This window comes from Rhineura floridana, chromosome 10 (assembly GCF_030035675.1).
Source record: "Rhineura floridana isolate rRhiFlo1 chromosome 10, rRhiFlo1.hap2, whole genome shotgun sequence".
NCBI classification, from domain to species: Eukaryota; Metazoa; Chordata; class Lepidosauria; order Squamata; family Rhineuridae; genus Rhineura; species Rhineura floridana.
The window spans coordinates 58,799,507-58,931,920 of NC_084489.1; the positions used below are offsets into that span (position 1 = coordinate 58,799,507).

General features: G+C 43.4%; 1 protein-coding gene and 1 long non-coding RNA gene across 3 annotated transcripts; both read right to left on the reverse strand.

Annotated features, from left to right (window-relative positions):
- Positions 1-1,228: 1,228 nt before the first annotated feature.
- Positions 1,229-63,473, reverse strand: ST8SIA6 (ST8 alpha-N-acetyl-neuraminide alpha-2,8-sialyltransferase 6). Of its 2 annotated transcripts, XM_061587145.1 has the most exons (9): positions 62,967-63,459; positions 62,537-62,650; positions 50,078-50,176; positions 27,417-27,503; positions 13,413-13,557; positions 9,893-10,002; positions 8,662-8,754; positions 5,661-6,132; positions 1,229-3,862 (listed from the first exon to the last, which is right to left on the reverse strand). In XM_061587145.1, the coding sequence occupies exons 1-8, from the start codon at positions 63,059-63,061 to the stop codon at positions 5,667-5,669; spliced, it is 1,209 nt and encodes a 402-aa protein (XP_061443129.1). In that variant the 5' UTR covers positions 63,062-63,459; the 3' UTR covers positions 1,229-3,862; positions 5,661-5,666. The 2 variants fall into 2 exon arrangements, with proteins under 2 accessions (XP_061443129.1, XP_061443131.1); XM_061587147.1 differs by lacking the exons at positions 1,229-3,862; positions 5,661-6,132; positions 8,662-8,754; ... (1 more) ...; positions 13,413-13,557; positions 27,417-27,503 and adding an exon at positions 32,536-33,403 and having other exon boundaries at positions 62,967-63,473.
- A 21,896-nt stretch (positions 63,474-85,369) lies between these two features.
- Positions 85,370-85,889, reverse strand: LOC133365313 (uncharacterized). Its single transcript, XR_009758164.1, has 2 exons — positions 85,817-85,889; positions 85,370-85,452 (listed from the first exon to the last, which is right to left on the reverse strand). It is a non-coding gene; the product is annotated as an uncharacterized LOC133365313 (long non-coding RNA).
- Positions 85,890-132,414: the final 46,525 nt, after the last annotated feature.

Consider the following 132,414-nt stretch of genomic DNA (forward strand, 5'->3'; position numbering starts at 1 on the left):
TCTCTCTCTCTCTCTCTCTCTCTCTCACACACACACACACACACACACACACACACACACACACTTTCCTTTTTGTTATTTGCTGATTCATAGGGTTGCTATTAGTCATAATGGAAGTCACATAACAACAACAAAAGGGCAACCTATTCCTTTTTTCTATAAACTTCCTATATCTTCCTTCTTTAATAAGCTTTTCCTGCACAATATCCATCCACAAAAGCTTCTTCTTCTGTTCAAATCTTACTCCTCCTACCTCCTTTCCTAGCATCATCTATGATAAAGCAGCCCCTCCCCTGTTTTACCACCTGGGCTTAAAGTTAACACAGACAACTGGTTTGGGTGGGAAGCCAAACTGCTTTGGCATCTCTTCCAGACTCAGTGCACTGTGGCTAACTACAGCTTCCTGACTTGTCTCCTTACATTTGCAAAGGGAGGGGCTGTGTGAGGCTGGATGGAGTGTGTCCCTACCCGGTTTCTTAAGGCCAGATTAGATCATGCAAACCTGGCCAGCGTAAAGGAAATATTTTTATTTGTTCACTCCTCAGCTGATCAAATAAATGCAGGAGGATATATCTAGTAGCTTGATATTGATATTGATAAAGTATGATTCAAACAAACACACATTTACAAATACACGTTTACAAATCTGTGTTGTCCAAGAGTACTTGGATCTGGTTGGCAACCACCCTCTCAAGAATCTTGCCCAGAAAGGGGAAATTTTCCACTTCATCTAAAATTATTAGCATCTTCTGTGTCCCGTGAATGCACATATGAAGGGAAAATGTGCATTAAAATGAACGTATTAGTGAAAATAACATACAGAATGCATTATATTAGGAGAAATTGCTTGCAAAAATGTGTAGATTAGTCAAAGCTGCATTCAAAAATGTGTTTATTAAGAGCACTTTGCACTAAAATGCTGAAGAATTTTCATGAGGTTGTGGTTTTTTAATTGCTGGAGAAATTAGGAGAACTGAATTTAAGACTGGAAAAATGAGAAACCGAGAAAACTGAAATTGTCAGATCTTTCTATCTCTAGTTAGAGCAGAAGAAATTCCAGGTGGATTATGCTCTGTCTTTCAGTGCAATCCTACTCTTGTTTATTTGGAAGGAAGTCCCACTGTGTCCAGCGAGGCTTACTATCTGGGAAGTGTGTTTAGGTTCGCAGTCTTAATGACCTGGCTAAATACATGTATATGAACTAATAGAAGACATAAATATAACAAGGTGTTGTCGTCGTTTTAATTTCCAAATAAAATTTGCAAAAATATTCCACTTCACATCTAGTTAGTGCAACATCCAATGAGTGCAACATCCAATGCATACATCATGACCATGAAAGCAAACAGTCTTTGGCACTTTGGCACTTCATCAGTACAAAGCATCATTGACATCATCTGGCTGATGAGAAAACTTGATCTCGAAAGTACAATCAAATTAAAAAACAGAAGAGTGGTAACAAACTCCTCCCTATACATCACACAGAAAGAGAAGTTATCCATACATGAAGACCGTCAAATGCTTAGCAACAAATAGACAACAATATCACAGCTTTATTTTAAAGCATCAAATGCAGAGTGGTAAGACACTGAACTTTTTTTTTCTGGGGATGAGGGGAGAATACAGTTGCAGAGCCTATCTATAAAATCATGAAAATTCAGGATTTTGTGTTCAATACAATGACAATTGTAGGAGGTCAGAGGTTGTGAGTAGTAATTAGTACAATAAACACCCCTGAATGTAACCCTTACCTCAATATATGGCATCCATCGCTGGTGCCCTCCCGCTGTTTTGGATCACAACTCCTATGAGCCCCAGCTGGGGTAGGCTGCATTCCATTTACTGGCCAAAATTAAGTCCAGCATATAAATTATCTCCACCCCTGGGATTACAGTGCCCTTTTTAATGCAAGAAAGAGTCCTCCTCTGTCTTTCTTTTCTAGAGAAAAGCGAATCCACAGAGTTATTTCAGAGGCCATGTTCCTTCTAGATAACAGAACTCCAGAAATGGTCTGTAAGTGTTGCCCTGGGACATATCAAGGTTTTTATTAGATAACATTATGTAACTTCCTTTCTCTTGCCTCACGTTAACAGAAGAAAATTTAAGCAAGGCTTTTTAATCATTTAATTTCAATAGGTATTCTGATGAAATGAACATTAGGGATTTTAACCTAGGAGCCTGATGTGAAGCTCTTCTATAAAACATGCATCAATTAGATATATATCTACATTTTTTTTAAAAAAAATACCCTGATTCACAGGACTACAAGATGGAGCCTGAAACCGCTGCAACTTCTATCACTGTGACTTAGGACCCTTTGTAGTACATTTGTGGTAGAGAACTGTAGTCACATATTGTCAGGAGCTGCTAGGAATTGTGGATAGCTGCCCTATGTGGTAAGAAACTGAACTGCAGTGACAGCTTCTCGGTGATGTACCCTGAGGTCCTAGATTGATTCCACCCACATCTGTGCCCTCAGGCCTAGGGCTGGCTCCATTTACCCAAGCTAGTTATTGGATCTAGGGCTGGCCCCCGGCCTGCCGGGGCCCTTGGGCATCAGCTTTCCCCGAGCCCTGGTGTGTGCGTGTGTGTGCGTGCCCCTCATGCCCCCCACCTATCTGTCACCTGTCTTTTAGCATTGCTGTTAACCAAGATGGCGGCCACAGTTTCCCTAAGGGGATGAAGCCTCCGCCGCCATCTTGGTTGATAGCACGCGTGCGTCCTATGCACGCATCTCTTCCATCAACCAAGATGGCGGCAGGGGCTTCACCACCTTAGGGAAACCTTGGCCGCCATCTTCATTAAGGGCAATGCTAAAAGACAGGAGACAGGTAGGTGAGGCGAGGGAATGGCGGGCAGGTGGAAGCTCCTGCTCTGCGATCCGCGGCTGCTGCCATGCATCACGGAAGGTGAGTGAAGGTCCTGTAACTCCAGGGGCCCTCGGGCCAGTGTCGCACCTGGCCGCCCTTTAGAACCAGCCCTGATTGGATCCTCCTGGGCAAAAAAGTATATAAGACAACATCTTTTTTCCAATTAACCTTTGCTTGATCAACAAGGTCTTCCTGAGCTCTAGCATGTCCCTGTGTCCTTTGGTTGTTCTTCGGTCCTGACTTCTGACTCACTCCTTGATCCTACTTTCTGGTTTGGACTTACTCTTCAGTCCTATTGGCTTGTCCCACAGTGCTTGGTTCCTGGCTCACCTCAGAGTTCTGCCCCTGGCCCAGCCCTAACATATATACCCATTTTAAAAAGCCATTTTTTGCTTTAACCTGACTCTGACGTGGCAAGTGAGGATAAAGGATAAAATAGACATGGCTGCCCCATCATGGCTTGTTTGCCCTCAATACCAGAAATGCTTGGGCAGGTATCCAAACTCTTTCTCCGTGTTTAAAGAAATCCTTATGACAAAATATAAGAGATTCAGAACACAGACTTTTGGATACAACAGTAAACAAGGTGGTAAACACTGCTTCAAACCACAAGCGGAAGATATAACCATGTTTGCAGATCAGAAAAATGGTGCAGTCATATAGTACCAAAATACTAAAACAGACAGCTTTCTACCATCTTGGATAGCATTAACAAAGCAATAAATACCCTTACACATGAAACGTACAGCTATCATCCTGAGAATATTCTGGGTTTTGTACATTTTGTCTTTATATAAGAAAAGGCAGATTACAAGAATCTACAATCACACATGTCACTAGATTAAAAATAAAAAGAGTGCCATCCTCAAGTGCAAAATACTTCTGAATTAGAGTAGCACAATTTAATGCTCACAAGTTGACATTTGATCAAATCCAACATCAAACTGCAGTGGTGCATACAAATTCTCTTCTTAGCAATCATTACTTTGAACCTGAAACAAGAAAATATGCCTCTGTTATTCACTTGCAAGGAAACTACCACACACACAACAGAAGCTACAACTGGCATATCTGCCTATGGGTTAAAAAGGGTGAAGGGGTTAAAAAAAGTCTAGATGAATAAATCAGCTCACACCATTTCCCTGATGAAAGAACAATTAACCAAGTCATTTCAATTTTGTCTCAATTTTAAATCCAATATTGCTTCTCTGGCATTTGGTCATTAATCAAAGATAATTTTATTTCATCCATTTTGGCCAATTTTAATGTAAATGGCTTACTTTGTTTTTTTTAATAAAGTGGGGAAATACCCTGTTTTGCCTTATAGGGCTGCTGTGCACTTTACATGGCAGGCTCAGTAATTGCAAGAACTTCTGCTCTCCGCTGGCATTTTCTGCATTCAACATGTAAAATATTATGACGGGGTTGCAGGCAAACAACATCTGGAGGGCCACAGGTTTCCTACCTCTGTATTTGGTGCACTCAGGTGTTTCAAAGAACCCTGCTTGGAGAGGGACTATTGGATACATGTACACAGGTTAAAAAAAGCTGTAGGTATTTATTTTAGTTATGACACCATTTATATCCCAACTTTCTAGTGTAAATAGAATCCTTTGTGGACTAGAGTCATAGGAACATAGGAAATTGCCTTATACTGAGTCAAACCATTTGTCCATCTAGTTCAATATTGTCTACCCTGACTGGCAGTGGCTCTCCAGGGTTTCAGGCAGGAGTCTCTCCCAGCCCTACCTGGAGATGCCAGAGATTGAACTTGGGACCTTCTGCATGCAGGGCAGATGCTCTACCACTGAGCTACAACCCTTCCCCTACAGGATGAAGGGTGGTCTATAAATACAAATAAATAAAGTCAGGGTGGTTTAAGACATATAAAAAACTACAATTTCATAAAACAGGATGAAGCAATTACATAAGAGACAGAGTCTGCAGTTAAAAAATCATAAAAGCATTGTCTACTCAGGGTTAGGGACACTGTGGCCCTCCAGATGTTCTTGGACTACAACTCCCATCAGACCTGACCTTTGACAATAATATGTGGGACTGATGGGAACTGGAGACCAACAAGATCTGGAGGGCCACGGATTCCCCACCTCTGGTCTGCCTCATAAACAAAAGCCTGCTAGAATAAGAAGGTATTTAACAACTGGTAAAAAACAGTGGGATATGGGGCCAACCACACTTCTTGGGGTAAAGGGTTGAACATCTGGGTGTAGCCATGGAGAAGGCCTTGTCTCTTGTGTCACTAAGCCATACTTCCACCTTTGTGAATTGTGCCCAGAAGCAAATAGTTCATCAATGAAGTGTGTCTGCCACAATTCACATGCTTTCTGGCCACAGCAGGAAAGAGGTGCCAAGGTGGATGGGCCTTTGGTTTGATCAAGTAGTCCCCCCCCTTTCATCTTAATTTCTGTTTTAAGAACCTTCCACAAGTAGGTTCTAGTCCACATGACAAAATACAAATCAGTATTATGCTTAAGGATATGCCCAGGAAAATTTCCCTGTGTAACACTCCTGTCTGTAACATTGTTTACCTACAGCCACTATCATTGAAAAATACAATGGGGAATCTGTGTCCATCCAGATTTTTATTTTTATTTTTATTTTGCTTGACTACAATTCCCATAATCCCTGACCATTGGCCATGCTGGCTGGGGCTGATGGGAGCTGTAGTCCAGCAACATCTAGAGGGACACAGGTTTCCCTTCCCCTGATGTAAAGCATGGAGCTCTCTTTGTGGAATGAAATGCAGGACATTCCCATAAAGAAACATACCTTGGGCTAGTCACTTAGACATTTGCCAAACTGCAGCTTGAGGATGCCTCTTCCATGGAGCTGAAGAATCTGATTATACTCTTTGGGCATTGCATGGAAGCCAGGCTTAGGCAGTTGGTTGTCATAATAGTGGTGGCTGATTGGCATCCCCGCTATGCTTTTCGAGAAAGGCCAGAAGCCATACAGCTTCACATTCTCACACAGTTCCATAGCAGCGCTGGTGATCATAAAGCCTGAAGACAACCGGTAGGCTTTGACGCCTTTAGTCCTCCAGAACTGGGCAAGGTTTCTGAGATATCTCGGATAGAAAAATAGGGCCTTTTGCTTTGCACTGAACTCTCTCAGAGTTTGGTGCACTTTGAAAGAAGCGGCAGTATTGCTCCGGAAGGAAAAGGCTGGTAGCAAAAGGAAAGCTTCACCATAGCTTGCAATGTTTTCCAGGAAGATTTTCTTTTCATTCAGTTTGTTATACCTGAAAAGGTGCAAAGGCTTATGAAAATTCTGCATCAGTATAGATAGTCTTGGAGCTTGGAAAAGTTACTTTTCTGAACTACAACTCCCATCAGCCCAGTCAAGTGGCCATGCTGGCTGAGGCTGATGGGAGTTGTAGTTCAAAAAAGTAACTTTTCCAAGCTCTGGGGGTGTGGTCAAGTGGCATGTGTTGTTGTTCTTGTTAAACCACCCACTGTTCGAATATATTGTGGAGGTGTACAGGTTTTTTTGTTTTACAAAACTCAGGGGTTAACAGAATAAAAACACACTGAATCCCACCTGTAAAACCAACAGGAACGATATCCAATATCCTGTTCAGTCCTGTGAGGCTCTGCTGAGACAATAGCTCATACAGTTCAGCACGAGGGCCAGCTTCGATGAACAATAAGCTGCTCGCTCATTAAAAAGATTGATCACACTGGTGGTCTACTTATGTGAGCAGAGCAACATGGGAGCACCCTGTCCCACCAGACCATTGTGAGCAAGTAGATTGCTTGTGGGAATAGGTTTGTTTTGTTTTTGTGTATGGGAAGCTGGCTTTGATTATCTTAGACCCGGAGCCTTTGCCTTCTGCTGGCAAGCAACTCCAGCCCCACCAGTTACCATTGAAGCAAACAGATGGCATAGATTTAAAATACAAATGAATGAAAAGTCAAGTCAATGTATTTGGGAGGCATAATTCAGGAAAGTCCTACTGATGCAGGAAGACATTTTCACAAGAGCAGAACTGACCCACAACTGGACGTATATGGAACAGCGATGACTTCATTTTGCAAGTACAGGCACACACACACACACAAACCTGTCATAAGCCAAAGTTCAGGCAAATTTTGTTCTGTAAGGAGCCAGTTACTCCATTTGTTTTTTGCCATATGCAGAGCTTGGAAAAGTTACTTTTTTGAACTACAACTCCCATCAGCCCCAGCTAGCATGGCCACTGGATTGGGCTGATGGGAGTTGTAGTTCAAAAAAGTAACTTTTCCAAGCCCTGGCCATATGATTAGTCAATGCAGTTCATATGGTGAAACTAGAAGTTGCACTGCGTTATGAGTGGCCTTGTTTGCATGCACTGCTGAGCCAAACGGTATAGCATGAACAAGCAAGTGTGAGTGTACAGTATGAAAATCATGCCTGCTTCACTCCTCCCCCACTCCTGCTGCTGTAGTGGGAGCTAAGCCATGGTTTGGCTTAGTATTATGGATGAATCTAGGCTCATGGTTTGTCTCCCCTAAACAAACAATGAGCAAACTTGGTTACAGCTCCTGGTTTGTTTGGAGGGGAACAAACCACAATCCTGGATTCATAAGCCAAATCATGGCAGGAGGAGGGGGAAGGGGGAAGCGGGCACGATTTACTTACTGTGCAGCAGCTCACTTGGATGTTCACATAAAGCCATAGTTTGACTTAGTATTACATGTGAAAACAGGCCAGGACCATGAACTACTTGGAGAATCTTTTGATCAAGTAGTTTATAAATGTTCTCAAGTAAATAACTAAATAAACTTGGTGAACATGAGCAAAGCCTTCAGTAGCACTGAAAGACATCAAATGCTGGAAATGGAACCCTACTGCCATTTAGATCTGGGGCTGCTGACCTGCAGCCCTTGGAATAATTTCAAAAGTCCTCTGCAAGTGATCAGTTCAGAACTCTGTTCCACCCTGGCAGGACAGAGAGGCACACATGAGGGGGTGTCAGAAAGTGAGAGGAGAGAAAGTGGGAGAAAAAGAGAGAGGAGGCTCTGACGAGAGATTCGCGAATACGGCAGTTTTGGTTTCTCAGTTTTCCAATCTTAAGTTCAGTTCTCCACATTATTAAAAAGTGCTCATGAAAATTCATCAGCATTTCAGTGTAAATTTGTTATTAATATACACATTTTTGTATGCAATTTACCTAAAATACACATTTGCAAAGCAATTTTCCATAACATAATGCATTTTCATATGTTATTTTAACTAATATTTGCATTTATGTGCACACTTTACCCTTGCATATTATATCACTTGGCTGGAGAACTGCACTGCAAAATTCAGGGAAGTGTGAATTTCAAAGGGTGTCTGTGTTTCGGTTTGTGCTTTCTGTTCTGGAAAGTGTTAATTTGGTACATTGGCCTTTAAATGCAAACCGAATCTAATTTCTCCCCAATCCCTAGTTCTGACCCCACCCATTGCCAGCATGTGCACCCCTCCCAAATAGATTATCCCTGAGGGGATGCAGTCCAGTTGCTAGATGGTGGCTATCATAATACAGTACTGTCCTCAGCTCATAGCTAAGAACATGTGGGAGCAAGAGGCCACTGAATTCCACTCACCAAAGCTTCAGCTCTTTCCGAAAGAATGACAAGTTTAAAGGTTTTCAGTGTGCATGAGCCTGCCCTTTAGGAGGGAGCCCAGGACCACTAATGAAGCAATTGGAATTCAGTGGCCTTGGTGGTGGCATGCCAATGAGTTTCTCAAATGGAGAATCAAGCAATTAAACATGAGTTCCAAACAACACTGCAGTCATACTCACTTCTGTGCTATAATGCTTGGGTTGACGGTCACAAGGTTTGTCTTATTGCCAACATCTTCGCTGACACTTTCCATGGTGGGAGGAAGGTTACACCTGAAGTTTTACAAGAGCCATTTAGGAACAACTACAAATATTATGTTCTCATAAACACCCAGATGTCTCTCAGACAATAAAATATAAGGGTGGTATTCAACTAAGTCCTGCTCAAAGCAGACCTATTGAAATTAATGGGCCTAAGTTAGTCATATCCATTTACTTCAATGGGTTTACTCTGAGTAGCACTAGCGGTTAATACCACCTGATGTCTCTTTAGTCTGGTCTCTAAGGCTACAGTTCTAACCACACTTAACTAGGAAGTAAGCCCTGTTGACTGCTCCAGGACTTGCAACATGCATGTAACTATCTTACACACATACTGTAACTATCTTACACACATCAGTTATAGGAGAGAGATGGGACAGTAGGGTCTCTTCATCCCCTCTGCTGAAAGAGCAGCTACTTCTTTCTGTTGCCCAAATGCTCTCTACTGTAGAGCTGTAATGGTACAGGAAACTCATCTTTCTCCACATCTATATATGTATCAGGTGTTGGAAGTGCAATAGCAGGGAGCATTCAGTTTGTAACAAGGGTTAATTCTGTTGGTGTTAAAAGTCAACCAGTGAAGAGGGTTAAAGGTAGAGGTGTTGCTTAGCAACCAGACAAAGTGACCTGATCTTCAGTGAGGTATCATGTACTCTGATCAGCTGTGTCAAACTAACCATGACACTAAATTCATCATTAGCAACCAGGTTGTTTTTAAAATATATATATTTTGGGGATTTTTTTGTCAGAACTACAGGAAGTGGGGAAGTGAGTTTGAATTCTTTCCTCCCCTGCCACAATCCCAATGAAAATCACCTACCCACCCACTCACTCCCGCCCACCCACATTAGCCTGCTATTAGCCTCAGCCCTAAGAGCCCCAAGAACACAGGAATGCCATATGGGAATTGACGCTATAAACCACATGTTTGAAAGTGACCAGAACATTTCTCCTTAAGTAGAAATCATGCACTTTTGATGAAACGTGCTCAGGAATGATGGAAATGGGCAAGAAAAAAGGCTTTAAATCCTACCCCCTATACCACTTTGGCCTGTTTTCATAGGGCAAGAAAGAGCCTGCCAGTAACTGACTGCATATGTCCTTGTCCTTGCACATGCTATTGCATGTGTCACACTTTAGAATTTCTCACCTAAATACAAAGTCAGATTTATCAATTTCTGCTCCACAGCTAGAATTCTTGAGGATCCCCCCATTTCCAACCACTGCACAGTGCTTAAAGGGATAATCCAGGGGCTGCAACTGAAAAGAAAAGCAATGACGGTGATTTATTCTTGCACAGCAGAATTTAAGCAAGATAATTTTCTAACAATTTGTGATTAGATTGCATTCTTTTTTATGTCTTTGACGGTTTATTTAAAAGATATCTCTAGTAAGTGCATAAAAACAAAAGGTGGCTGTGAAAACACTCCAACATCCACAGTTGGGCAATAGCTTTATTCATATTGAAATATAGCAAGTGTGGCAAGCTTTGGAGCTCTACAAAACTCTTCATCAGGTGAGATGTTGCACAAAGCAGCAGATGGGGCGGCAAGGAAAAATTAACAACTACAAAAATTAGGCTGTCGTTGTAGCCATGAGGCCAACTTGTAGACTAGTTTCCAAAATGGAGATTGCAAGCTGAGTAAGTCCTTCCCAGGTGCTACAGAAATCAGGTGACATACCTAGGATTCTGGGATAAACAATGAGTGCTTCCCATTTTGAGAAACTAAAGTCTGATTTATAAACTAGATCTGTCCCAAATTGGAAATGCCTACTCCAGAGACCTGTGTGTTTTCTTCAAGGTTTGGGAAGTTCTGACATGCTCACTTCCCACATAGGGTGGGTGACATTGGAATCTGTGACTGCAGGAATATATCTTGGAAGAAAGCATTGCACCTAACTTGCTGGGACACAACAGCTGGTTAAAGTTTTGTTTTAAAATAGTTTTGCTGATTTCAGCATGGGGAAAAGTGGGATTTGATGTTATGGCCCCAAGAGATCATGGGTTCTGCATCAGTGCATTAGGAAAGCATCACTGATTTTATTAACCTGCTACAGATGTTATTTTTTTGAAAATCAGTCTGAAAATGATGATGGAGCTTAGGGATGGGATCTGTTAGCTGGTGCTGCTTCGAAAGCATCCCATCAACCTAACAGGCAGTATCAATTTGAGTTTGTCTTTGTCCACCATCCGTTGCTTTTACAGGTCCAATTCCCTCCCCCCAAAAAAATTAAAATTGATTTTAAAAGGAAATATCAATATTTTGAAAGGAAATATTGATAAATGAAAGGAAATATCAGTATTTTGAAGGAAATATCGATTTGATATTGATATTGATTTGAAAGGAAATACTGATCTGTTGAAAGGACAGCAGCTATGCCACCTCCTCCCTGACTGAGGCTAGCCAGTTTTTATGTTAGCAAGCAGAGACTGGCTGTTTCCTTTTGGAAAGGAAGGATGAAAGCAGCTTTCAGTGCCCCCCATCCATCCATTCAGTGGTCCATCCATCCAATCACAATGCTCCTCTCTTGTTCTCCCCTTCCGCCTCTTTGCCTGGCCATCTCTCCATCTTTCTGCCACCCACCTACTCTGCTTTTCCCTCCCCTTCCTCCATTGCTGGCCCCAGCTGGCCCGTATGCTGTGTGGGGTGCGTGCTGCCTCCACCACCTGCGATGCAGCCACTCGCTGCTGCCAACTGCTCACTGTGCCCTCTCCCTGCCAAATGCAGCTCTCACACATGGCTGGCCCATATGCTGCATGGGGTATGTGCTGCCTCTGACGCCTAAGATGCAGCCACTTGCTGCTGCCAACTTCTTGCTGTGCCCTCTCCCTGCAAAATGCAGCTCATACACACTCGCATACACACGCACACCCATGACACCAGGAGGGAGGGAATTAACAAGCAAAGAGCACTTCAGACAGTTCTCCCTCCCTTTTCCTAGTCAATTTCAGTTAGCAAGCAAAGCAGGCTGGTCAGTTTAACTTATATTCAGTGTGGCAAAAATCCAGTGTTGGCAAAAGCAGTGGAAATTTGCAGGTTTCAGGATGGGTCCACAAAGATAGCAGACCTGTGAATTACCAGGGAGTCCGATGCCAAAGCCAATTTCATTGAAAGCCTTGCCCATCTCTAATGGAGCTGTCACAGCTTGGGGCTTTGGACCAGCTCTTCCCAGATAAGCCTACCTGAAGACAGGAACACTGGAAGCTGCCTTATACAGAGTCAGACCATTGGTCTATCTAGGTTAGTATTGTCTACTGACTGGGAGCAGGTCTCCAGGGATTCAGGGGTCTGCCCCCTGGAGATGCTGGGACTGAACCTGGGCCTTTCTGCATGCAAAGCAGGTGCTCTACCACTGAGGTATGGGCTTTACCTGGGCCCTGAGATCATCAGCTGAAGCCCTTCTTCAAGTACCCTCCAATATGAGATGCAGAGGGGGGCTGCAAGAGAGAAGATCTTTTCTGTGGAGTGCCCTTTCCAGAGAGGCTCACCTTCCTTAATGTCTTCTGGCACCAGGCAAAGAAACCTTTTATAGTCACAGGTCTTTTAAAGTAATTGGGCTGTATCCAATTAAGTTCTACTCAGAAGAGACCTATTGAAATTAATGGACCTAAGTTAGTCACATCTATTAATTTAAATGGGTCTCCTTTGAGTAGAACTAACTTTGGATACAACAACCCATTGACCTTCATATTTTAATTTCTGTTTTTAACTTGGGTGTTAGGATGGTGGCTTCTAGCTCTTTGAGGATCATTTTGTGGCTGTCTATATCATATGATATTTGCTGAAACTGTATTAATTTCTGCCTGTTATGCCTGATTTGTTTTATGTGATTTTTGTGCTGCTATTCACTGGTGCTTTATTGGAAATGTGATTTTAATTTCTTTTAATCTGTTCATTGTCAAGAGAACTCTGGTTATCTGACAACATTAAAATGAGATAAGTAAATAGAAATATGTTTAATAAAACAAAAGAAAGTACTGAGGAACCCTCATCACACACAGGGCTTATCCAGATGACCTATTTCTTGAACATTCATCCTGATTTGCTTGCACAGTGCTTACATGGAGGTCAGATTAAATCTAGTATTTATTGAGCATTTGTTCTGATTTGTTTGTGGAGAGGTTATATGACAACTAACATTCATCCTGATTTGCTTGCAGGGTGTTTATATGTCTTCCTGTTCATCATTCATTGATCCCTTCTCAGTGGATTTCCCCATCACTTTCCTAACCACAAAAGTATGTTGCTGTTTTTAAAGTGGTTTTGTTGCACTAGGGTAACAAAGGCTGTATATACACAATACATTTAAAGTGCATTTAAAGTATATCTCTCTCACATACACCCAAAATCCTGGGCAATGTAGTTTACCCCTCACAGAGCTACAATTCCCAGCACCCTTTACAGTTCCCAGGATTCTTTGAAGGGGGGGAGTGCTTTTAAATGTGCTTTAAATGTATGATGCGTACACAGCCAAAGTGCTTAATCCACTTTAATTGCACAAAACAAATATTCCCAATGTGCGCTTGAGTCCCTTCTGCAAAATACTGGCAGTCAGGAGGTGCTCACAGAATACCGAAGAACTGAAGGCATTACCCCTGTATATGTGTGTGTGTGTATTTTAAAATGACTTCTCTATGGCTATAAAAATGTCAAAGGAGCTCTTGTTACCTGTGGCAGCATCCTGAATATTTCCTCTGTGATGTGGATGTTTTTTTTATTGTCCACTTCGTAACTCATGTTGCTTCCTAGTGGGGTATTGTTTTGAGAAGCTATAAAGTTGTGAACAGCATCACAGCAGGAGGCAAGCTCTGACCTGCAGAATACAAATAAATAAGGAAGATCAGCATAATGAATGTTGTAGGAGTGGCAAAGAAACATAAAACAAAACCAGCTTTCTTATTAAGGTCCCCTGGCAATAGCCAGTACATCAGACGGTAATAGAAGAGCGAAAGGAAAGGATGCTCGGCCATCACATGAAAAGCTGGACTCCTCCCTCCATCACCTGTCACCTGGCACCAGCCATTCTATCAGGCTTTAATAGAGGGGGAAAGAGAAGGGATGCAGGCCCAACTCCATCACTGCAGCTAAGATGCTGGCAACCTTTGGCCCCTTCTTTCTTTAAATGTTTCCACCCTAGATGGTCCTTAGAAGAACTTGCAACTAAGAACTTTCCTTTCCTTTCCTTATTCCTCCAGCCTTTCAACCCACTTTCCTTTTGTGCTGTGTCTTTTTAGACTCTTCAGTCCGAGGCCCGAGGCCCAAGACTTTCTTTCTTCTTTTCAATTATCTGTAAGTCACTCTGGGAGCATTTTTTCCCTTTTGCTAAAGAGTAGGGTACATTTTTAAGAAATAAATCTCTACTCAAAAGTAAACCCCATTAAATTCACTGATGTTTATTCCCAGGTAACAGCACATAGGATTAGAACTGGGAAATGTAGTCAGAGCAGATTGCATAACATGTTGTCTAGGCAGCCTAGATCCACTATGATCCTGACTAATACACAATCCATCATGCAATTGTGGAGTGGTGGAGGCAGGATGTCAATAAAGAATGCAGTAGAGATGAGGCAGCAAAGCTGGAATTGGATAGAAAATGTGTCCAGCTACAAAGATAATCTTTCTGTTGGATAGCAAAAAATATTAAATTCATTCACATTTTGGGCTGCACCTGAAGAACATAGCACAAAGTAGCCAATATTAAGGCATGGTAGAAAAATATGAAATTGAAGTTGATAGTTTGGATACACCCCTAAATGGAACTCCTGATTTCCAACCTTTTAAAATATGTTCTAGAGTATACACATATAGGTAAGAGAGAACTGAAGGGCTGTACGGCACAAGCTAATGCTTTCAAGATCTGAACATCAAACAAAATGCCTTCGTGATGGATAACATGCATTAGCAAAGATACTTCCGCCTTATTACTCCCAGAATAAAAGGAAATGCTTCAATAGAATGAGAAATGGTCTAGCATAAAATAAAAGATTTCAGAACTAATAAGAAAACAATAGTTTCTAATTAATGTTATGGTTTAGCTAATGTGGTAGAATGTAGCCGGGCAGTGCTATATTAATGCAAAGCATCAGCATGAGATGGGGGAACAACAGAACAGTACTTTAAAAAAAAATTTTTCCTCAAGAGATCAATAAGCTCATGTTACAATAGAACTTGATGATGATCTTCAGAATCTGCAGTATAGTCATTATTTTTTGTGTGATCATATAAAATGAGCGGAGGTCCCCTTGGTTCAACTCCCTAGACCAGCCTTTCCCAACCAGTGTGCCTCCAGATGTTGTTGGACCACAACTCCCATCTTTCCTGACCATTGGCAATGCTGGCTGAGGCTGATGGGAGTTGTGGTCCAACAACATCTGGAGGCACACTGGTTGAAAAAGGCTGCCCTAGACCTTGTCTATCCTATACCTTGACATGGTTAGTGATTATTTATTTATAAAACTTCATGGCACAAATGAGTGCTTTTCTAATCGTTAAAATGCTCAAAGCGATGTAAAATAAAAGAGCAGAACAAAACAAACATTCCTATTTAAAACAAACGCACACAACTAAAAAAACCAGTGACAGTAAGATTTTTATTAAAATAGACTCAGGCTAACAATAGCACCCTTATTGAACAGAAAGGTTTTTCATCTGCTGGCAAACTCACAGGCTGTGCAAGGCAGGCTGCATTATACCATTTCTGATGTTTACAGCAAAATAGCATTATCTAATGAGTTAAACACTTCTGTGTATCCTAGTGCTACTCCCCTGGCTCTGGCAGTGAGCACCCCCTTTTTGTAGACTGAGATTGAGCATGTCTGTCTGTCTCTTTGCCTGGTAGCCAGACCCGGCTCTGGATGCCGCAGCACAAGCTGTACATTGCACCACAGCTACTGGTGTGCAATTTTATTCTTAGCAAGGCAGAGCTGCCTGATTCAGCCCTGCTATGGAGTGGTGCATTTAGACCCTGGACTTCATGGTCTTACTGGACGATTAAGACAATTTGCACAGCCATGTGTATTACTTCAGTTGTGAAGCACCTAGGGATTGGCATCGATTTCCATTCCGACCCATGTTGGTCGCATGCAGCGCTGTTTCTGTTCTGCTGCAGTTTGGCTTCCAACAAAAACTGCATGTGGTATTCAAGGCTAGTCCTACTCAGAGTAGACACACTGAAGTTAATAGACATGACAAACAGGTTCATTTATTTCCGTGGGTCTAATCTGAGTAGAGCTTAGGGCCTGTCCATATGACTGTATAACATGCAGTGTTATAGCTTTGTGTCCTCATTAATTCACCGTCGTCCATTTGATGTTGCAAGCTAGTATGGTTTTTACGTTCACAAATCTGCATTAGAAATAGCACTGAAAACCCGATATGCTTTCCTAACCAATAATCAATCCCATTAATGTCCATGTGGAAAAACAACAACATTTCTGCGCTCTTCAGAAAAAGCATGTGAAAAGTAAATAACCACTATGGGCCAATCACTGAAAAGGGGTGGACTTAGGGAAGTGGCCAGTGCTAAAGCAATTTAGAAAAAAAAGCCCTCATGTATGGATGCTTGATAATCGGGTTTTCACAATAATCTGACCACAAACAGGACATGTATGGATCTTGAGGCCACCAACCGAACATGGAGAATGTGGATTTTGCGGTTAGGTATGGATAGGCCCACCGTTGAATACAACCCTGTGTTCTTAGTCTCACTCTCTGTGGTGGCAGAATTTTACATAATTAATTATGTTATTTCACACCATTCATTTCAACGCAAAGGAAATACAATGCAAATGGAAAAACAAATGTATTTAATTACATATAATTTGCAGACTGAAAACAACAGCAGCAGCTAATAGCAATGATATTTGCTGGATTGATTTCCATTCTAGACCTGGGACAAATGAGTAAACATTGACCATTTCTGCTCCTGTTTCTGTCAGAATCGTCTGACATTCCTAGAAGCGCCCAATACACATTTCTCTTTTCCTCCCTAGCACCACCATTCCATGCTTTACAACCACTTTCTCATTCCTGGTATGTTAGAGCAAAAAACCCCCAACCATCCCAACTTCTAAAAAGAGCAATTTTGCTTCCCCCCCCAAAAAAAAACTCACTTAAATCATAGCACCATCATGACTGCAGCTGGCTTCTGCTTATCCTGATGCTTAAATGCATTTACTTAGGAATAACAAGCATTTTTCTGAAGGCATAATATATTTCTGAAGTAAAAAGAATAAAAGGAGCATCTGTAACCATGTACATCCCCAGCTGGCTGACTTTTTTAAAAACACTAAGAAGAACAAGAAGATGTTGTGGTGACCAGTATCAGCCCCAGTGGGCCCTGGCATGTCCGCGCCAGCCCAGGTGGTGGTGTGGGGCCTGTTTGCCAGGCCCTCCATCATCTGTTGTTTCCTGGGGGTCCTCTGGGCTGTGGGCCCCAGACTTCAGTGCCAATATCCAGCCTCAGGTGCCTCACTGCTGCTAGGCTTGAGCACACGATGACACAGTTGACAGTGCTCAGTTTACAGCATGGACTGTATTCTGAAGTAAAGTTTAAAAAGCAGGTAACAAAAAGGAAGAACACATGTAACAGGTTCCCCACTTATTCAGGGAGGACAGGAAAGTCAGTGATTAGAGCAAAAAAACACCACCAAAGCTCCTTGTGGCACCTTAAAGATTGAGAAATTCATTATGACATAAAGCTTATGGTGGCTTATGGTGGTTTATGCCATAATGAATTTAAAGTGTCAGAAGACGCTTTGCTGTTTTTGCTGCAAGAGGCTAACACCCTCTGGAAATCATTTCACGAACTATAGTCCTCCATTTATGATGTGTAAGTGTGGGATTATTACAGTAAAACAGTCTAAGGGGAAGCTTTCTCAGTAGCAGCTATAAAAATAGGAACCATAATTTTTTTTAAAAAATACATGGTACTCCTTTGTTGTACTTGCTCAGCAAGTTTGGCCATAATCATGGTCTCTCAAATTTTATCAATCCCCTGCTGTTTAGAAGCTTGCTTCGGAGACTTCCAATTACATGCTATACACGGCTTTGCTGCTGTAACACAATTGATTAAGAAAGGCTTTAGGCAGGAATCCAGGATCATTATATTCAAAATGATGGAATCATGGCATTAGGAGTTACTTGCAGTCTAATATACATCTTACTTATAATATTTTTCTAAGGCTGTCATCACAATGTAGTTTGTAGCGCCATCTGCCTGTAGTGGGAGTAGAGGGACAGAAGGCTTGGTGACCCGTGGGGGGGAGGAGGCTTGGGCAGATCTATGGGGAGGGGGAGTTTGGCAAGACTTGGGGGCAATAAGGGGTTGGAGGGGTAGGTGGGATTGGCGTTCCTTTGCACCGCCATCATCAGGGGAAGATGCAGGAGGGGGATTCTACAAGTCTTTTGGTGAGCTCTAAAGGGAGGAGTGGTGGTTTGGGTGAGGAGGTTAGGAGACAGGTGGACGAGCTAGCAAAGCAAAGTGAGCAGGTGGCAGCCCCTAGTGTGTGCCTGTGTCTTTCTTATAATATTTTACTGTCATCATGCTGTAATTTACAGCGCCATCTGCCAGAAGATGGTTCTTTGAACTACAGCAGGACGAAAGCCTTCCAAATGCTACCAGGCCATCGCAACAATGCTGGAGGTGGTGGTAGCTGTCCCAGCTGAGCTGCGAAGGAACAGTCATAACAGTCCGGGGCAGCTCCTCAGCAACCGTCCTGCTCTACTGCCACTGCCACTGCCATCCACTTCACAGATGATACTCTTTCAGCCTCAGTGGCAGAGGGCAAGGTGGGGGGCAGTGGGAGAGCAGAACAATTGCTGAGGAGCTGCCCCAGCCTGACCTCAGTATTCCAGTGTGCTTGCCTTGCCTGGCCACCTCCCTCCCATGCTTTCCTCTTACAGAAGAAGGTCTAAGGGGGGGAGGAAGCTTGGCAACCTGTAGGGAGGGGAGAAAGGCTTGGTGACCTGTAGAAGGAGTGGAGGGGAGAAAGGAGACTTGGCAACCTGTTGAGAAGGTGGGGGAAAGGAGGCTTGGAGATCTGAGGGAGAGGAGACTTGGCCAGGTCTAAGGGGAGGGGGAGATTCGCAAAACTTGAGGATAGTAGGGGGTTGGGGGGATAGGTGGGGTTGGTGTTCCTTTGTACCTTTGGTATCAGGAGGAGAAGCAAGGGGAGGATAGTAGGCTTTTGGCAGGCTCTAAGGGGAGGGGTGGTGGTTTTGGCGAGGAGGTTAGGAGACGGTGGGTGAGGTAGCGAAGCAAACTGATTAGGGGTGTCAACCTCTAGTGTGTGTGTGTGCATGCAGATACACATACACTAGCAGCAACCAGCCACTCTGGTCCCTTCCAGACAGCATGTTTATTGAACATTCATACTGATTTGTTTGCAGGGAGATTAAATGGTGCTGGCTATTTAATGGGCATTCATTCTGATTAGTTGTCTGGAAGGTCAGATGACATTGCATCAAAGAAAGTTTTATCCCACACTTTCCAGTGCATTTTCCCATCATGAGCCTTAACACAAAAAGTCAGATCTTTTGGGGAGACGGGTTTATTGTGTAAGACCTCCAAACGGACATATCTGCACAACCCGAGTTTGCTGATGTGTGATTAAATCCTACCCAAAAATAGTGATGGTCTGGAAGTGCCTCACATTCCAGAACTCCTACCCTACTGGATATTCCCACCAAAGGTGAGAGTATGAACCAATCTGTCTGCATTCCTTCCAGCAATTCTGCCTACAGTATAGATATATTTACAGTATAGATATACAGTATAGCTCCATTATCTTGTCGCCAGGATACTTGTGCTCCAGCTTTTCTGTTATTGGGGTGAGGGTGGGGAGGCCAGCAGCCTGAAGGGGGATTTTTTAGAAGAAAACAGTTAAAGGGGGAAAGTGTTAAGAAGCCCCTCCCCACCCCCGGGCCTACAGGGTTGCTTTCTGTAAAAAGGAGTTATGTGAGCTAATTTGCAATTGGAGGAGTTTGAAATAAGAACTCCTGAAGTCCAAAAGCCTCATCCTTTAAAGAACAGCCATCGCTCACTCATAGAGTACTCACTTTGCATGCAAAAGAGACCCCTGGTATTTCCAGGTAGGACTGAGAAAGGCCCTTCTCTGATACCCTGGAGAGCTGCAGCTACCAGTCAGTATAAACAATACTGAGTTAGATGCACCATAAATCTGACTTGGTATAAGGCAGTTTCCTGTGTATCTGCATATCAAATGCCAGTTGAAGCCAGTCAGTTTTAAAATAGTGAGATCAACCTGCACATGGGGTTGGCCTTTCCATTTGTTGAAACCCAGGTCTGTTTCAATCACATATAAAATTGAGGTAAGTCTGATTTGTAGAGCAAAGGATGATAGGTGAGGGTTGATGATGTTTTCAAACCCCTCTCCCTTCAAGGTGCTTTCCCCTTCCCCCCAGGTAGGGATGGTCAAACCTGTCAATTCTGGTTTCTTTCCGTTTTTTATTTTTCCAGTCTTAAGTTCAGTTCTCCACATTACTACTACAGTTCACAAGTTGTTTTTTTTAAAAGTCCTCATGAAAATTCATCAGCATTGCAGTGTGACATTCTCTTAATGTACACATATTTATTTATTATTAAATGTATATCCTACCTTTCCTCCAAGGAGCTCAAGGTGATGCAAAACATGGTTCTTCCTCTCTCCATTTTATCCTCACAACAATCCTGTGAGGTAAGTTAGGCTGAGACACAGTGATTGGCCCAAGGTCACCCAGTTAGCTTCATGGCCAAGCAGGGATATGGACACGAGCCCTTGCCAAAGACACAGTTAACCCTAGGGCTAGTGAAGAGACTGAGCTGTGTGAACCAGGAAATCTCTGACTACTCATCTTAGTCAGCTGAACTCACTAAGTAGCCTTGGCAAAGGACTGCCACCTCTAGTGCCCTGGTTTTTCCCAAATATACACATTTTTGCAAGCAATTTTCCCCAGATATTACATGTTTGTATGTTATCTTCATGAATATATTCATTTTTATGCAAACTTTTACCCTATTATGTGCATTTTTGTGCACATTACTTGGCCAGAGAAATTCCATTGTAAAATTCAGAGAAGTGTGAATTGTGAAGGTTGGCTGTGCTTTGGTTCACACATTGTTTTGGGAAATGTGAATTAGGTACATTCATCTGAATCAAATTTCTCCTCCATCCCTGCTGCCATTTCCAAAACTGGAGCTCCTTTAAGGAGACAAGCATCTGGGGAGACAGGTAAGCCACAAATAGATGGAGTACTGTGGATAATCTCCTCAACTCCCATTGCTCTAAAAATCCCCCCTTCCCCATTTTTCATACGATTGGACTAATGTGGGCTGAAGTAAATGGGTCTCCTTTCCCCATGTGTGGCCTGAGCCTAAGAACCTACAAGTATTATTATCAAATAATAATATGGACAGAATCTGTGGGGAGAACGACACACTCTGCATATCTTTCCAAAGAAAAGGCAGACAGCTGTTTGCCCTAAGGAACAGCTGCTTTGGGAGGGGCTGGTTTTGAGTGGAGAAGGAGTAAAAGACAAGGGTACACAACCCTTTTCTGTCCTTCAGCTTCTGCATGCCAAACTGCCTCCCCCCAAAACTAATCCCCACCCACCCCTACCTGGTATTCTAACCATGTGTATACAAAGGAAAACATCATTCTGGAACTGTTGGGGGAAGTGAGAAGAAGTGATTGGGGGGTGATTGTGAGTGGAGAAATGGTCAGCAGGGGAGGAGATAAGCCTCCCCAGGCTGCTTCTCTGCTTAAAATCACCCACACCTGAAGCTACTTGCCCTGAACAGCTATTGTTTCATGTTCATGCATATAACATATTGCTGTGCCCTAAATCTTTCCCTCATTTGTTTCAACAGTTGCTTTAGCCATAATGGCACTGTTCTTAGGGCAGCCACACACACCAAAATGTAGGATAATTAGTATGGCATGTGGTTCACTGAGCAGCCGAAGAGAATTGATTTGTGACCGTGCTCTGTGATTGACATTTTCCCTATTTCAAACTTTTAGTTTTAAACGACGTGTCAGTGAACATTTGCTGGTGATGGATGTCAAGCACCCTCTGCGTGCTTACCCCTTCAAGCTGCTCATTAATTAAATATTGGTCTTCTTGAATGTTTGATATGGTGCCAAATAATAGACAGGAATGTACGATGGCAAAGACTTGAAAAACGCAAATCGCTGCCATGGTGATAATAGCAGCATAAGCTCTTTGCTCCCTGTTAATATTTATGAGGAACAGTAAATAGCTTTGATTTAATCTACTTTCAAGTTTTATCTTTAGGTCAATATTGATGAATTTCTTACAGACTTGTATTTTCTTGGCTGTCCTTGTTAGCCCTTTTAGATGTAGTATAAATCCATCTGCTCAACCCCCTGTGTCCATGCTAGTTTTTCTGCTATGCATGGGAGGGCAGATCCCTGACTGATGGGTATAGCTGCATTGATAACTTCTAGTTAAATGCAACGACATGTTGCCAGAAAACATTCCAAGGGCTGCTCGGTAGTGGTTTTATCTGTGCCTGGCATTAGCGGTCAACATGCAAAGCACAAGGTTAAGACAATAAGAACATAAGAAGAGCCTGCCAGATCAGGCCAGTGGCCCATCTACTCCTGCATCCTGTTCTTACAGTGGCCAACCAGATGCCTATGGGAAATCCACAAGCACAAGAGCACTCGCCCCTCCTGCCATTTTCAGCAACTGGTTCAGAAGTATACTCCCTCTGACCATAGAGGCAGAGTACAGCCATCATGGCCAGGGCCGGTTTTAAAGGGTGGCCAGGTTGGGCACTGGCCCGAGGGCCCCGGAGCTACAGGAGCCCCTGAGGGGCCCTCCGCTCCCCTTCTGTGATCTGCGCACCCCCACACGGCCCCCCTACCTGTCTACAGTAGTCTTTACCATTGCCCTTAATTAAGATGGTGGCTGCAGTTTCCCTAAGGTTTCTTAGGGAAACTGCGGCCACCATCTTAATTAAGGGCAATGGTAAAGTATACTGTAGAGAGGTAGGGGGTCCGTGTGGGGGTGCGGGTGTGCATACACGTGTGCGCACGTGCGCACGTGCACACACACACACACCGGGGGCCCAGGGCAAGCTGATGCCCAAAGGCCCCCACATGCCTGGAGCCGGCCCTGATCATGGCTAACAGCCACCGATAGCGTTATCCTCCATGAATGTGTCTAATCCTCTGTTAAAGCCTTCCAAGCTGGTGGACATCACTGCCTCTTGTGTGAGCAAATTCCATTGCACTGTGTGCAGAAGTACTTTCTTCTGTCTGTCCTGAATCTTCCAACATTCAGCTTCACTGGATGTCCACTTTCCTCAATCCACCTTCTCCATGCCGTGCATAATTTTATACATTTCTATCATGTCACCTCTGACCGACCCTTTCTCTAAACTAAAAAGCCCCCAATGCTGCAACCTTTCCTCATAGGGGAGTCCCTCCATCCCCTTGATCGTTTTGGCTGCCTTTTTCTGAACCCTTTCCAGCTCTATATCTTTTTTGAAGTGAGGTGACCAGAACTCTACACATTTTTTCAAATGCAGTCACACCACAGAGTTGCACAACAGCATTATGATACTGGCAGTTTAATTTTCAGTTCCTTTCCTAATGATCCATAGCATGGAATTTGCCTTTTCCCCCCACAGCTGCCACCCACTGCGTCAACATCTTCATGGAGCTATCCACTATGACCCCAAGTCAGTTGCGCTGCCCTCCACCTTGTGTGTCCATATCATATTTATTTATTATTTATTTATTTGTTACATTTATACCCCACCTTTCTTTCACCAGGGAACCCAAGACAGCATACATGTGTTTCCCAAGAGGTCTCCCATCCAGGCACTGACCAGACCCAGACCTGCTTAGCTTCAGCAAGGTGGTGGCCTCATGTGCCTTCAGACCATAGCCTGGTCTCATATGCTGAGCAGAACTACTGAGTGGCATAAATGGTCAAGAGCTGACTGGAGTACAGTTTGCTTGTTTTCATTTCAGCATCTATTCATTTCTTTACTTTCTCCCTTTTTCAACTGTCGGCTGGTTCAGATAATACTGGAGGGACTGGCCTGGCCTGTTGCATGGAGCCAGTATGCCATGCCAGCCTCTGCTGTCCCTGGCCTAGGGGTGGCCCATCTGCATATGGGCTATGCCGTGGATGGGGAACCTCAGCCATGGTATCCAAATGTGGCCCTGCAGGCCTCCCTATTTGGCCCTTGGGACTTCCCTCAGGCCATATCCCCTCTCCTGAATCACACTTCACTAGCTCTGCACTCTCCTCGAGTGCTTTTGCCTGGCTGGGATATGTTGTTTGACAGTGGCAATGCCTCTTGTTTGCCTTGATGGAGAGAGAAGTGTGCATGTGAAGAAATATCTGACTTTTGAATCGCTGTAATATAGGCTACAGTCCAAAAGGTAAGAATCAGTCACCCTGCCCACTTTTGCATCTGGTCCTATCCATGCGGCCCCCATAAAGTTGACTATGAGATAATGTGGCCTCTGGGCTGAAAAATGTTCCCTACTCTTTGTCAATACAGTAGGGGCCCGCTTACCAGCACTCCGTTTCCCGGCGTTCCGCTAATGCGGCGGCTTTCATTCCCCATTTTAAAGCTGATTTTGCCGCTTTTGCAGCATTTTGGCGTCATTTTGGCGTCATTTTCGTGCCACGTGCCCCATTATAGTCAATGGGGTTCTGCTTTATGGCGGGGGTCCGGAACGGAACCTGCCGTATAAGCGGGGCCCGCCTGTACCCATAAAATCTTAGACTTGTTGGCCAAAATCTCATTGCCAAATGCAACTGAGGCATCTACTGTACAATTCTGGTCCATGCATGCCAGATTTTATGCATATAATCATATATCCTTGGATGAATAGTCAGGAGGCAAAATCTGGGAGGGCACTTTAGTGCCACACAATGGCCCTTTCAAGTATTGTCTCCATGGCTCTGTATCTTTGTCCAGGGAAGCCAGAAGAAATCAGAAGGCTCTCAGTGATGTCATAAGGTGTACCTGGCCGGCTGGAAAGCAACTTACAGCACAGTCTTATGCACAATCCTATGCAGAAGTAGAAATGGAAGGATCTGTCAGTTTTCTTTCTCTCAGTTTTTCATTTTCCAGTTTTAAATTCTGTCCTCAACATTTCTGCAGCAATTTGTGATTTTTTAAAAAACAGAATTGTCATAAAATTATAAGAATTGTAATTGGGATTTCTCCAAATAAACATATTTTTGTATAGAGTTTTGACTTTGTTGTTGTTATGTGCCTCCAAGTCAACTGTGACTTATGGCGACCCTATGAATCAGCGACCTCCAATAGCATCTGTCATGAACCACCCTGTCCAGATCTTGTAAGTTCAGGTCTGTGGCTCCCTTTATGGAGTCAATCCATCTCTTGTTTGGCCTTCCTCTTTTTCTACTCCCTTCTGTTTTTCCCAGAATTATTGTCTTTTCTAGTGACTCATGTCTTCTCATTATGTGTCCAAAGTATGATAACCTCAGTTTCATCATTTTAGCTTCTAGTGACAGTTCTGGTTTAATTTGTTCTAACACCCAATTATTTGTCTTCTTCGCAGTCCATGGTATTCACAAAGCTCTCCTCCATTTTGCAAGCAACTTCCCCTAATATAATCCACTTTTGTATGTTATTTTCCCTCATATACCCATTTTTATGCACACTTTCCCCTAATATATGCATTTTTGTAAAACTGGTCGGTTGGAGAACTGCGTTGCAAAATGCAGTTAAGTGCAAATTTTGAAGGATGGCTGTGTTTTGGTTCACATATTGTCTCAGAAAGTGTGGATTTGATAGATTCATATTTAAATGAAAACAATTGATTTTCTCCCCCATCCCTACTCAGAAGTGATACCCACTGCATTCAATAGGGCTTACTCCCAGGTAAGTATGCATAGGGTACATAGGATTGCAGCTGAAGTGTCTTGATGAGCCTCTCCTCAGTAGCAGTTCCCTCTTCAAGAAATTTACAGAGCTGAAACAGACTCCCTTGAAGCTACCCCAGATGGTTGTTTAGTCTGTTTCTATAACTAGGTCAGCTGTGTGCATGGGGGCAGACAAACGTCAATGTGCAATATGCATGTTCTCATAGGTACTGAAAAATTCAGGCAACATAGTAAAATCTAACAGGAAAAGCCTGTTTTCTCAGATGTATTAAAAGATCAGAACTCTTGCCAGTCTCTGAAGTGTTGTCAAAGCAAGATCTCTGTGAAATTTTAATATCCTGTTTCTGGAAAGTGCAAAAGCACTTGCTAAATAAACATTTCTCCCTCAGAACTACGAGCACCTCCGTGGTTATGTATGCAAAAATGAAAACTCATCTTGCCTCATTCTGTTAGAAAAAAATAGACCAAAAACAAAAGCCTTGGATTTGGAAAAGCCTACATTTCTAGCATGCAATTCTACCTAATTTTCTTACCAAGTTTCAGCTGTAGAATCTATAGTGTGAGTTTACTTTTAAAAACAGATTTTTGTTTTTGTTTTTTAAAATCTATCTATTGTTTTTGGAAAACAGCAAATCGGTAACCTTCAACAAAGGTAACGTTACTGCTGCATGCACGGATGGGGGAGAAATTAGTTTAGTATCCAGTTCACACTTTCCAAAACAAAATGAGAACCAAAACACAGCCATCCTTTTCAAATTCACAATTTGCCAAATTTTGCAATGTTCTCCAGCCAAGTAATTTTTACAACAATGCATATATTGGGTAAAAGCATGCATAAAATGGAGTATATTAGTTAAAATAACATACAAAAAACTTTTATATTAACTCAGATGATCCCTGTTATGAAAGTCATGGGCCCTAGCATAGAGCCTTGTTATTCTATTTGATAACCCAGCCCTGATCAAAACAGCCTTGATCTCTACTGATCACATCCACACCATGCATTTAAAGCGCTATTATACCACTTTAATAGCCATGGCTTCTCCCAAAGAATCATGGGAACTGTACTTTGATAAGGCTGCTGAGAGCTGTTAGGAGACCCTTCACAGAGCTACAGTTCCCTGAGACTCTTAGCAAACAACAGTTCCCAGGATTCTTTGGGGGAAGCCAAGACTGCTTTAAATAAGAGTGCTTTAAATGTAAGTACAGGGCTAAGTAAATACAGATATTCTTGACTGTTTTACAACCTTTCCAGGGACTACATGAATTGAGCTCATGAACCACCACTAGAGGGTATAGCCTAGGCTAAACTATCCAGCTTGGCACTGGACAAATGATACATACTTTAATAGAAACATGTTATTAGGAAAGGTACTGTACATATACAGTATCTCATATATTGCTGCAGTGACTGATAAATCAGCTGTGTAAAAACTGATCCTATTGAAACAGCTTGGGTTTATTCTGCTATGCATTTCTTCACAAATAGTGAAGGCATTTATCTGTCTATTTAATGTATGTCACACCCATCCATCCAAAGGATCCCAGGGCAGCAAGGTAGGTAAAGCAGTATGTCTGTTCATTCCTTTAGCTTTCACACCACTACAAATTGCCCTAATATAGCATTCTATTCCCAAAGTAATAAGAAACAGACAACATAATGCTTTGTCCTAGAGATGTGAAACAAAAAAATTGCTTGATTATTTCAGTATATCACATTTTCGTAGACAGCTCTCCTGCAAACAGTTTTGTAGAATTAAGGGAACAACTTGCCTGAATCTGGCATACTCTTGTGGCCTCTTCTTCCATGTACAATTCTGTAGTTTCCCAACTATCTGCAGATAATAGTCTTCAGAATATCTGGAAAAAAATAAAATCGAGGCATATGTGTGCATCAAAAACATACATGTTTGCCCTTTGATGCATGATGCGACGCACCTACACCACACCATACATTTGAAGCATTATTATACCACTTTAACAATCCGAAAAAAAATCTGGGAACTATAGTTTGTTAAGGGTACTAAGAATTGTTAGGCAACCCCTCACAGATCTTCAATGCCCAGAGTGATTTAATAATGAATCCTTCTTTCCAAGGAACTGTGGGAATTGTAGCTCTTTGAGGGGAACAGGGCTCTCCTAACAATTCTCAGCACCTTTAACCAACTACAGTTCCCAGGATTCTCTGGGGGGAGCCATGACTGTTTAAGTGGTATGATACTGTTTTAAATGTATCGTACAGATAGGGGCTTAGAGAAATCAATGTGCTTTAAATGTATTGTGTGGGTGTGGCCATAGGTAGTCTAGAGATGGCAGGTCTGTCTCTGGTGCTGTCTCTTTTGGACTTCACAAAAGGAGACTGGGACAGAATCATGAAGGGTTCCCTAGAGGCCATCTAGTTGAACCCCCTGCTCAATGTAGGCAATCCAGAGCCAGAGTATTCCCAACAAATGGCTGACCAGTCTCTGCTTGAATAAGCAATCCAATAAGACAGAATCCACCATTCCTCTAGATAATTAGTTCAATTGCTGAAGAGTTGTACCATTGTTTTGCAGTAGTTCCGATCCTATTTCTGGGTCTGTTTTAGAGAATAGCATTGGGTTATTGTCTTTTGGCCCCCTGGCAGTTGTGTTGTGGGGTACCATCTTGCCCCCAATGCTGTTTAACATATATATGAAGTGGTCATCAGGAGATTTGGGGCAAAGTGTCAGCAGTACACTGATAATACCCAGTTCTATTTCTCTGTTACATCTGAATCAGGAGAGGCTATGCAAGCCCTAGACCAGTGCCTGGATTTGGTGGTGGGCTGGATGTGGGCCAATAAACTGAATCCTAGCAAGATAGAGATGCTGTGGGTAGGTGTCTCCCGAGTCCGATAACATGTCACTTGCCCGCTTTGAATGGGATCATACTCCCTCTGAAAGAGCAGGTTCTGGGGTGCTTCTGGACCCATCTTTGTCATTAGAGGCCCAGGTGACTTCAGGGGCTAGGATTCTGTTTTACCTTCTTCAGCTGTAAGACAGCTGTGGCTGTTTCTGGACCGGGATAACCTGACCACTGTTGTCCATGCACTGGTAACCTCCAGGCTGGATGGCTGTAATGTGCTCTCCACCACTACCATGTATCTTCAAGGTGTGATAGCACAGGGGCAAACTGTCCATTCTCTATTATTCTTAATTGATAAATGATATTTATCATAAGAAAGGCAGGTTTCGACCCTCACTAGAGGAAAAAGCTCTGTTTGTTGCCATTTACCACTTAGCCAATTTCATTCCTTTTTTCCCCCATTCATAACTTGAGATATTCTGGCATCAGGGAAACAACCAAGACCCGTATCAAAGCACTGCAGTGTGGAGCTTTCTCGTTCACTGTTCCAGTCAGCAATGGAAGCCCCATTTCCCCTCCCACTTGATTTACCCACCCCACCTTGACTCCACACAACAAGTCAGCATTTTTATGACTGAGAAGCACACACTGTCATTGTTCTTGTATTAATTTACAAAACCCTTGACTTGGATCCAGGATACCACAGGGACTGCCCGATCCCTTATATCCCTGCCCAATGACTGAGGTCTTGGGGGGGGAGTAACTGTTAGTGGGCCCCCATGGCTTGGATGCATGGTTTGTCTCTACCAAAAGCTGTGTGTTCAGTGTTGTGGGCCCAGTTTTATGGCACTCCCTCCCAAATGAGGCGAGACAGGTCCCCTCCCTGTTGAACTTCTGGCACCTGCTAAAGACTTTTTCATTCCAGCAGACATTTTAACTGAATTCTGATATTATAGTTTTAACTGGTTTTTATTTTCATTGTATTAAGGGGGGGGTGTTAAAAGCTGATTGTAATCAAGTGGTTTATAAATAAACAATAAATTGTAGAATCATAGAATTGGAAGGGGCCTATAAGGCCATTGAGTCCAACCCCCTGCTCAATGCAGGTATCCAAATTAAAGCATACTGAACAGGTGGTTGGCCAGCTGCCTCTTGAATGCCTCCAGTGTTGGAGAGCCTCCACCTCTCTAGGTAATTGGTTCCATTGTCGTACTACCCTAACAGTTTGGAAGTTTTTCATGATGTTCAGTCAAAATCTGCTTCCTGAACCAGAGCCCATTATTCCATGTTCTGCACTCTGGGACGATCGAGAAGAGATCCTTGCCCTCCTCTGTGGCAACCTTTCAAATACTTGAAGAGTGCTATCATATCTCCCCTCAGTCTTCTCTTCTCAAGGCTAAACATGCCCAGCTCTTTCAGTCTCTCCACATAAGGCTTTGTTTCCACTCCCCTGATCATCCTCATTGGCCTCCTCTGAACCTGTTCCAGTTTGTGTACATCCTAGTCTGCAGAACTGGATGCGGTACTCAAGGTGAGACCTAACCAATGCTGAATAGAGGAGAAACAATACTTCATGCAATTTGGAAACTACACTTCTGTTAATACAGCCTAAAATACCATTTGCCGTTTTTGCAGCCACATCACACTGTTGACTCATACTCAGCTTGTGATCAACAATTCCAAGATTCTTCTCGCATGTAGTATTGTTGAACGCCATCTTATAACTGTGCATTTGGTTTCTTTTTCCTAGGTGTAGAACTTTGCACTTATCCTTGTTAAATTTCATTCTGTTGTTTTCAGCCCAATGCTCCAGCCTATCAAGAGCCCTTTGAATTTTGTTTCTGTCTTCCAAGGTATTAGCTATTCCTCCCAATTGTGTATCATCTGCAAATTTGATAAGCATGCCCTGTACCTCCTCATTCAAGTCATTAATAAAAGTGTTGAAGAGCACTGGGCCCAGGACTGAGCCCTGCGGTACCCCGCTTGTTACCTCCCCCCAGCTTGTGAAGGAACCCATGATAAACACTCTTTGAGTATGATTCTACAGCCAACTCATCTAGCTCACATTCAGCTATCTTGCTAATCAGAATATCATGGGGCACTTTGTCAAAAGCTTTGCTGAAGTTGAGATATATTATGTCCACAGCAGTCCAACAGTCTACCAGGGAGGTTACCCAATCAAAAAATGAGATTAAAAATGTGCTAACCCTAAAAGTTGCAAATTAATGGAAAATGGGACAGAACAGACTTATGAATGGATACATACAAAAATGACAGAACGTGGGGGGGGGAAGGAGACTGATCCATCCCTAGAGGAGAAGGATCATACCTTGACTTGTGTGGTTTCACCCACCCAATACCCAAGCTCCTGTTCTCTACTTATCTGCCAACTATAATATACTAGCAGCCTCATATTTAATGTTGCTTGGAATTGCTAAGAAATCAGTGAAGTTTTGAAAGATTCAGTCTCCCATCTTGACACAAAATGGTGTCCAGTTGTATCCAAACACAGATGGAAACCTGCTCCTTGATCTCAGGAACCATCATGCAAATTTTGGATAAAACTAGTGCAGTCTGCCATTTTGATTCAAATGGCATCCAATTGTATCCAAACGTAGACACAAACCTACTCCTTGATCTCAGGAACCATCATGCAAAATTCGGTTATGATGTCTTAAGGGATTTCAGATGCATAGAGAACAGAGTGACAATTTTCCAAAATACATAATAGATGACCAATGATTTTGAACCAAGACAGAGCAGACAAGGAAAGGTGAGCTAGTGATGCGATCTCTCCCAGTTGGGGCATTTCCTGCTGAGGAGGATAGATGTTTCTCCATACCATGGATCTCTCAGAGTTGCTTCTGAAGGAAAACCCGTCAGTCCTACTTGAAAGAGCCTCTCTGACACACACATCTCTTCCTGCATTTGTGCCAGGGACAATCTCCTTCTTGTTTTAAAACATTTATGATGTTTTGAGAGACAGGCTAGCTTTGTGATGCAACATTCAACCCTGCACTGCCTTGAATGTTCATTTATTTATGTTGTGGGCTCTTTCAACAGCTTCACTTCTATGTTCAAGGCAGTTGTTCAATATTTTTGTTGTAAAGATTAATGTTTGTCTACTGGGACACATTTAAGCAGAAGATCATATTCATATGCAGAACATCACACAGTGGCAAAGGCCTCACAAGGATGCAAACAATTGAAATGGTTTGCTCTTTTTTTCAGTTTTTTCTTCAAAACATTATTCAGATTTGGGGGGGGGAAGCTACATGGTTACCAGTACTAATTCCACATGCCTTAAAAGTCTCTTACAGTCCTATGTACATCACCTTAGAAGGGCAACTCTGTTGAGTTCAGTGAGGTTTGCTCCCAAGTGAGTATTCTATACATGCTTCACTAGGAGAAGGGATGGACAGATCTGTCAATTTTGGTTTTCCCAGTTTTCCAAGTTTCTGCAGCAATGTGTGTTTTTTAAAAAAATCCTCATGAAAATTATTCTGCATTTCCCTGTGCATTCCTCCTAATGAACACATTTTTGCATGCAATTTTGACTAATGTATACATTTTTGCAAGCACTTTCTGCTAATATCATGCATTTTTGTATGTTATTTTCACTAATATATTCATTTGTTTAACAATTTGCCCTACTATATGCATTTTTGTAAATACTGGTTGGTTGAAGAACTGCATCACAAAATGCAGATGTCGATTTTGAAGAATGGATATCTTTTGGTCTTCCTATTGTTTTGGAAAGTGCGGATTTGATAGATTCAGCATGAAATGCAGAGTTAAATTTCTTCCCCATCCCTGCCTGGGAGTAAGTCTCAGACTGAACTCAGTAGAGCTACACTTCTCAGGAGACATGTTGCACTCTTAAAAGGGCCTCTGCCCATCAGGGTTTTTTTTTTTTTATCATTAATTTTTATTCAAAGTTTCAAAAAAAAAAACAAATTAATAACTAATACAATAAAATAAAATGTTGACTTCCGATTTGTCGCAGATCAGTTATAGGTCTATAATATATAACAAACCTGTCTCTTAATATATTACAAAATCACTTTCCTCCAGTAGTTATCTTAATTAATCATCAAATCTCATTAACATCACTTTATTCTTTCCGCAAAAAGTCAAAGAGAGGTTTCCACTCCTTGAGAAATATATCCATCGATTTTTCTCCAAATAAACATGTCAATTAATCCATCTCATCAAGTCTGCTAGGCCCAGTAATTTCAATAGCCATTCTTCCATTACCAGTGTTAATTCCATCTTCCATCCTTGCACCCATAATAATCTTGCTGTCATAGTCATAGTCATATAATAAGAGTCTGATGGGAATTTCCTTCCTCACAAATATTTCTTTGCCATCAATTCTGAATGTGTTACTGAAATGTTGTTGTAAAGTCATATCTCTGTTCCTCTTTTTTACGAAATGCACTAGCACATCTCTTGATAATTTTTCCATTGTCACATATCTGTAATTAATTCTATAAATTTTCTCTATTTCAAGCTCCATCACATCATTCCAGTCCAGAAATTTTTTCGAAACATTGATAGCTTTATCTCTGATATCTTCATCAATTTCTTCAGGGACAACGCTGAATTCCAAACAGTAATCTTTATCTCTAAGGTCCATAAACTCCAAATCTTTTTCCAGTTCCACATTTGATATATCTGTTCCAATCTCCAGGACTTGCATCTTCCCTTTAATTTCTCTTTCTTCTATTGCTTGTCTAGTTATATCTTTGATCTCATCAACCTCCTCTCTCATAAAATCCCCTATTTCTTTCAGCTCCTGCTTCATTTTGCCAAATTCAATTTTCATCTCTTGTTTGCCATGTCTCAGTTCTTGTTTCGTTATCTCAATCTCATCCATTATTTTCTGAAACATATTTACATCCAGGGTCTCAGCCACTTTCTTAATTGTCATTCTTAAAACCAAGAAGAAAAAAAACCCTTCAATTTCCAATATAGCACTATTCCCAAGCAAAGAGCAATTTATTTCTTTTTCCAGCAACAAAGGAGTTAATATTCCAAACCTGATGACATCATAATGTAGACAGCACAAACTGCCTTATCTCTTATGTGTCCAAGAATGCAAAACAAATTTAGTTCACAGCATTCAAATAGTTAGTGGCATAAAGAACAAGCAGATTCATCAAAATGAAGTAGACCAGAAAAAATAGTCCCAGACATATAATACTCAAAAGTTCATATAAATCAAAATTTTTCTCCTCAGATTAGATGCCCCTCATCCGTTTGAATTTTTATAATGCTCAATTCCAGGCCAGCTTTTTGCAATAAAAACAAAGATAAGCTATTTCGATTTCCTTCCGCCTTAATTCTGTGTATAAAAGAGAAAAGTTATAACTCACCCAGGGATTCTTTACTGCTGATTCTTTTAACAAATCTCTTTTACTGCAACAATTTAAGCCAAATGATAAGGATAGACAGAAGAATGCTTGCCTGTTAAAATCTGTTTTTCTTTGAAGAAAAGAAAAACGTCTTGCTTAATCAGTTTGAGCTTGCTTGAAATTCCCTGGCTGGTCCTTCGTTCATAGGTGATCCTAATGAATTCAAGTCCCCCAACAAACACAACGAAGCTTGTGGATGATCTCTTCGTTTCTCCCTTGCCTGGGAGAAAGTTTTTACCAGTCAAAAAAAACCTTTTGACTGGTTTTAAAACTGAAAAAGCTTCCTCTGAGACGAGAGCTCGTCTCAGAGGCAGGCACAAGTGAAGCAATCCTTCCCGGAAGTCTGCCCATCAGGGTTATGATTCTTCAAGAATGTGACTACTCTCTTTTTTTTTCAAAGCATCAAATAAAAACTCAAAAGTCAAGTATTTGCTTGTCAAACTGTAAATGATAATGTAACTGTTGTGCTTTATACACGGAAAAAGAACTCAAAAGTAGGGCTGACCAGACTTTCAAATGTCACTGACAAGAACTTAATATTGCTTTAAAATACTCAGTCTTACCTACAGTAATCTCAAGGCTGCATCATGCATTTATTTGTCTGCTTGTTTTAACACAGTTTATACCTCATCTTTCTGTATAATAATATGTTTATGATCATTGCAAGCTGTATGCTGAGTTATTAGACTACAGCAGTGATTTTCCATTGCTACTGCATTCTCAATCTCACAGGAGAATGTGAAAACTGCTTCTGCCTCACAGAGCACAAGGCAGGACTAAATGTATCAACCTGAGATGTTTGTAATGCCTTGCAAAGCCCCTGACTAATAGTAACACTTCCTACATAGGTGTTAAGGCTCCCTCTTCAGAATTAAGAACACAAAACTGTCCATTCTCAGAATATTTGTGACTTTGTTGAAGTAATTAGGATACTGTGTTTTTCCTTTTACATGTTCTAGAAAAATATTATACAGCCACAAGAGTGGCTGTATACTATAACCAGCATGGATTTTTTGCATTCCACAATGTTCAATTGAAAATACCCCCCATGCCATTCTGCAGCTTCCCATAAGCTCCTTTCAAAACAAAACCTTACAAAACTTATAGTTCTGAATTCAGAAACGCTTGCTTAACAACCCTCTAAGTTTTCATGGTGATACACAAAACACTCAGAGAGAATTGAGAGTTCAAAGTGTAAAATGAGAGGGGGAAAATTCAGACCCCTGCTGAACTTTTTTTCTGTCAAATGGCCTCATAATTTGTTGAAATTCATTAAAAATCAGCCATGTTCACAGAGTACCTGTAATCCTATTACTGATCTTGCCCCATACTCTGGCCTGCAGTTTAAAAGTTAAAAAATGCATGGCTGATTTATAATTAATTTAAGAAATTTAACACTGGACTCTATGGCAGTGCAGGCATGCTCAGTAAGAACCAATTGTCAGTGTTCTAAAAGCCAGACTCACAGCTGTTGGGCTTTCCTAATCAGTTTCAGATTCAGCTGTTAATGCACTCAAAATAGAAATAGAACATAACCTCCAGTTTGAAACACAAAAGGCTGTCTTCATCATTATATGGCATTGATTAATAAAAGGCTTTGAAATCAATAAAAATAATTTTGACACAGATTTATAGGATGAATAATGAGAGAAATATAATTTTCTAAGTTAGCTTCTCTGTAGAAAGAGTAGTAACACAGGAAAGAAACAAAGTAAGAACACCGACAAATTTTAAAAAAATTAATTCTCCATCTTTGGAGATGCAGTCCTGATTGCAGGTGTTCCCACCACTTACCATATGCTCAGAGGCACATTGTCCCAAGCTACACAGGAAGTGGATTGGACTGTGAAAGACCAACCCAAATTGTGTTTGCATTTTGACAAATGTGTAGGGCAGTACAATATCTTGGAGAGGAGATCAGGTCTCCTGCTCCCCTGGTGCATTCACTATAGCTGCCCAATTTCCCTGTTTTTTTAAAGTTTGATAGAAATATCTGTTGACTATAGGTACATTCTTAAACCGCAAGGGTTTTTTTGGGGGGGGGGTTGCCTATTGGTGAATGTATATACTAGCCCTATGATCATCAGGGATCATTCACTGCTGGCTGGAAATGGGTGGTATGTCAGTAGAGGAGTGGGATTCCTCAGATCCCAGTCACAGCCCCTATGGCAATGTCCTGTTACACCAGAAAAATAATTAGTGCAAGAGACACTCCCCGCCCTGCAAAAAAAATTGCTCTCTGACATACCACCTACACAGCCATGATGGATCATGGGATACCCACTAATTCTGCAGCCCATAATGAAACTTCTACAGCAGTATATAAACCCCAGTCAGGGGACTTATTATTGAAATGGTGGTGGTGGTGGTGGTAATGATGATGATGGTGTATGAACTGCTTCCCATGAAACATCCTGGAGCAAATTAAAAATAAACAATAAAGATACAATTTCTAGGTCAATGCAGATAAAGAGTGAGATAAAAAAAAACCCCTCTACAATAGGGCTTGTTGGAAGAGGAAGGTCTTTGATATGGACTACAATGACAATAGAGATGGCATCTGTCTGATATATAATGGCAGGGAGTTCCAAAGGGTAGGTGCTACCACATTAATGGCCCAATTCCTACATCATGTGGAATAGACTTTCTGATGAGATGGTATCTGTAGGAGGTCCTCTCCTACAGAGTACAATGATCAGTTTTGATACATAAGGGGTGAGATAATCTGAGATGCTAGGACAGGTGGCCATCTCTATCTGCCTTGAAGATCATGGAATCATAGAATTGCAGAGTTAGGAGGGGCCTGATCATGAACCCTTACAGTGGATATGATAGTACGTCATGCAGCCTTAGAGCGAAGAAGTGGGAACTCTGGTGAAGGGTTTTTGTTTTTCTTTTTCTTTGTAAAAAGGGCACTTGGCAAAAAAAAAAAGTGGGAGCACTCAACACAAACAGCTTGGCCCAGAACAAATATGATGAGCATAACAAAATTGTTCTTAAAATAAACATTTCCACGCAATAAACTTTGACACATTGTAGCTGATAGACACATTCAATGAAGATTTTAAAAATCCAGTTATTTCAACTTAGCTGATTTTACTAAGCAGCCATTTACATAAAAAGTATAGTTATATTAGCATCAGCTGGTAGTTCAGCCTGGGGGGGGGGGGAGGAATTAGCAGGCTATGGGGAAAACTGCTTGACAGTTCCATTCTTTGATACTGAATATCATTGTGCGCTGCAAAATAATTTTACTTAGAAGATTGAGGCCTGAGGGGAAAATCTGGATAAATTAACGGGAAAGACTATAAAGCTGATTCAACATAAAGGAGGGAGAGAATATGACTTGGGGCAATTATGCTGTCGAGGGGAAACTCCTGTGCAGTTCTAAAAGCAAATTACTGCCTCAGGACATGGGCTACTTGGAGATCAGAAAATGAGAACAACTGTCAAACTCTGCAAGAGATGCCATTGGACTGGCAACATATTAGAAAGCCATAGAGGCAACATTTGATTTCAAAGAGCAACAAAGCACTTGTTGTTGGCTCCAGCACAATGGTCATATGAAGGATCTAGTCTCTCTCTCTCTCTCTCTCTGAGCCTAGCAGTCATAATGCATGTATAATGTATAATGTCTCTGGTCTGCTCTAGGGACCCCATAAGGACTGAAAGGCAGGATATAAATAACTAATAAATAATCAAATCAATTCATTCTGAGGAATAAAGCTCAGAAGATGGATTATACTACTTCATGTGCAACATTATATGCAGGGCCAGCACCAAAGGATGGCCAGGTGGGGCTCTGGCCAAGGGCCCTGTGGCCCAGAAGGATCCCTGAAGGGCCCCTCCTTAGAGTGGGAGGGTAGCACTCCCATTCCATGATCTGCGGCAGCATCGGCTCCTGACCCTGCAGTGAATCGTGGAGAGGGAGCTCCCAGGCGCACACCCCTACACAGTCAGTACGGACTTCAATAAGCCTGCACACATGCCCCACCTACCTTTCCCATCCCAGTGAATGACTGCGTGTGCATGCTGCGTGTGCATGCTGCGTGTGCATGCCTGCCATCAACCAAGATGGAGGCAGAGGCTTCCCTAAGGGATTGACACCCCCCTGCCTTCTTGGTTGATGGCAGGCATGCACATACAGCATGCACATCATTCACAGGAATGGGAGAGGTAGGTGGGACATGCGGGCAGGCTTATTAGCCCTGTGCCCCTGTATGGAGGGGTTAGGCTATGGTGCCGTGAGCCCAGGGCAGGCTGGTGTCCAAGGGCCCAGTCATGCCTGGCACCAGTCCTGATTATATGGATAGCATGGATGATTTTGAAAGGGTTATTGAAGAGTTTTACTTACACCAGATTCACACCATACATTTAATCCATTATTATTTCACCTTAAATAGGCATGGCTTCCCCCAAAGAATCCTGGCAGGTGTAGTTTGTGAAGGGTGCTGAGAGTTGTTAGGAGACCCCTATTTCCCTCATAAAGCAAAAATTCCCAGAGTTCTTCCAATACAGGCAGTGCGGGGCTAATAAGCCCATCCACAGCCTCCACTTATGTCTTGCATCAGTGTGCATGATGGGTGCCCATGGTGCGCACACCTGCCATCAACCAACCTGACAGGAGGGATAGGTCGGGCACATGGGCAGGTTTATTTAAGCCTGCTGTACAATCCATGGCAGCATCGGGGTGCAAGACCCAAAGCTGTTGTGGAACGGGAGTGCCATCTTCCAACACTAAGGAGGAGCACCTTGGGGGGCCCTCTGGCTGCAGTGGCCCTCAGCCGGGGCCCAACCTGGCTGCCCTCTGGCATCAGACCTGGTTACATGGTCACACTGTCCATTAACTTACACACAGGGATATACAGACTAGGGAGGGACCATTAGATCAGTGATAGAGCACATGCTTTGTGTGAGGAAGGTCCCAGGTCCAATCCCCAGCATTTCCAGCAAACACACTGGTGTTCAACTGGTGGGCCAGAGTCCACTATCAGGTCACAGCCTAATTCAAAGTGTTGTTTTTTGTAAAAGGGATCCCCAAATGTAATGGTGGGTCCCAGGTCTGAAATGTTTAGAAACTACTGATGTAACAGATGATGGGGAAACACCTGTGACTGAGTCCTAGAGAGCCACTGCCAGTCACAGTAGACAATACTGGGTTAGACAGACAAATGATCTGGCCTGGTTTAAGGTAGCTTCCTGTGATCTTAATCATACAATGGGGGGGAAGGGCTCAATGTTGGTTGGTTGATACCTGTCCAGATCTTTCCAACACAAATCTGATTTTTGTATGGTATTGTTGGGCTGGTGACCAGTTGGCATTACTGTCTCTAGTAGTTTTCCATGAAGCCTGCAAGTGTGAAGACGTAACTGTGGTTAAGGGGGAGTTATGTCTATGATCTGTCTGGGAACGGACTGCCAGGGTCGTTGCTATGGTAGCCATCTGATAACGACTGGGAAAGTTCTAACAGAGACTATGTGTTGTGCTCTTCGGAATTATGCCTCTGAGCTGAGAGGCTGTCTTTTGTGTTCAGCTATGGAGAGAGATGTACCAGAAGGGGGGGTGACTGAAGAATCTCTATATGTATTTACTCTTAAGCCTCTGGCCTTAATGTCTTTCAATAAAGACTCTTACATGATTTAAATGCTCTGAAGAAGTCTTCTTGCTCAACTTAACTCCAACGTAATGTATGCTGTTTCACACAACAACACACAAGCCCAACAGTGGTAGCAGAGGATGGTTACGCTCCACAGCGCATTACACGGGAGTAAGTTGCTGGTCTGAACGGCAGACGGAGTTCCAGAGAGGGCAGCTTGATTGATTGAACCAGACAGAGGTGAGCAACATGACTGTAAACCTGTCTGGGGGAGGCTTGCCGATGGAACGACTTAATGAAAAGAATTTTGGCAGCTGGAAGCCGAGAATGAGGGCTTTGCTGATAACAGAGGATTTATGGGACGTGATTGAGGAAAAAACCCCGGCGGTACCGACCGCGGCCTGGAAGCGTCGAGACCAGAGGGCGCAGGCGTTTATAATCTTGGCTCTATCGGATTCTCAACTGATGTGTGTGAGAGATGAGCCGTCGGCTAAAAAGATGTGGGACGCGTTGCAAAATTTGTCCCAGGAATGGCAGCGGAGGCAGGAGGCGCAGAGAGCCCAGCCGGTGGAAGCTGTCAGGAAGCAGGAGGAGAAATGTGCCAAACCGGAGCAGGCTATCGAAAGCAGACAGGAAAACAAGCGGGAGCAACAGCGGCTGAAGTCTTGTTTTGCCTGTGGGGCCTGTGGGCATCTCCGTAAAGGTTGTCCAGTCAAGCGAAACTCCAGGGACAGAGGCTTGAAGCAGGAAAGTGTGAACTTTGTTTGTAAACAGAAGTCTAAAGACTTGGAACAAATTAACTTTATTGTCGACAGCGGAGCAAGCCATATACTAATTAAAGACAGGAGCCTGTTTTACACGTCTACAGATGAGCAGGATTTTGTTTTACTTGCTGATGGATCACGGAAATCCGTAAAAGCACGTGGTCTGATTAAATTTGACAAACTTGGACTAATGTCAAACTGTTTGTTCGTTCCGGACTTGGCTCATAATATTTTATCAGTGGGCAAACTGGTGAGTTGTCAATTTTCAGTCTGGTTTGATAAAGGAAAATGTTGGGTGCAAAGAGGAGAAAATGTTGTCTGTCAGGGTTTCATGACACAAGGGCAGTTTAAAATGTCCATGGGCGTGAAGTGTGCTGATGCCTTGAGTTCAATGGGGCGGAAAGGGAATGACGGTCAGGGCTGTAAACAGACAGCCGTAAAAGGCATGCCGTCGGTATTCACTGCCCAGATGGAAGTTCACAGAGAACTAGAAGAGCCAGCATCATTTCAAGCAATCAGGCTGATGCCTGAGGCAGAGCAGCACAAATGGCAGCAGGCCATGCAGGAAGAATTACAAGCCATGCAAAAGAATGGCACATGGACATTAGTAAAGTTACCCATGGGTAAAAAGGCCATAGGTTGCAGATGGGTGTTTAAGAAGAAGAAAGCAAGTTCCGGGGAAGTACAGAGGTACAGGGCACGTTTGGTTGCCAAGGGATTCACCCAGCAGCATGGGACAGATTATGATGCTGTTTTCGCCCCGGTTGTGAAACATGAGTCCATTCGTGTGCTGCTGAAGCTGGCAGCGATGCAGAACATGAGTGTAAATCACTACGATATAGGAACGGCATTCATACATGGTGATTTAAGAGAGGAGATATATATAGAACTGCCTCCGGGTTCTGTGTCAAAGGAAGGGTTCGTGTGTAAACTGCATAAATCAATATATGGACTGCGGCAAAGTGCACGCTGCTGGAATGAGAAATTGGACAGAGTGTTGCATGGAATGGGATTCCAAAGATGCAAGGCAGATCCATGTGTGTATATAAAGAGACAGGGGATGAAAACCACGTTCTGTGCAGTTTACGTTGATGACATCATGTATTTTTATCATGAGCAGCAAGAGGAACAAGAATTTAATGAGCAACTGGGCAGGCAGGTGGACACAAAGAATTTGGGGCCTGTCACACACTATTTAGGCACGGATATTGTGCGTGCAGAAGACGGAAGCATAACATTGAGTCAGGAAAGTAAAATAAATCAGATCATAGAACAATGCAACATGACAGAATGCAATGTTGTGAAGACTCCAATGGTTGTGGCTTTCCAACAGAATGTGCAGGAGACGCCTTGTACAGATCCTGAGAAGTACAGGCGCATAATAGGGAAATTGCAATATTTGGTGAAGGTGTCTCGCCCAGACATATGTAATGCAGTCAGTATTTTAAGCCGGAAGGTAGAGCATCCTTCAGAGGCTGACTGGCAAGGGATTAAAAGGATAGTGCGTTATCTGAAAGGCACGAAGACAAAGAGTCTGGTTTTGTCAGGAGCAAAGACAGGAGGTCTTGAATGTTTTGTGGATGCAGATCATGCAAGGGAGCTGAGCAGTCGTAAGTCAACCTCTGGCATAGTTGTGATGTGGCACGGGTCATGCATTGACTGGAGTAGCAAGAAACAAAATGTGGTTGCAACATCAAGTGCAGAAGCTGAGTATGTGGCCCTATCACAGGCCTGTAATGAGCTACAATGGTTCGCAATGCTCATGCAGGAGATAGGCATTGATATGCAATTTCCGATTACTGTATATGAAGACAATCAGACCTGCATTAAGATAGCCACATCAGAAGCTCATACCAAGAGAACAAAACATATTAGTGTCAGATACTTTCACGTAAGGGATTGTGTGCAGCAGGGGTTTGTTAACCTACAATTTTGTGACACTAACAACATGGTGGCTGACATAATGACCAAGCCTTTGTGTGAGGAGAAATTTGGTAAACTGGTGACAAGGCTTGGAATGAACCAAAGTTTGAGTGAATAAAGTTCTGAAATGTACTGTTATGTACTGAGATATACTTTTGAACTGTACTGAACTGAAAATGCAATGTACTGAAATGTATTGCAAGAGGTATTGTAGAAATGTATGACAGTATGACTATGTATTAGGGAGATGTATTTCATGTGTATTTTGCAGTCTTTATGGAAAAAAGGGGGGCTGTTGGGCTGGTGACCAGTTGGCATTACTGTCTCTAGTAGTTTTCCATGAAGCCTGCAAGTGTGAAGACGTAACTGTGGTTAAGGGGGAGTTATGTCTATGATCTGTCTGGGAACGGACTGCCAGGGTCGTTGCTATGGTAGCCATCTGATAACGACTGGGAAAGTTCTAACAGAGACTATGTGTTGTGCTCTTCGGAATTATGCCTCTGAGCTGAGAGGCTGTCTTTTGTGTTCAGCTATGGAGAGAGATGTACCAGAAGGGGGGGTGACTGAAGAATCTCTATATGTATTTACTCTTAAGCCTCTGGCCTTAATGTCTTTCAATAAAGACTCTTACATGATTTAAATGCTCTGAAGAAGTCTTCTTGCTCAACTTAACTCCAACGTAATGTATGCTGTTTCACACAACAACACACAAGCCCAACAGGTATACCCTAAAAATGTATAACAAGATACTAAATCAGTCAGTAGGCTGGTGGGGAAAACTCCACCTGACTCCTCTTGAAAGAATCCTTAATTCTGAAGGGTGTCTGAGCAACTGGAATTCTTGAGCAACAAATCTTTCATCCTGAAAATGCCAGCTAGGGGTTTAGGAGTGAAAAGCCTTGAGTGATAAACTATTCTGTTCACTCAAATTCTTGACACTCTCTGTCCCAATCCGTGCCAGTCCTGTTTATCCTGAGTTTTAGAAGGGATTATTAGCAGCTCTTCCCCCTCTGCATATAGCCTCCATCCTCAGCTATATTCTCCAAAGGACATCTTTGGTTGAGACATCATCACTTCTGGGTCACAAAGGTTGAATAAAAGGAATTAGAGATCAAAGCTACTTGCAACAACAGGTGCAGTGCCATCCTCTTAAAATGTACTTATTTTTACCCAGTGTTTGATCCAACAGAAGCTCCCAAGGTGGCTATTTAATCTGTAGTCAGAGGCAGGACAAGGGAAACAAAAAATGGATGCTAATTTGTGAAGAGGCAGACACCTTTAAGCACTGCACTGCTTTGGAAGCATTATTGTCACTCCACAAAGCCTCATGGAATGTAGGAAGCCTTCAAATAGGGCAGGTTTGAGGGGTTTGCATGATTTTATCGAGGGTGTGTTGGAATAAAGCATTAAGAAGATGCTGTGCTGAACAATGCCCATTCAACACCAGCTAAACAAAAAATAGTCTTCCATTTGCTGCCTTTAGGTTTTGGACGCGAAATAGCTCTGGTTGATCTCTAGGTGCCTATTTGTTTCTTAAAGAGATCTGAGGTCTCTTTATCTCCTTATTGACAGCTTTTGCAGAAGGTGGACAGCATTTCAGTTTAAATTTCGTCATTCTGCCTTCATTGATTTTTTTTTAAAGATCTATGTTTTACAGCCAGGACAGTCATTCTATGTATTTATTTGTTATCTTTGTAAATGTTTAAGATAGATTTTCTTTCTTTCTTTTTACAAAATGCCATTCATGTATCCCTTCAGCGGTCAAGAGATTGCAAATATTTTCAGTACCCAACCCAATACTAATCAGGAAGATCAAATAGTGTGTCTTACTTCAGTGCAGGTAAATTATACAACCAGGACAGAGAACAGTTATACATTTCTATCCTACCCAAGGATGGGGTTCGCTGTTTACCTCTAATCATTTCAAAGACATAGCAAACTAGTTAAAGTATGCAAGTAATGGTCTAGTTTGCACATCATACTAAGCCACATTAGGGCTTAGTGCAGATACCCAATCATTTTTAAACTCCAAAAGAGGAGACTACAGCCACTTCATTCCTCCCTGTTTGTGGTTTTCCTGCAGCACCAAGCTAAACTAATCCATAGTTCGGCTTAGCATGTTGTCCAAATCTAGGCCCATGGTTTGGCTCTCTAGACAAACCACAAGACATAAACCATAGGATATAATTTGGTTGCACCTCATGGTTAGTCTGAACTAGGGATGGAAAGATCTGTCAGTTTCAGTTCTCTCAATTTCTCATTTTTCCAGTCTTAAATTATATTCTCCACATTTCTGCAGCAATTTGTGATATATATATTTAAAAATCCTCATGAAAATTCTTCAGCATTTTAGTGTAAATTGCTCCTGCTAAACACATTTTTATGAAGTTTTGACTAATGTACACATTTTTGCAGGCAATTATTCCTAATATAATGTATTTTATATGTTATTTTCACTAATACATTCATTTTTATGCACATGTTCCGTTAATATATAAAATTGTTTGGTTGGAGAACTGCATGGCAAAATTCAAATAAGAGTGAATTTTGAAGGATGGCTGTGTTTCAGTTTTCATATTGTTTCAGAAAGTGCTAATTTGATCGATTTGTCTTTAAATGTGAGCCAAATTGAATTTCCCTCCTATCCCTAGTCCAAACCCACGAGCCCGGATTCAGATGATATGCTAAACCCAGCTATAGCTTAGCTCAACATGGCACAGCACCAAAACAATTGGAGAGGTGTGAAGCAGCTGTAATAACCCATGTTTGCCCTTAGCATAGTATGCAAAGCAGGCCAATAAATATGACCTGGCTAGACCAACATCCTGTCTCTACCACAGCCTATACCAAATGGAACACAAGGGTAGATGGTAGGCAGTATCTTACAGCAACAATGGATTGAAATACAAACCCAGGTACTGTAGCTGAACAGCTTAAAGAACATAAAAATCGATAAGCTAATCAAAGACGTAAATCAATGAGAATTGCACGCAGACCCACCCAAAAAGATGAGGCAGACACAAGCACAGGGATTAAGAACAGGCAACATTTATTAATGCCAATTAACGAATTAAACCACATTAGACCAATTAAAGCAAATGACAGAAAATGAAAACTGGATTAACTCAATCCTTGAGATTGAAATCTGTGGAGGGGGCCTGGATAATTTTAAAAGATCAGTGCAGGCCCCTATAAATCTGAGTGCTATGGAACTTAATTCCAGCAGCTCAGATTTTTGAGTGAGTAGCCTTGGCTCTAGGCCACAGAGTAGTGAACTCGCTACTGCTTTGCACACGGCCCCAGGCAGACTAACCATCTGCACCCGGCACCAGGAGTCATGCCTCATCAAGGCTGGGCTGGGTGCAAAAAGCGATCCCCCCTCCAACAGCGAAGCTGGGGGAGGGGACCAGGATCGCCATTCTGTTTACATTGGCATGGCTCTTTTTATTTATTATTTATTTATTATTTATTTATTATTTGATTTATATTCCGCCCACCCTCCCAGGAGGAGCCCAGGGCAGCATTTTTGAAGAGCGCACCGTGAATTCAGATCATGAGATGAACAAATGTAAAATGAAGAGGCTCAGCAATAGCGCATGTTTTGTATGTTCAATATCCCACGTTCAGTCCCTGGAATTTCCACTTGGAAAGATCTCAATTAGCAGGGCTAGCAAAGATCTTTGTCTGAAATCATGTATGGTAGTGCCATTAGGACTAGATGGTGCTATCTGATCAGTGGTCCAAGTCAGTATATATGGCAGTTTCCTGTAGTCTTGTACAATTCCAGTAACAGAACTGGTGAAGAGATGATGAGGTGATCTGCACTGAACTCCAATCTCTGTTTTGACTGTTCAGCCCCCAGCAGTCTATATAAACCTTGAACGTAACATGGAAAAACACAGTGCATATCTTGGCTAACAGCCAGTGGTTCCTGCTACTGCACTCCTTACTGAGTGCAATGAAGCATTGCAAGGACCACAGAGCTAACACTGCCAAAGTGGCAGCCCCATGTTAAATTCCAGCCTGCATCCTGATGTGGTTATGCTGTGTGTGTCCCCTCCGGATTCAGAGGCAGTCAGGGATGTAGAATGGGGATCGGGAAGCAACCTTCATGATGTCAGACCATGGGGGAAAGTTGCACTTTACATCATAGCGTGGGAGTGTGTGTGTGAGTCAATGCTGGGCTGCCATTTTTAATGACAGCCTCCTCTTTCTTGTAACATTTCATTCTTCTCTAAGCTGTGTCTATGCAGAGTCCAAGAGCAGCCTATATGGGCTAATACAATTCATGCAGGAGTTGGCCAGAAGACTGTGGAAATGTTCAAAGAAAAAAACCCATCCATTATTTAAGTAACATGAATGATTATACCAGACATGCTTTAGTGATGATGGATGGTCCAAGTGCTGTGAGACAGCTGCTGGAACCTTTCTCAATTTATTCCGAAGCAAGATCTCAAGGAACTCTTACTAAGTTTATAAGCAATGAATGCTCAGTGGCACTGGGTGGTTCTTCAGTTCTGTTTTAAATAAGGCTAGAATTGTCTTCTCAGTCCATCCAATATTGCTGTCAGTTGATTTAAGCAGCAACCCACCAGTTCAATATATGCAACAACCCTTTGGTAACCTTTTCTCCCTTTCCCACAAATGCTGCTTGGATCACATTCCTGCTTTTTGTTGGGGCTTTTTCCTGGAGTACAACAGCACAATCAATGTTCCCTGCTCCTATAGCACAAGGATGGGGGTAATTCCAGTACTGGAGGAAGGATATGCAATGGTGTGGGGACTTGTATGTATCTTGGGCCTCTTCCAGACTGTTGCCATTTTGCAGGTGGGATTCAATCACATACAATCTATGTCGTGCAATTGCAGAAGATTTGATGTTCTTGTCCAACAAACCCACTTCAAAAAAAATCTGACTTTTTGTGATAAGAAAAGTGATGGGGAAATGTCCTGGGAAATGTGGGGTAACAATAGCTTGACATGATGTCATATGACCTCCCTGCAGACAAACCAGACTGAATGACCAATAAATGGTGGATGCCATATAACCTCCCTACAAACTTTGGCTGCTTTCACACATGGGGCTGATTAGTTTAACGGATATAAAAGGCAGAGCTTCTGTCCCTCTCACACTGCAGTACCTCTTGCGTTAAGGAACAGCTGTTTTTTCAGCCGATATACTGGCATTTCGTGCAACTGTCTTTCACACAGCTGCAATGAACAATGTTTAGCAAAAAACTCCTGCGATTTTCCTGGTTCCCAGCCTTGCAGATGGATTATTTCTGGTATCATTTATCATGAAAATGAATGCTAAACTTGCACTATATTCCACTAGAATTCTGGAGCTATCTTGTACGTAGTGTGAAAGATCAAATATAATCTGCAAATCACCAGGTAAGAAAGCATAAGAATAATGGAATAAAGTGCAGTGTGAAAGCAGCCTTTGTGAAAACAAATCTGGAAGAATTCTCAACAAACAGTGGTGGGATCCACCTAAGTCATTGTGTAAGCAGAACAACTTCCACTCATGCAGTGGAACTCCTCCTTCCTCTCCATCCCTTCATGCCATGCACCCCACCAAGTCTGCCCTAGAGTTTTCCCCAATCCTCCAGAGCAAATGTGAGGTGTGTGTGTGGGGGGGTGCACATGAAGGGAGAAGAGGGAAGCAAAATTTCATTGTGTGAGTGGAAGTCGTTCCAGTCACACAATGGCTTCGGTGGATTCAGCCCCAGGTCATCTGGAAGCAGTGCCAGATTTAGAAATAAGCCAAGTAAGCCATGGCTTAGGGCCTCACATTATGAGGAACCTCTACACACATTGCCCCCCTCTAGGATGCACACCTTAACATGGTGAGGGGGGTTGAGAGTGTCAAAGAAGCTGAGAGCGATGCCATGAGGAGGCTAGACCAAGAAGCTAGACTCTCAGCAGGGGCACCCAAGGTGGAATGGTCAAAGTTGAGACACCAGACTAAGATGCATCCAAAGTTGGACAGTGAAAAAAGTGGATAAGAGAAAAAATAAATTCATTTGAAATGTGGTGTTGGATGAGAGCTTTGTGGTCACCATGGACTGCGAAGAAGACAAATAATTGAGTGTTAGAACAAATTAAACCAGAACTATCATTAGAAGCTAGAATGATGAAACTGAGGTTATCATACTTTGGACGCATCATGAGAAGACATGATTCACTAGAAAAGACAATAATGCTGGGGAAAACAGAAGGGAGTAGAAAAAGAGGAAGACCAAACAAGAGATGGATTGATTCTATAAAGGAAGCCACAGATCTGAATTTACAAGATCTGAACAGGGTGGTAACAGATGCTACTGGAGGTCGCTGATTAATAGGGTTGCCATAAGTGATAGACTTGAAGGCATATAACAACAAATACATTGGAGATAACTAAGAAGTTTTATTATATTTGAAATTGCTTTGGCTTAAGTAACCTTTCATATACAGTCACCACAAAATTCGCAACTGTGACCTCCCCATCCCAATCTGCATCCACTCCCATCAACTTCCCTTCCAGGGCTGCTGGACTACTTGCATCATCCACAGGTTGCCCAACCTCACCTTAGACCTCAAGAAAAGCCAATGGGAGCTAGCCCACCAACAGATTCTAAAGTCCTGTTCCACAGCGGGCAAAATTTCTGCCAATCCTCTCCTCGCCACTTTCCCATATTTTTTTTCACCTTTATTTTTGATGGTACGGGGCCTCTGAATCTTGACCTGGCTTACGGCCTCAGCATGTCTTCATCTGGCCCTGTCTGGAAGTGACCTTGATCTTTGAGTGTCCTGCCAGTGCTCACCAGAGAGCATTCAGTAGATCTAAGAACATCCCTGTTGAGTTATCCCAATGGCCTATGATCAGCAGATTACAAGGACACTAACCAGATATGTGCCTCCCAATGTGTTCATAACTTATGCAGATTGGGATGGGGATATCCACACCCTCCACATGTTAATCTGTATCTGCTTTCCCTATCAGCTCTCAGAGCTATTTCTTTAGTTCCTCCTTGAAGACTTCTGTAGCTCCTTAAGGCAACTGAATTTGCAAAGAAGCCATTCAACTTACTCAAGCCCTTAAGAGAACTGCCTGCATGAGTCGAGAAGTGCTAAGTTGTGGCTTTATTATAGCAAGAGGAGGGGAAAGGCAATGCAAGGTCACAAATGCCTTGCTGAAAAGAGGTGTGTGCATACAGGAGTGTCCAGCCCTGACACTGATTTGCCTCTCCCTCTGTAGACAGCAGCCGCTATGCTTGTTGGGCTAGTGAAAAGCCTATACATTCAGAGACTCTGGGATGAAGGCAGGGACTTAGACTGGTGAACTACTTAGAACTGTCTGAGCACCAGCCTCAGCGCCTCTTCAAGCGCAGAAAGGAATAGGGATGTGATGTGCAGCATCAGCCCTTGTAATTGGACAACAATATGAAGCTCCTAGATTGGCTGGACTCACCATGAGGGAACCCTAGGCAAAGTGATGTTGGATGGAATCCCTCTCTGCTGTTGATGGGTACTGGTGAGCAGCAGCAATGTTCTGAACTACCCAAGGATGCAGCCTTGATATAAATACTGGAAGGCAGGATTTCCACCCTTGCCTGATTAAAGTACACTGCACGCTCCAGTTCGTCCTTGGGGCCAGCTCTAGTCACTGACCTGAGCAACTCACATTTGAAGAATACACATTCCCGGTCTGGATTCAGGTATGGCCAGTCCTTCCCTTGATTTCCAACCTCAGTCAGATCTTGTAGCCAATTTCTGCACAATTTGACTCCATTATAGCCCTGGTTTTGTGATGGGCACATCACACATGCACACACTTCACTTTCCTGGATTATGGCCACTGTATTTTAGCAGCGGTGTTTAGATGTAAGCCAACTAAATTTAAAGTCAGAAGCAGACCTCCCTACCTTTTCTTCTTGATAGATGAAGACCAGTTGTTGTTCCACATCTCTTTGCATTTTGAGGCTTGCTCAGACTTCTGAATTCCAGTTTGATTGGGAGCCATTCTGTTAACATAAAAGGGGAAATCAGTTTTTGAAAGAATAAAAATGGTCTTGCAAGCTGCACAATGAATTGCTGTGAAGCAAAGATAAGCAACAGCTACAGCTTGGCAGGGAAAAGACTCCTGCCGGTGAAGTCTGTTTTACTTGCATTCTGTGATTTCAATCCAGGAAAGGACTGCTTTGAGTTGCCACCAGAAGTGTATTTGACTTCCCCCCCCCAAAAAAAATGGTTTAGCTTTCATCATTCAGTGCATTGTGTTGATTCTGATGTAAATCAGAAATTTATTTATTTATTTAAAAAATAAACTCACATACACAGCTTTAACATAATTACATTTCAAAAATGTACAACTATTTTAACAAAAAATGTTAACAGCTTTTATAAAGCTACTCCCAAGATGCCAGTTTCAAAAATGAATGCACATTCTGGATAACACAATTATAGTTTATAGATACGTTTGTTCCATCTCATGATGGAACTCAAGGCAGATTATATGGAGTTCCCAGGTCATCTTCCATTTACATAATGACTAGATTCAGACCTACTTAGCTTCTGCACTGTTAGTGAAATGTGTGCCCTTAAGCAGGGACAGTGAATTTGTGGTCCTTCAGATGCTGTTGGACTACACTTCCCATCAGCCCTGGGCACCATGGCCAATGGTCAGGGATGATGGAAGCTGCAGTCCAGCATCACTCAGAGGATCAGAGGCTCTCTTCCCCTGCTGTATACTGATGTTCTGGGCCTTTGATATTAGATATCCACCTCGACATGACAGGAAAATGTCCTGCTCACAGAATTTGTTTAAACCGTGTTCCCCGTAGATTTGACTGTCTTGGAAGTGGGGCTGGAATGAGAAAGATGAACTCTGCCTTTTCAGCACGCAGAAGGCACAGTATCCTTGAGCCTCTCCACTTGCCAATGCACCTCTCTGATTCTGAAGCTGAGAAGGCTGGAGGAGTGAGTCCCTGGAGTGGTTCAGGAGATGCAATGCAGTCCCAACACTAGGTAATGCTCCCATGGAATAAAAAAGGTCTCCCAGTCCAGTCAGATACTGTATATGGAATGGTGAAGGGGGCAGGCGCCATCTTGATCTTTGCCTCAGCAAAGGCAGCAAAATGTCTCAGGCTGGCGCTGAGTCCCTAACATTTTGACACCCGAGGTGAAACGTAAGATGCCCCCCACCATTTCACATACAGAGTCCAGGTGAGATGTTAGTTAAATCTTACTTCATCACTGCTGATACAACATCCTCCACAAGGCCTGAAGACAACATATTAGCTTAGGAAGTGAAGGAGGAATGGTGTTGGGGGAGGGGATAGTCGTCATTGTAACCTCTTAGCAGTTTATTTTCCTGTGTATCATTGGAACTATTGATATAAGCCAGCCTTTGCCAACCTGGTGCCCTCCAGATGCTTTGAACTACAACTCTCATCAGTGCTGGCTGGTGCTGATGACAGTTGTAGTCCAAAACATCTGGAGAACACCAGGTTGACAAAGTCTTCCATGGGCCTTTCCCCTCATTCCTGGTCCCATTACTCTAAATTGCCTATGTTCATCCTCTCCCTCAGATCATGGTTCATGGTTCTTTGGGCCTGGTGGGGATTTCAGAATCAGAATTTCTCTTCTCTTGCAACCTTGGCTCTGCTTTCAGAAGGAGAAGCAGGGATAGTGATCCCTGAAAATCAATTCCCCACAATATTCCTATTGATGGAGGCTAGATGATGCAATGCTAGAGTTGGTTGTTTTGTTTTGGCAGTGATATCTCCAAGTACAGAACTTTCACTTTGCAATAGGGATGAATGGCAGGCACACAAGCAGTAGTGTAGTGGCAAATTCAGAAGTGCAGGGTCCCTTCATGATAGTCACAGCCACTCCCCTCCATTTTTTTTTGCTGCTGGTTGAAAATGAGACCCTTGTTAATGTCTTCTCCCACAACAGCAGACATTCCTAAGAGCCAATAAGCATGAAAGAGGAGAGTGTTAGCTACTGAAAAGAGTCTTCTCAGTGGCTGACTCACCTCCTTTCACTCTGGCTCCAATCAGCAGGAAAGAACAAGGAAGCATGTTAGAAGACTCTTCTCAGTGGCTAACACATTCCCTTTTCATGCTGATTGGCTCATAGGATACTGGAGACATAGGAACCCTGCGGGGACCCTGCTCCCAAAAAAGTAACGGGTCTAAGATCCCCTGAGACCCTGGACAACTACACCACTGCACACAAGTATATACTAGAAAATAAAGCACTGCACTAAAAATAAAAGGAACGTTAGGAACTGGCTTTGAGACAGATAGATAATCATATAAACCAAACAGTGAGTAAGTACTCTGATTGTAGCTGTATTAAACAGCATTAACAGGACAGTGCAAACCATCAGACTCAATCTGCTTGAATGCAATTGCTTATGAATGGTGTCCCAGCATGATGTTGTGCTAGAATTGCATAAATGTTATGCTGTCATCAAAAGCAAGTACATCAGCTCAAATATTTTGGAAGAAGGTGTAAAGCAGAAAATAGGAGTGAAGTAAAGAAACTCCAACTGCCACAGCCATGGGCCTTATTGTGTCCTAATAACGCTGGCATGCTTTAAATAAAATCAATAATTATTTATAGTGGAAAAGCAAATAGCCTATGGTTGTTCTTGATTATTCTCTAGTCTCTGGGTCACCTCTCATGTTGTTGTTGTTTTCTGATTTTTTTTATATATCCAGGAGTCATTCATACCATTGCACACTTGGAAAAACATGCAACATGAATCTCACTTTGATGTTTCTTCTGAGTGTACAGAAGTAGAAATGACAGCCACCTCTACAAAAAGCCAGAAGAAATAACACGCAAAGCAGCCTTCTGTGTTGCAATTCCTCTGCAGCAGCCAATAATACCAAAAACTGTGCAATATTATATTCCTTGGTCCAATGTTTTCTTACCCAATCACAAGATAATCTCCAGCTTTCAGAGGTTGGGTAACTAAACTTTTTCTGCATGTTAACATCCCCTTTATACTTAGTCTTGATTCTCATACTGCCAGAATTCTGAAATTCATTATGTCTAGTCTTGCCACCAGGATATCAAGTGGGAAGTCAAAAATAGCTCCAGCCATGTGACAACACACATGCCCTTTAAATTTTCACTCTTTTTCCTCTTCTTGCAAAAACTATTGGAAAGAGCTGATAGATTCCCAGACTGCTGGCTATAATTCTCCTTCTGGATCCTAACTGTACCAAGTGCCTGTTGCTATCCTCTTCTTTTCATCTTTCCTGTCCTACCCAGGCACATGGGCAGCTGGATATTTCCCTACTGATTGGAGAGACAACCACAAAGATATCCCAGTGTCAGATTGTTCTTCCCCAAATCCAGGATTCACCTGCTGTTACAGCAGGGGTGGGGATGTTTTGTTTTAGCAGATGGGCTGCATTCCCTTTGAGGGGTCACATGCCAGTGGTGGGCACGGCCAGAGGCAAAATGGGTAGAGGCATGAAATCTTACCTTTGTGCAGTAGGCTACTTTCTACATGCACTCATACACCCTTCTCTGTCCTCCAGCTAGGAAAGCAAGAGGCATTCTCAGAGTTCAAAGACCTATTCCAGCCAGGCAAAAACACTCAAGGTGGGTGCAAAGTAGAGCCAGTGAAGGGTATGGCCTGGGGAGAGTACTGGGGGCCAGATAGACAGCTTTGGGGGGCCTCATTTGGCCCCTGGCCCTGAGGTTCCCTCCCCATGTATTACTGTTTGGACATCCCCCCAAATTGCCAAAAATATACATCAAATTTTACCCCACCATGTTATTGTATTGCTAGCATCGTTCATTCTCCCCCATTGTATTGAGTCAGCTGGTCTGCGGCCATTAGAAACCAATCACTATTCCTCAGTAGGATACATGCTTTTAACTTCTAAAGTATTCTGCCGCTAATTTTGTTGAATCAGATAATGAGACTGCATGGTTCTTTTAGGGTTCATGACACTTTGATTAATAAGGTAATATGCAATCTAAATGCTCAGTGAAATGGACTGGAAAATCTTAAACTGCAGAAGTAACCATTTGTCTTATAACATTAATCATTGCAATTGTGTAAGAGATTTTCTGACACTCTCTTTCTCCCGCTCCCCTCACAATTGCCACTAACGTTTTAGCCAATGAAAAGGAATTGAATGAAGAGTTCACGGGCAGGCATTTCCTTACCACACCCCAATGCTGGCCTAAAGACATCTTGCTGTCTGATACAAAGGACAACTTGGCACTCATAGGATAATAGGAAACTGCCTTACATCAGACCATGGGTCCATCTAGCCTTACATCAGACCATGGGTCCATTTAACGCAGTATTGTATATATTGTCTGGCACTGGCTCTCCAGGATTTCAGACGGGGATCACTCCCAGCCCTACCTGGAGACACCAGGAATTGAACCTAGGACCTTCTGCATGAAAAGCAGATACTCTACTATTGAGCTACACTCCACCACCACCCCTCATTCCATGTACAGAAACCAACCGCATTGATAGCTGAATACGTCTTCAACACTGGCAATGTGGTAGCCAGTGTTCACAGCACCTGAGGACAGCAGGCTAGCTTAAGAGTGCAGGCCAGGCCTCATGGCATGCACAGTGATGTCCTCCAACACATTTTTACCACTTCCCACCCTCTCCTCCAGCATCGATTGCCTGCAGTGGCTGCCTCACTCTTCCTAATGGAGAGGGAGAGACAGGCCCTCGGCAAGATCAGACCTTAAAGCGAGTTAAGGTACTGATGTAGGAATTAATATTTAGCATTCTGTATTACAGGTTCTGCAGCACATCCAGCAAGATCTCTGGCATATTTAATCAATGCCAAGCTGGGTTGGGTCAGCAAACGGTGCTTCTCCCTCCCCTCAAAGTCAGGGTACTCCCAAGGCTGATAACGTTCATTTGGCACCTAAGGAAAAAAATCCCACAAGGATCTCTCCCACTCTGTGTCAGTCAAAATACAATAACAGTAATAAGTCAGTAGCAATTTGCTGCCCTTTCATGGTTTCCCAAAACCAGCTGCCAGAGGCAGCTGCCTCATTCTGCCTAATGGTAGAGCCAGCCCTTCCTGTCCAGTAATGCATCTGTTTGGCCTATTTGTCAAAAGCTAAGGTACTGGTGCAATATGAGAGGGAGAGACTGGCCTCAGAAAAGCAAACTCTTCTCTAAGTCAGGGATGACCAAGTGGTAACCTGTGCCCAAGAACCTTGGTAACAGCAGTGCCATCAGGGCCAGACTTTGAGGCAGGTGTCCAGGGACCTATGCAGCAGAATGAGCCCCAAATGCAGCCCGGCTGGCTTACCAGATCATACATGTCTTTATTACGATCGAGGATCAGCAATGGCTGGCTTACCTCATTTTGAAGTAAGTGAAACAATACACGTTACCATCTAAAGATGAGATGCCCTATAGGACCATTAGCTGAGAATCTAAAAATTACTGAACTGTGCCACTGTTCAGTAATAAGGTTGTGTCCACAGAGATCTTAAAGCTAAGCAGGGAAGCATCAGGCCTGTGAGCTCTCCTCTTTAAGCACCAAGCCTATTTTCTTGTACAATTCAGGTGGAGCAAGATTGTAGGAGCAAGCTCAGCAAAAGGAAAGCCTAATCAAATCAGAGCTGTGCCTGGAGGGAAGAAAACACTACTGAATGCTGAGTTCAATTGATAGCTGCTCTGGGTTCAGCAGCCAGCAAAAATGTGATGATATCCTCTTCGCTAGAACCCCTCGCTCATCTGTGCAGGTCCTCTTTGTCGTGAGCGCTCCAAGGGAACTTTTATCGAGTTATAAGAATAAAACATTCAATTGCACGTATTGCAGCGAAGTTCTGTTCCAAAATAAACCCACTCCTACCCATTCTCCTATCTCAGCCTGGGGTTCACAGGGATTTCCTGGCCAAGGCAGGCAAAATATAGTCAGGACCACGGATAGCTCCCTATGGGGCTGGATTCAAAAATCTGGCCAGACACCAGACTCAGGGTCGCCATAAGTCGTAATCGACTTGAAGGCACATAACAACAAAAACTGCAAAGTCCTGTGCAGCAAGCTGGGTGCCTCAAGCTCTGCTTCCTGGGGGGGTGGGGTGTCGCTTGGGCCTAAATGGGCTGCACTCTGTTCCAAGGATATAGGCTCCAGAAGGGCTGGGAAGCCTTTTGTTGTCCCTGGATGTGGCTTGGTATTGAAGGGGTGTCCTCCTGAGCACAATGTGGTTCTGGGAATGAGTTGCAGGATGGGGTCTGTGCTGCTTTCCTTATTTATCTATTATTGCATTTACATCCCATTTTTCTTTCCAGGAGCTTAAAGTGCCATGCATGATTCTCCCCTCCCCCTTTTTTCCTCACAGCCATCCTGTGAAGTAGGTGAGACTGAGTGACGGGGGCTAGCCCAAGGTCACCACTTCATGACTGAGTGGGGATTTGAACCCTGGTTTCCCAGGTCCTAGTCCAACACTCTAACCACTACACCACACTGGCTGTTCCTCACCTACCTCCTCAGGATCTAAGGATGGAGACATCACTGTCCCCTGGAGTACCTCCTCCATGGCAGTGATTCCTTTGGTGGCTCTCTCCTGAGGTAGTTCCCATATCCAACCTCCCCATCCACTTCTGACAGGGAGGTCAGCCCTGAGGCTTAGCCCATGATGCTGATGTGGTGATGGTGGTGATGGCACTTTGCCGTGCGTCCCAAGACCCAATGATTCCTTTTTGAGCTTACAAGGGACATGATGGAAGGCAATGCCTATATACCTGGAGGGGGGAGACAGAGATAGGAGCAGGGATGTAGCAGCTGGAGCACAGGAGCCTTAAGACCATGCAGAGTAATATACAATGTTGTGTTAAGAAGAATATAAGGAAGTGGCAGTGTAGAAACTGTATTATGGCGGCGGCAGCAGTTATTATTACCATCAATATGGGCTCCTGCTGGGAGGAAGGGCAGGGTATAAATCAAATAATAAATTAAATAAATAAATAAATATCATGAATATTATCATAATCTGTTTTGGGATAATGCAACTAGAAGAAATTAACAGCCTGATCACTTGGAACTAAGTCCCCAGTCAGTTTACTTCCAAATAAACATGTTTACAACTAGACTACGTGAATGCCTTCCATTTGGCTAGAACTTGATAACTGTATCCTGGCAGAAGCTCTCAGTGAAGGATCAGCTCTTTCAGGCATATCAGTTTTATCAGGTATTCCCTCAGAAAGGTCCTTTCACAACAAGTCTTCAAGAAATATTTTGGAAGGGAATAAGAATGTTAATGATGGCAGTCAATTTAGCACAGCTGCCAGGCTTGCTAAGCAATGTATATTGCACTCCATTACTTTTGTGCTAAGTAACTATTCCTATTCTACTAAAACAGTAATAACTATTTTACCCTCAGGGATACAATATTCAGATTGAAGAAAAAACACAGAGGTCTCTGTAGCATAGTTAATAATTAATTACATATAGTTAATTATTCCACAGCTTTGCAAAAAGGGCCTCTTGTTATAGACAAGAGCCATGGAGAAAATAACAACCACACACACACAAACACACAACCCCTAGCTGGTACTTCTGTGGACACACAGACACAGGGACACACCAGAAAGTCATTGCTTAAGCTGCTGTGATGTCATGGAATGTTCATAAGCACTCTAAGTTCTAAAGGCATAGAGTAGGTTAACATGGAATGTTAAAAATGAGGGAAGGTGCTGTGAAGGGAGGTACAATACCAGTTTGGGAGAAAAGCCTCATTACTGGACCAAGTGTTTCAAGAGGTTGTGTGCTCTAGAGGAGCTGCAGAGCAAGAAGGTAGACATGAAGTGAAGAAATTGGGCCTCAGGGCAGAAGTGGGCACAGGATGAATTGGGTACAGGGGAACAATAGGGGTAGAGACTAGGAAACAGGAAGGAGAAGGGAAGAGACTGTTTAACCAGGGCCTAGAAATAGGATGGGCTGTATGCTGTTGGCTGGATGAATGGTGAAGAGAATTCCACATGAACCTTTATCTTTATTTGTTTGTTTGTTTGTCTGTTTATTTATTTATTTAAGAATTATTTGATTTATATCCCACCCTTCCTCCAGCAGGAGCCCAGGATAGCAAACAAAAGCACTAAAACACTTTAAAACATCATAAAAACAGACTTTAAAATACATTAAAACAAAAGATCTTTAAAAACATTTTTTTTAAAAAATGTATGTATTTATTAGATTTATATCTCGTCATTCTTCCCAGCAAGAGCCCAGGGCAGCAAATAAAAACACTGAAAACACTCTAAAAGATCATAAAAACAGACTTTAAAACATATTACAACAAAACATCCTTTAAAACATATTAAAACAGAACATCTTTAAAAACATCTTTAAAAAAAAGCTTTAAAAACATTTTATTTTTTAAAAAAGCTTTAAAAACATCTTAAAAAGCAATTCCAACATAGATGCAGACTGGGATAAGGTCTCTACTTAAAAGGCTTGTTGAAAGAGGAAGCTCTTCAGTAGGTGCCAAAAAGATAACAGAGATGGCGCCTGTCTGGGGATAGAATTCCAATGGGTAGGTGCCACTACATTTATGGTTCACTTCCTATGTTGTGCAGAAAGGACCTCCTCAGGTATCCTGGTCACAAGCTGTATAGGGCTTTGTACACCAGAACTGGAATCATTAGCACCCATAATTGTTAGTCAGAGATCTCTAGTACATTATATCAATGTACTGTTTCATCAAGACAAACAGCTCCTTTATCTCCTTAATTGATTAACATCTCTTGCCGTTGCTTGACTGCTGTTCCTACAAAATGCACTTTACAAACTTCTATGGAAACCGACCATAGAGTCACGCATGTTTGAGAAGGTGACCATAAGAGGCACCTCACCTGTTTATGTGTCCTACTGTTCTGCACCTGGTAGCCTGACAGGAAAATGTTCACCAGGAAAGGCTTTTGTTTGCTGTTGCTATTCCTGCTGTTGTTTTTTGTGCAAAGTATTTTCTTATCATTGCACCCACACAATTATACATTAGATGTAAGCAAATTAAAGCAACATTTTTAAAAAGCCAGAGGGAGCTTTATGTAAATGTATCAGCAATTATTGCCCTAGTAGTTGCACGTAGTGTTCTACAGAAGTGCTGCAAATGCTGAATATTGCCATGCAGAGTGAAATAAATATTATCACTTCTTCACTGCTCTGAACCATAGAGTACTTTGACAAAACACAAGAGTAACAGAAGGCCAAAGGGGGCATGGAAAATAAATATCTTACCATAAAGGAGTTTTAACAGAGCAAAATAATGTTCTGTTCTGTGGCATAAAAACAAGATCACTGTTCATCTTAACCTGGCAAATTTTTTATTAATTATAATGGAACAAGACTCTTAAAGCCTCCACTTGTACCCTTAATTTGCCTCAAAGTCTAGATAGGAAGGCTTCTTTGATATTGGCAGGGCTGTAGAACCAAGGGTATTAGTGTTATAAAAGTGTCAGCTGAATGCTGAAAAAATACTCCCAAAAGGTGCATATCAGTTGAGGAAATACATGGGAAGATTGAGTCTCCCTCATGTAAGACTTAAAAACCATGCAGTCCAAACTTCATGCCTGAGTCAGGACTGAGCTCTGGTCTCCCAGGTCCTAGTCCAACACATTAGCCACTACACCAGGGGTTCCCAAACTGTGGTCCATGGACCACCAGTTGCCCACCAGCTTCATTCAGGTGGTCTGCAGCATATCTGTAACAGTACCATTAAAAATCATACAGTAACAAGCACAGCACATTATAATTACTACAACAAGCAGAAAAATCATTAGGTGGTCCACAACAATCATCAGCAATTTTAAGTGGTCATAATGAAATATGTTTGGGAACCACTGCACTACACCATGCTGGTGCTCAATTTATAATGTCATGTTGGGGAGAATTCCATCGTACATGGAATTGAGTGCCAACACCATGATGGAATTCTCCCCAACATGGCATCATTAATCGAGTGCCACCATGTTGGCTAGAGTGTTGGACTAGGACCTGGGAAATCTGGGTTCAAATCCCAATTCAGTTGTGAAGCTCACTGGGTGACCTTGGAACAATGACCATCTCTCAGCCAAACCCACATCACAGAGTTGTTATGAGGATAGAATGGGGGGAGAGAGAACCGTGTATGCCGCATGAACTCCTTGCAGGAAAGGTGGGATATAAATATAATGCTAAATAAATATACAAGACAATCCCCAAGCCCACCCAAAATACTGGGGAAGAAGAATTGCAGACCTGCTTGAGGATGAGAAAATGTTACCAGCCATTCAGAACCAAGGATTCAGAACTCGTGGGTGTGCAGTCTGAACCTGCTGCTACATAAGTGCACCATCCACCTATGGACATTAATTCCTATCTAAGAGGAGTTTGAAATAACAGAAAGCACAATGTGAGCTCATTCAGTGGTACAGTGCAAGGCTCCAAAGCAGATCAGTGCCCCTTGCATTCTCTTTAGCCCTTGATTGAGGGATGGAGTTTGGGATGTACATCAGCTCCACGCTGTAAGGACTTGGCACTTATAAGGTCTCTGGTTGTACCAATTCTGCCTATGGGCTTCGTAATCTGCTCTCAGCTGCCATGGTACCTGCTATCCAGCTACTTGAGCCCAGATACCTGTTAGCCTTCCTCTTGCTCCTCACTGCTCCCACTGATCATCTTTGAGCTTTGCCTAGAACCCCAATGGAACAGGGCAAATAGGGAATATATCTTCTTTGGTGCAAGGGCTCAGATCAATCCATTCACAACATGGATGGGACAAGTACAAATCCACCAGTAAAATGGTCATGTGAATGAGGCTTTATCCTCTCTCAGATCTTTACATGTAGTTTGGCTTCACAGTCAACACACGAAGCTGGATGGAAAGGACAGACTAAAGGAAGAGAAGGGGTGTGGAGGCAGAGGAATATGAAAGGGCATAAAAAGAAAGAAAAGAAACACACACACCCCAAATTGAGGTCCTAAGGGATGTATATGCACACCATCATCATCATCACTGAAACAACTTTCACAGAAGTCTCAAGGAGATTTACAATCATACAATTAAAAATGACTAAAGAAAGGTTTAAAAACAATATAAACATCCAAGTTAGATACCTAAATGTGTGTGTGTGTTCATCCAGTTGGAAAAGCCTGTCAAAACAAAAATGTCTTTAAACGTGTCTTTGATCTGATTGTTCTCCCCATTTTCTGAATCTACCTCTTAATCTTGAACCCCACTGGCTATTTACAGTGCAACCATAAACATGTCTACTCAAAAGTAAGTCCCATTGGATTCAGTGGGGTTTACTCCCAGGGACTGAAGCCATGAACTCCTTAGATTCAACAATAGGCAGGAATTGGGTCTGAGAGCTTTTCAAATGTCAAATTGTTTGAAACTGAACATCTGCTCTGCTGATATTTCATGTTCAGAAAGTTGTCACAGCAAATCATGAAACTGTTTTTGCTTTTTAAGTTGGGGGAGTTTAATGAGCACAGGGTCCTGAGGTTGAGGGGAAGAGGGTGTTACTGACAAGAAACTTCTCAAAAAATTACCATGGTCTCATGGATCACAGCTAAAGTATTTGGAAAAGGAAGAGTAACTGCTAAGCTCAAGGATGGTGACTCACAGCGATAGAAAGGACTGAAGGGAAGCAAAGTGATGGATAAGGCAAGACAACAAAAGTGGGTGTAGAAAATCTTCCAAGCTGGTTTAGCATTATGGCTCCTCTGCTAGCCTAAACGTGAAACAATTCTGATTTCATTTTTCCTGGGAAGGAATATGATTTTTCTCCCATAGTTACAAATTTGGAACCTATCTATGAATGATTATTTGTGCTATGTCCATTGCTATTGTACCATACACTTTAAAACAATTACAGTAATAAGATCAACTACCAACAATCTTTGCACTGCTGTTTGTGAAGCCAATAGGCACATCACAGGCACAATGTTTTGTAAAAACCATAGGTAAAGTTACCATGCCTTGGTCTATTGGGATGGATGGGGGGGGGAATCCAAAACCGATGGTAGGATAATACTTTTATTAGGGACTCACCAAAATGTCACAAGTTGGTGAGAGCTTAGAAGATAATCAGCCCCTCTTGGAGCACCACAGGTCCACAATCCAGATGTTTAGGGGGCAGCCCTTGTCATGCAAGACCAGAGACGCTATGGGTGGTATTCAACACTAGTCCTACTCTGAGCAGACCTATTGAAGTTAATGGAAGTGAGTGCCTTTGATTCATTCGTTTCAATGTGTCTACTCTAAGTAGGATTTAGCTGAATGCATCCTTATCCCTTCTTGGTCCAACAGAATACAGACGAGGAGGAGGTAGGAGGCGTTTCCACAGAGTTTGGACCGGGACCACAACACACAAGCTGTACCTGTTGGTGACCAGCTGAGGAGCAAGCTGGGCAGATGCCGAAGGCAATCGGAGAGATCTCAGCACTCGGGGGGTGCCATCCGTCGACGCTCTGCCCTCCTTCTTCTCCCAACTCCTGGCCGGCAAGCAAGGAAGAGAAACCAAAGTTGCCCAACCAAGAGTATCCATGGAACCAAAGAAAAGCCGTGACCCAGACCAGGCAGGTCCACGCCACGAAGCCAACGGCTCTGGCTTTTCCAGAGCGCAGCCTGGGTTTCAGGAAGGCTCCTTTCTCCCAGAGCATCCTCCGCGCAGCCGGAGCTTGGAGAGCCCCTGGCTCAGCGGGGCTCCCCACCCCCCAACACCACCTTGCCCCACCTCCCCCTCCCCCTCCCGAAATCTCACTCTTCTCTCCCCCCTCTCCGTCCACACACACCCGGCCGCCCAAGCACCTGGCACTGCCAGAGCCCTCGCCGGAAAGCCACGCGAGGCACAGGAAGAGGAGCAGGCTGCTGAGCAGAGCCGCCAGGGCTATGATCGCCCGCATCGCGGCGGTGGGAAAGCGCCTGGCCACAGCCGCTCACTCCGACAGCTCCAGCAGGAGGAGGAGGAGCAGCAGCAGCACCCGCGCCCCCCACCCCCAGCCCGCCTCCCACTGCAGCGAAGGCGACCCCGTCAGGACCCGGGCGGGCGGGCGGGCGGGCAAAGGAGGGGCGGCGATGGCCAGCCCAGGCTCGACTCGCTCTTCTCACGCGCCCTCCCTCGCTTCTGCCTCTCCGCTCCGCCCGCAGTCGCTCCAGCTCCGGCGCTGCCGCCGCCGCCAACCCCCTCCGGCGGCTCCTGACATCAGCTTCGCCTCCTCCGGGTCTGCCGAAGCAGATTGGGAGCGGAACGCCGGAGGCGCCTCATCCCAGCCCTAGGAGCGCGTCCCCTCGGCGGCCATCTGCAGCCTTGGGGCGTGCAGGTCTCTGTTTGTCTCACTCGGCAGAGGCTGCTTGCCAGCTGGTTTGCGCTTTGCGCGTAGGCAGGAGCGGAGGCGACAACGGGAGAGAAGGGATGGGGAAGGTTATGAGGGGAGGAGGGAAGAGACCTGTACCTTGGGGAGATGGGGGCTGGGCCTCTTAGCAACAGGCTCGGAAACGCTTGCCTCTCTGAGCCTGTGCCTCTGGGCATGTGCAGAGACCATCAGTCGAGCCGCTATGTTTCGGTGAAGCGTCTGGTTCCAGCTTTCTTCTGAGAGCCAAATTAGCCGGGACCTGGGTGATCCATCGCTTTTTCTCTGGTTCAAAGCAGCTGTTTGAGCCGGGGTTGGGATTTAGATCAGGGTCACAGCACTGGGGGAGGATCTGCCAAACCTTTCTCTCTCCGTGGTGGGACGGCGCTTGGAATGTTGTGTACGGTTCTGGTCGCCTCACATCCAGAAGGATATTATTAAGTTGGAAAAGGCTCGGATAAGGGCAACCAAAACGATCAAGGGGATGGAGGGACTCCTCTATGTTATATTATGTTATGTTTTGTTATGTTATGTTATGTATATTTATACCCCGCCTTTCAGCCAAACGGCCCTCAAGGCGGCTTACAGATAAAGTAAACACAAATATAAAAATACATCAACAAGGCAATACATCAATAAAGCAATACACTGTACAAAAATTAAATTAAATAGCAAATAACATTAAGATGAGGAAAGGTCGTAGCATTGGGGGCTTTTTAGTTTAGAGGAGAGGTCAGTAAGAGGTGACATGATAGACGTGTATACAATTATGCATGGCATAGAGAAAGGGAAGTTTTTATGCCTCTTTCATAAAACTAGAACTTGTGGACATCCAAAGAAGCTAAATGTTGGAAGATTCAGGACCAGTAGTGTAGTGGCAAATTCAGAAGTGCAGGGTCAACTCATGTTAGTCACAACCACACCCGTCCCCCCTTTTTTGCTGTTGGGTGAGAATGACATCCTTCTCCCACAACAACAGAAATCCCTAGCACCCAATAAGAAAGAAAGGGAAGGGTGTTAGCTACTGAGAAGAGTCTTCTCAGTGGCTGACGTACCTCCTTTCACTCTGATTGGCTCCAATCAGCAGTAAAGGGCAAGAAAGCATGGTAGAAGTCTCTTCTCACTGGCTTAGACATTCCCTTTTCATGTTGATTGGCTCTTAGGATGCTGGAGACATAGGGACCCTGCTGGGAGCCTGCTCCCCAAAAAGTAAGGGGTCTGAGACTCCCTGAGACCCTGGAGAACTACACCCTTGTTTAGGACAGAAAAAAGAAAGTATTTCTACACACAGAGCATAGTTAAACTATGGTGATGGCCACCAGCTTGGATGGCTTTAACAGGAGATTAGACAAATACATGAAGGATAAGGCTATCTATGGCTAAAAGCCATGGAGGCTATACTCTGCCTCCATTGTCAGAGGCAGTATGCTTCTTAATAGCAGTTGCTGGAAACAGCAGGAGGGGATAGTGCTGTTGCACTTGCATCCTGCTTGTAGATTTCCTGTGGGTATCTGGTTGGCCACTGTGAGAAGAGGATGCTGGACCAGATGGGCCATTGGCCTGATCCAGGAGGGCTCAGTTCTTATGGTCTCTCTATATGTGGCTTTGCTGACTTAAATCGCTCCCACCCTCCTGAAGCTGTTACAAGCAGCAGAAGGCGGGTGGTGGTAGTAGACAAGTATCTGTAGCTTATTTGCCTCCCTGCCCCCATTAATCGATTTAATGGAAACTCTTTCGACATAACCATCATCCAAGTCTACGCTCCAATGGCAAACACAGAAGAACAGGAATTGGAGAGATTTTACACAGAAGTACAAGAAGAAATTGATCACACACCAAAACAAGATGTGCTGATAATCAGGGGGACTGGAATGCAAAAGTATGGAACAGAGAAGAACTAGAAATTGTGGGGAAATGGAGCTTAGGAGACAGAAATGAAGCAGGAGAAAGACTTATTGCATTCTGTGAAGCCAATAATTTGTTTCTTGCAAATACATTTTTTGAGCAACCGAAAAGACGACTATACATGTGGACATCACCAAATGGTCAATATAGGAATCAAATTGATTATATAATTGATAACAGAAGATGGAGAAGTCCCATACTTTCTGTGAAAACAAGACCAGGAGCAGACTGCAGTACAGATCATGAACTGCTAATATCGAATGTAAGAGTAAAGCTAAAGAAGACCAACAAAGCAATCATAATGCCAAAATACAATTTAAATAGCATCCCAGAAGAATATAAAAATCAAATAAGGAACAGGCTTTAAACTTACTTGATAGAGAACCAGAACTTTGGAGTGAAGTCAGAGACATTATCAGAGAAAAATGGAAAAAGACAATACCTCTAGTTAAAAAGAGAGAAAGACCTCAATGGATGACTGAAGAAACTCTTAAAATGGTTAAAGAGAGAAGGAAAGCAAAGGCAATACAGCGACTAGTACGTAGGGACAAAGAGAACTATTACAATAGTTATTGTACAGAAATAGATGAGAATAATAAAAAAGGTAAAACAAGAGCCCAATTCCAAAAGATTAGAGAAATTAAAGGGAAATTTAAACCAAGAGTAGGGATGTTGAATAATCAACAGGGGTACACACTGACTGACTGAGATGAAATAAAAGGAAGATGGAAGCAATACACTGAAGAACTCTATAAAAGAGATGCCAGGATGACAGATTCATTCACAGAGGAAGCGTAAGATGAAGAACCAGAATTTTTAGAATGTGAGGTGAAAGCTGCTCTTAAAATACTTGGAAGAAACAAATCACCAGGAATAGATGGCACAGCAATAGAGTTGCTACAAGTTACTGAGACTAAATGTGTCTGAATTTTGACAAAAAATTGTCAACAAATATGGAAAATAAAACAATGGCCCACAGACTGGAAGAGTTCAATATACATCTCAATTCCAAAGAAAGGGGATCCCAGGGAATGCAGTAATTATCAAACTATTGCCTTAATATCCTATGCAAGTAAAGTAATGGTCAAGATTCTACAACAAAGGCTCTTATTATACAGCCACAAGAGTAGCTGTATACTATAGCCAGGGTGGATTTTTCACATTCTGCAATGTTAAATTGAAAACCCCCTATGCTATTCTGATGCTTCCCATAAGCTCATTTCAAAACAAAACCTTACAAAACGTATAGTCCTGAACTCAGAAACGCTTGCTTAACAAACCTCTAAATTTTCATGGCAATACACAAAACAGTCAGAGAGAATTGAGAGTTCAAAGTCTAAAAAGAGAGAAAAAAACCCCAGAACCCTTTTGGACTTTTTTCTGTCAGAGTTCTCATAATCTGTTTAAATTCATTAAAAATCAGCCATGTTCACAGAGTACCTGTAATCCTATTACTGCCCTTGCCCCCACGCTGACCTTCATCTTCTGCAGTTTAAAAGTTAAAAAAATGTCTGGCTGATTTTTAATTAACTTAAGAAATTTTGCATTGAACTGAATGATAGTGTCGGGCATGTAAGAACCAACTCTCACTGTTCTAAAAGCCAGACTCCCAGCTGCTGGGCTTGCCTAATCAGGGGGCCACACCCACACCAGACTTGATTTCACAGGATGGCTTCCCCCAAAGAATCCTGGGAAGTGTAGTTTAAGTGCTGAGATGAGACTCCTATTTCCCTGAGAGAGCTCCAGTGGCCAGACTGGTTTAAGAGTCAGCCACTCTGATCGAAGCTCTGTGAGGGGAACAGGGCATCTCCTAGCAACTCTCAGCACCCTTCACTAACTACAATTCCCAGGATTGTTTGAGAGAAGCCATGACTGTCCAACATGAAATAAAGGCCTGGTGTGGATGTGGCCAGGGAAAGCTTTGGTTTAAATTTGGTGGGAGGCTACATGTGCCTGCTGTAGAATAAAAAGGTGGGGAAAACCCTGAAAAGCAATGAACTGTTCACAGTGTTTTCCTTTTGGAAAGGAAAGGGGCTTCCCCTCTGCCCAGTGTCCACGCACCCAATCTCCTATCCTCCCCCTCCTCCTACCCTCTCTGCCCCTCCCCCAGGTCAGTGTTGGACTACAACCTGGGAGACCAGGGTTCGAATCCCCACACAGCCATGAAACTCACTGGGTGACCTTAGGCTAGTCACTGCCTCTTAGCCTCAGAAGGAGGCAATGGTAAACCCCCTCTGAATACAACTTACCATGTAAACCCTATTCATAGGGTCGCCATGAGTTAGAATTGACTTGAAGGCACTACATTTACATTTACATTAGCAGAGTTTAGCTTTGTGTAGCTTGCTCTGTGCTGCACGTGTGTGATTGTACCTGAGAGAAAGCGCACTTTTACCTTGCTTTAAATCCCTCAGACCTAGACTTGGTTTCAAACGAAGAAAAGACTACTTTATTAATAGATACATACTGGAAGGGAAAGGTGCTACTTCTGTCTCGCTAACGAAGTTGGAGTCTAAAATGGCCATGCCAGGAGATTGCCCCTCATGCTAGAGGAGAGGAGACAAAGAGAACATGGCTCCTTCTTCTTCGGAGAGAGCCAGGAAGGTGAGCTGGAGATGTGAATAGCTCCCTGAGACATATCAGTTTACACGGAAGGAAGACTGAAAAGATGAGCACAGGCCAGTGGCAGCCTAGCCAGCTATGAGGACTATTTATCTATCTCTCCATGCAAGGAGGATCAGGTGGGAGTTGGTCTTGTCATGCTTCTAACATAAAGTAACCTCAGTGCACCACTGTAGTCCATGCTAGACTACATGTCTCTGACTCACTATAAGGCCTGATTTGGCTGCCTGGGCTGAAATGGGGGAAGAGGTGGGGATAGCCGTGCCAACACAACACAGCAGGCATCTGTAGTTGTCTCTCTGTCAAAGTCTGCCCCTCTGAGGCATTGTTGAGCCCCAGCTGTCCCAGAGGAAGCAGGGTGGGGAGCCAGCCAAGTCTCAGCCTCCTCAGATAGAGCAGGGGGAGGAATCAAAGGTAGATGAGACTTTGAGACTTTCGAGGACAATGAGGGAGGCGGAGTAGTCGACAGCCTGCCAGTTCCCACAGACAGTTCTCCCACTGAAGCAGACTTCGCACCTCCGACAGATGCCCCAACAGAGCCGTTGGGGAATGACCGGGCGGGCGCACCAGCTCCACCCCCCCAGGATTCCTTGCCTGGCACTTCAAATGCTTTCCCGCCTCCTGAGGCATCTATCGAGCCTGTACTGTCAGATGAGCCGGCAGAGGCTCGCACCCCTTCGTCCAGCACAAGACGTCGCAAGAAGGTGGGATTTCGAAGGAGTCAGAGATTGCGGGCAAAGACCTTCCCTACTTAAGGCGGTGCCCCCCTGACCCGGTTGCTGTCAGGCCCAGGATGTGACTCAGGAACCAGACCAACGGCTGTAGTTAATTCGTGTTTTATTAGGGTAATGTCCAAACAAAGACTGCGTTTTCTCATGAAGCAATACAGGGATACAGGTCCTGAGGCATTGGGAGAAAGTTGACAGAGCAAGGGACTTCTTCCCGCCTGTTCTTTAAGAAGGGGCCAAACGGGCGCGCAATCTTTCGCTCCTCCTTAACTGCCCCTCAGGTACTGCCCGCCTTCCCCCCCTTCTCTCCTGTCTTTTCAGCTGTCTGCGTGTGCGCGGTGAGGGGGGAAGCATCACCCCCTCCTCTTCTGAAGTTTCCGATTCCAGGATGGGGGATAGGGGAGGGGCTGATGGTAAACTGCCTCCCTGCTTTTCGGCTGTGAGCAGCCCTCCCTCTTTCCCCTCTTGCTCTGAGCCTGAAAGAGGGGGAGGCGTGAGAATGTCCAGGGAGGGCTCAGGCTCCCCGTTGCTAAGCGACCTTATCACTGGCAGTTCCTCTGTTTCATCTTCGCTCCAAAGGGGGAAAGTTCCTCCCCCTTCCCTCTGCCATCCATCCGAATACTCTTCTCCCAACTCTCCGGGATCCAGCTCCCCGGGATTGGGACCCCAGCTCTGCCTTCCGACACCATCCCCCCTCCCAGGCTGTGCCCCCCTCCCCTTGTCTGGCTTGGGACGGTGGGGAAAACGTTGATGGAAAAGTTTTACCAATTCTGGAGCATGCACATCAGCTGCATCTTCCCATGATCTGTCAGCCACCCCATAGCCTTTCCAGTGAATCAAGTACTGCAGCTTGTGGCGTCTGATCCTGGAATCTAAGATCTCCTCAACTTCAAACTCAAGCTGCTCATTTACCAGGAGTGGAGCTCCGGGAGGTTCCTCCGGCCGTAACTCACTGGGAGGGGCAGCTTTCGTTAAGAGGGATCGATGGAACACAGGATGTATTTTAAACGTGTCAGGCAGCTTCAGCTGGTACGCCACGGGATTGATTTGAGTTTCTATTTCGAAAGGACCCACCCTCTTGTCTTGTAATTTTCTACATTTGCCCGGCATCTGGAGGAAGCGGGTGGACAGCCATACCTGGTCTCCCGGTTGAAGGGGGGGGCCCTCCTTCCTGTGCAGGTCAGCAACTCGCTTGTACTCCGTTTTGGCTTTGTTTAACTGCTGTTTCAGTGTCTGTTGCGCCACTTGCAATTCCTTAAGGAAGTTCTCAGCTGCCGGTACCAGCATTCCTTCTGAGCTGCTTGGAAAGACTTTAGGATGGAATCCATAATTAGCGAAGAACGGGGTTTGTTGAGTGCTGGAGTGCAGAGAATTGTTGTAGGCGAACTCTGCAAAATGCAAATATGATACCCAGTCAGTCTGTTGATAGGACACATAACTTCGTAAATATCTTTCCAAAACGGCGTTCAAGCGTTCCGTCTGCCCATCTGTCTGGGGGTGATGGGCGGAGGAGAGTTTTAATTCCGTCTGCAACTGTTTCCACATTGCTCTCCAAAATTTGGCTGTGAACTGAGTTCCTCGGTCTGAGACTACGCTGTTTGGCAATCCATGCAGCCGGTAGACTTCTTTTATGAATAACTTGGCCGTTTCTTTAGCCTCTAAGGCCCCTGCACAAAGAAGAAAGTGTGCCATTTTGGTAAGTAGATCCACCACTACTAAGATGGCTGTCATTCCTTGGGACTTGGGTAGATCAGTTATAAAATCCATGGAGAGGTCCTTCCAGGGTTCGTGTGGGACAGGCAACGGTTGTAACAGTCCTGCTGGTGTCCCTGTTTGTGTTTTTGTCCGCAGACAGACAGAGCAGGACTTTACATAACTCTCAATATCCCGACGCATTTTAGGCCACCAGAAGTCCTTGGCCACGTTCTGAATGGTCTTGTAAATCCCAAAGTGTCCCGCTGTGATGGAATCATGACACTGGCGTAGGATTCTGAGCCTTAATTCCCCTTCTAGCACATATCTGGCGGTTTTGAACCATAACAGTCCATTTCTCCAGTGAAAGGTTACTTCTGAGTCTTGACCTTGTCCCGTCTCCTGCTGATATTTTAGCATGTCTGCATCTTCTTGTTGTGCCTTTTTGAGTTCCTCTTCCCATGAAGGCTGGCATACTCCCGACGTTAATTTCTCTGGCGGGATTACGTACTGAGGCTGGTCCTCGGATTCACTTTCTTTGTATTGTGGCTGTCTGGATAAGGCATCCGCTCTCTGGTTTTTGGCTTGGGCATGGTAAGTAATCTGGAAGTTAAACCTAGTGAAGAACTGGGACCATCTTATCTGTCTCTGGTTCAGCTTTCTGGCTGTTTGGAGGCTTTCAAGATTCTTGTGGTCGGAGCGCACTTCAATTCGATGAGAGGTCCCCTCTAGGTATTGTCTCCAGTTTTCAAAAGAGTCCTTGATGGCCAGCAGCTCCTTCTCCCAAACTGTGTAGTTCTTCTCTGCAGGCTTTAACTTCCGAGAGAAGTACACACAGAGGTGCAGCTCCTTCCCTTCTTGGTCTAATTGTAGCAGGACCCCCCCGATGGCAAAATCTGAAGCATCTGCTTCCACTACGAAAGGGCGGTTCGGATCAGCAAAGCGCAGAATGGGCTCAGTAGCAAACCTTCTCTTCAGCTCCTCAAAGGCCTCGGTGGCGTTCTCTGTCCATTGAAACTTCTTCTTCCCCCTTAAACAGTCAGTCAGAGGAGCTGTTAATTTGGAAAACCCTGGAATGAACTTTCTGTAATAATTGGCAAACCCCAAAAACCGTTGTACATCCTTTTTGGTGACAGGTTGGCCCCAGTCCAATATGCAGCTTACTTTCCCTGGGTCCATCTCCACGCCTTCCGCTGAGATTCGATATCCAAGGAAGTCTAGAGACTTGAGGTCAAATCCACATTTCTCTAATTTAGCATACAGGTGATTTTCTCTCAGTCTCTTCAACACCGTCTTCACATGCTGGTCGTGGTCTTCCTGGTTCTTTGAGAACACCAGGATATCATCTAAGTAACAGATTACATACGTGTCCAACAAGTCTCTAAACACGTCGTTCATGAATTTTTGAAAAATTCCTGGTCTTCCACAAAGCCCAAACGGCATGACCAGGTATTCATACTGTCCGTAAGCGGTCAAGAATCCTGTTTTCCATTCATCTCCCTCCTTCATTCTGATCAGATTGTACGCTCCTCTCAAATCTAACTTCGTGAAGATTTTTGCAGAGCGCAGTCGGTCCACAACTCTGAGATCAGGGGCAGCGGGTAGCTGTTGGGGATGGTGATCTGGTTCAATGCGTGATAGTCGTTACAGGGTCTGAGTTTCCCCCCCTTCTTTTTCACAAACAATAGTGGCGCTCCAGCAGGGGATTGTGAGGGGCGTATGAATCCTCGCCTCAGGTTTTTATCCAGGAATTCCTTCAGGGCCTCCCTCTCATTCTCTGTGAGAGAGTAGATTCTCCCTGATGGGATGCTAGCTCCTGGCACTAGATCAATCGCACAGTCGTAAGGGCGGTGGGGGGGTAAAGTCTCTGCCTCTTTTTCATCAAACACATCTTTGAATTCTTCATACTTTGGCGGCAGGGTCACTTGCTTGATCTCTTGCACTGCCCCCGCTAGGGTGTTCTTGATTCCTTCAGGTTGACAGTTCTCCTGGCAATACTGTGAGGTGAACCACACCACCGCCTCCTTCCAACTTATTTTGGGTTCATGCTTTGCTAGCCAGGGCATTCCCAGAATCACCTCAAAGTTCGAGAGATCTGACACGTATAGCGAAATGAACTCTTCGTGCCCAGGGATTTGAAGTTTCACTTCCTCCGTGGCTTGTGTCACCCCTCCTGACTTCAGGGGTCTCCCATCGATAGTCTCCACAGCTAGGGGAGCGTCCAGTTTCCACCGGGAAATTCCATGACGCTTGACTAACTTTGCATCAATAAAATTTGTGGAGGCTCCACTGTCAATTAAGGCAGTGGAATTAAACACCACTCCTCTGGAAGTTGTAATCCGAATAGGCAAGACCAACACCCCCTTTGAGGGAGGTTGGATCACTGGGGGGCCTTTATACAACGCTGCCCCCAGTCCACCGGCCTGCACATGGACTGGGTGTTCTAGTTTCCCGACGGCTCGGCTTTCCCCCCTTTCAGTCCACAGTCTCTGGCCACATGGCCCGGCTTTGAACAATAAAAGCATAAACGTTCCCGGCGTCGTCTTTCCTTTTCTTCTTCCGACAGTCTTGGCCTAGCCCCTCCCTGTCCCTCAGTTGCATTACCTGCCATCCCTGCAGTGGGAAGGGTCTTGTTGCAGGATGCCGAGGCTGAGTATCTCGGGACCTCCTGCTTCCTTTCCAGGCGCCTTCCTTCCATCCGGTGATCTATCTGTAGGCATAGCCGGATGAGCCCTGGTAGGTCAGCGGGGGGGGGGCGAGGTCCTGGCCAACTCATCCAGGATTTCAGCATTTAATCCACTCCGGTACATAAACATCAGGGTGGCGTCATTGTAACCAGTTTCCTGGGACAGAATTTTAAAAGCGTTAGTGTACTCGGAAACAGTCCCTTTAGCTTGCTTCAGAGCGCCTAGTTGCCGCGCTACTGTTTCAGCCCTTTGCGGGTCTTGAAACATCTCGGTCATCTCCTGTATAAATTCTCTGTACCTTCCTAAGACAGTATCCTTTCTCACGAGATACGGAGTCACCCATTTTGCAGCTTCTCCCTCCAGGAGGCTAATCACGAAAGCTACTTTAGCCCCATCGTCTGGAAATTCCATGTGCCTGACATCCAGATATAACTCACATTGAGCCACGAAGGTTGCCAACTGATCACTTTGTCCCGCGTATTTTGGGGGCAATCCAATGGGAACCTTTACTATGGCAGCTGGAGGGGCTGTTCGCATCTGGTCTATCGTGGCCTTCAAGGTTTGATTATCCGTCTTCAGCGCCTTGACTGCTGCTAGCAGGGCTTGAACATCCGTCTGCAAATCAGCTACCTTAGTCCTCAAGAGTTCCACTTCTTCCGTCTCAGAAGTGGGGTTCGTCCCTCCCGCTGCTCCCTTTGACATCTTGTCCCAGTCAAGTGAAGAGAGCGTTGAGGGTGATTTAGGTGGCTCTGTCAAGCTGTCAGGCCCAGGATGTGACTCAGGAACCAGACCAACGGCTGTAGTTAATTCGTGTTTTATTAGGGTAATGTCCAAACAAAGACTGCATTTTCTCATGAAGCAATACAGGGATACAGGTCCTGCAGCATTGGGAGAAAGTTGACAGAGCAAGGGACTTCTTCCCGCCTGTTCTTTAAGAAGGGGACAAATGGGCGCACAATCTTTCACTCCTCCTTAACTACCCCTCAGGTACTGCCCGCCTTCCCCCCCTTCTCTCCTGTCTTTTCAGCTGTCTGCGTGTGCGCGGTGAGGGGGGAAGCATCACCCCCTCCTCTTCTGAAGTTTCCGATTCCAGGATGGGGGATAGGGGAGGGGCTGATGGTAAACTGCCTCCCTGCTTTTCGGGGGTGAGCAGCCCTCCCTCTTTCCCCTCTTGCTCTGAGCCTGAAAGAGGGGGAGGCGTGAGAATGTCCAGGGAGGGCTCAGGCTCCCCGTTGCTAAGCGACCTTATCACTGGCAGTTCCTCTGTTTCGTCTTCGCTCCAAAGGGGGGAAGTTCTGTTGGTCAGTGACGCAGGTTGTGAGACTCACAGACAAGGTTTTTAGCAGAGACAGAGAAACCTGAAGCAGAAGGGTTAAGCTGTGAGAACAGAGTTCCAGACAATCAAGGTCAGTGTGGCTGACTGAGAGTGTGATAAGGTGGGAACTGGCAGGATCTCAGAGTGTGGGGGAAGCAATGTCAATGGAGGAAGATGTCTCTAATGTCTTTGCCTAGTAAAGACTCTTACATGAAACTTGCCTGGCCTGTCTTATTCCTGTTCTAAACGGCTTTTGGATTCAAACCACGTCTGACCTACACACGCAATTCGCAACAGGGGTTATGGGCCCAGATTATGAGGCGTGGTAGCGGGTTCGAGAGCCGGTGAAGTGGCGTTGTTGCAGAGAGAAACAAAGCGCAAGTAAGAGGCAAGTAAGAGTGGGCAACATGGCTGTAAATCTATTATCCGGGATGCCGATGGAACGACTGAATGCTGTAAATTACTCCAGCTGGAAGTGGAGGATGAGAGCAGTTCTGATTAAAGAGGATTTGAATGATGTCGTGGAAAACCCCCCTCCGGCAGCTCCTTCAGCAGCGTGGCTGAAGAAAGACGAGAAAGCGAAGGCTTTTATTACTCTGGGGCTATCAGATTCACAACTGTTGCTGGTGAGTAATGAGCCGACTGCTAATCAGATGTGGGAGAAGTTAAGAGCCGCGCATGTACAGCAAACTGCGGGAAGCAGGCTGTGTTTAGCACGGAAGCTATATCAGATGCGTTTTACAGATGATGTGACTATGGAAGAGCATTTGGCTGAATTTCGTAGATTAAATGCAGAGCTCCAAGATCGAGGCGTTCATCATAATGACTTACAGATGGTATATCTCCTGTTATCTTCATTTGATCAAAAATGGGACGTGCTGGTCGCTGGTCTGGAAAGTCAACCTGACGGGAATCTAACTTTGGACTTTGTGGAACAGAAACTTCAACAAGAGTGGTATAGGAGGAAAGAGAATAAGAAAATAGATTTAAAAGAGGCTAAGACTGTGTCTGTACAACAACAAAATCAAAGAAGCAGGGAAGAGACTAAAACATGTTATTTTTGTGGATCACGTGGGCATATACAGAGACATTGTTTAAAGAAGAGGAATTACAGAAACTTTGAAAGTCAGAGAGCAAGCGTGAACTTTGTTTCTGAGAGCAATAAACTGATTAACTCTAAATGGCTTCTTGACAGTGGAGCGTCTAATTGCCTAATCACAGACTCTAGTTTATTTTACACTTCAAAGCCGACGCAGGAGAAGCTTTATCTGGCTGACGGATCAACTCAGGATGCTACTGCGAGAGGAACACTGAAGATGAGTAATTTGGGAATTTTAACAGATGTATTATTGATTTCTGGTTTAAAATATAACATTCTATCAGTGAGAAAATTGGCTCAAATAGGTTGTAAAGTTACATTTGAAGGGGATAGATGTTTTGTGAGAAAAGATGGTGAAATATGCATGCAAGGGAAATTACAGAACAATATGTTTATGGTTGAGTGCAAGCTTGATAAAGACATGTGTGCTTGGATAGCAGTAAAGAAAGAGAAACATGATAATTGTGTCCACGAATGGCACAGAAAACTAGCACACGCCCATTTCCAAAAGATACAAAACACCCCAAAATATAGTCAAGATTTGAAGTTAAAACACTGTGAGCATGTGGATGAGTGTGAGGTATGTTATAAAACAAAAATGACTGTGAATCCAGTAAATAAGAGCTGTGAAAGCACGACTACAGAACCCTATCAGCTCATACATGTGGATTTAGCTGGACCTTTTCAGTGCTCAAAAGGTGGAGCAAGGTTTTATTTAGTGATTGTGGATGATTTCTCAAGATTTACACATGTGTTCTTATTGAAAAAGAAAAGTGATGCAGAAGAGAAGTTAAAGGCATTCATACAGAGAACAGAAACACAACATGGGGTTGTTATCAAGAATATCAGATCAGATAGAGGTGGTGAATTTACCAGTAATTCATTTCAAACATATTTGGAAAAGAAGGGGATAATTCAAAGTCTAACTGCTCCCTTCAGCCCATCCTCCAACGGAACGGCAGAGAGGAGGAACCGGTCATTGCAGGATTCATTGAGAGCAATGCTAGCAGATGCAGATATGAATAACACTTATTGGGGTGAATGTATTCTGTACACTGTTTATATTCAGAACCGCCTAATGCACAGAACAATAGGCATGTCTCCCTATGAGAAACTGACTGGAAGAAAACCCAGGGTGAAACACATAGAACGTTTTGGGGCAAAATGCTGGGTACATGTAGTAAAACAAAGAAGACATAGTAAATTAGGCTCAAGAGCGCAGGCAGGACGCATTTTGGGATTTCAGAATTCATATTATAGAGTTTGGTTACCTGAGAAACAACAAGTAGTATTAAGCAGAAACATAAAAGTGATAGATAAACCTTGGAGAGACAGTCAAACAGTGATCTTAGAGAGTGAAAACAAACAGGAAGCTGCTGATGTTCCTTTCGGGCAGCAAATTCCATTAAAAACTGCATTAAAAGATTTAATTTGTAGTGGCAAACGTACTGTTAAAAGACTGAGAGGTGAAGACATAACAACACATGATACAGAAATACCTAGTACTAGTGGTGCTGGTCCGAGTAAAATTGAGAGTGAAGAAGAAATGGAAATAGATACGGTCAGGAAATCAGAGAGAAAAACGAAAGGTCAACCTCCTCAGAGATTTGCATTTAATGTTACACAACAGAATAATGAGACAGATGAAATTCCAGTAGAATGGGAAAAAGAGGGACCAATAGATAAAGAAACACTGGATCTAATGTGAAAGTTTTGTGTTGAAGAATGAAATGTAAATGTATAATCAAATAAAAGCAAACATGAATCTGTGAAACTTGTGTAAATAAAGAATAAAGAGAAACTGAACTGAACTGAAACTGTAAATAGAAACTGTAAGAAAACAAACCATGTACTGAAATGTATTTGTAATGAAAAGTTAATGTTGTAGAAATGTAATAATTGTAACATGAAGTTTTGTAGTCTGTAAGTCTCAGGTGGGGGCTGTTGGTCAGTGACGCAGGTTGTGAGACTCACAGACAAGGTTTTTAGCAGAGAGAGAGAAACCTGAAGCAGAAGGGTTAAGCTGTGAGAACAGAGTTCCAGACAATCAAGGTCAGTGTGGCTGACTGAGAGTGTGATAAGGTGGGAACTGGCAGGATCTCAGAGTGTGGGGGAAGCAATGTCAATGGAGGAAGATGTCTCTAATGTCTTTGCCTAGTAAAGACTCTTACGTGAAACTTGCCTGGCCTGTCTTATTCCTGTTCTAAACGGCTTTTGGATTCAAACCACGTCTGACCTACACACGCAATTCGCAACAAGTTCCTCCCCCTTCCCTCTGCCATCCATCCGAATACTCTTCTCCCAACTCTCTGGGATCCAGCTGCCCGGGATTGGGACCCCAGCTCTGCCTTCCGACAGTTGCTGAGTCAGCTTTCTTCACACACTGCAGAGTACGCCTAGGTAGCTTCGTTACGGACTGTAGTGAGTTAGCATAGCTAAGTCTATGAAATGCCTTGCCTTTGAAGTTACTCTAATAAAACAGGAATTAATTCCAGTCTCACCTCCGTTTCGTGATTCGCACTCTGGGCACAACAGGCATCTGGGAAACAGGGTGCCTAAATAGATAGACTTTTGATCTCATCAGTGGTGGCTGGTGCCAATTGGGAATGGTGGGGCGGAAGGCAGGGAGGCCAACAGTAGGTGGAGCCGGAGCCAATGAGAGGCAAGGACAACACATTCTAATTTTGTTCCCAGCCTCCTTCCTGCTGAGTTCTACAAGGGCAACACTGAAGCTAAGGAGGAGGAAGCCGACAACCAGGGCTGCCCTCTGGACTGGATGTAAGTAAGAAGGCAGGCAGGTGGAGGCTGGCCAAAGGTGGACTGAGGTTAGTGGGGCAGTGCCTCATTTGCCCTAATGGGGCAGCCTCTCCTGGGTGTGATTTTCTTAACCACTACGTAGTGGTTGGAGTGTTGGACTATGACCTGGGAGACCAGGGTTCGAATCCCCACACAGCCATGAAGCTCACTGGGTGACCTTGGGCCAGTCACTGCCTCTCAGCCTCAGAGGAAGGCAATGGTAACCCCCCTCTGAATACCGCTTACCATGAAAACCCTATTCATAGGGTCGCCATAAGTCGGAATCGACTTGAAGGCAGTTCATTTCATTTCACCAGTGTCCACACATTTGGGGAAATAAGGGCAATCTTCACACATGGCATTCAAGAGCTTGTGTCTGTAATTTATTTTTACTGGCTTTTAATGGTTTTATTCTTGTTATACTGCATTGTATTTTAATTGTACTACAGCACAGAGAGAGGGAAAGGGCTGGAAAAGAAACATCCATCAGTGCTTTCTATTTATATGATAACGCATTCATTTGAAGAGCACGCGGAAATCTCAAAAGGTGATTTAAATTACAGGTGTGAAAATGTGCCTGATCATGCAAGAAATCTTGCAGGAATTATATATAGTGTTGTGAGAGATTTATGACAGGAATCTGGCAAATATTGTGAATCTTAACACCAATTACAATTCCCAGAGTTTCTTCAGGGAAGCCATAACTGGCTTGAATTTGTGGTGTGGATGAGTAGTGAATAGACTTGGTGGTTTCAGAATGTTCCAGTTCACTTCTATGATTGTCATTGAACTTTCTACAGAAAAGCAATGACATTGTGCAATTGATATCCATAAGGGTGGTCCAATGAAACTAACTCTTTTATTTCTGCCCTTCAGAAATGTCAGTACAAGGCATGAGAAGGCTTTTGATGCTCCCGCGAACATCTATTTTTGGCTTATCATAAATTAGGAGTCAACCAAGTACCTGTTCAACCAAAAAAAAAAAATCTACAGCAGTCCCAGGCATAACTTGCTGAGTGGGCCCTTTTATGGTGCCTGACTATAAATTTAATAGTGGCACACTAGCAAGAATCTATTTCATGGGAGTTATAGTTGAGCAATGAAAGGTTTCCCAGCCGTGGGTTGGAGTGTTGGACTAAGACATGGGAAACTAGAGTTCAAATCCCCACTCATCCATGAAGCTTACTGGGAGACCTTGGCCCAGTCAAAATCTTTCAGCTTAACCTACCTCACAGGGTTGTTGTGAGGATAAAATGGGGAGAGAGAGAACCATGTATGCCACCTTGAGCTCCTTGGAGGAAAACTGGGATATAAATGTAATTAATTAAATAAAATGCTCAAGGGGCTGGAGCATCTCCCCTATATGGAAACGTTACATCATTCGGGGCTTTTTTTGTTTAAAAAAAGGTAAGTTAGAGGTGGCATGATAGAGGTATATAAAATTGTGTACAGTGTGGACAAAGTGGAGAAAGGTTTTTCTCCATCTCTCATAATGCTATTGGTCATGCAATGAAGGGGAACGTTAGAAGATTAAGCACTTCTTCAAAGAACGTAACTGAGCTATGGAATTTGCTACCATCAGATGTAGTGATCACCACCAACTTGAACAGCTATTAGACAAATTCTCAGGGAATAATGCTATCAGTGGTTACTAGTGATGATGATGATGGTATTTCTTATACCCCATCTTTCCTTTCACGAGGGCTCAAGTTGGCTAATAATTAAAAAAGTAACATTAAAACAAAGTTAAAGCCATAATACAAAATAAAGTACCATCTATAATACAATATGCCAATCAGCAATAAATTATACAAATAGTGTTAACCCCACCCCACCACCATCATGCTCAGTAAGGCAATATATGATGACTATATAACAGAGACAATATGCCTCTGAATACCAGTTCTTTGGGATCACAAGTAGGACAGTGTCATTGCATTCATGTTCTCTTTGTGGGCTTTTATAGGCATCTGCTTGGCCGCTGTGGGAATAAAATGCTGGACTTGACAGGCCTTTGGTCTGATCCAGCACAGCAGCTCTTATACTGCACTAGCAGCCTTGTACCTGAAGTGGCTCAGGGACTCTAGGAAACTTTCCAAAACATACAGAAGATTCCAGAATAAACTCTGGCATAAAATACAGACAGTTTTGAGCATCTGGAATGTTCAAGGTGGTTAACAGTAAATTCAAAAGAGCTATAGGACATTCAGCAAAGAGGGGGGAAAGTATATGGTGAGATTAAGAACTTAAAATGAACTTGTTTAATCAGGACATTGTCTAGTGTGGGGAACATTTGCCTGGTCAGATGTTGCTGAACTGCACCTCCCATGATTCCTCGCAGGCATGGCCAGTCACCAGGGATTATGGGAGTTGTAGTTCAGCAACATCTGACTGGCCAAAGGTTCTCCACAACTGGTCTATTTAGGCCAGCATTCTGTTTCCAACAGTGTGGTCACCCAGCTGCTACTCATAATGTTACAAGCAGAGTGTCAGCTCTTCACTGAGACAGCAGTGTCGGTGGGGGTACAGGCAGGGCTGGAGATTCCTTGGTAATTGCCAGGCCGTAAGTCCTCAGCCGGCAGCTTGGCTATAAATCTGCCAGGCTAGCAAGGAGGAAGCAAGATAAGGGCAGAGGCCGTTCAAAGCTTACATGCCAAGCCAGAAATCCAGAAGAGACGTCAGTGAAGGTCCGGGTCTAGTTTGCCGAGAGATCAGTCCAAGTCAAGGTTCAGGGGATAGGAAGACACACAGTGGTCACGCCTGACGTTGTAGTCAGCAACAAGCTGAAGCCAAGGTTTGACTTTTAAGGAGCAGGTTTGTCAGCAGGTGTAAGCAATCAGCATTTTGGCCTTAAGTGGACAGGCCTGCCCCTCTTCTGCCTGACCTTCTGTTGTCTACGTTCTGTAGGTGAGGGGGGAGTATCCTGTTCACTGTCTGCGTCTGGCCAAAGGGCTTCAGCTGTGTCTGGGGTGCTCTGCAGTTGAGGGGGAGAAGGAGCTGGGTTCTCAGGAGTTTCCTCCATTTCTCCTTCTGGGTCTGCTGCTTCTGGGTCTGCCGCTTCTGGGTCTGCTGCTGTTACTCCCAAGTCATCCTCGTCTGATGAGTCCTCTGATGGGGCCATGTCACAGAGCATGCAGTCAAGTCACTAGTCAACAGCTCCTCACTATTGTCTATTCCCAGCCGTTGATATTCAGAAGCCAAACATGGAGATTCTATTCTTGCTATTGTGGTTAAATGGATTTTCAGCTGAGGTCCATTGGCATGCCCCTTTCATAGATATGCAGCCTGATCCCATGTGAGCTTGCTCCAGAATAAATATGAATGGGACTGGATGCCCTTGTAATAAAGTGTAAATGAGCCTGTGTTGACTATCATTAAATTCTAATTAATTCAATGGCATCCCAGGTAGATGTGCCTAAGATTGTGGTCTAGAACCTTTCCCCCCTCTCCGTCCTATTTCTATAGGCACTAGGTAGGCATCTATCAAGTGCTCATGAAGCAGAAATTCCCATTCCTTGGATACCTCCAATCAGACTCTCCAATTATATTAATGCTTTGTTTTTGTGCTGCCGTGTCATGTCATAAAAACAACAGGCTTGAACAAAGCGAGAGCAAGCATGGTAAAAAAAGCAGATCTTCTGACCAGCTGTGGATTGTGAAGGATGCTATTTTAAAAAAACATATTTTAAAAGGACATCCATTTTCAATCTCATTTACTACCTTCAGCTGATTCTGAACAGAATGATATGGACAGCTGAAAGAACTCCCCAGGGAGGTCTGGCTCTACCATAAGGAAAAAGTGAGGCAGCAGATGCATGGGGAAGGGGAACAGTGGTGAGGTGTTTGAGGACAGCAAAGGGCCATCATTCAATGGGACAGCATCTGTTTTATCTGCAGAAGGTAGCGGGTTCAGTCCCCAGCATCATCAGCTAGGGATGGCAATGTCCCGTCTGAAAACTTGGAGGGCCATTACCAGTTGGTGTCAACAGCACTGAGCTAGGTACCAATGGTCTGACTCAAGATAAGGCAGTCTCCTATGTCCCTAGGAGAGTCATGTCTGCCGCGTGGCCTGCCGCATATGCATCTTGTCCTTCACCTTAAGCAGAAAAGTGTCTTGGGTCGGCCAGGCATTGAAGGCACTTGTGACTAAAGAGATGTGAAGGCCCAGGGAGGAAAAAAGATTGGGAAGATTCAGGGGGGGGATGAGGGAACTCCCTTCCCCCCCATTTTTCGGCAGGGGGTTGGGGTCCAGGTCTTTACATCTCTACTTGTAACTGAAGTCCAAAGTGGCAATTCAGGGAAGGGCTGCCGCTCAGTGGTGGAGCTCAGTGGTGCTTTGTATGTAGAAGCTCCCAGGTTCAATCCTCAGCATCTCCAGGAAGGACTGGGAAAGAATCCCTGCCTGAAACCCTGGAGAGGCGCTGCCAGTCAGTGTAGACAAAACCTATCTAGATGAACCAATGATTTGACTCAGTGTAAGGCAGCTTCTTACATCCCTAATCTTGCTCCATGAAGATCTATAGGAGTCTTACAACTTCAGTAAGAGCAGGATTGCATTGTCAAGATGCATTTTCATGGAGACTTTGGCTGAGCAAATGACTTTGCCAAAGCTCTGCTGGCTAACAGGCATTGTACTTTGAAGAGCACAATGCCAGAAATAATACTTGGAAGGGTCAGCAGTCGAATACGTGCCTTGAATGTCAAAAGATCCTGGGTTCAGTCCTCCTTGGCATCTAAGAGTGCCCCAACAACAACGCTGGGAAATATCACGGCCCAAGACCCTGAAGGGTCACAACAGCAAACAGCATTTTTCATGTTAGATATATCCAGAGTTTAGCTTCCAGCATCCAGTTTGGTTTATCAGTTTGATCAGTCTATTTCTATCCTGCCTTTCTACCTAGAAAGATCCCCAAGATGGCTTACAGAAAACAATAAAACAGAAGCAGAGTTAGGGCTGCTTCTATGTGGACAGAGCTTCCAAAAACAAGCCAATGCTGAGATTTACATCCTAAACTGGTAATTGGGAACATATCTTGCAAGAGCTGAAAAAGCTCTCCAGTCTGTTTGCAAATGCTGGTGCTTATCTGGGTTGCTTTGAGACTGTTTTCTGGGAGAGAACCATATATGGGAAATTTAGGTTTGCACAATTAAAGTGGATTAAAGTGCTCTGGTGCAACAAATCCACTTTAAAAAGGCAGACTTTTCGTAGTAAGGAAAGTGACTGGAAAATGCATAAGTGTCTGATAATGATTGATTGACGGGAAGTCATATAACCTCAGAAGGAAACAGAATGCTCAGTAAAGAACAGATATAATATAAGCTCCATGCAAGCTTTGTGTAAGCAAATCAGGTGGAATGCTCAGTAAACAGGTTGTCTGGAGGAACCTCAGGGAACCTGAATGACTGTCATTTCCCATGGCAACCTGCCAGGTGCCATAAGTCCCAGCGCACTGAAATCACCTTCAGAAGCTCTCCTCCAGGTGCTCCAGTCAGGTGGCACCTGTGAGAGCACCTTCCTGGTCGTGGCATCCCACTTGCTGAGTTCAATTAGTTTATTAAAATAAAATAGACCCAATAAAATATATAATCAATAAAACATCAAAATAGTTCAAATACAGTAACACAAAAGATGTGAAAAGAATGACAATTAAGAAAAAAAATGCTCTTGCAACTCCTTTGGGCAGAGAATTCTCTCTCTGGGGAGGCTTGCCTGGTACTGATGCTGGTGTCCTCTAGCTGCCAGCTGAAGATCTTTTTTTATTTTGGCAGTATTTTTTAAAACAAAAAACATTGATGGGTTTTGGAAATGGACTGCCTTCAAGTCGATTCTGACTCATGGTGACCCTACGAATAGGGTTTTCATGGTAAGCGGTATTCCAAGGTGGTTTACCATTGCTTTCCTCTGAGGCTAAGAGGCAGTGACTGGCCAAAGGTCACCCAGTGAGCTTCACGGCTGCGTGAAGATTCGAACGCAGGTCTCCCAGGCCTTAGTCCAACACTCTAACCACTACACCACACTGGAAATTGCTGCTAAAAGTGTCATTGTGCTTTTAACTATTACTTATTGTAGAACTTATGACTGTTGTTTTATTGTTCAGATGCAAACTTGCCCTGGTGGTTTTTTATATAAATTGAAAGGCTGTATAGAAATATTTAAAAACAATCAATAAAACTGGTCCTCTGGCATGTGATTTCCCCATGTCAATCACAAATAGGGAGCTTGTGGGCCTCCAGAAGCTGTTGGACTCCAACTCCCATCAGCCCCACCCAGCATGGCAAATGGTCAGGGATGATGGGAGTTGTAGTCCAGCAACTTCTGGAGGCTCTTAGATTACCCACCCCCGATGTAGATGTACCAGCTGGGTTAAGCTCATTGGAGTGGATCCAAAGATTCCCTTCCACCTCCTATCATAGGAACACAGGAAACTGCCTTGTAATTGGACCATCTAGCTCAGTATTGTCTACACTGACTGGCAGTGGGGCTCCAGAGTTTCAGGCACGAGTGTTTTCCCAGCCCCACCTGGAGACACCAGGGATTGAACCTGAGCAGATGCTCTACCACTGAGCTACAGCCCTTTAGTCAAAGGCCGTCTTCCATTGGAGAAAGGGGATTCTCTGTCACCTTTGAGAATTGACTGTGTGCTCTATGTGCAAAAGCTGTAATCTGGAAAGACTCGTCATTACATAACTCTGGGTGCTGCTTTAGCTGCATTTGGAAGACAGCCTGGCTGGGAATCCAAAGTTTGTCAGTTCAAATCCCCGCTCATGTCTCCTGGGTGTCAAGGGCCAGCTAAAGATCACCCCCACAGGGAGTGGCTCAGGGGTTACGTGCGCTGCCACCTGTGCATCTGTGGGCAAGCTGCATAGTCCCAAGGAGCCCAGTTGCCCCCCCAACTGGCAGTTGCGAACAAGGAAGGGGCTGGCTTGTGAAGCTGTGGAGGAAGAAAAAAAGTGGAAGGCATCCAATAAAAAGAAACAGAAAAAAGGTTGCAAACCAAGAATGCCAAAGATGAAAAATTTGTAAAAATATATATTATTTATTGTAAATCCTTAGTAAGCTGCCCAACGCGTTTCAGCCAAACATAGGCTTTCATCAGGGGCTAAAATTCAACAGAAAAGCATAATCAGACCAAATATATCTAAGGACAGACATATATAGGATACATTCAACTATAAAACTCTTTGAACATTACACAGGAAACATATTTTTTCAAAAACATTCAATAGACCCACATGTACAAAAAACATGTGTAAGAAAATAAATATATGGAAAACTTTCATATATTAGAAACAATAAACTACATAATTCTAGCTCAAAACTGAATGAACAAAACAAAAGTAAACTTACATTACTGAATCAAACAAATTTTTTTTTTAAAAAAATTCAAACACAAGGGGAACATATATATATATATAGCCATATCCTAGAAGACTTACAAACATCAACCAAGACACAATACTTACATATTAATAGCTCAAAACTCAATATGCACCAAAGAGGTAAACTTACAGTCCTGCATCAGTCAAACAAATTTTACAATGACTTTTACAAGCTAAGGGGGAACATATATATATATATCCTGGAACACTTGCAACAGTAGCAAAGTAATTATTTTGACCTTTAAAATGAAGTGCACCTGGAACAAATCTTCTTGCAAAGATAGAAAAATCTTTTATTTTTATTCTTACAAAAGAATTCTCTAATGAGATCTAAACAAATTTTTTATATATTATTACAAAAGAGGAAGGAAGGAAAAATCATCATTCAAACCATTAGGTATCACTGTTTTTAGCCTCAGAATCCAACCTATTTCTTTTTTGTGAAGAAGAAAATTCAACCTAGATCCTTGTATCTTTTGTAAAACCCAAAATTTGAGTCCCACATTGATATATTGGGAACATTGACGACAATGGGATACAAGAGGTGCTCCTACTCTGTTGTTTCTAATATTACTCAAATGTTCTCCTATACGGACCTTTACTTTCCTGGATGTCTGACCTACATATAATTTCAGACACCCACACTGTACCACATAGATGACTTGCACTGTATTACAATTAGAAAAATGATACAGTGTATATTTTTTCTGATCAATTGGGTTGATGAAATTCTGGATCTTAAAGGTATATTTACAAAATACACAATGTCCACAGGGATGATGTCCAACTGGTGGAGATGTACCAGGTAAAAAGCGAGTAGAAAGAGATATATGTTCTCTAAAGTCACTGTTTACAAGAATATCCTTCAGATTCTTGGTTCTCTTATATGAAAAAAGTGGCAATTTTTGGCAACCTGGAATGTGTTGTACTACATGCCAGTTTCTCTTTATACTGCTTTGTAGTTTACTGGATATATAATTATAGGTTAAATTACAATGTATTCTGGGCGATGATATTCTAGTGGTTTTTTGTAACAAATCTGACCGTTGTCTCAATAATGATTTTTCATAATTCTGTTCTCTAACTTGAGAGGGATATCCTCTATGGATAAGTTGTTGTTTCAACACCTCTGATTGTGACACAAAATCCTTTTCCAGAGTGCAATTCCTTTTAATTCTCAGGAATTGTACATGTGGTAAATTACGTCTAAGTTGTAAAGGATGGGAACTATCAAAACATAGGTAAGTGTTCCTGTCAGTTGGTTTTTTATAAATGGTAGTACAAAGATGGTTATCTACTTTCTTTAACAACAGATCTAAGAAATTAATCTCTGTTTCACTATAATGATGATCTAACTTGATATTAATATCTTTATTATTTACCCATTCCACAAATGCTGTAAATAACTCAAAAGGACCCCTCCATATACAAAAGATATCGTCAATATATCTCCACCAACATAGCAAATATTGTGCAAAACTATTGGAGGAACTAAAGATGTCTTTTTCAAATTGTTCCATAAAGAGGTTGGCAACCTCTGGTGCCATGGGGCACCCCATGGCCACCCCCTTTATCTGCCAATAATATGAATGATCGAATTTGAAATGGTTCTTATGCAAAGATATGTCAGCCAATTCATGTGGGTCTATTGAATATGTTTTTGAAAAAATATATGTTTCCTGTGTAATGTTCAAAGAGTTTTATAGTTGAATGTATCCTATATATGTCTGTCCTTAGATATATTTGGTCTGATTATGCTTTTCTGTTGAATTTTAGCCCCTGATGAAAGCCTATGTTTGGCTGAAACGCGTTGGGCAGCTTACTAAGGATTTACAATAAATAATATATATTTTTACAAATTTTTCATCTTTGGCATTCTTGGTTTGCAACCTTTTTTCTGTTTCTTCTTGTGAAGCTGTGGCAAGCTGAGAAGGCCCTAGCCAGCTGGGGAGGACTAGCCTCAGAGGGAGGCAATGGTAACCCCCCTCTGAATACCATTTACCATGACAACCCTATTCGTAGGGTCGCCATAAGTCGGGATCAACTTGAAGGCTGTCCATTTTCCATTTGCATAATAACTTTTGCTTTCACATTGGATGCTTAAAGCAGGATCAGGAAGCCAGTGTGTTCTCTATTTCCGTAGAGCAGACAGAAAAAAAACCCCTCTCCTGTTGTCAGTCTTTTGCTTCTTTTCACCTCTGTGACAGTTAAATTGCTTGCTTTCTAAAGGACTCTTTGGGAAATACTCAGTGTAGCGTGAGCTGTCATTTAAGGGGGGAAACAAAGGAGAGACTTGCATCAAATCTCTCATCAAATCAATTTCAGTGATCTACTACAGCAGCCTTTGCCAACCTGGCACCCTCCAGATGTTTTGGACTACAATTATTTATTGAATTTATATCCCACCCTACAACTTTCATCAGCCCCAGCCAGCACAGCTGTAGTCCAAAACATCTGGGAAGCATCTGGTTGGCGAAGGCTGCGCTATAGACTATCCATTGAAAAATCCCTTGCAAGATGACAATGGAAATAGGAAGGCAGTGAGGCCTGAGAGCCCCTTGTTTGTGTATTTCCCTTCTCTTTTATGCAGAGGAACGGAGAACAGTACAAAGAGTCCGAGCAAGAAGCAAGTTTGAGGGGACTTAGGGATTCAAATGGTCATTTGGTTGTGCTCCACTCAGATGGGCTGTATAATGCAACCCTGTACACAACATACCTGGGAGTAGTCCCATTGAATTCAGTGGAACTTACTTATGAGTAGATAGACAGGTGCCACATGCCAGAATCCGGGATCAATTTATGATACCAATCTTTAGTAAAGCAAGTCTTCTTTACCACAATGTGTACATGTAGTCAAGACCAAATCCTGAGGCTGCATACACACTATACTAGCCTTTCCCAACCAGTGTGCCTCCAGATGTTGTTGGACCACAATTCCCATTTTTCCTGGCCATTGGCAATGCTGGCTGAGGCTGATGGGAGTTGTGGTCCAACAGCATCTGGAGGCACACTGGTTGGGAAAGGCTGCACTATACCTTTAAAGAGCATCCCTGCCCCCCCAAAAAAGAATCCTGGAACTGTAGTTTGTTAAGGGTGCTGGGAACTGTAGCTCTGTGAGTGGTAGGGATGGAAAGATCTGTCAGTTTCAGTTCTCACTGTTTTTCACTTTTCCAGTCTTAAATTCAGTCTCCACATTTCTGCAGCAGTTTGCAGATTTTTTAAAAAAAGTTCCCCATGAAAGCTCTCCAGCATTTTAGTGCAAATTTCTCCTAATACATATATTTTTGTAGGCAGTTTCAACTACAATCACATTTTTGCAAGCAATTTCTTATCATATAATGCATTTTTGTGTTATTTTCACTATATTCATTTATATGTTATATTTATTTTTATGCACACTTTTCTCTAACATACGCATTTTTTGAAACATTGGTTGGTTGGCAAACTGTACTGCATAGTCTGAATAAGTGCAAATTTGAAGGATGGCTGTATTTCAGTTTTCATATTGTTTCAGAAAGTGCTAATTTGACAGGTTCAGCTTGAAATGCAAAGTGAATCAAATTTCTTGCCCATCCCTAGTGAGGGGTGAACTATAATTCCCAGGATTTTTTGTAGGGGGTGAGTGAGGATGTGCTTTAAAGGTATGGTGTATGTGCATATTCTCCCCTCTACCATACTGTTGTAAGATTTGTTGGGATTTGAACAAATGAGGGTTAATGGAGCCAGACATACTACTGGAGACTCCATTAACAGTCAGTGGCAAAGGTGCCAGGCAACCCTGCATGAGGGGGATTTCTGACTGGCTGTCCTAGATAAGTTGCATCTACTTCTTCACACAGCGCATAATTAAACCATGGAATTTGCTCCCATAAGAGGTAGTGATGGCCATCAACTTGGATGGCTTTAAAAGAAGCTTAGACAAATTCATTAAGGATAAGGCTATCAATAGCTACTAGCCATAATGGCTATCTTCCACCTCCACTGTCAGAGGCAGTATGCCTCTGAATTCCAGTTGCTAGGAATCACAAGTGGGGAGAGTACTGTTGTGCTCAGATCCTGCTTTCAGATTTGGTTGGCATCTGGTTAGCCACTGTGAGAACAGGATGCTGGACTAGATGGGCTACAGGCCTGATCCAGCATGCTCTTGTGTTCCTTAAGGCTTCTGAAAGAGGCCTACCTCCTTTTCTCCCCCCTTACCAACTAAGGTCTAAGGATGATGTAAGAGAGGAGGGAGAGCAGTTGAAGGCATAAATTGCTGTGTGTGTGAGAGAGAGAGTGAGTGAGTGAAAGAGGAAGAAAGGAAGGAAGGAAGTGGTGCATGGATCTCTGAGGATAAAGACAATCTCTTATCCTCACAAGCTTGCCTTTTACACAGTGGACATTTTGTTGTACTATGAGGGCTCAAATGTGTGGTTGGGCATTTGGGGTTCATACCAAAGCTCTGCCTTGCACTCAGCTTCCCGAGCAAGTTACTTGTTCTTTGTGATGAGCCAGGACCACATGGAAGCTATTTTGTAGCGGCAACAAAGGGGCCCCAAATGGTTGGTGGCCTCCTTTTACTGATATGTGTTTAAGAACTGCCACCACCTATGCTCATCATGTATATTTGTAGATAAACTCAAACATTACAAGAAACTATTCATATCTAGTGGTCTTCTTCTAAAGGAAGCTAAACCCAGGGGAAATGCTGCACACACACACACACACACAAACCCTTGGGGCTCTTCACCACTTGGAGAAGCAGTAAGAACCTAAAACTACCATTGGAGCCAAGAAAATCCAATCTTAATGAAAGGACTGAGGCACTGGAGAGATTATCTTGCTGCAGTTGCTGCCTTTGGGATAGACTCTCTCACTACAGTAGCTAAGGAGGAAAAATCTGAATCTCCGTGATTTCAAGTTGGCCTTTACCGAAAGCATAAAGCGCAGCAACCTTGTTGAAGCTGAACAAGTATGTGTGTGTGGACAGTGCCCAAACAGGAGAATATGCAAAATCTTCCTTTTGAGTTCCATCATGGGGGAAAAGGCAGGACATAAATATAATAATTCAATAATGACTCACCATCACCACACCAAGGGGATGTACACACCACATCCAGAGCCCTTCGTTATCTCAGACCTTTAGTGTCTTCTTAGGAGTCATGTCCACCAGAAGGCTACAGCGCCCGGAGAAATAGGGAGCAGGGCCATTCTGTTGGCTCGCCTGAGAGATGAGCTTTTCCACGCTCTTCCTGAACTGTTTCCCTGAAAAGTTTTTATACAGGGTGGCAGGGCCAGTCAAACACATTTGGCTGCCTGAGGTAAAAGACAATAGGACACAGTCTTCTACTGTTCCATGCTGAGCAGATTAGCAGTTGAACCTTCAATACTGGCAATGGAAGAACATCCTCCATTGCACCTGAGGGCAGCAGGCTAGGTTAGAAGGCCACAGGGCTAGCTGTGTTGCACACATCTGCTCCCTGCCCTCAGCATGGACAAGCTCAGACACCTACCTAATGGTAGGGCTGGACCTGTAGAGTCTCTAGAGTGGTCAGGTAGAAAAGAGGACAGAGCTCCTGCATCTTTAATAGTTGTATAAAATGGGTAATTTCAACAGGACCTGGTGTGTCCCCCCATCACATTTTCCTTTTCTATCACGTCTTTTCGACTGTAAGCCTGAGGGCAGGGAAGGGAGGGACTGCATTTTCTGTTACTGATCTTATGTAAACTGTTCTGGGAGTGCTTTAAATAACTACATTTAAGTGCTTTAATTAAACAAATAAGCAAGCAAGCTTCTCCAGCAAGCTTGAAGTGAGCACGCTTCTCCAGACTACCACAGAATCTTGTCACCCTTTCCTTTTTGTCCTAAAAGCAATTCAGTCAATTTGGACACAGGAATTAGCATACAGCCACAGAAGGTCAGTAACAGGGTTGTGGCCACAGGAGACCAATTAGCCTGTTATGTTCTGAGCATGCACAGAGCTGTTTCCTTGAAGGCCACAGCTACATAGCAGCAGAACACATTTGGAGTCCCAGGCAGCATTTTCTTTTCTTTCACTGACCTTTGTGAACTCCCAGCAGCCCCACCAGGCAGGGCGGTGCCAAAGAAGAAGTAAGGGGAGCAAGTGCCCCCCCAATAAGAAGCTTGGTCCCTCCACCTAGTATATTCAATCCACCTAGAAATATACTTAGCCCCTTCTGTCCCCCCCCCATGTTTTTCTAGTGCCGTTGCTGCCACCAAGTCCAGTGTCCACCAGCCACCACAGGTAGAAAAGGTACAATGCTTGACTGACTTCTCAGACACAACTCTTTTTTTGGGGGGGGGGAATGAATCACATGTTTTGGCAGACTCCAGTCTACTGGGGCTTGAATCCTACTTGGTGTGGAAGGAGTCAGTCCCCAAAAGCAGACAAGCTGTGTTGTTCCAGCTCCCTGTCCATGTTCATCTTGCCACATTGCACTTAACTGCCTAGAGATAAGCTTTTAAAGACACCATATACTGTAGCTGAGATCACACATGGAGGTATATGAAGGCATGGAGGAGAATTCTAAAGAGCCAAGGCAGGGTAAAGCTAGCAAGCACAGCTTTCGTCTTTGTCCCCATGGGCTATATCTCTCCATCATTAGATTTTTTTATATACAGTATCCCCCATACACCACAAACAAATAACGAAGTAAGTACAATTCATTATTTCCCGAAGATTCTAGACATCCTAAATTAGCCTGGGCAGTGAAGGTTTGCTTGCTTGCTTGCTTGTATTTTGCATTTGAGCTTTTACAACACCATCCTCCAAATCTGTCCTGTTGTTTATACGCACTCACTGTGTGACTTCTCAAGGAATTATTATGAAGCACACTGTGAATGCAAATTATGCATAGCGCATAACACTCCAACAGATCCTAACTGGCCAATGGCATGATGCTGAACTCCAGCCAGAGCAATTAGTTCTAATGCTGTCATTAGGAGTACAAAGCGAGGCGATGGAATCAGCTCTGAAACAACTCATTTCAAATTGCATTTCTCCAGTTCTTTTTCACCTGCCAATTTTTATATAGGCAGTGGGTTTGCAGCCAAGACTTCAGAAGTAAAGCCTAGCTAAAAGAAGTGGTGGCATAAGTGCCTTTGCTTCTGGGAGCAGTGACAGAAACACTAGATTATAACTAATCTATCAAGCCAATTGTCTGACATCAGGTAATATCCATTCTGTGCCTTTCTCTGGTGGAGAGATCTAGAGTGTAACCACTGACTATGTTTGTGGCAAAATAATTTTTGTGTATTAGATTTTACACTATAATACAACATATACTATATATATCCATATTCACTAATAGGCAAAAAACCTTGCGGTTTAAGAATGTACCTATAGCCCACAGATATTTCTACCAAACTTTAAAAAGCAGGGAAATTCGGCAGCTATAGTGAATGCACCAGGGGAGCAGGAGACCTGAACTCCTCTCTGAGATATTGTACTGCCCTACAAATTGGTCAAAATGCAAACACCATTTGGGTTGGTCTTTCACAGACCAATCCACTTCCTGTGTAGCTTGGAAGAGTTTGGTAACATGTGCCTCTGAGCATATGGTGAGTGGTGGCAACACCTGCCATCTCCAAAGATGGAGAATTATATTTTTTCTATATTTGTTGGTGTTCTTCTTACTTTGCTTCTTTCCTGTGTTACTAATGTTTCTACAGAGAATCTAAACTAGAAAATTTTATTTCCCTCATTATTCATCCTAGAAATGTGTCAAATTTATTTTTATTAATTTCAAAGCCTTTTTATTGGTCAATGTCATATGATGGTGAAGATAGCCTTTTTTGTTTCAAACTGGAGGTTATGGTCTATTTCTATTTTGGGTGCATTAACAGTTGGACCTGAAACTGCAGTTTAATGTAAAATCAGACTGATTACAATATGCTGCTACTTTAGCAATGACTCTAGTTGTTGAAAAAAAGAGGATGCATGTTTTCAGCCTGCTATGTTTAAACCACTTTATTTAAGGCAAGGTGTTCACAATCAATTAAAAACATAGAGCACACCTAGACTTTTGCTAGAATATATTTCACCTCCCACTGTTTTATCTTGTGCAAATTGAGACACTTCTGAGGTCCACTGGAGACTATTTTGCAGAAGTCAGTGCCATTATTCCACAATTATGTTTGGAGTTTTTTAATATAAATTTTGCAAAGTGTTGCTGTACTTCACATATTCATAGAAACAAAAGCAAAAGAAAATGATTTCCTATGGAAAACTTCACTAAAATTGCAAAGTAAATCAGACATATTTAAAGTGACCATCTGAACTATACCAACTGTCTTAATAATGTTGCTTCCTTGCGGCTAAAACAAGATCAGCACAGGACATATCTTCTTTCTATTATTTGGGCTGATTACAGGTGTTGCCACCACTCGCCATATGCTCAGAGGCACGTTACCAAATTCTTCCAAGCTACACAGGAAGTGGATTGGACTGTGAAAGACCAACCCAAATTGTGTTTGCATTTTGACAACTTTGTAGGGCAGTACAATATCTCAGAGAGGAGTTCAGGTCTCCTGCTCCCCTGGTGCATTCACTGTAGCTGCCCAATTTCCCTGCTTTTTAAAGTTTGGTAGAAATATCTGTGGGCTATAGGTACATTCTTAAACCGCAAGGTTTTTTTCCTATTAGTGAATTTCCCTGCTTTTTAATCCAGGAGGTAAGAAATGGGATCCTGTGCAAGTTTGCTGAGAATGGATTGATCATTTGCATGCTTTAGTATTATATGTTATATTTTACTCTATGTTATATTTTAGTCTATGTACGCCGCCTAGAGTGGCCGTTAATTCGGCCAGATAGGCGGCCTAGAAATAAAATTTTATTATTATTATTATTATTTATTATTGAGTTAAGTGGGATTTACACACACACACCAGGCAATCATGCTTAGGATAGGTGAAACTGACCACAGGGGATGGAGAAGGGAGGAGGGGGAGAAGGGAGGGGTGGAAAGGCAGAGGAGAGGACTGGAATGGGAGCAGGCAGGAGGGGGAGGGGAGAAGAAGGACAGATGTGGTCGTTTGCATGTTTATTGAGTTCAGTGGGATTTACTCCTGTGCAATCATGCTTAGGATAGGTAAAACTGACTGGGGGGGAGGGATGGAGGGATGGAGTGGGCAGGGAAGGTGGAAGAAGGAAGAGGGGAGGAGAAAGGGAGAGGAAAGGGGAAGGAGGGAAAAGGCAGGTCTGATCATTTGTATGATTATTGAGTTGAATAGGATATACTCCTATGCAATCATGATTAGGATAGGTAAAACTGACCAGGCTGGGCCTGCCAACCAAGACGTCTTCTGTATCTTTCACAGTTGGGCAGGGGGAAAGGACAATTCTACCTTGTGGTTTTTCCCATTACAATGTTGCAAGAACAACGGCACTTGGCTGACTTTCTCTTCTCCTAAAGATACAGGATCAGTCTCAGGACCTGAACCTGGCAACCCTACCTCCCACCCAAATTTAAAACAAAGCTGTCCCTGGCCACATCCACACCAGGCCTCTATTACACTTTGGACAATCATTATTTATTTATCTATTTATTTAGTGTATTTATATACCGCCCCATAACTGAAGCTCTCTGGGCAGTTTACAATAACTAAAAACATTAAAAACAAATATACAAATTTAAAAACACATCTTTTAAAAACAATTTAAAACAATTTATCATGGCTTCTCTCAAAGCCATGGCTCAAAGCCAATCAAGGCTTCTGTCAAAGAATCCTGGGAAGTGTAGTTAGTGAAGGGTGCTGAGAGTTGCTAGGAGACGCCCTGTTTCTCTCACAGACCTTTAATCAGAGTGGGTGACTGTTAAACCATTCTCTCAGGGGAATAGGAGTCTCCTCTCAGCACCCTTCACAAACTACACTTCCCAGGATTCTTTGAGGGAAGCCATGACTGTCTCAAGTGAAATCAAGTCTGGTGTGGGTGTGGCCCCCTGATTAGCCAAGCCCAGCTGCTGTGAGGCTTTTAGAACACTGACAGTTGGTCCTTACTGAGTATGCCCCGCGTTATAATAGGCTTCCAGCCAAAATTTCTTAAATTAATTAAAAATCAACAGGCATTTTTTAACTTTTAAACTGCAGAAGATGAAGGTCAGCGTGGGGGCAAGGGCAGTAATAGGATTACAGGTACTCTGTGAACATGGCTGATTTTTAATGAATTTCAACAGATTATGAGAACTCGCAGAAAAAAGTCCAAAAGGGCTCTGAGTTTTTTTCTCTCTTTTTAGACTTTGAACTCTCGATTCTCTCTGACTGTTTTGTGTATCGCCATGAAAATTGACAGGGTTGTTAAGCAAGCGTTTCTGAGTTCAGAACTATAAGTTTTGTAAGGTTTTGTTTTGAAACGAGCTTATGGGAAGCCTCAGAATGGTATGCAGGGGGTGTTTTCCATTTAACGTTGCGGAATGTGAAAAATCCCTGCTGACTATAGTATACAGCCACTCTCGTGGCTGTATAATTGTGTTCAGTTTGGCCATTATTCATTATATGTCATCCAATATGAACCAAGCTCCCTCTGTTTTATCCTTGTTAGAAATATCCTTGTTTAACCATGTTTTTATTGGTGTGTGACCAGCTTTTGCGTTATCACGTTATTGTTATTGATGTGTTTTTAGCACATCTGTTTGCTGCCCTGGGCTCCTGCTGGGAAGAAGGGCGGGATATAAATAAATAATAAATAAATAAATGATTCTACTTTCACTATATAGTTATGTACATAATCTAGCATAGTCTAGGATTTTGGCTTGCCTCAGCTCAGACATTTTTAATTTTATGTAAAGTATTTTTACTCCACTCTTCAGGCAAAACCTCCCTAAAAACTCTGAGTTGCTTATATTAATAATCGATAACCAGACAGCCCCTGCCCAAAGGCCTATGCTCTAAAATACATTTTATTTTATTAAGTAAATCTGCATACCACTCACTCAAAAATATCTCTAAGAGGCGAACAATAACATTGCATAAAATATGAGAATTCAGTACACTCAAAACAATTTAGCAATCAAATAAAGTGATAACGCAAAAGCTGGTCACACACCAATAAAAACACGGTTAAACAAGGATATTTCTAACAAGGATAAAACAGAGGGAGCTTGGTTCATATGCATGGGAAGGGAATTCCATAACATTGGTGCTGCCACACTAAATGCTCTCCTCCTGTGGTTATAGAGCATAATATAGCACTGTTAGAAGCACCTTCACTGATGAGCATAATGACTGGGCAAGACAGGGGTGTATAGAACAAGAAGATCCCTCCTCAAGTGAACTGGCCCTAGGCTGTTCAGGGCTTTATAAACCAACACCAACACATTAAATTTGGCCCAGCAGCATATTGGTAGTCAGATCCCTCAGCAAGGGTGTTATATACTGTCAGCAGCTCACACCCATGGACAGATGACTGCGCATTCTGCACTAGCTGCAGCTCCCAGAACATCTTTAAGGGCAGCCCCCCATAGAGCGCATTGCAATAATCCAATCTCCAAGTAACCACCAATGCCTGGACATGACACAAGAGGGGGAAGGGACTGAGGGAGGAGGGGGAAAAGCAAACTCTGGCTGGCACTAGGCCTTAATTCTTATGACTGCCAACCAGCCCTCACTTCTCTATCCATGTGATCCTTCCAATAAATGGGAAACCTCAAGGTGAAATAGGCAGATTGTAGCCACCTAGTTACTCATCTTTGCCATTACATCAGTGGTCCAGTATGCTGGCAACCCACATGCAGATGTGAAATAATGGCTTCTGAGAGGGGCTTGGGGCTTGCTGTAATTGTGCCATGGTCATGATGGCCCTTAGAGACACCCTGATTGTGCAAATAACATCATCATATATGGTTCCCAATGCACCTCCCCTCCAAGGTGCTCATGTAGGACCTCTGATGACTGCAAGTCAGCTTTGGGGGAGGGGAGGGTGCTGGTTTTGCTCAGTGGGAAAATGTTTGAGGTTGTATCCATTAATACTATGCAAAAATCAACAATGTTGCATGAATCTTACATGGTAAGATCACACACTAGGAAACCATATTGGATAAGGATAAGGTGTGTGGGAACATGGAAGGCCACTGACAATCAAGCCCAGACAAGGTTGGGCACACTGAAGGGCTCATGGCCCTGTAAGTCAGGCATCAGTCCTCTGCTCCTTGCAGAGAACTGCGAAGTGTTTGAGATAGTACACTGTTATCACAGCCCAGATTCTTCCTGTTCTGAAAATCAGATGATCCAGCGAAGCCATTTCCATGACACCAGCCCCACAGTTTTAGGGCTCATCTATACAGGAGTTTAGTGTGTGTCTGGTGCTACTCACAGCCCCTTTTAATTCGCATGGTTCACATGACGTTACTGGCAAACAGAAGCAATCACACAGTTTCTCTCCTATAAATCCATACTAACCCAATGCTCTGATAATCCGAAAAGGGAAGGAAAAAAGTCTTCATTCTGTGTCTCTAAGGTTTGCAGATACTTTGCTCCAATGCTTTTAGTTGGGTGTGTCAATCATTCCCCTCTCCACACCCACTCCCTCCTCCTCCCTTCTTTCATTTCATTTCCTGTGGGCTAAAGAGAAACTTCTGCTGCTCACTCCCATTCTGCAAGCCTTTTTTATGTTGCTGCAAAAGATGCCATAGTTTTCTTTCCCCCCTAATTTGTGCACAAAAGCATAACACTGCTCAAACAAAGATTTGTATTTTATCTGTATTGTACCAGTGAAAATACAAATAATTGCACTTTCGGGTTGTTTTTTTAAAAAAAATGAAATTTACTGGTAGAACAAACTGAGCATGTGCAGTTGCCAGGTAACCAGAGGGAGTGGAAATGTTAAATTAGAGGGCATGGTCTTTAGGAAACTGAGTGACTGATGCTTCTCCTCAAGTGTGACTAGAAAACACTGTGTTTGCAGCTGACATTGAGCCCTTACTGTGGATGGTGCAAACAGAAAACAGAAGTAAAAACAGCGTCTTTAGCATGATGTTATGCTCCCATGTGGATAAGCCCTCAGTTCAGATGTTAATCTGCTTCTAGTGTGCTGGGACCTCAGCCATTGCAAACTGAACCTAGGAACCAATCTCAAATTTAGAGATGTGAAGGCCATTCCCCCGTCCCAATTTTTTCCAGGTTTTCTTTTCTGGAAAAAAGGAGACATTCGGAAAAAATACACTTTAAAAAAAAATCAGTTTTTTTCCTCGGCCTTCATATCTCTACTAAAATTTAATGATTTCATAGAAAAATGGCATCTGTCCTAAATATAATCAGCTTCAAATAACTGGAAACACAAACAGATCATTCAAATTTTCTTCATTTGCACTTTAGTGATGATAAGATACATATTTATCCTGTAATCTTTTATATATGTATCCAATAAAATACTTGTACCTTTTACCATTGCTGAGTATTCTCATTTTGTTCCTTGGTTCTTATTTGTTATTTTATGTCCTTTGTTATTCTAAATTGTATTCCATGTAAGGGGACTGTATAATTTATTTTTACATGTAATGAAAAAATGACTGAAAGAACAAGCTTTAAAAAACATACATGTAGGTAACTTGTTGCTGGGAGTGACAACCAGGCTAGCTGGTCTGCCTGCTCCAGGCATTTGCTTAGACCTGAGCTCCTGATGCCAGCAGCTTCACAGGAGGACCGCCATGAGACACCCCTCTATGCTGCAGTTTTCTGGCAGCTGCTGACCACCAGCTATGATTTACTGAAAGCTTGTTATCTAATTTGGAATGTGCTGCACGGGGAAAAGGAAGGATAGCAATAACTATTTGTTCCGAGCTGTGAATATGCAAGGTGATTTCAGTAGATAAAGTCTCCTTGTCAAAGAGAAGTATAAAAGAACCAGCCTTCTCAAAGGCAACCAGGTGGAACCTGGCCAGTTGCTTCGCAGGGCTTGAACTGTCCTTGCAGTTGGAAAGCTTTCCCCGAATGTAAAATCTTCCAGTCACTGAAAACATTGTGCCTTCAGGGTCATCCAAACCAGTTGCTAATTTCTGTTACTCCAGGTATACCTGTTCTTTTGGTAGGGCAGCTGGTAGAGTGTTGTGGTTTGCAGTCCAATCCTATATATGTTTATTCAAAAAGAAACACTATTGAATGCAGTAGAACTGAATCCCAATTTGATGTGCCTAGGATTCATTTCCAGCCCTTAGGACTGCAGCATCAAATAACATTCCAAGTTCTTAAATATGCTTTGAAGCTAGAGAAATGTGAGGCAAACCACAAATGACAGATGTACAACCCAGGGTACAATCCAAAAAAGGTGAAGTGCTTCTAACAGAGTAATCTTATACACGTCAACTCAACAGTAAAAAGGGATGGGGGAGAAATTTGATTCAGTTTGAATGTAAAGACGAATCTATCAGATTTACACTTTCTGAAACAATACGAGAACCGAAACACAGCCATCCTTCGAAATTCAACTAAACCAAAGTTTGCAATGCTGCTTTCCAACCAATGCTTACAAAAATGCATATATTGACCAAGTCTGAGCCCACTTGGTGAGATGGGTGTCGAAGGCAGTGTTTTACAGTGGTTCCAATCCTATCTCCAGGGTTTTTTTCAGAGAATAGCATTAGGTGATTGTCTTTCGGCCCCCTGGCAGTTGTGCTGTGGGGTGCCTTAGTTCCATCTTGTCCCCGATGCTGTTTAACATCTATATGAAGCCCTTGGGAGTGCTCATCAGGAGATTTGGGGCAAGAGGTCAGCACTACACTGATGATACCCAGCTCTGTTCCTCTGTAACATCTGAATAGGGAGAGGCCATGCAAGCCCTGGATCAGTGTCTGGACTCAGTGGTGAGCTGGATGAGGGCCAATAAACAGAGTCTGAATCCTAGCACGACAGAGGTGCTGTGGGTTGCCTGCTTTGGATGGGGTTCTACTCCCTCTGAAAGAGCAGGTTTGTAATCTGGGGCTGCTCCTGGATCCATATTTGTTGCTAGAGGCCCAGGTGACCTCAGTGGTTACGAGTGCCTTTTACTAGCTTCAGCTGGTAAGACAGCCTCAGTCATTTCTCTACATTTCTGCAGAAATGTAGAGAAAGGAATAAGACTGGAAAAAGGGGAAATGGAGAGGACCAAAACTGACAGATCCTTCCATCCCTAACAACAAGTCACATAGAGTAAAATAGATCTTCCAGCATGATCCTAACCATGTCTATTCAGATGGGCCTTTCTCCCAGGTAAGTGGAGTTAGGGCTGTGGCATTATGCTCAAGCAGGAGTGTTCAGCAAAAAGTGGTGCCACTGCAGACCTGGCTACTGTCACCAGTGTTGCTGTCACCTACTTGGAAAAGGCAGGGTGGCAGTGGGATCAGGGCAGTGTCAGTGCACCACGGGGCCAATCCAGTGCTCCTGTCAGTATTCCCACACTGCATTCTCTCAGGTCTGCCACCACAGCCCTCACCACTTGCCATGCCAGCTCCTGGGTCAGCTGCAATCCTATACAGATTTACCTGGGAACAAATTCCACTTCACTCAAGGTGACTTATTTCCAAAATGACATACGTTGTAAATCTCTTTGAAATCAATGGGTTTTCAGCACTGAGTGGATGGCTGAAATCCTACTGATTTTCAAAGGAAAATACAACCCAAATCCATTTCTAATCACTTTTAAATGGAACCAGTGCCACCGATTTGAATGGAATTTATTTAGGCCCATTCAAATTGTTCTTCTTGTGCACAAGCCATTTGGATTTATCAATTTGGACATTGTAAACAAGAAGGGTCATAAGTCTTCCCCAAAATGAATTTTCTAAAATACTCCCTGCAAGCCTAGGAGCTTATACTAGGCTAACACTTTTACAAACACATCTGTGGGGCTTTCAGCAGAAGCCCGAATGTCTAGCCCAAGATTTGGCTTGTATTAATAAATCCTATTCATTTATTCAGTAGCTTGCATCATTTTTAGGGCTTAATTGCCTGTATCCTACCAGTTAGTCACATGGACAGCTCTACTCATTTGAATTAATTAGGCTCAGATGTTAAGTTGCTGTGCAAAATATAACTTCTGATGCTTGACAATTGCTTCATGGGTAAAAGTCTGTTGCTGAACCTCTTTGGTGTAGAAGAACGTGTGAAGTATGAACCATTTCCCTTCATGTGTGGTAGCTTCTTCCAGAGTTGAGAAGGTTATTATACACAGGGAGCGGATGGAGGAAAGAGGAATAGATGCAGTACAGCTCACTTTTCATCACTTTTCATATGGGCAGGATGAGGGTCTTCAAGAAAAAAATAAGTCTTGTTGGGATCAGAGTAAGAGACAAACAGCCTGCAGGGTCCCAGCCTGTCATCTTGGCTGGGTATTTAAAGATAACTCTGAGACAGGGTGGTTTATTTTTTTGGATCTGGGGCTGCCATATTCTTGGGTTTAGGTCCTGAGATGAAGTTTCAGGGTTCATTTTCAGCAGGGCTGACCCAAGACATTTTGCTGCCCGAAGCAGAGGCAAAGATGGCATCTTATCCCACTCCATGCACAGCTGCTGACCAGACGGCATCTTCCACTGCAGCTCCAATGCTACACACAGCTCTTTCATCAAACACCTGCTGCTCCTGCCCCCACCCACCCAGCATCTGCTACCTGAAGCGGTTGCCTCCCTATGCCTAATGACAGGGCCAGCTATGATTCTCAGGACCACAGGGCAGCAAGTTTAATCAGTAACAGATGGTGGGGTGGAGGTGCTTCCTGACCTCCCAGCAGGTGAGTTAGGTGCTTAACAGGAGAAGGAGGGTCAAGGCAGCAGAGAGGGCAGCATAGTGCAAATGCACCAGCAGGCATTTGCACTGCGCTGCCCTCCCCGCCACCTCACCCTTCTCCTACTCATAGTAAGCATCAGCGACTCACCCGCCAGGAGATTAGGTAAGTGCCTCCACCCCAACGCACCATCCGCTGCTGAGTTTAATCTCCATTGCCAACAGATGTGTCCACCCAATGGTATCTAATTGAGCAGATGCTCTGGGCTAGCTGATGCATGGCTGCCTGTGGTAACTGGGGAAACTAGGAGTAAATCCCCCAACTAATAGGAGGGGGGAAGGAGTTCCTCTCCCTGACCTTTCCCCACTGTTGTGGGCCTTCACATCTCTAACTCTGCCCCTTTGTCACTGCTGTCATCCCCTTACTGCCGCACCTAGGACTAACCCACATATCAGGTTTTCAACTTGGCAATGCTGTGACATCACCAAGTCCCATCTAGTATGGTCACTTGTCCTAACTAGGGATGGAATGATCTGTCAATTTCAGTTCTCTCATTTTCTCATTTTTCTAGTCTTAAATCCAGTTTCCACGTCTGCAGCAATTTACAATTTAAGAAAAAATTCCTCATGAAAATCTCTAGCATATTAATAATGAATTGCTCCCAATAAACACATTTTTGTAGGCAGTTTTGACTAATGTACACATTTTTGCAAGCAATTTCTCATCATATAATGCCATTTTTGGATGTTATTTTCACCCAGATATTCATTTTCACGCACATTTTCCCTAATACAGGCATTTTTGTAAACATTGTTTGGCTGGCAAACTGCATTGCAAATTTTAATGAGTGCAGATTTATTTATTATTATTTATTATTTCAATTTATATACCGCCCTTAGCAAGGGATAGTTGTGTTTTAGTTCTCATATTGTTTTGGAAAGTGCAAATTTGTTAGATGCGGCTTGAGATGCGAATTGAATTGCTCGCCCATCCCTAGTCCTAACAGACAGAAGACAGTCCTTTGTTTGAAGGGCTGGCAAAGGACAGCTCTGTATTTGAAGGAAACTTCTATTTGAAGAACTCTCTGGTCTAAGTCTGATTCGAAGATAAAGAACCCTAAGAAGAGAGAGCAGCAAAGGCATGTAAGAGAGAACCACCAGGGACAGCCGACGGAGAAGGCACACCGATCACCTAGTCACAATCTTCCCCACTATGGTGAGATGTATTGTATTTCTATTTAAATTGCAGTACACTGGAAACTAAACTTGCGTTTATACATTAGTATATGCAAATATTAGGCAAATATGCACAATCTTTTGTCCTCATTTTCTTTTTCTGTGATTTATTTCCTCCTTTTTTGGTGATGCATAAGTTGGCCGCTCTAGCCCTACCTCTTGAGTCACTGTTGCGAGGCAAGGCAGAACTCAGGCTGGAAACAGGGCGCTTGGGACACAGAGCTTCCATGTTGCTTCAACAAGGAACACAGACTCAGCCTTATATAGCAGTAGCAATAGCTGCTTCCTAATTGTACTGGAAGGTGCTGCTTTGATTGAAGAGGCCCAGTCCTCTCCAGTAATCTCCTACTGCAGCGGATCTTCTGGTCTTGTTGGGTCTTCAGTGAGTTCTCCGAGGAAGGCAGTGCCACATCCTCTGGCTATAGGGACACTGGTCCTAACAGGCTCGTAGGGTAGCACCACTTCCAGGGCTGGCTCTGCATGTTCTTTTCCTTCTTGGTTCCATATCCTAAAGAGGACTCTGACTCTGAGTCCCTGACAGTCTCAGGCTTTGGGATGTTGGAGACCTTGTATGGGATCAGGACAAAATGACTCCTCACTTTCTTGAGTTCATCCACTTTTCCCAACACCTGAGGAAGTCCTTCCTTTACAGACCCTCCATGACTGGTCTCCAAGAAACGGTATTGTATAGCCTAGAAGTCCATCCATAGAAAACTCAGGCAAGTTGCTGAATGGACAATCACCCCTGCTGGGTCAGCAGCCTGCTCCAAGGGGAACTTGGCAGTCAGCAACGGTGTGCTTGCATGGGGCTGATGAAGGTGTTTCCATTGCTGTCTCATAGGCCTTAATGGTAAGGGTGGGATTTGGGGATTTTCCTTTGCCCTCTCAGGGCCTGCTCTACCATTAGGCAGAGTGAGGCAGCTTTCCGAACCAGCATATGCTGGAGGACAGAAAGCAGCAGCAAGGTGTCTAGTATTTGTCCAATATTTTCCAGCTGGTCTTCTTTTTAGACATGTAGTATAAATCAACTTTATTTAAAATTACTATAGTGCATGAGGAAAATACTACGCAGACTGATAAATCCTGTGCTTTCAACCCTTGTGCGTGCATGCAAGCAAACAAGCTCTTAACAGGAGTGCCAAATGAAATGAAAAGTATTTATAGGTGCATCTGTTCCTTTGGCTTCCTCCAAGATGTATTGCCGTCATTGAAGAGTTTTGTGCTATTGTGAAGAGATGCAGTGGAACACACCGACTCTTGTGGTAAAAGCCATGAGCATGAAAACAGATCATCAGGACATGGCAAAAGGTGAGGTGCCTTCAGTCGTTATAAGGATGAGCCTGATAGTGAACTGATTTTGCAAAAAGTCGGATGTATTAAGGATTTTTCTACTACCTACTGCTCTGATCATGGATTGCAGCCATTTCTGATCTTTTTGGGTTATCAGCATTAATCTGAGGTGTGTATTCAAATGACAAAAATACTGTTTTAAATCCAGCCACAAAGGAGGGGGTTGTTGTTACTTTATCTATCTATCTATCTATCTATCTATCTATCTATCTATCTATCTATCTATCTATCTATCTATCTATCTATCTATCTATCTATCTATCTATCTATCTGTCTGTCTGTCTGTCTGTCTGTCTGTCTGTCTGTCTGTCTGTCTGTCTGTCTGTCTGTCTGTCTGTCTGTCTGTCTGTCTGTCTGTCTGTCTGTCTGTCTGTCTGTCTGTCTGTCTATTTATTAGCATGCTCTGGCCATGCTCCTATTCCTCAACTCATGTGAGCTTCAACTGACATGAGTAACATAGGTGCAAGTTTTTTTCCACCTAAACTGTGGTATTCCCGATCTCTACGTATGGCTGTGAAAGTTGGACAGTGAAAAAAGCAGATAAGAGAAAAATCAACTCATTTGAAATGTGGTGTTGGAGGAGAGCTTTGCGCATTCCATGGACTGCAAAAAAGACAAAAAATTAAACCAGAACTATCACTAGAAGCTAAAATGATGAAACTGAGGTTATTATACTTTGGACACATCATGAGAAGACCTGATTCACTAGAAAAGACAATAATGCTGGAAAAACAGAAAGGAGTAGAAAAAGAGGAAGGCCAAACAAGAGATGGATTGATTCCATAAAGGCAGCCACAGACCTGAACTTACAAGATCTGAACAGGGTGGTTCATGACAGATGCTATTGGAGGTCACTGATTCATAGGGTTGCCATAAGTCGTAATCGACTTGAAGGCATATAACAAATGTCTATACCAGTTGAAGCTTCACCTGCTGAATTGCAGCATGTTAGGTTGCTGTTAAGCAAGGGTGGGAAACCCAGGACCTTCTGGATGTTGTTGGATTCCAACTCCCAGCATCAGTCTGCAAGACCAATGGCCATGTATGGTGGGAGTTGTTGTCTAGCACAGGGCTAGCCCTACCATTTGGCAGAGTGAGGCAGCCACCTCAGGCACCAAATGTGGATGGGCACATAGCAAACAGAATATGCTGCTCTCAGGTGCAGTGAAAGATGCTGTCCCACTGTAAGTGTTGAAGTAAGATCTAGACCACATTTACACCAGACATTTATTCCACTATTATTCTACTTTAAACAGTCATGACTTCCCCCAAAGAATCCTGGGAAGTGTAGTTCCTGGAGGGTGCTGAGAGTTATTAGGAGACCTCTATTCCCCCTCAGAGAGCTACAGTTCCCAGAGTGGTTTAACAGTCAGTCCAGTGAGGCATAGTGGTTAGAGTGTTGGACTACGACCTGGGAGACCAGGGTTCGAATCCCCACACAGCCATGAAGCTCACTGGGTGACCTTCGGCCAGTCGCTGCCTCTCAGCCTCAGAGGAAGGCAATGGTAAACCACCTCTGAATACTGCTTACCATGAAAACCCTATTCATAGGGTTGCCATAAGTCAGAATCGACTTAAAGGTAGTCCATTTCCATTTCCCCCCCCTTTCCACACCCCACCAGTGCCATCTACCTGCCCTGTCCAGGTAAGTTGCAATGATGACAGTGTCTGGAGGGCAGCACCCAATGACACTGGCCACTCCTGAAGGGGCCAATCCTTACAAAGAGGTAGATGCTTAAATGGGCTGAATTATTATTGCTAAGATCCAGGTTTTTTCCGATTCATTGAAAGGAACCAGCAGTCTGGAAGAGCATTCTATGATGTCCTTGCTGGTTTCTTCCTGTAAACATTCCCCCAAGGGCTTATTTCATTTCCCCAAAACACATTTGCTGATATTAAAAGTGTGTATTGCTCAAGTTGCCATTTGTCTTTTTAATTCAGGAATGACATTTGCACACAATCTCATTCAAAGCTAAGGGGAAATAATGTGCTCTTAATATATTGTGAATATTTTTAGGATGAAAGAAGAACTTTAAATGACATTACGACTTATCCATGTTTATATATAAGCCTCTCTATATTCACCGGGGCTTTCTTCTGAACAGATATAGATAGGATTGCATGATTAGGGTCTGAAAAAGGGCATTGACAGAAACCTCAAGTATTTCTGTAGCCTCAGGAGATAAATTGCCCAGAAAAATCTATTTCTTTGTGGGGAGGGGGTATGTGCCTTTGAACAGCTTGAAGTGTGGCCTTCATAATTCATATCCTGTTGTGTCCACAGTCCTGAGGACCAGTGCCTTGCTTCTTTCTGAGATGGAAAATCAAGGGCACAATCCAAACCATTCCCCCTCTTCCCCCCCCCACATACAAATGGAACTTTATGGAGTAGTGGAGCCACTGCCACATCCATAGCCCTGCCATGCTCAGTGGCTGGGGCAAGAAGTGGAGGGCAGGAAGAGTGCTGCGCGAGACTCACTGTGCAATGAGAGTGAGGTCTGGATCCAATGAATCTCGGGCTGGCTCATTACCCTCCCCCCTTAGTTTTAGGTCTTTTTGCTGGTCCCCTCACCCACCTACACACCTGCCCACACATTCAGTAGGCAGAAGGGTAGGTCCACAATGGAGTGACACTTTCATCAGTTTGTCCGTGGTGACCAGCAAGAGGCCAGCTTAGGCACACACACACTCCAGCTGAGCACAAGGTGGGTTCAGTTCCCCTATAGGCTTCAGCTGACCAACTTGAACAAATTCCTCAGAGTATATTCTAGGGGTGAATGAAAATGGCTTCCTAAAGTTGTCCACACTATCTGTGGCTAGTGAAATTAGGCCAAACATTTCGCGAAACATTCTTAGGATGAAGGTGAAATTCTTCAAACAATTTTTCTCAGTAAACTCTCCTTTGAGAAATTTTGGTTCACTTAATACTAAATAAAATGTTATTGTTATTTCATATTGGTGGATGAAGAAGCAACGGGCTAAGAGAGGAGCGGGGGCTAAGCCAATTGCTGCCTTCAGTAAGCTTAAACTAATATTAAGCAATATTAAAACTGGATTCACAGTTTCACCCAAAATTTACAGATGGTGAAATTCTGGAGGCCAATTGGCCAAATGTTCTCCAGGGGAGGACTGAACAGTTTTGGGAGAAGCTTGATTTTAAAAAAATAATAATCACACATTTCTTCTTCTGAGAAAGTTTAGACAGAATTTAGAGAAATTCTTCTCTTTTATTTGGATGTAGATTTAGGAGGGGCTGGTAAGTAGACTACAGCAATAGCTGTTAACCAGTCCGAAACTCCTATTAAGAAAGGCTTTTTTAAAGGTGAAACTGACCCGCTTGATTGGCTATAGTTAAGCTTTCAAGCCTGTGCCTTTGCTTAAGGTGAATCTGACCAGCCTGTGTCTTTGCTTTGCTATCAATAAACTGACAAGCCTGTGCCTTTGGTTTGCTAGAGTGAAACTGACAAGTCTGTGTGTAATATTTGCCTTAAAGAGATCTCTTGCTTTCTCCCAGGGCTGGGGAGGGAAGGATCTAATACAATTCAGAGGAGGAGAAGGAGCGGAAGCAGAAGGAGGGGAAATAGGTGGGTGACAGATAGGCATCCTTTAAATCCCCTATGGATGCTGCCCCCATCATCCATGAGCAGGTATAAGAACCTATCCTTATTCTTTCCTGTTATTCCTACCTCTGGTAACAAAGTTTCTGTTAACGTAATGTCCAGGAACACATCTACTTTGTTAGCAGAGGTATTACTGTAGTTGTACCTTCTGCAGGCGGGTTGAGTATTGACAAGACCAAGTATGAACATCATACATGGTAGCTGCCACTTTCACTGTCTGCCTTTAATCGCAGATGTGTTCAGGATGGTGGAAATAACATGATAATGGGGGAAAGGCGTGTCTGTGTTAATTTCAAATGTCCTAAACCTGGGCCATGGCATAGAAAAATGGGCTCCAGGACCAAATACTGTGTGCCCTTCTGCCCATGGAAGATTCTTTGCTCCAGCAAATTCTCTTCCCTCTGCAGACCTCCCTCCTGTGTCACCTCTCATGCTGTTCGAAAGTGTTCCCCAATGCTACGGAGCAGCTTGGGGGAACACAAAGGGCTGCAGAAGGAAAAGGGATCAGAAAAAAATCACTTTCTCTTGCTTAGGGGGGGAATCTTTTTCAGCTGAGGGCTGCATTGCCTCATGCGCAAGCTTCTGGGGGACACATGCTTGGTGGATGGGACCAGAGGCAAAAGTAGGTGGAGCAACATATGGGACTCATACCTTTGTAGAGTTGGCTACATTCTAGCCATGTGAGGTCAGAGGGTTTCTACATAGACTTCTCTCCATCCAGGCATGCAAAAAGCATTACTGCAGTTCAAGGACACATTCCAGGCAGCCAAAATTATTCAAGGAGGCATGGAGCAGGTCCAGGGAGGGGTGCAGTGTGGGAAGAAGGTGTGTTGCCTGGGAAGGAGGTGTTGCCACGGGAGAGTCTCGAGGGCCAGCGACAGAGGTTTGGAGGGTCACTTTTGGCCTCTGGGCCTGAGGTCTCCCACCCCTGTGTTACGTTCACAGAAACCTCCACTGGATTGAGGAGCCTTCCATGAGGGGAGGGACACAATTGGATACAAGTGATGGTGAGGTCCTTCTCAATGTGCATTGCCCTTGACTAGCCCTCATTGTCTTTTAGAAGTTACTGCAGGCAGAGTCTTTTGGAAGAAATCCCTTTTAAATGCAGCATAGAAATGCCTGTGGGTCTGCTGTAATACTTTTTTTTTTTAAGTGTAATGTTATCACTCTTGCACATCATTCATCAGTAAGATAAAATAAACACTAGGTGGCATGGTAACTGTTCCAAACCAAAAGGCAAATCAGATGGTCAGTAAACCATTGAGCCAGATAGAGCAAAATTATTCAGTTAGGAGGAGAAACAAACTAGCTGCTTCTATAGTTGGATAGATGAACAGATTATTTTTCATCCATGTCACTTTCACATATGTTCACTCATCGTGTCTTCTGTCCATTTCCTGCAAATGTTCTTACAAATCTGTACAAAGTTCACATTTAAATGGGTTTCTCTTATGCTTGTATTATTATTATCTTTTAATCATCATCATACTTCGAACGGGAACTTCGAACGGGGTGAAATTGTTCACCCATTCAGGGTGCAGTAGGGTTGCCAGGTCAGAAGCATCCCAAACCCTGAGATTTTGGGGTCAGGCCCAAGTGATGTCATGGGGCAGGTCCAAGTGACTTCACAGGGTGGGTCCAAGTGATGTCATTAAGCATGATACATTAAGCATCAACCACAATTGCTTGGTGCATACAATTCATACAAAAACATTTATCTGATTGGAAATTAAGATAGAAAGATGGAGCCTGGGTAGGGAACATTTAATCTAGCCAATTCACTTCTGGCAAAAAGGGTTCAAGTGCCCTCATGCCAGGCCAGGCCAGTCACCAGAAGGCCATTGTGGGAAGAAAGGAGCCTACTGTTGTGGAGATGTTAGATGGGAGCACTCAGGAGTAAAGATGGATGCCCCCGAAGAGCTGTAATTCTAAACACACTTCCTAAGGGAGTAAGCCCCATTGAACTCAATAGGACTTACTTCTCAGTAGACATGGTTTGGATTGTGTTGTTGGTAAAGCTTGACTAGGGATCCTCTGCAAAGATATCCATATCCAAGTAGTGTTGGCAACCCCGTGCCTGGAATGCCCAGCCCCTACCTTTTAACATCCAATTTTTTTTACAGATTTGACCCTTCACTTCAGAAAGGTCGGAATAACGAGTAAGAAGATTCTCTACCCTTTTCTGTCTCCTCTGTGGGCTGCTATAAACTCACTTCATCAGCCAACCCAATTCCAGTGAATATAATTGACAGAGAGAAAGCTCATATGATTTGGTCTACCTTCATAGGCAGCAGCTTGGGGACAACAACAATTGCAGTCACGCTGCCCAGTATGTGAATTCTCTTTTAGCACTATTGGACAAGAAAGAAACAACAAGGTGCATCATCAGTGGGTTTAAGAAGATTGAGCGGAGCGCATGGAATCACTGTTGTTGCTTCTATGGATGAAAGGAAGTGAGGATAAAGGTAAATGAAATGCAAATAGAAAAAAAAGCCCCAAAGACAGTGATGATTTCATAAATGCAATACCATATAAACCACAACAAGATTCCTACAAGTAAGGCAGAGAACTAAGCATCCCACAACCAGTCAGGATTTCTAAGCAAAAACCAAAAATATGAAAAATGAAGAAATATTTGTATAAGCACGACTATCAAATATGTTCATTATTTACAAAACCTGTAAAGATATTGATAGTGCAATCTTGTGTTTATTTATTCAGAAGCAAGTCCCAATGTATTCAGTGGGGCTTACTCAAACAGGGACAGAACTACAACCTCAGGTGATAAGCAACTTCATTCACACAATCCAAAATTCAGAATCAGCCACTTTAAGCTGTTTTGCAACTGTTTATACTTGTTTTTATGGTTATTGGGTTTTAAAGGGATTTATTTCTTATTGTGAGCTGCCTTGGTTTCCAGACTGGAACCCTACATCACAGCATTGTTGGAAAGAATCCCATATATACACACACACTGGAGATGTAAAAAAATACATACAACCCATATAACAGCTTATTGTTAAAACCAGTTGATCATTGCAGAACATTAAAAAAAATCAGGATATAACTAAGTCCTGCCTCATTGCTTTAAAAATAGGACTGGAGGGAGACAGAAAGATATACAACACAAACACGCTTCTTTCCTATGTTCACTCAAAAGTCCCATCAATTTACAGCAGGATCCTAACCATGGCTACTCTGAAGGAAGTCCTATTGAATTCAATGGGGTTTACTCTGGGCATGTTTACTCTGGAAAAGCAAGCACTGGATTAAAGCTTCATATTGGGAAGTTTGCAAAGCACTGCCCTCTTCAAAATTTAAACCTATCTGACTCCTACACACAAGGGAGAAAAAAAACTGAAAGCTTACTTATTCAATCTGTGAGATGTTCAGAAAAGCAGGAAAAAGTACATTTTCTGAGCCTTGGCCCAGTGACTGCCTTTCAGTCTCAGAGGGAGGCAATGGTAAACCCCCTCTGAATACCGCTTACCATTAAAACCCTGTTCATAGGGTCGCCATAAATTGGAATATCGTTTTTTGGCTCTATAATTCCTTGTCAGTCACAACCCTGGCTTCTTATTGGCTAAAAAAATGAAAGGGCAGGGATTAGAGCAGAATTTAGAGCAACTAAGAAGTTGTGGGGGTGGCCAACGTTTTGGTGTATATCTCTGGAACCAGACCACCTAGAAACTTAATTTTTAAAAAAGTGAAAGCTGAAAGTCTAGAGATTAAGGTGAGTCACCTGGAGACCCAGGGCCCCCCCAAAAAAACCTGAGTCTCCAGCTGAAAAATGGAGGTCTGGTAACCCTAGGGTGCAGGCAAGAAGCCATGACCTGACTCTATTTGGCTTCAGGATGTCATCACATAGCCCAGGGATGGGGAACCTTTGGCCCTCCAGATATTGTTAGATTCCAAGTCCCATCAGTCCCAGCCAGCATGGCCAATGGTCAGGGATGATGGGAGTTGTAGTTCAGTAACATCTGGAGGGCCAAAGTTTTCCCAGCCCTAACATACAGTAGCTAAATTATGTTCTACATGCTGCCTTCTTTAGAGTGAGCACAGGAAGCATTGCCCTCCCATTGGATTGTCTATGGCACCATCATATAGCCAAATCTGATGCTTATGCGGCATGGTCATGTTGACTGTGGGCCCTGATTAATTGGGGTCACATAGTCAGCATAAAGAGGTCCCTATTAAAAATGGTACCAAAGGATCTGTTAACAGAGCAGGGCCTGAGATGGCTGACATTGGGGGAGGCATTCTTTTCGGTACTTGGGTCCCAAGCCATTCAGGGTTTTATACACTAGTACTTATACCCTGAATGTGACAGGAGGGGCTTCCCCACAAAACAATGTGGGAGAGTAAAGAGATGGTGGAGATGATATGAACGGAGCAAGGATTTAATCCAATCTATATAAGACCTTCATATACTGTGACTGAAAGCTGGCAGAGTGAATGGAATAGCAGGAAATATTTAGGGCAGGAGTGGAGAATTTTCATCAGCCTGAGGGACCCATTTGCTCATGGAGAACCTTCTCGGGGCCAAATGCCATTGGTGGCTGGCTTCCAAGGCAAAATGGGGGGCACTCTTACCTTTGTACAGTAGGCTACATACCAGGCAGGCAAAAGCCTGTTTCTTCTACACATGCACAACCATGCAAACACTTCCATACAGGCAAGCCCGGGGCATTATCCCAGTTCAAGAACTCACTCAAGACAGCCAAAAGCCCTCCAGGAAGGCACAGGGCACGGCCAGTGAGAAGTGTGGGTTGCGGAGAGGCTGTGGCCTAGAGAGATTCTTGAGGCCCAGACAGAGCCATATTTGGTCCCTAGGCCTGAGGCTCCCCACCACTAATTTAGGAGGAAACCTCAATAGTCCTCATTAGTTATTGGGGAAGTCCTTGCAACCTGCACCTGAATTACAATCTCCCAATCTTGATACATTTAAATGCAACAGTGCGGTCCTATGTATACTCACTCTGAAGTAAGTTCCAATGCGCACAGGACTGGAACTTTAAAGACCTCCCCCCCCATTATATTAGGATTACAACAACCCTAATCGCCACTGAGATGCCAGCTTAATTCCCCCCACCAGTGAATAAAAAACAAACAAGAAATATCTTTATAAACACAGGTTACTTTTAGGAGAACTACAGGAAGGATTAATGCAAAACAACTACTATTTTAATTGTGCCTCTTCTGTTTTACTTTCCTCCCCGCCTTTCCATTTGCTCATAGATTACTGGTAGAGCAGCTGTACTTTGAAACTTGAGCTGGATCAGACTTAAAAGGGGCCGGGCAAGTTTTCTTTCTCAAACAGAATTACATCATGCCTTAATCTAGGAAGACGATTCCATTTGCTATTGGCATTAATACTGAATATAGCCAGACTTTTTTCTGACATTGGCAGATTGCTGCTGGCTTCACTATGACCATTAAAGGTTCCCAAATCTTCCTTCTGTCAATGTATATGTATTACCACTTCTCCCCCCACCTTACTTTTCAAGCTTGCTGCTGGCTTGTTAAACACTGAATTCAGCACTCAGGTTTTGCAGCATGGTAATAATTGAACATGGCAGTGAGTTTTTAATTAATGGCTTGCAATGAAATAGGCTTTTCAAGATTCCCCAAGTTGAATTATTGGTTTCCTTTTTGAAATGTTGGGCATTGATGTGCCTAATCTGCATTAAAAGTAGATGGTTGGCTTTCACAGTTATTAAGAAATACATTGCTTCCACAAGAGACATAGAAGGGCAATCATATGAAGATCCTCTTTTGTCACCCTGCCAGAAATGTTTCATGGATGGCAAATTCAGATGTCTCATAGACTTACATTTAGCCAAACTGACAGTCCAATCTTGTGCATGTGCACTTGGAAGTCAACCTTAGCAACCTTTGGCCCTCGGTGTAATGTCATGTGGGCTGAGGAGAGCCTGGAGGACAAGGAGGACAGGATGAGAAAAATGGGGAGGAGGAATCAAAACAGATAAAGTGATGAAAGAAAGGGAAAGCCTTCTGCAAATGATCAGTTCAGATCTCTGGAAACAGCAGTCTGTTCCCTCCCTCCCTCTCCGCCCAGTGCAGCAGCCTATTGGGCAGACAGGGAAAGGGGGAGAATGAGAGGAGGGGATGGAGAGAGAAGGGATGCCAGAAACGCAGAGAGAGAATGTGAGAGAGAAGGGGTGTCAGAAAGAGAGAGCAAAAAATGGTGGCTTGCCATTTTTGGCTCTGGATCCTGGACATTGCTTGCTTTGGCTCTGCCCATGACTACCATTTATCATCCCCTCCCATCCCTGACAGGTTACCCCCAATGGAGCAACAAGAAAAAAGAGGGGGGGGAGTTGTCCATCCCTGGCATATAGGAGAATAAGCGTAGTAGAATTCTGGTCAAATGGACTGTATCACTTCAGAGTGAGGTCAGGGGGTACCATTTTTGAAGCCTCTCCACACATTCCCTGCAATCAATCAATCAATCAATCAATCAATCAAACAAACAAACAAACAATCAGGGGAAGCAATTTTATTTTGCTAGTTATATACTGCCCAGGAATTTTCATGCAAGGAATCATGCAGGGAATTCAAAAATCTAATATACCATCATTGATTTTTTGAGGTATGTCCTCATTTGCTTGCAGGCAAGCATCAACTAGATGTATGTTAGGATGTAACATAATGAATTTAATACAGCGTCCTGACATCTCAACTCAGGGAGTAAATGAGTCATGGAAGGCTGAGATGACATAACAGTTAGGAACCTAGACAAGAACTCTATTGCCTCACTCTAACAACCGTAAACAGAAAACTTACTCAGACAGAACTAAGTCCAGTGCCACCTAGTGACCAAACTATGTAATAGCAATATCCACACAAAATGCATTAATTTTAGGGCAGATGTATGCCAAAGAAATAAATTGCATTTTGCAATTCTGAAAATGTGATGCTCTACAGTCAGACTGATCCTGAGTGGTCTAATTATTCTGCAGCTCATCGAACCTAGCCTGTTTTACCTTATGGGGATGGGGAGGAAATCTCAATATCACTTACACAGTCACACTTCTTTTTCAGAATTATAGATCTTCTCTAGGGCAACATTGAATCATTAATTAGCAATATATTCTAATTAGAGCTCTTCTGTAAAAAGTATACTGAAATAAAAGATAACAAAATGCACCCTTTATGGGAATACACACGCACGCACACATGCACACAAACTTGCAGAATGCTTTGGTATAATTGTTCCTCTTTCATTAGGGTCTGATGAGAAGAGCTTCAGTTTTTGGAGCAGTTGGCTCTAAAGCCATGATAAGCATTTATTGAAATGATTTGATTTCCATTGTTATTAAAGATGGATATAAAATGCAAAATCATTGTAAGGATGCTATCCTAAGGTTGGTGGGATTTAATCTGGAGTAAATAGAGTTGTTGTAGTATAAAATCTACTTACTAGATTTGGTTTCTGGCACACAGAGAAAAAGCCTAATAATCAGCATTTGCAGTAAGAGCCAGCATGGCATTGTGGTCAATGTGACACTGGACTTTGTTTGTTTGAATTAAAAATGTATTTTGCTTATTTGTTGTTTAAAGTAAAAAGTGCTGGGCCTGTTTGGAATTGTAGCACAGTAAACTGACAGTTAACTTGCTTGTGTGTTAATTTGCTGACAGTTAATTTACTTGTGTGTGTTAAAAGAAATGTTAATTTGCTGACTTGCATTATCATTGTTTGTTTAAAGCTGCATTTGCAAAAATAAGGTCTCAGGCTTTTGTTGCAATGTCCAGCTGTACTGTAGAAAAATATCAAAATTTGTTGCAGATACAAGGTTAAAATGAGCAAAACAACTGTGAAAAACAAGTTCCAAATATGGATTTAGGAAGAGAAGGGACGTTACTAGAAGGAGGTGGGCAGGGATTAAAGTGATGTAATTATGATCATAATGATGTATGCATAATTAGTAAAACAAAGCTGATAAAAGACTTGGCTGTGCCTAGCTGAGTCAGAACTAGCTTGCTACTTCTCCATGTGCACGTGTTAGCAATAAATATACTCTTCTTCCATCTTGTTTCGTCGTTCTTGAGCTCTATAGGGTGAATATTGGGAGCGGACCCCAGCCACTAGGACCCCTAAAAGGGGGCTAGGGCGATTTGTTTATAACAAACTGGCGACTCCGCCGGGACTCATTTCTTTGGCGTTCCTCTTTGCCTCGGACGTGGTCTCTACAGGAGGTTGGGGAAAGAGCGCTCCAGGCTATCTTCAGCCTGCCCAAGCCTGTGAGAGCGGATCGGGGTGACGAGGTATCGCTATGATGATTCCCTTTTAAATCGAAACAAGGTTGGAGCGGAGCAGGGGATTGAACGTTCCAACGTTCCTGGTTGGCAGTGGTAAGGAGCCCAGTGGGCTTAAATGTGAAGAGAGTGGTGTGTGAAAGTGTGTGTATGAGACAGGGCGTATCCGCAGCGGTTTACCCTGAAGTGAGAGCGGACCTCCAGTAGTGCGTTTCCCACATCCTCGCGAGAGGCTGGGCCACGAACAGAGGGAAGCGGGTGTCGTAAGTCATCTGTCTGTTGTTTCATCTTAGACACTTCCCCTGGTAGAAGGCAGGTAGGCTACCCGAGTGTCACACGTCATCTGCAGAGGGCAGAGGGGACTGGGCACGGGAGAGATGGGGAAAGGTGCTTCGAAGCAGGATGGGACAGAGGGGACTGGACACAGGAAAGTCAGGAAAGGGTCTGGAAAGAGTCAAAAGAGAAAGGGCGATTGGAAAATGACCCCCCTTGAATGTATTTTGCAAAATTTTGCTAGATTTAAGAAAAGTGTTATTTCTTCTGGAGGGCCGGTCCCGAATGAAGAGCAATTGTTAACATTTTGTAATGAAGAGTGGGTGGAGTTGGGTATTGATTGGCCGCTGGGAGGGACGTTTAACATTACAAGGGCTCGGCAGTTGGAAGCCACCCTCTATGAAATGCTGCCAGATGAGGCAATCTCGTGGTGGTATGCTAGGGGGTGGAGAATCATCTGCCTAGACCCACCACAAGCATGTGCTCTGGAAATGGCCTTGGCTCAATGCCAAATCAATAAAGGGAAGAAATTGGAGATAAAGCCCCCAGTCCTCCAGGCAGAAGAAGAGGAATGGCTGGTTTCACCTACGGCCCCACCTCCAGCCATTCCTTTGCCAGCGCCACCAGTACCACCAGCGCCACCGCAGGCAGTTCCGCCACTACAGGTGGTCCAGCTGCCACCAGCCCAAGTTGTGCCACCTGCCCAAGCTCAGGCTGGGCCATCAGTTCAGGCTGTGCCATCAGCTCAAGTACAGCCCCCAACATATCAGCAGTCTACTGTCTCGCAGACCCAGTCCACTAGTTTTGGAACTCCTTCTGGAACTGCAGTAGCGTTCCAAGACTTAAGCCAATCACCCATTGCTGGAACTTCGTCCAGAACTGCAGTAACGTTCCAGGATTTAAGTCAATCTTTGGGGCGGATAAGACAAGAATATGATATTTTGGACCGCTATGGCTATTCTGTACTACAAAGCCAGGGTTTAGGAGCTTCGCCCCAAATGATTAACCCACATCTCCAGATGATTGAGGAAGTTAGGAGGGAGAATCAAGGAGTGGACGGACACACCTTGCGGAGTGGGCGGACATATAGTTCCACCCCATAGGTAGAGACGCAGGCAGAAATAACCCTGCACCAGAGGATATTTTGGCCGATGTCTCTTACTTTATGGCACCAATGCGAGAGATGCTAGATGGACAGGGACAAATTGCCTATGTACATGTGCCCTTTACCACCTCTGATTTATATAATTGGAAAAATCAAACGCCAGGCTTGAGAGAAGACCAAGATAAACATTGCCAATTGTGGGAGACTATTTTTGCTAGCCACCACCCTACTTGGGCGGATATACAGACATTGATGAATACCCTTCTCAGTTCAGAAGAAAAGTCATTAGTACTCTCCCAAGCCACGGCTCTTGCATTGGAAGAGCAAAGACAAGGTGGCAATGCACCTGGTCTAGCCCCGGTACATGTTTTACCGACTCAGGAACCTCGTAGATGGATTCAAACCCCAGGAGCAGGAGCCCCTGAGATTACTAGATATAAAATATTGATTTTATATGGACTTAAGCATGCCATCCCCAAGCCAATGAATGTGGCAAAATTATATGAAATTCACCAGGAGAAAGAGGAAACTCCCTCTTCCTTCCTTAATCGCCTTACCACAGCTATGCGAAGATTTACTACTTTTAATCCAGAGGCTGCTGAAAACCAACGGCTTCTAATTTCCTTGTTTATTGGCCAAAGTTCTTCGGATATTCGGAAGAAATTGCAGAAGGTGGAAGGAGTTATGGGGATGGGACTTGGGCAGATAATAGACATTGCGTTCAAGGTCTATGTAAATAGGGATGAAGTAAGTAAGAAGGAAGAAGGAAAGTTGATGAAAAAGCAGTGCAGCATGCTTGAAAAGCAATGCGACTTGATTGCGGCAGTGGTTGGTGTAAACCAAAGAGACAAGGAAAGAGGGCCAAGGATGAGACTAGAGAAGGACCAGTGTGCCAAGTGCTTGAAAAAAGGTCATTGGGCAAAAGACTGCAGAAATGAGAGGGTTCCTAGGGCCCGCCAAGATGAGAAAAGAGGCCTGTACGGCTATAGAGAGGTCCCTGGCTCTCGGGACAACTATAAGGAACCCAGGACAGTCTTAAGTTCTGATCCAAATCCACCTCATGCCCGGATCGCAGTTGCCAGAGGGCAGGAGGAGGAATCAGAATGAAGGTGGACAGGATATGAGGGCGGCTCGTGGGAAGAACCATATGTGTCCCTTACCCTGAATAATTCGGCGGTCCAAGGACTAGTGGATACAGGAGCGGCCTTCTCTATGATTCCACGAGCAATGTCCCGTCTACCCTTGACCCTCACTAAAGAAACTAAAGATGTAATGGGAATAGAAGGACAACGTCGTCGAGTCCCTTTGTCCCAACCCATACAGGTATACCTTCCAGGTATAGAAGATAAACAACAGTATTTTACACATCAGTTTTTGGTTTCGGATGGCTGCCCCATTGCAATATTTGGAAGGGACCTTCTAGCAAAACTCCAGGCCCAGATCACTTTCAGAGGAAACACTTTGGAAGTGGTGATACCAAAGCAGCAAGAATGCGCTTTTCAAATGATCTTAAGGGGGGAGCCAGAGGCCAAAGAGAAACAACAATGGGAGGCCCCAGAAGGAATTCACCCTGATGTTTGGGCCAGGAAGAATAATCCTGCTCGTGCGGTTAACGCTGAACCAGTGAAGGTCAGGTTGAAGCCTGGGGTAGGCCCAACCCCAGTACGTCAATTTTCTTTGAAACCAGAAGTACGCTTGAGCCTGAAGGAATTAGTGACAGACTTCATCCGATATCAATGGTTACATCAAACTACTAGTCCACACAATACCCCCATATTTGGAGTTTCCAAGGAAGGCCGCCCAGGACAGTATAGGATGGTGCAAGATTTGCGAACTATTAATGAAAAAGTCCTAGAAGATGTCCCAGTAGTGCCAAACCCACATACTTTGTTGGCTCATGTACCTGGCAATACTACCCGATTTACTGTCATCGACTTGAAAGATGCATTCTTTTCAATACCCCTTCATGAGGACAGCCAAGACCTTTTTGCATTCCAATGGGAAGATCCAGTTGACCATCGGCAGTGTCAGCTAACATGGTCCGTGTTACCACAAGGATTCATCAGTTCCCCATCTGAATTTACAAAGGCTTTGCAGAAAGATTTAGGACCATGGTATCAACAACAACCAAAGTCAGCACTGCTGGTCTACGTGGATGATCTTTTGATCTGTAGCCCAGATAAGAGGAGCAATGAACAAGATGCTGTGAGCCTATTGAATCATTTGCATGCCTGTGGATATCGAGTGTCCAAGGATAAGGTACAATGGAACCAGAAGCAAGTAACGTACCCAGGATACCAGCTATCACAGGAGGGATGAATGTTGTCAACTGAAAGGCAGATGGCGATCTGTGGTTTGTCACCACCAACGAATGTCAGGGAGCTATGATCGTTCTTGGGTTTGGCTGGCTTTTGCCGACAATGGATACCAAACTACAGTAGCTATGCTACTCCTTTGTATGAGTTACTGAAGAAGCAAACAGATTGGAAATGGACTAAAGGATGTTACCAAGCCTTTGAAAATATCAAACGAGCTTTGCAGAAAGCACCAGCCTTAGCCTTACCAGATGGGCTCAAACCATACAGACTTTATGTTTCAGAAAACAAGGGAACTGCGAGTGGAGTTTTGACACAGCAGTGGGGCCCTGACCATCTACCTGTGGGCTACTACTCGTCTCAACTGGATCCTGTAGCAAGAGGATGGCCAGCCTGCCTACGTATTGTGGCAGCCACAGGAATCCTTTTGAAGAAAGCTGAAAAGATCATGATGGGAGCCCCTGTGGAAGTACTGGGACCGCATGATTTGAGAAGAATCCTGGGAGAGAAAGCAGCCAAGGTTCTCAGTCCAAGTAGGCTTACCCAGTATGAACAACAATTGCTGGGACGACAAGGCTTACGTTTGAGAGCTTGTAACACTCTGAATCCAGCAACACTACTGCCTCAACCAGGAGAGTTGGTGCATGATTGCATCCAGACACTGGAATGCTCATTGAAACCCCGAGTAGATTTGACGGATCAGCCAATAACTGGGCGACACTTATATATAGATGGAAGCTCGAAGGTGAAAGATGGACAACGGTATGCAGGTTACGCCGTGTGTGAGGACCTGAAGGCCATAAAGAGTGTCAAGTTACCAGTTACCTATTCAGCACAGATGGCAGAATTGGCCGCGGCTATAGATGCTTTGAGAGAACTGGACAAGCAAGAGGGAAATATATACACTGATTCTAAGTATGTATTCCAAACGGCACATGCCTTTGCTATGTTATGGAAAGAAAGAGGATTCATCAAAAATGATGGGCACAGAATTGAGCATCAACAGATGTGGGTGGTGATACCATGCCCCAGGAGGGACTTAATACTGGGAACGATCTATCGTCCCCCAGATCAAAATGCTCAGGGAGACCTTGAGATGAGATATGAAATTGAGGAAGCATCCAAACTAGGAAATGTGGTAGTAATGGGTGACTTCAACTACCTGGACATAGATTGGCCGCATATGTGTTCCAATCATGACAAAGAAGCAAAGTTTCTAGATATTCTAAATGACTATTCCCTAGACCAGTTGGTCATGGAACCGACCAGAGGGACGGCAACCCTGGACTTAATCCTCAGTGGGGACCGGGACCTGGTGCGAGATGTAAGTGTTGTTGAACCGATTGGGAGCAGTGACCACAGTGCTATTAAATTAAACATACATGTAACTGGCCAATTGCCAAGAAAATCCAACACGGTCACATTTGACTTCAAAAGAGGAAACTTCACAAAAATGAGGGGATTGGTAAAAAGAAAGCTGAAAAACAAAGTCCAGAGGGTCACATCACTCGAAAATGCTTGGAAGTTGTTTAAAAACACTATATTAGAAGCTCAACTGGAGTGCATACTGCAGATCAGAAAAGGTACCGCCAGGGCCAAGAAGATGCCAGCATGGTTAACGAGCAAAGTCAAGGAAGCTCTTAGAGGCAAAAAGTCTTCCTTCAGAAAATGGAAGTCTTGTCCGAATGAAGAAAATAAAAAGGAACACAAACTCTGGCAAAAGAAATGCAAGAAGACAATAAGGGATGCTAAAAAAGAATTTGAGGAGCACATTGCTAAGAACATAAAAACCAACAACAAAAAATTCTATAAATACATTCAAAGCAGGAGACCATCTAGGGAGGCGATTGGACCCTTGGATGATAAGGGAGTCAAAGGTGTCCTAAAGAACGATAAGGAGATTGCAGAGAAGCTAAATGAATTCTTTGCATCTGTCTTCACAGTGGAAGATATAGGGCAGATCCCTGAACCTGAACTAACATTTGCAGGAAGGGATACTGAGGAACTGAGACAAATAGTGGTAACGAGAGAGGAAGTTCTAGGCTTAATGGACAATATAAAAACTGACAAATCACCGGGCCCGGATGGCATCCACCCGAGAGTTCTCAAAGAACTCAAAGGTGAAATTGCTGATCTGCTAACTAAAATATGTAACTTGTCCCTCGGGTCCTCCTCCGTGCCTGAGGACTGGAAAGTGGCAAATGTAACGCCAATCTTCAAAAAGGGATCCAGAGGGGATCCCGGAAATTACAGGCCAGTTAGCTTAACTTCTGTCCCTGGAAAACTGGTAGAAAGTATGATTAAAGCTAGATTAACTAAGCACATAGAAGAACAAGCCTTGCTGAAGCAGAGCCAGCATGGCTTCTGCAAGGGAAAGTCCTGTCTCAGTAACCTATTAGAATTCTTTGAGAGTGTCAACAAGCATATAGATAGAGGTGATCCAGTGGACATAGTGTACTTAGACTTTCAAAAAGCGTTTGACAAGGTACCTCACCAAAGGCTTCTGAGGAAGCTTAGCAGTCATAGAAGAAGAGGAGAGGTCCTCTTGTGGATAAGGAATTGGATAAGAAGCAGAAAGCAGAGAGTAGGAATAAACGGACAGTTCTCCCAATGGAGGGCTGTAGAAAGTGGAGTCCCTCAAGGATCGGTATTGGGACCTGTACTTTTCAACTTGTTCATTAATGACCTAGAATTAGGAGTGAGCAGTGAAGTGGCCAAGTTTGCTGACGACACTAAATTGTTCAGGGTTGTTAAAACAAAAAGGGATTGTGAAGAGCTCCAAAAAGATCTCTCCAAACTGAGTGAATGGGCGGAAAGATGGCAAATGCAATTCAATATAAACAAGTGTAAAATTATGCATATTGGAGCAAAAAATCTGAATTTCACATATACGCTCATGGGGTCTGAACTGGCGGTGACCGACCAGGAGAGAGACCTCGGGGTTGTAGTGGACAGCACAATGAAAATGTTGACCCAGTGTGCGGCAGCTGTGAAAAAGGCAAATTCCATGCTAGCGATAATTAGGAAAGGTATTGAAAATAAAACAGCTGATATCATAATGCCATTGTATAAATCTATGGTGCGGCCGCATTTGGAATACTGTGTACAGTTCTGGTCGCCTCATCTCAAAAAGGATATTATAGAGTTAGAAAAGGTTCAGAAGAGGGCAACCAGAATGATCAAGGGGATGGAGCGACTCCCTTACGAGGAAAGGTTGCAGCATTTGGGGCTTTTTAGTTTAGAGAAAAGGCGGGTCAGAGGAGACATGATAGAAGTGTATAAAATTATGCATGGCATTGAGAAAGTGGATAGAGAAAAGTTCTTCTCCCTCTCTCATAATACTAGAACTCGTGGACATTCAAAGAAGCTGAATGTTGGAAGATTCAGGACAGACAAAAGGAAGTAATTCTTTACTCAGCGCATAGTTAAACTATGGAATTTGCTCCCACAAGATGCAGTAATGGCCACCAGCTTGGACGGCTTTAAAAGATTAGACAAATTCATGGAGGACAGGGCTATCAATGGCTACTAGCCATGATGGCTGTGCTGTGCCACCCTAGTCAGAGGCAGCATGCTTCTGAAAACCAGTTGCCGGAAGCCTCAGGAGGGGAGAGTGTTCTTGCACTCGGGTCCTGCTTGCGGGCTTCCCCCAGGCACCTGGTTGGCCACTGTGAGAACAGGATGCTGGACTAGCTGGCCTGATCCAGCAGGCTCTTCTTATGTTCTTATGTTCTTATGATAAAGGAATTTTTGGACTGTGTTCAACTACCAAAGAAAGTAGCTATTATCCATGGGAAGGCCCATGGGAAAGAAACAGATCCAACTAGGCGAAAAGGAAATCACCAAGCGGATGAGGCAGCAAAGGAAGCAGCGCTGAGTGGACAGCCATTGGAGAAGAATTTAATGAACATCATGATCCCATGGAGAGAGTTGATCCCTCAATATTCTAAGAAGGAGGAAGATGCTGCAGTACAGTATGGGGCTCAAAAGTTATCTAATGGTTGGTGGCAGTTACCCACAGGACTAATTTTTGTCCCAAGAACAGTGCTTCGAGCCCTTGTAACGGAGACACATAGACAGACTCACCTTGGAGGCAACGCTTTAGGAGATCTTCTGATCAGACAAGTAGTTGCACCAGGATTATATGAAGAGACAAAGCGAGCAGTATATGGATGTACTATTTGTGCAGCGACTAATCCTGCTCCAAAGCCACCACCAGCTATGGGAGGAAGACCATGGGCCTACTATCCTTTCCAGAGACTACAAATTGACTTTGCAGAGTTACCTAGGTGTCAAGGGTACAAATACTTGTTAGTAATTATTGTTCAGTTGACTGGATGGGTGGAGGCATTTCCAACTCGAAACGCAACAGCTACGGTGGTTGCAAAGACTTTGTTAAAGGAAATTTTTCCAAGATACAACATGCCAGAGACATTTGAGTCAGATCAAGGACCGCATTTTGTGAGCAAGATAATTTGTGCTGTAAGTGCGGCCTTAGGGTTCAAATGGAACCTCCATACTCCCTGGAGACCACAATCATCCGGTCAAGTTGAACGGGCAAACCGGACGGTTAAGACTTTGTTGACTAAATTATGTCAAGAAACTAAATTGAATTGGGTAACAGCATTGCCATTGGCTTTGACCATTATGAGAAATACTCCAAGGGGAAAAACGAAATTGACTCCTTTTGAGTCACTGTTTGGCAGACCTCCCATTGAGCCTGGGCCCCAGACAGAGATTAGTGGGGAATTGGGGAACAGACAGTTATTGGAGTATGTCACTGCCTTGCAGGGTGTTTTGTCCTCTATTCACAGGCACAATCGTGAATTTCAGAGGTTACCCCTGGATGTGGCGATCCATCAATATCAACCCGGTGATTGGGTACGAGTCCGGAAGTGGAAGCAAGAGCCTTTGCAGCCCACGTGGGGACTGCCTGAGCAGATTATCAGTAAAGCACGTAGGTCACAAGCGATGGGTCCACGTTAGCTGGATAAAGAGAGCAGAGCCTGTCATTATTGAGGAACCAGAGAAGGGAGTAGCCAAGGACTCCCCAACTGGAGGGGTGAAGGATCAAGTGCCTGAAGAAAAGTGGTTGTCGGAAACTGTGCCGGGTTTCAACCTGAAGCTCAAGTTGAAGAGACAGAAAGACTAAAATTGTATGGGAGGTTCAAGGAAACCTTTCCCCATCCAGGCTGTTGGTGCACAAGTGCTAGGAGATCCTAGAAGGAAGGTTCCAATAACAGTAGTCCAACTTGTAGATACGTGTACCAAGGATAGAAGACAACACCTGCATACCATTGCTCGAACATTTCTGAATTCTGTTCTCCCTCCCGATATCGATCTCAGGACTGTACGCCTGAGGTGGTAGATAGGAGGGTCTCCACCAACGTTGCCACCGGAAGCATACCCTAGAGATTGGAGATTTGAATCTTGGGGACGTATTTCAGTAAATGTTATTTTGCCCCATGTTCCGTTGATTGCCCATTTACCTAATAATCCTAGACAGTATTATTAGCATCCTGTTTTAGAGGCAAATCTTACATACCGACGACGTGTGTGGCGTAGATGGGCGGATCGATACATCCTTGATCAAGGCCCTTAAGTTAATGGGAGGAAGTGTTCCACCTCTCCCATTAATTGTAATTATAGCTGAAAGAGACCAAGGAAGGCGCCTTCGGGTTCCTGTGGTAGTGATCCGGGAACGACCACCCTTAATTGGTTCACGCCTTGATAGACCATATCAGTGGCATACAGTAGTTCGGACTTGGGTAAATCACAGAATTCCGAACAGTAGTATTAGGTGATGACCTAGGTTATACCTTATGTCAAGATGGGAAGAAACTCTGCAGATATCAACTCTCTGGGCTTTAAGTCTATGTTTGGTACTATTTTGTGTCTAATTTCTTTATTTGTGGTATATATCTGCTTCCCAGCTCCTTTTTCCACGCAAGAAACGAGAATACGCAGAAGTCAAAGGCGCTCATTCCAGGAGGAGAAAAGGGAAAATGTGTTTGTTGAACTCGCTCAAGAGGTAGCCAAAGGGTTTAACCTTACAAATTGTTGGATCTGTGGAAGTCCGAAACGATTTTTAAAATGGCCATGGATAGGATTTCCCCTTGCACCCTACTGGCTTTTAAGTAATAAAAGTGAGGTACATGCTAATCTAAGCACTTGGACAGAGCCACATGAATGGGAATTGTACAAATCAAGTCTGGGCAAACATTGCCTCCAACAGAATATTTCTAGAGGCAAGTATGTTGGAATTGGTAAATGTAATTGGACGTTGGGATGGCGTGAGTATTGTTCCATTAATGGCTGTCCAGTTACAAATTGTACTACATTTGGATCCCAATGGAATAATACACATGTCCAACTCACAAATGGAACATGGTGTTCATGTATCCCTGATGCGCGTAATCGGAGTTCGTGTAGATCTAAGTGTGAGCCCACAGATATTCAATTGAATGAGTGCCAAGAAAGAAATCTAACGATTCCTGTAGTCTTGAAAGATCAAGGATGGCTATGGAAACACCTTAATGGGACTGTCATTCTAGGATTTCAGAATTATTGGGCAGTATGGAACCAAACCAGTAATGATACTAAATGTACTTACAAGAATGAATCCCAACTATGGAAGTGTAGTTTTGCTCAGGGACAAGGGTATCGCATTGTTACAGGCCCCCTTGGCTCAAAGGATACTTATTACATCCCTTATAATAAAGACTCCTTAATTCTACATAATACTACCATGCCTGCGCTAAAAGGACATTATTGGATTTGTTGACAAAAGGCTTATGCAATTCTTCCCTTAAATTGGACTGGCATTTGTTATGTTGGAATCATACAGCCAATGTATACCATAAAAGGTGGAAACCTAAATTCTTTAATTCCAGTGTTTGATGAAGAACAGTCTGAAAGGAAACAACGGGCCATTGATACCTCTTTGACCAAAGGTCAAGGGAATGGTTGGGGAGATACTTGGCCTCCAGAACATATTATTGCAACTTATGATCCTGCCTCATGGGCACATGATGGCTCAGCAGGGTACCGTGGCCCAATATATATTTTGAATCGCCTCATTAGACTCCAGGCGGTATTGGAAATAATAACCAATCAAACAGCTAAAGCTTTAACATTGCTTGCTGATCAGTCAACTCAAATGAGAGAAGGAATACTTCAAAACAGATTGGCTTTGGATTATTTGTTAGCCAAAGAAGGAGGGGTCTGCGGACTCCTAAATCTGACAGAATGTTGTTTGAAAATTGATAACAATGGCGAAGTAGTAAAAGAAATTGCTACAAAAATTAAGGTACTTGCCCATGCCCCAGTGCAAACCTGGAAAGGAATAAATCTTGGAAATTGGGGCAGTTGGTTCAACTGGTTAGGAGGAATGAAGACAATGATTGTATTGGTTATTTTGATTTTATTGGGATGTATGCTTTTGCCTTGCTTATTACCTGTAATCATGAATGGTATTCGCAGCATAATAGATAATGCAGTAACTAAAAGTAGCATGCAAATGTATGGCAAAATTATGTAACAGCAAGTTATTCAGAATGAAGAAGCTATATGATATAAATATCAAAAAGCTTCTAAAGGGGGAATTGTGACACTGGACTTTGTTTGTTTGAATTAAAAATGTATTTTGCTTATTTGTTGTTTAAAGTAAAAAGTGCTGGGCCTGTTTGGAATTGTAGCACAGTAAACTGACAGTTAACTTGCTTGTGTTAATTTGCTGACAGTTAATTTACGTGTGTGTGTGTTAAAAGAAATGCTAATTTGCTGACTTGCATTATCATTGTTTGTTTAAAGCTGCGTTTGCAAAAATAAGGTCTCAGGCTTTTGTTGCAATGTCCAGCTGTACTGTAGAAAAGTATCAAAATTTGTTGCAGATACAAGGTTAAAATGAGCAAAACAACTGTGAAAAACAAGTTCCAAATATGGATTTAGGAAGAGAGGGGACGTTACTAGAAGGAGGTGGGCAGGGATTAAAGTGATGTAATTATGATCATAATGATGTATGCATAATTAGTAAAACAAAGCTGATAAAAGACTTGGCTGTGCCTAGCTGAGTCAGAACTAGCTTGCTACTTCTCCATGTGCACGTGTTAGCAATAAATATACTCTTCTTCCATCTTGTTTCGTCGTTCTGGAGCTCTATAGGGTGAGTATTGGGAGCGGACCCCAGCCACTAGGACCCCTAAAAGGGGGCTAGGGCGATTTGTTTATAACAGTCAGGGTATTGAACTAGGACTGGGGAGACCTGGGTTCAAATCCCCACACATCCATAAAGCTCATGGGGGGCACCTAACCTACCTCACAGGTTTGTTGTGAGGAGAATACTGGGGGAGCAGCAGAGCCTTATTTGCTGCCCTGAGCTTGGAGAAAAGGTGGGATGTTTGTGTGTATGCAAATAAATAAATAAATATGGATGGACTCCTGCAAATGCCACCAGCTTCTCTTTACAGTGAAATTTCAATGACGAGTTAAGGCTACCACGTTGACTACCGGGTGCAGGGTTTTTTTCCCTTGTTGTTTATTATGCTGTCCCAACCTTGTACTTTAACTCTGCATGTAGTAGAAGATGATGATTACAGAACAGGATTTTTTTCCTTGTTGTTGATTATGCTGCCCCAACCTTGTGCTTTAACTGTGCATTTAGTAGAAGATGATGATGATGATTACAGAACTGGATTTTGTTGCTACTATATTTTAAAATAATTCACGGTAGTGATAGCAATAGCCCAGTCTGGCCAAGGACTTCTTGTGTGGGGAACATACAGTTGTCATCCATTTGCTGATCATGCTGCAGATGGTGCTTCCCCACCTGATACATTTAAAAATGTTATGTCCAAGACACCCTTGCCACTGATTGAGATGCTGTGATGTCACGGAATGTTCACAAACATTCAGCTTCTGAAGGGAAGCAATCGGTGTCAGGAAATATTCACCTCCTGAGAGGAAAGTAGACCAGTTGATTGGAAGGAAATTAATAGGCTCTGAACATACCAAGGATTGAACCTGGGACCTTCTCCATGCAAAGCAGATTCTCTATCTCTGAGCCACAGCCTATCTTGAAAAACTAATGCACCAACTATTCTTAAGGTGCTTAGTAAGATCAGCTCTAGAGTTGTCACTAGTAGCGTTGTTCTACTAGTTGTGTTGATATTGGCTATTGATGTTGCGGTATTCTCCCATTAATAGGAAAGAAAGAAAGAAAACCCTCTTACTGTGGAAGAGAGTGTGCAGTAGCACGAGAACTGGTGCTTTCCCAACCTTTGGGTCCCCAAATGCTGCTGTACAAGTCCCATCAGCCCTAGCCAGCTTGGGGAATGATATAAATGGTAGTCAGCAACATCTGGGGACCCAAAAGTTGGGAATGGCTGCTTTAGACTGATGCGTCAGCAGTCTGCTGGTGAGAAAATCAAGCCTTATAATGATCCTCCACATTGTACCATTCATTTTCAGAATGTAAGACTTACAGTAAAAAATTAGTGCCTCCATTTAACAACTTCCTCACACACACACACACACACACACACAATTGTCTGTGACAGCAGCTGTCAGCCTTGCCTTCTCTGGATGATGTGATCCAAGCCTCTATTCTGAGGCGGTAAATGAAGTGCACACCTTTAAAATCCATTTCTCAGTGCAAACCGCTGCCAGCTTTGCAAGCTGTCTCTGCAATTAAGAATATGTAAGGTGATCCCCTACAGAGAGGAGTACAGTAGCAATGAAGGGAATGAAGTCAAGTTCAATCCTAGGCCAGAAAATTATTTTCCTCTGGCAGGGCTTAGCAGGAGACATGAGGAAACCATGAAGCCACAGCTAACTGGTGGCAGCTTAGATCTGTTCTAGATGTTCCACATTGTCAGGGGACAGCCATTGGGGGAGAGCTTTGATGTTGCTTGGGCCTTTCTCTGCATTTTCAGATTTCACTTTATTTAAGGTAAGTTTCTAGCTCTTTCATGTACTGAAAAAAATAAGGGGAAATGTGCAGGTAGCATTTATCTAATTGCTCACAAGAAAGGAATAAACACCAGGGCCGGCCCTACTATTAGGCAGCATAAGAGGGCCACTACACATAGCAAAGTGTGGATGGTATGGGAGACACTGGCAGCAATGTTCCTGAGCCCACATTCTTCCCCTCTGCTGGAGAACCAAGCAGTGTGCGGTGTGTAGAGACGGGGGAGAAATCAGTTTCAGTTTGCATTTAAAGGTGACTCCATCAGATTCACACATTTCAAAACAATATGAGAACTGAAACACAACCATCCTTCAAAATACGCACTAATCTGAATATTGTGATGCCATTCTCCGACAAACCAATGTTACCAAAAATGTATACACTATGGGAAAGTGTACATAAAAATAATATATTAGTGAACATAACATGCATTAAATTAGGAAAATTTGCTTGCAAAAATGTGTACATGTCTCAAAATTACATACAAAAATGTGTTTATTAGGAGAAATCTGCACCAAAATGCAGATGAATTTTCATTAGATTTTTTTTTAAAAAAAATGCAAATTGCTGCAGAAATCTGGAGAACTGAATTTAAGATTAGAAAAAAGAAACGGGGGGCACCAAAACAGATAGATTCTTCCATCCTGAGTGCCATGTCACCTGCCCTGTGCTTGCTCAGCTAGCCTGGGCCCTTGGGTCCAGTGCAGGACACAGTCCCATCACCAGTGTTGAAATAAGATACATCTGCCAGTCCAGTGGAATGGGGAGGGTGTCACACTGTCCTTTGCCTCAGACAGCAAAATGTCTTGGCCTGTCCCTTGTAAACCCACTCCTGTTTCCCAGGCAACAGGCTGGTTTGACTGTGGTTTGGCATTACATGAGTGAACCTTGGGCTCTTTTGCTTCCTCCTCTCACTTCATGTTCACCTTGTGGCCTACCTGACTTTCTCTTTTGCAGCAATCCATAGCTTGTCATGCATCTGAACTGGACAAACTATGAATTGCATAAACCATAGTTTGCCAGCAAACCAGAAGTGTACTTTTGAATTCTGATTTGCAGCTAAACAATTATTTCTGCAAACCAACGTTTGCCCAGTGTGGTTGTAATGACAAATTATAGTTTGCTGTGAAAGAGGAGGCCAGGGAGGACACAAGCCAACATTTTGGAGGGACGGACATGCGAGACTGAGACTTACTTATATAGCATCAAACTAAGACTTGTCTGCACCAGCTTGATAAGGGTAGATTGACTGCTTTTAATGGATAACTTGAATTCAGGTGGGGATTTTTTTGGTGGGGGGGTGCATTAATTTATAATGTGGCTCTATCCCGCCATTCAGTATGCCCTTAGACTCCAACACCATAACAGTTCTGGCTACAGGCTCGCATTTTGCATAACGGTATTATTCTTACTTAAATCTCGCTATTCTTTAAACCGAGACTTTCATTTCAACAGTTGTCTAGGATGATTTCTAAAAGTCTTTGAACCTATTAACATTATCCATATGCCATTATCCCTGGCATAGCTCCCTATTAGGTTATGTTTAGAGGATGTTAGATTGCAAAATAAATATTCATTACCCTCAATCTTGCTTATGTGATCAGACTTCAAATATTTCATTCTACATTTTTGTCTTCTTGCTACATGCTTGCTCTTTGCAAACTGCCATTAATCATTCATTCATTAATCACATTTTGATCCTGGATTATTATCTTCAACCCAAATTATTTCCTTGTGCAAGTAGTAAGAATGGGCAAAGTTATTACTTTTAAAAACACAAATAAACCTAACTGCTATATGTAATCACACATGTCATAGAAAGCGTAGAGGACACACCAGTCAGGAG

Bases quoted from the DNA above. Each gene is read 5' to 3' on its own strand.
- ST8SIA6 (XM_061587145.1), bottom strand. From the start codon at position 63,061: ATGCGGGCGATCATAGCCCTGGCGGCTCTGCTCAGCAGCCTGCTCCTC. The intron at 8,755-9,892 runs GTGAGAAATTCT...GTAAAACTTCAG, and splicing joins AAATCTGACTTTGTATTTAG to GTGTAACCTTCCTCCCACCA. The intron at 6,133-8,661 runs GTGAGTATGACT...GCACCTTTTCAG, and splicing joins CCAAGCATTATAGCACAGAA to GTATAACAAACTGAATGAAA.